General features: G+C 42.1%; 4 protein-coding genes and 1 pseudogene across 6 annotated transcripts; 3 read left to right on the top strand and 2 right to left on the bottom strand.

Moving 5' to 3' along the window:
• LOC109252359 (GTPase IMAP family member 4-like) overlaps positions 1-1,315 on the top strand; it is a 4,862-nt pseudogene extending 3,547 nt beyond the window's left edge.
• Positions 1,316-9,615: 8,300 nt separating this feature from the next.
• GIMAP2 (GTPase, IMAP family member 2) lies at positions 9,616-15,767 on the bottom strand. Its single transcript, XM_019424748.2, has 3 exons — positions 15,602-15,767; positions 14,219-14,254; positions 9,616-13,381 (listed from the first exon to the last, which is right to left on the bottom strand). Exons 2-3 carry the CDS (start codon positions 14,244-14,246, stop codon positions 12,402-12,404), a joined length of 1,008 nt encoding a protein of 335 aa, XP_019280293.1. The 5' UTR covers positions 14,247-14,254; positions 15,602-15,767; the 3' UTR covers positions 9,616-12,401.
• Positions 15,768-39,035: 23,268 nt separating this feature from the next.
• On the top strand, positions 39,036-46,129 carry GIMAP6 (GTPase, IMAP family member 6). The gene is made up of 3 exons (XM_019424746.2): positions 39,036-39,330; positions 41,770-41,854; positions 44,462-46,129. Exons 1-3 carry the CDS (start codon positions 39,157-39,159, stop codon positions 45,241-45,243), a joined length of 1,041 nt encoding a protein of 346 aa, XP_019280291.1. The 5' UTR covers positions 39,036-39,156; the 3' UTR covers positions 45,244-46,129.
• Positions 46,130-84,293: 38,164 nt separating this feature from the next.
• On the bottom strand, positions 84,294-142,234 carry LOC109252349 (GTPase IMAP family member 8-like). Its single transcript, XM_053898649.1, is given in 6 exon segments — positions 84,294-85,700; positions 85,703-85,733; positions 116,495-116,519; positions 122,050-122,692; positions 136,168-136,821; positions 142,058-142,234. Coding segments are annotated over 6 exon segments (2,343 nt in total). The 5' UTR covers positions 142,191-142,234; the 3' UTR covers positions 84,294-84,843.
• LOC128775864 (GTPase IMAP family member 1-like) lies at positions 104,369-109,374 on the top strand. 3 transcript variants are annotated; one of them, XM_053898645.1, is made up of 3 exons: positions 104,369-104,440; positions 106,970-107,018; positions 108,258-109,374. In XM_053898645.1, exons 2-3 carry the CDS (start codon positions 106,976-106,978, stop codon positions 109,127-109,129), a joined length of 915 nt encoding a protein of 304 aa, XP_053754620.1. In that variant the 5' UTR covers positions 104,369-104,440; positions 106,970-106,975; the 3' UTR covers positions 109,130-109,374. The 3 variants fall into 3 exon arrangements, with proteins under 3 accessions (XP_053754620.1, XP_053754619.1, XP_053754618.1); XM_053898644.1 differs by lacking the exon at positions 104,369-104,440 and adding an exon at positions 104,565-104,864; XM_053898643.1 differs by lacking the exon at positions 104,369-104,440 and adding an exon at positions 104,651-104,669.
• Positions 142,235-144,179: the final 1,945 nt, after the last annotated feature.

Raw genomic sequence — 144,179 nt, 5'->3', positions numbered from 1 at the left:
GACAGAGGGTGCAGCTAAGAAGGGAGTTTGAAGACAAAGCCAGAAAGCTGGAAGATAAACTGGAGTGACAGAAATGAAGCAAAACATGGAGAGAGAATTGGCAGAGAAAGAGGTTTTCTATGTCCTAAAGCAACAAAATTCCAGTTATCAAATTGAGAGTCAATGTTGACTACTTGAATTTATCATAGGAGCACTGAAGAAGGCTTTTGTTTTTTTTCTTTCACCTGTTTATGGAAGATTAACTTGAATGAGAAGATCTCCTTATTTCCTACCCATTTTGTGCTGGCCCTCCCCAACCCCTCATCCCCCAACTCATTCACCAACCTTGGAGCACTCTTCCTTCTGTCTCTCAGACTCTCAAGACTAAGGGGTATAATCAGGTTCACTGTTGGCGATTGGTAGATATTTGATTGACTTAACAGGGGAGGGACAAATTCTCAATTTGTGGAACTCCAGAGAACATATTGATCCTCTTCTAAGAAGATGACCCCAAACTTTACCTATTTATCCTGAATAAAATCTAGATTCTTTCTAGATTGGTGTACCCTCTCCCTCTGTGACTTCTACTCACTTGTTTTTGCCTTTGGGACACAGTGATCACCTTCCCCATACAGTTTTTTAGAAAGATTGGTTCTTTGGGGTGCCTGCCTGGCTTAGTCGGTTAAGTGTCCGACTTCAGATCAGGTCATGATCTCATGGTTGTGAGTTCGAGCCCCACGTGGGGCTCTGTGCTGACAGCTCAGAGCCTGGAGCCTGCTTCAGATTCTGTGTCTCCTTCTCTCTCTGTCCCTCCCCCACTTGTGCTCTGTCTCTCTCTGTCTCTCAAAAATAAATAAATTTAAATAAATAAATACAAAATAAAAAAAGAAAGATTAGTTCTTTGTGTTGGATAATCTATTGATGGAGAGGCTTATAGAATTCTTTCCAGATGAATGGAAATTTATTTAGTAACAGTTTTACAGAAGGATTCAAATTGTTCCTTATAAGCTGCCCACTGAAGAACAAAGAGTTGTTTGGAAAATACACCTCTCAGAACTCAACTAAGTGAAATGCCAGAAAGAGCAGTTGAAAGACAGAGATTCAACACAGAAAAGAACTGTTTGCTGTATTCAGATATATCTACAGCAACTCTTTGACTTCAATGCAACATATTTGCTGAATAACCAGTTCTCTCCTTTTCATGTGAAACTAACTGTTGCCACTTCACCTCCATCACCTCAGACCTTTATTACTTACTGCACATACCGCCCCCTCCCAGTTGAATTATTTGTTTGTTGTTGTTATAATAAAAATTTTCTGTTCTCTCATATTTCTATAAAATTGGAGTGCTCTTTTTCTTGGAAAACATCTTTGCTATAATTTTCTTTATTATTTTCTTTAAAATGTATTTATTGATTTATTTGAGAGAGCTTTAGCAGGGGAGAGGCAGAGATCAAGAGAATCCAAAGCAGGCTCCACACATCAGTGCAGAACCCAATGCAGGGTTGAACCCACAAACCATGAGATCATGACCAGAGCTGAAACCAAGAGTAGGATGTTCAACTGACTGAGCCTCCCAGGCAATCCACTTTTGCTACCTATTCTAAGAACACAGGGGTGAGTTTCACTTTTTGGTAAAGTTCAAGATGATTTTGGAACTAGTCTTGGTCTACCCTCAAGATATTTCTCCTCCTTTTCCTTGGAAGTTCCCAGCCACATCCTTAAACCCTCTGCCAGTCAAACACCACATTCTCCTTGGATTCATTCATTATGCACTGATAGAAATTATGTGTAACCAAGGCTGCAGAGGCCTTTCTGGTATTCCTAGAGCAAAAATTCCTTTTAATATATGGATAGCAGTAGGAGGGTCTTTATCCCTTTTCTACTTTTCTACTTGGTCCTTCTCACATAATCCATTATAGCATTTCCCAAAGCACATTTACATGTTGTACCAATATGTTCTAGTAGTCATATGTCATTTATGGAAACTCTCCTTGCTCTGCCATCTTGAAATTGGCTTCTCCATGTCCAAACCCATTTTGCCCGAAGGGACATATATCTCTCCCAGTTTTCCTCAACACACATAGATTTAGACTGTACTTTTAGTTAATCTTGAGGATAAGAGAAGCACAACACAAAGAAGCTCACAATCCCTTTAGAAATAGTCGCTCAGGAGAAGGGCCAAGATGTCAGGGTAGCATGGAAGTTTTCTGCTTCTCTTGACCCTGAAATATAGGTAGATAAGCACCAAAGCATTTTTGCACACCCAGAAAATGTACCTGAGGATTAATACAACAATCTGCATAACTTGAGCCACAGAACTTGGCAGGTACGAGGCACAGAAAGGTGATTTGGGGAGAGAGAACCCAAGGAGGGTAGGGAGTTGTTTTTGCTTGTGTAGAGAAGGACAGATACAGGGGGTAGAGTTCAGGAAAATACTCCCCCCAAAAGCAGCTGGAGAGAAAGAGAAAGAGTGGAAACACCCATAAGGGACTGACCAGGAAACAGAAAGGATAAAGCAGAGTTTCAATACCATTAAGGGGGACTCTATAAACAGGGGAACACAGAGTTGGAAACTCTGCAGCTCAATACTTGGCGATGCTGTGGTGGGGAGGGCGAATCCCTAGGAGCAGACAGCGAGGTCTGAGGTCTCCTCAGGCCACATGGTGAGAGGTGGTTACCTTGATAAGAGGACATTTGGTAGAGGCCGTGTGGCCTACCCACAGTCAAAAGTCCCAGCAGACTTCAGAGAACAGCTATTTGCTGGTGTTGGAACAAGGGCGTTAAGGGTGGTGAAGTCTGGCACCACATGTATGTTGTGATTTGCCATAATCTCTGAGACGCTGCTGCTACATGATCACGTGAAAATTTTGTGGGGCAGGTTGGCAGTAGTAGTCTCTGGGCATCTGCAGTAGCGCCACCACACAAACGTTCCCAGGAGCCACCAGCACCTGGCCATTGCTTGGCAAGACACTTCCACAGAGGACCAGAGTGGGTTCAAGCCCCAGGGCCCTCAGAAGTGAGGAGTTTGGAAACACAGCTCTATCTGAGATAAAATTCAGAAGGGAGGTGCCACTTGATTGCTTGGTCATGGATAGTGTAGAAGTGGGGAGTGGATGGAAGCTGGAGACAAAGGACGGTTGCATGTTTGCCCGTGGGTGAGAGCACAGAGTTCTGATGCTGGAGACTGGGTACCTGGGTGACGCCATTTACACCTCTCCCATGCATGCGCATTCACGCATACACATGCCACAATGATCCACACCAGTAACCCTAGCAGCGCCATACAGTGGAGAACAGAGCCATTACACCAAGCCCCATCCAACTGCGCTAACAAAGCTCTGGAGGACTACAACAAGTCTCTCCACCTGCTTAGTGTATTCTCTGGACTATAAAGTGCTCCATAGTTCAACTTCTAGGGGAAACTGGATGTAATTTCATTCATATTTCATTCTGTTTGCTGATCCATTTATTTAATATTTTTTTCTCTTCCTTTCTTGTTCTTGAGTATAGAAAGAAAAAAATTATTTTTATTTTCCATTTTTATAAAAATATTTTCCTTAAAATTTTCTACTGCATTTTTTACTTCTTTTGTAAATTTTTATTCTATTTTACTTTCATAATTTCATTTTATTCAATTTTATTGTATTCTTTATAAAAAATATTTTCAAATGTTTCCTACTTTTTTCCCCTTCTTTTTCTTTTCTTTTCTTTCCCCTTTTCCTCTGTTACATCAAGCTCTTTTCAACAATCAGACCAAAACACACTTAGGACCTAACATCCTTTATGTGATATTTTTGTATTGTTTTTAATTTTTAGTTTTTCTTTTATTAATCCTTTTCTTCCTAAACAAAGGAATTCACCCCCAAAAAAGAACAGGAAACAATGACAGCCAGGGACTTAACACGGATATAAGCAAAATGTCTGAACCAAAATTTAGAATCTTGATCGTATGAATACTAGCTGAAGCTTAAAAAAGCATAGAATCCCTTTCTGTTGAGATAAAAGAATTAAAATTTGTCAGTACTAAATTAAAAATGCTAGAACTGAGATACATCTCAAGTGGTTGCCACGGCGGCAAGGATGGATGAAGCAGAGTAGCAAATCAGCGATGTGGAGGCCAAACTTCTGTTGAATAATGAAGCAGGAAAAAAAAAAAGAGGGAAACGAAGGCAAAAGAGTATGATATAAGATTTAGAGAACTCAGAGACTTATTAAAGAGGAAAAACATCTGAATAATAGGGGCCCCAGTAGATGAGAGAGAAAAAGGGGTAGAAAATTTATGTGAACAAATCATTGCAGAAAACTTTCCTAACCTAGGGAAAGACACAGACATCAAAATACAGGAAGCACAGAGAACTCCCATTAGATTCAACAAAAATCAAAGATCAACAAGGCTTATCATAATCAAATCACAAAATACACAGACGAGGAAAGAATTATGAAATCAGCAAGGGAAAAAAGTCCTTAACCTACATGGGAAGCCAGATGTGGTTCTCAGCAGACTTATCCACAGAAACTTGGCAGGCCAATAAGGAGTGGCAGGATATATTCGATGTGCTGAATCAGAAAAATATGCAGCCAGGAATTCTTTATCCAGCAAGACTGTCATTCAAAATAGAAGGAGAGATAAAGAGTTTCCCAGACAAATGAAAAATAAAGAAGTTTGCGACTACCAAACCAGCCCTGCAAGAAATTTTAAGTGGGATTATCTGAGGGGAGAAAAGATGAACCAAAACAAAAAAAGACCAAAAGCAACAAAGACTAGAAAGGACCAAAGAACATCCCCAGAAACTCAAACTCTACAGGCAACAAAATGGCAATAAATTCATAAATTTCAGTACTCACTCTAAATGTCAGTGGTCTAAATGTTCCAATCAAAAGACATAGGGTAACAGAATGGATAAGAAAACAAGATCCATCTTTATGCTGTTTGCAAGAGACCTATTTTAGACCTAAAGTAACCTTCAGATAGAAAGTAAGGGGATGGAGAACCATCTATCATGCTAATGGTCTACAAAAGAAAGCCAGAGTAGCCATCCTTATATCAGACAATCTAGATTTCAAAATAAAGACAGCAACAAGAGATGAAGGAGGGCATTATATCGTAATTAAGGGGTCTATCCACGAAGAAGACCTAACGATTGTAAACGTTTGTGCCTCCACCATGAAAGCACCCAAATATAGAAACCAATTAATCACAACCATAAAGAAACTCATTGATAATAATACCATAAGATTAGGGGACTTCAACGCCCCACTTACAGCAATAAACAGATCATCTAAGCAGAAAACCAATGAAACAGTGGCTTTGAATGACACACTGGACCTGTGGACTTAACAGATATATTCAGAACATGTCATCCCAAAGCAGCAGAATACACATTCTTCTCAAGTGCACATGGAACATGCTCCAGAATAGATCACATATGGGACACAAATCAGCCCTCAACAAGTACAAAAAGATCGAGATCATACCGTGCATATTTTCAGACTACGGCACTATGAAACTCGAAATCAACCACAAGGAAAAATTTGGAAAGACAACACATACTTGGAGAGTAAAGAACGTCCTGCTAAAGAATGAATGGCTTAACCAAGAAGTTAAAGAGGAGATTAAAAGTACATGGAAGCCAATGAACATAACACCACAGCCCAAAACCTCTGAAACTCAACAAATGTGGTTATAAGAGGGAAGTATATAGCAATCCAGGCCTTCCTAAAGAAGCAAGAAAGGTCTCAGGTACACAACCTAACCTTATACCTTAAACAACTGGAAAGAGAACAGCAAATAAACCCCAAACCAGCAGGAGATGGGAAATAATAAAGAGCAAAGCAGAAATCAATGCTATGAAAAACAAAAACAAAAAACAGTAGAACAGATCAATGAAACCAGAAGCTGGTTCTTTGAAAGAATTAACAAAATTGATAAACCTTTAGCCAGTTTGATCAAAAAGAAAAAGGAAAAAATGCAAATAAATAAAATCAAGAATGAAAAAGGAGAGATCACAACCAACACAGCAGAAATACAAACAATAATAGGCGAATATTAGGAACAATTATATGCCAATAAATTGGGCCATCTGGAAGAAATGGACAAATTCCTAGAAACATATAAACTACCAAGACTGAAATAAGAAGAAATAGAAAATTTGAACAGACCCATAGCCAGTAAAGAAATTGAATTAGTAATCAAAAATCTCCCTACAAACAAGAGTCCAGGGCTGTAGGGCTTTCCAGGGGAATTCTACCAAACATTTAAAGAAGAGTTAACACTTATTCTTTTGAAGCTTTTCTAAAAAATAGAAATGGAAGGAAAGCTTCCAAACTCAAACTCATTATCTTGATTCCCAAACCAGACAAAGATCCCACTAAAACGAGAACTACAGACCAATTTCCCTGGTGAATATGGATGCGAAAATTCCCAACAAGATACTAGCCAACTGGACCCAACAATACTTTAGAATAATTATTCAGTACGATCCATGGGATTTATACCTGGGATGCAGGCCTTGTTCAATATCCACAAACCAATCAATGTGATACATCACATCAATAAAAGAAAGGAAAACAGTCACATGACCCTCTCAATAGATGCAGAGAAAACATTTGACACAATACAGCATCCTTTCTTTATAAGAACCCTCAAGAAAGTAGGGATAGAAGAATCATACCTCAAGATCATAAAAGCCATATACAAAAGACCCACTGCTGATATCATCCTCAATGGTGAAAAACTGAGAGCTTTCTCCCTAAGGTCAGGAGAAGGGCAAGGATGTCCACTATTGCTAGTGTTATTCAACACAGTATTGGAAGCCCTAACCTTAGCAATCAGACAACACAAAGGAATAAAAGGCATCCAAATTGGCAAGGAGGAAATCAAACTTTCACTCTTTGCAGATGATATGATACTCTATATGGAAAACCCAAAAGATTCCTCCAAAGAATTCTTAGGACTTATCTATGAATTCAAAAGTCACGTTTCTCAGGATCCACATAAGAGTGAAACCATATGGTATCTGTCTTTCTCTGTATGGCTTATTTCACTTAGCATCACACTCTCCAGTTCAATCCTGAGAAACGTAACAGAAACCCATGGGGGAGGGAAAGGAAAAAAAAAAGAAGTTAGAGTGGGAGAGAGCCAAAGCATAAGAGACTGTTAAAAACTGAGAACAAACTGAGGGTTGATGGGGGGTGGGAGGGAGGGTAGGGTGGGTGATGGGTATTGAGGAGGACACCTTTTGGGATGAGCACTGGGTGTTGTATGGAAGCCAATTTGACAGTAAATTTCATATATTAAAAAAATAATAAATAAATAAATAAACATAAAAAAAAGTCACAGGATATAAAATCAATGCACAGAAATCGATTGCATATCTATACACCAGTTATGAAGCAACAGAAAGAGAAATCAAGGAATCGATCCCATTTACAATTGCACCAAAACCCATAAAATACCTAGGAATAAATCTAACCAAAGAGGTGATAAATCTATACACTGAAAATTATAGAAAGCTTATGAAAGAAATTGAAGAAGACACAAAAAATGGAAAAATATTCCATGTTCATGCATTGGAAGAACAAATATTGTTAAAATGTTGATAGTACCTCAACAATCTACATATTCAATGCAATCCCTAACAAAATAACACAAGCATTTTTACAAAGCTGGAACAAACAATCCTAAAATGTGTATGGAAACATAAAAGACCCCGAATAGCCAAAGCAATCTTGAGAAAGAAAAGCAAAGCTGGAGGCATCACAATTCCAGATTTCAAGATGTATTATAAAACTGTAATAATCAAGACAGTATGATACTGGCACAAAACAGACACTTAGATTAATGGAATAGGATAGAGAACCCAGAAATGAACCCACAAACATACGGCCAACCAATATTTTACAAAGTAGGAAAGAATACGCAATGGAATAAGGACAGTCTCCTCAGGAAATGGTGTTGGGGAAACTGGACCACTTTTATACATCATACACAAAAATAAACTCAATACGGATGAAAGACCTAAACATAAGACAGGGAGCCATCAAAATCCTAGAGGAAAAAGCAGGCAAAAACCTCTTTGAACTTGGCCGCAGCAACTTCTTACTCAATGTGTCTCTGGAGGCAGGGAAACAAAAACAAAAATAAACTATTGGGGCCTCATCAAGATAAAAAGCTTCTGCACGGCAAAGGAAACAATCAGCGAAACTAAAAGTCAACTGACAAAATGGGTGAGGATATTTGTAAATGACATATCAGATAAAGGGTTAGGATCCAAAACGTATAAAGAACTTATCAAACTCAACACCCAAAAAAGAAATAATTCACTGAAGAAATGGGAAAAAGACATGAATAGACACTTTTCTAAAGAAGACATCTAAAAAGGGGTGCCTGCATGGCTCAGTTGGTTAAGCGTCCGACTTTGGTTCAGGTCATGATTTCATGGTTCATGAGTTTGAGCCCCGTGTCAGGCTCTGTCCTGACAGTTCAGAACCAGGAGCCCTCTTCAGATTCTGTGTCTGCCTCTCTGTCTTTGCTCCTCCCCTGCTCACACTCTCTCTCGCTCTCTCTCTGAAATAAATATACGTTAAAAATTGTTTAAAAGAAGACATCCAGATGGATAACAAATGGAAAAATGCTCCACATTACTCATTATCAGTGAAATGCAAACCAAAACCACAATGAAATACCACCAGTCACAATGGCTAAAATTAATAACTCAGGCAACAGATGTTGGTGAGGATGAGGAGAAAGAGGATCCCTTTTGCACTGCTGGTGGGAATGCGAGCTGGTGCAGCCACTTGGAAAACAGTATGGAGGTTCCTCAAAAAATTAAAAGTAGAACTACCCTATGACCTAGCAATTGCACTACTAGGTATTTATCCAAGGGATAAATTTCAGACACATGCACCCTAATATTCATAGCAGCACTATCGACAATAGACAAAGTATGGAAAGAGTCCAAATGTCCATCCACCAACAGATGAATGGGTAAAGAAGATGTATATATACACAATGGAGTGCTGCTCAGTGATCAAAAAGAATGAAATCTTGCCATTTGCAGCAACATGGTTGGAATTAGAGGGTATTATGCTAAGTCAAATTAGTCAACCAGAGAAAGACAAATATCATATGACTTCACTCATATGTGGAATTTAAGATATAAAACAGATGAACATAAGGGAAGGGAAGCAAAAAATAATATAAAAACAGGGAGAGGGACAAAACCTAAGAGACTCTTAAATATGGAGAACAAACAGAGGGTTTCTGGAGGGGTTGTGGATGGGGGTATGGGCTAAATGGGTAAAGGGCATTAAGGAAGACACTTGTTGGGATGAGCACTGGGTGTTATATATAGGAGATGAGTCACTGGATTCTATTCCTGAAATAATTATTGTACTATATGCTAACTAAGGAATGAAAATTTTAAAAAGAAGTAATAATTTTCAAAAAAAAAAAAGGAAATAGTCACTCAGATTGAGATAGATTTGGTTTCACTGTAGAATGTGCATACACTTTGCATCTACTGTTTTCATTATTGGAATTTTAGCCAAAGTTCCATTATGAATTTAACATCCTACTGTATTATAACCTTCTGTGAGCAAATATTTAAACAAAGAGACACACACACCTCCCAATAAAAAGTAAATACAGGTTTAATCTGAAAAAAATGTCTTTAACTGCAGCGATTCTTTCCTGTGTAAGTACATTCAATTATTGTCACCTTTGCATTCAGGTTAATGCTGTAGATGAGGCAAAGCCAAAGGTTCTACTCCTGAGAAGCACTAGGGAGATGAGAGTCCCACGTGAAATACCCTGAGAGGGGCACCTGAGGGGTTCAGTCAAGTAAGTGTCCATCTTCAGCTCAGGTGATGATCGCACAGTTCATGAGTATGAGCCCTGCATGGGCTCTGTGCTGAGGGCTTGGAGCCTGGAGCTTGCTTCAGATTCTGTGTCTCCCTCTCTCCCTGCCCCTCCCCAACTCATGCTCTGTCTCTGTCTCTCTCTCTCTCTCTCTCAAAACTAAAATAAACATTAAAAAATATTGAAATACCTTGAGAGCAGTGATGCCCATTTGTCCCCCATGGCAGAATGCAGGTAGAAAGTCCTTGATAGATATTACACATGGTGGTTCATACAATAGGAGAATGACATGTGCGACACATTCACTTCTCTCCAGCTTTAAGAGTTTATATCTATGTATCCATTCATTAACATTCATTGATTGTTTTACTTCAGGGTAGATTTTATACCATAATACTACAATGAGAATCTAAGAGCACCTGGCTGGCTCAGTCAGTTGAGTGACTGACTTTTGATTTCAGCTCAGGTCATGATCACACCATTGGTGGGCTGGAGACCCACATCGGGCTCTACACTGACAGCTTGGAGCCTGCTTGGGATTCTCTCCCTCCCTCTCTTTCTGCCCCTCCCCTGCTTGTGCTCACTCTCCTTTCCTCTGTTTCAAAGTAAATAAATAAACAAAACAACAACAAAAGAGTACGCTGAGAATTTAGAGGTAAGTAAAACAAAGTCCCTTTGGAGACTGGCTTCACTCACTCAGCATAAAAACTTTGAGAATCATCCATGTGGTGTGTGTCCATAGCTTGTCCTCTTTCATTGCTGACTAGGATTCCATCTTATGGATGCACCACAGTTTATCACTTCTTTTTTATTTAGTCTTATGCCCATAATTGACTGCTCTTATCTCATTGCATTGGCTAAAACGTCTATCATGATGTTGAATAGTAAAGGATGGACATGGCTTGCTTTGTTCCTAAATATATCTTCAGTGATTCCCAGTTAAGTAAGGGAGATACTGGATTACAGTAGTTTGTATTTGTATACACAAATTTGTATTTGTGTGTGTATAAATATTTTAAACAAGTATTCTCCACTTTTTATAAAAGTTTTTAAAATTTATTTTGAGAAAGAGAGAGAGAGAGGGAGAGCGAGCATGTGTGAGCAGGGGAGTGGCAGAGAGAGGAAGAGAGAATCCCAAGCAGGCTCCACACTGTCCCAAAGAGTCAGATGCGCTGCTCAATCCCAAGAACTGTGAGATCATGACCTGAGCCGAAATTGAGTCAGACGTTTAGACCAACTGACCCACCCAGGTGCCCCTGTCTACTCTTTTCTTGAGTGAATAGCTATTATATTATTTATCATGAATAGCTGTTAAATTTTGTCAAAGGCTTTCACAAATCATCTATGGAAATAACCTTATGATTATTTTTCCTTAAGTCTATTGATAAGGTGAATGACATTAATAGATTTTCCAATAACAAATCAATTTTTCATTTATGTTTAAGAATGTGGTGGAGTCTATTTGCTAGTATTTTATTTGGTATTTTTGTTTTGATACTCATGACAGATATTGGTTTATAGTATCATCTTTTTGTATGGTCTTTATCAAGCTTAGGTATCAATGCTATACTTCTTTTGAAAAAGCAGTTAGGGAAATTTCCCTTCATTTCCAATGTTCTGCAACAATTTAAAGAGCACTGGGACTATCTGAATGTTGAAGGTTCAGAAGAACTCCCATGCAAAACCATCTGGCCTTGGTACTTACTTTGTGGTATGGTCCCTGAATGGCTTTCTCAATCTCGTCCATGTAAATTGGTCTATTTCACCTTCATCTGTCTAGTGGAAATGGTTTTGCTAATCTGTATTTCCCCAGGAAAGTTATCCCCTTCATCCAGATCTTGACATTTATTTGCAAAGAAGTCTTAAATTTTAAAAATTTCTTCTGATTTAGTTGTCACTACCTCTTATCATATTGAAAATTTTATTTGTGTCCCTTTCCCCTTTTCTTATCCAAAAAGATAATGAGTAGTTTAATTTTTTTCAACAAACCAGAGTTTTAATTTATTAATTAGGCCCTGTATGTTTTATTCACCACCACATTAATTTTTGTTTTTATCTTTATTATTTCCATACTTTCTTTTAGTTTACTTCATTTTCATGGGTATTGTTTGGTGTGAGAATTGAATTTATTAATTTTCATTCTTTTATTCTTATTGGAGAAGTTTTGGGTGTGCTTCATTTTCCTTCCCTCATTTCTTTGTTTTTTGAAAATGTTTATTTATTTATTTTAAAGTGTACTTATTCATATTGAGAAAGTAGAGAGAGTATGAGTGGGAGAGGGGCAGAGAGAGAGTGAGACTCAGAATCTGAACAGGCTCCAGGCTCTGATCTGTCAGCACAGAGCCCAACGTGGGGCTTGAATCTATGAAGTGTGAGATCATGACCTGAGCTGAAGTCAGACACTTAATCCACTGAGCCACCCAGGTACCCCAAGCAATGTCAAGATTTAAACACTTTACAGAATCTCAAACATTTACTGATGTCAGGCACTGCATTTTACAGGGGAAGCACTTGGATTCACCCCATATATGGCAGTGAGTAAATAATTGCTGACCTGTAACTATACACTACGAGTTATGCATTCCAGCCCAGTGATCTTTCTCAAAATTGTCATCAATATTCCAGCTATAATGAACAGCAATCTACAGAACAAACTGCACATTCTAACGAGAAAGCAGTAAAACAAGTTGCACACTCTGTACAATGGACACAATAACAGAACAGGGAATTTGGCGAACAAATGAATACAAAATAAAATAAAGACGAATGTTTTGATTAGGCCTTGTTTTAGGCCATTTGCTTCAGCTGAGTAACGTCTCTGAATTTGCACGTACTTCACAAAATCTCTTTTGAAATCCTTGAACCTTTCCTCTGACCACACAGGTCCACATTCTGACGCTGTTACTAGGCTGTAGAGCCCATTGGTGTAGGGGTCACCCCTTTTCTCCAACACCAGGTCCTCAATCACATCCATTAGCTCCCTCACTTGGCCATCCCGCTCACTCCCTGTAGCACAGTTGTTAAAGGCACACACTCTGCCCCCACATGCTGCCACCACCTTGCACAGGGCTTTATTATCTGTGTCGCGGATGTAATCTGTCACGGATTCTCCCTCCAGGTCTTCCTTGTGGGTGAAGAGGACAATTGTGTGTCTCATGGCATCTTCTCCAAAGATCTCCTTCACCCTCTGCACAGCCTGCTGGTCCTGGTCAGTGAATCGGCCCAGCTGGGCCACCAGGAGCAGCACATGGGGTCCTGGTGCAGAGAGTAAGTAGCATCTCCACACCTCTTTGTACAAGGAATCAGAGTGGTCCTTCCCAGAAAACATATCCGGTGTGTCAATAATGACCATCTCCCTCCCTCCCCAGCTTCCCTGATGTTTACTGCAAGTCTTAGTGATGGACTGGGCACTCAGCCGCGATTCAAATGCTTGCATCCTGAGGATGCTGTTCCCTGTAGCACTTTTGCCGGTTCCTGTTTTGCCCACCAGCATGATTCTCAGCTCTGATCCTCTGGCACGTTGGCTCTTCATACATGGTTCTGTAGAGCAAGTTTACAGTGTCATGAATATACTGCTTATGCCAATGGAATATTTTTAACAATGGGAGATATTCCCACCTTATGGGCAAAGAGAATCTTCCAATACATTGTATTGATAAAACAGAAGCTAACTCCATTATCAAATAAAACAAACAATGATTTTTAAAACATCTCAGTTTCTTTAGGAATGCCACGTTGGATCTTAGAAAAACATACTCAGGGGACGAGACAGATTTAGAAACATATGGGGCGCCTGGGTGGCTCAGCTGGTTAAGTGTCCGACTTCAGCTCAAGTCGTGATCTTGCAGTCTGTGAGTTCAAGCCCGGCATCGGACTTTGTGCTGACAACTCAGAGCCTGGAGCCTGCTTCGGATTCTGTGTCTCCTTCAGTCTTTGCCCCCGCCCACTGCACCCCTGCTCACGCTCTGTCTTTCTCTCAAAAATGAATAAATGTTAAAAAAAAGAAAAGAAACATATCTTGTCATGCAAGGCTTGCCCAAATCACCTAGTTCTGGCTGTCTAAAGTACACACTTTCTGAAGATCAGAGATGTGTAGTCAAGACTGTGAGTTCCATCTCACAGTCAGTTAAGTAACTTGACTCCGTTCCAAGGTCAGAGATGGTTCCTCTGACTTCTCTGGACTGGGGTGTGTTCTTGACCACTAGTGAAATGGCTGGACCAGGGAAATACTGGAATGAGCAGCATAAAATTTTTCTCTCTAATGAAGAAGCATCTGATAGCTTATGCTTTGCTTAGAGAGGGTAGAATGATTTTTATATAAAATAGGCAGAAAATATGGTAAAATAATCACACACACACAAGAATTCACATTCTTACCAGAATGACTGCATTCCTGTTGATCCATTGCTGTTCCTGAGGGACAGAGAGGCCAGAGACCAATAATATATATATTATATATATAAATATTATTATAAATATATATTATATATGTTTATAAATATTATATATACAATGTATATGTGTATAATATATGTTATATTATACATTTATATTTATACATTTATATACTTACATTTATATTTACGTTTTTAGTTTATTAGTTCTGCATCATGAAAGACTCTTGTATTCCAAGAGCACTGTCATACCCATGGCTCGTTTGTTTACTCATAGTTGATGGGGGAGATAATTAATCTGTCTTACAGAGAAATAGAGTCCCTTGCCCAAAGTCACCCAGTGAGTTGAAAAGTGGGTTTAGTTTGTAAGACCTACCTGCTCCTGGTCTCCACATCTACCTCTTCTCTACTTCCTCCATCCTCCCAAGACCTCCTGCCCCTCCTGCTCTCTTTGGCCTCACCCTTTCCCTCTCTCATCTTCCTCTCTAAATCTGCCTTCCCCAGATGTGAGGTTCAGTCTTTTCTTTCCTTCTCTCCTTTCCCCACCTTGCTCCCTTCTTCCCTACCTCTCCTCTCTCTCCAACCCCACCACTCTGCCTTGCAGTCCTTGCAAGAGACTCCATGAATCAAGTATACTATCTTTGAATCCAGAAATACATTTCATTCAATCCATCAATTACTTGCATTTTCTTCTTTCCTCAACAGCATGAAGAAGCCCTGGGGTCTATCCCTTTTCCTATACATTGCTTTGTTTCATCAGATAGTTTTTCTCTTTTGCTTAAAGAGCTCTTTTTCTCACAGCATATACCAAAGTGACAAGGCACAGAAAACTCATGAGCACATGGGAATGTCCAAATTCTTTTCACTGACTTTATGTTAAGGAAGCTCTGTTTGCCAGTAACATGTAAACTAAACTATACGATGTTTACAGTTCCTGTAAACTGACCAAACTTCAGGCAAAGCAGTCACTCTAAATTGTTTCCCTTAAAATCAGGAAAATTGTTCTTAAAAATTTTTTTTTTCAAGCATAGCCTGGGAAGTAGAAATCAACACTGAGGAGCTTTTCGTGAATGTGAGCTTATCTGATTTACTGTAAAAAAAAAAAAAAAACCACAACCAAACAACAAACAACAAAAACAAAAAAACAAAAACCCAGATGACTCCTTGTTAAAACCTGTGACTTGCCAGCTCAGCTCAAAGAGAAAGAAAATAAAACAAAAGCGCAGTCTATCTTCTTCCTCTTCTCAATCTCCACAGAGACTCCCTGCTGCAAAAGAGCCCCACCATGCGCCTGTGTCTGACATTCTCATTTATGCCGAATGCACACAATAAACAGTTAAAATAGGAAATTTTAATCAGTAGTTACTTGCTATCAGGTGGACCGTGTTTTCTTGCCAGTAGTGGAACACCAGTGTTCGAATGATTTCAGCTGGACAGAAAAGAAAGGCAGGACTGCCTGCGGCAGATTTGATCCCTTCTCTGCAGGGCTGTGTCCTCACTGTTTCAAGTTTGCCCAAGTGCAAAGCCCCGCCCCTTGCGGAAGTTAAGCCTCTTTCTCACTGGTGGCAGCGACTGTTCTAAAGGCAAGTGTGGACTGGGGAGGACAAGAGCATGGAAGGGGCACCTCTAATGGGGTGCTGTGCAGAGACGGAAGTTTGCAGGAAGAGGAACCTGAGAGAAGCCCACTTCCTGAGTCAGACTGGAAGTTAGCAGTCATTAACTCTTAGAGCATTTTGAAATAACCCACTCATGGCTTTCCTGGCACCCTGGCTTTTCATTTCTGTACAGGTCTGTAATTTCAGGGGACGCACTTCTGGGGATCAAAGATCTAGTCGTGTCTACAGTAATAATTCGAGTGTGGACATTCAGGAAGAACAAACCAAAGAGTTAAAGTTGAAATTGTTCAAATGCTCTTTCTTCTTATTTATGTGGCAGCCATCACAGCAGGGGAGAGAGAATATGGAGTTTACATTGCCTTCATCTCAGATTTGCAGTAACCTCATGTGGCTTTCTCTCCCAACCCACTGATGAGGAATAGTCCCACAACCCTGGCCTCACTACAGTAAGGCTGGGAAATGCAGTGGAGCCGTGGGATTTGGGTGAACATCACTACCTTGCTACACACGCTATTATTACCTTGCTTTGTATTCTTCCAGATTCGTTTCTATGCAGTTCCTTAAGTGTGCTAAAGAACAATACAATGTGGGTAACTCCTGCTTAATATCAGTAATCTATTTCTAAAAATAAGATATTCTGTGTCAAAACAGTAACAGAGACCTATTTCCTATTGTTTTATATGTAAAACAAATGTAATGTAAATATAATACATCAAGCCAAAGCCTATCAATTTTCTAAATCATATATAAAATTCAGTAAAGCACTTATATATAATTTAAAAAAATAATAAACACTTGGGGGCACCTGGGTGACCCAGTCAGTTAAGCATCCGGTTCCTGGTTTTGGCTCAGGTCATGATCTCACGGGGAGATGGGGAGATACTGGTCAAAGGTAAAAGGCTTCAGTTATAAGATGACTAAGTCCCGGGGTCTAAGGTACAGCATGATAACTATAGTTATAATTCTGGATTGTACCTTTGAAAGTTGTTGAGACAGCAGATCTGAAGCAACCTCAGCACACTCATAAAGAAGTGCAGTGGGAGTGCATGAGGTGAACTAGCAAAGGCGGGGGTGGGGAGTGTGGAACAATCCATACCTGTCGTTGGTTGCTGACTTCCAAAGTTTCATGGAAGTGATGAGTGCAAAGCAAAACAAAGGAAAGACACAATACAACAAACATACAAACAAAGAAACAAACAAACAAGAACTCCCAATTTGGATCTTTTAAAAGAGGTTAGATTTAGAGGGTTGTCCATTGAAAAGTGTGAAGAATTGTTAGCTTAACATAGCACAGGATTTGCTGCCAAGGAACTGGTTTGAACTGATGCCCAAAGTTTTAAGAAGGGTCAGTCTCATAGTATAAAAATTAATGACTAGGGGCACCTGGGTGCCTCAGTTGGTTAAGCATCCCACTTCAGTACAGGTCATGATCTTGTGGTCCATGGGTTCCAGCCCCGTGTCATGCTCTGTGCTGACAGCTCAGAGTCTGGAGCCTGCTTCAGATTCTGTGACCCTCTCTCTCTCCCCCTTCCCCCTCAAAAATAAATATTCAAAAAAAATTTTTTAAATTAATGACTAAACTTTTAAATTAAAAAATTTTAGGGACACCTGGGTGGCTCAGTTGGTTGAGTGTCCGACTCTTGATTTCAGCTCAGGTCATGATCCCAGGGTCATGTGATCAAGCCTCCTTCAGGCTCTGTGCTGTGTGTGGAGGCTGCTTGGGATTCTCTCTCTCTCTCTCTCTCTCTCTCTTCTCTCTCTTTCTCCCTCTGCCCCTGTCCCCTGCTCTCTCTCCCTAAACATTTTTTAATGTTTCATTTTATATTTTGAGAGAAAGAGAGAGAGAGAGACAGAGACAGAGCATGAGCAGGGGAGGGGCAGAGAGATGGAGACAGAATCCGAGGCAGGCTCCAGGCTCTGAGCTGTCAGCACAGAGCCCTACATGGGGCCCGAACCCATGAGCAGTGAGATCATGACCTAAGCAGAAGTCGGACACTCAAATGACTGAACCACCCAGGCACCACCAAAAAAAAATTTTTTTTAAATAAATTTTAAGTCATACAAAAGACATTAACAGAAGCATTCAATTAGATTATGGGATTACCAGCAGCATCTCATCACCAAGGGTGTATGCTGGCAAGTGAGGGAATGCAAAGAGATGTCCATTTTGAATTTTATTCCATTGCTTTGTCTATGATCTGATAGGATGGATCACAATCATCCCCTTCCAGAGCATCAAGTACCATGACTTGAAGACAGTTCTCAGTTCCTTGGAATGGGACACAGACAAGTCTCAGGCATGGGTCATTCTGCTCTCTCCTATACCAGTTCACCCCCACACCATCTCAATCACTCTGAACAACCACTGTGACTGCTCTTTGACCTCCCTCCCCTCTCAGTGATTAAAGCTGACCAATAATCCCTTTAAATTCTGGACTTTACCTCAGTGTGAGGAACTAGGGAATTGAAACAACCAGGTCAAGAGTGCTGTCACCTTGGCAAAGGAGTGGAGGAGCTATCTTTGATGTTCCAGCCCCAGCACGCACAGCATGGAGAAGAACCTCGTAACACGGTTGACAATGAAGAAGTCACAACCATGTGGCTCTCATCTAGCTGGATCCCAGCTCCCTGAAGCCATTCCAGTCACACCAATTGAAGTCCCAGTCTTCATGGAGGAGAAACATGTGCCCTCTGTCTCCTCCTGAATTGCTGGCACACGAAATCATGAGCTTAATAAAATTGTTGTTTTATGGCACTGAGTTTTGGAGTGGTTTGTTATACAGCAAGAGAGAGTTGGGTCATCCATATAGATTCTTAGAAGTGGCATTGCTAGACAATTGGTACATGTACTTGTAATTTTGATAGATATTACTGGATTGCCTATAACAAAATGTTAACCAAATTGCATACATCAGCATTTTATTATTTCCCCATATCCGTGCTCATAATTTTGTCTGCCAATCTAATAAGTGAAAAATTGTATCTTAGTGTGATGTCCTCTTTTTAAAAATTTCTTCTTAATTTTTATTTTTAGAGAGATAGAGTGCATAAATGGGGGAGAAGGGCAGAGAGGGAGAGAAAGAATCTTTTTTTATTTTTTTAATATAATTTATTGTCAAATTGGCTTACGTACAACACCCAGTGTTCATCCCAACAAGTGCCCTCCTCAATGCCCATTACCCATTTTCCCTCTCCCTCACTCCCCCATCCACCCTTAGTTTGTTCTCTATATTTAAGAGCCTCTTGTGGTTTGCCTCCCTCCCTCCCTGTTTGTAAGTATTTTTTCCCCTTCCCTTCCCCCATGGTCTTCTGTTAAGCTTCTGAAGATCCACACATGAGTGAAAACATATGATATCTGTCTTTCTTCGACTGACTTATTTCACTCAGCATAATACCTTCTAGTTCCATCCATGTTGTTGCAAATGCATGATTTTATTCTTTCTCATTGCCAAGTAACATTCGATTGTATATATAAACCACATCTTCTTTATCCATTCATTAGTTGATGGACATTTAGGCTCTTTCCATAATTTGGCTATTGTTGAAAGCGCTGCTATAAACATTGGGGTACACATCCCCCTCTGCATCAGCACTTCTGTATCCCTTGGGTAAATTCCAAGTAGTGCTATTGCTGGGTCATAGGGTAGTTCTATTTTTTATTTTTTTTGAGGAACCTCCATACTGTTTTCCAGAGCGGCTGCACCAGTTTGCATTCCCACCAACAGTGCAAGACGGTTCCCCTTGAGAGAGAGAATATTAAGCAGGCTTCACACCCAGCACAGAGCCTGATGTAAGGCTTGATCCGACGACCCTGAGATCATGACCTGAGCCAAAATCAAGAGTTGGATGCTCAACTGAGTCAGCCACTCAGGTGCCCCTTAATGTGATTTTTATATGCGTTACTCAATATGAATGTGGATGAAAATTTTTCATATGTGTAAGAATTGTCGTTTTCTTTATTGACTACTGTCTTATATATTTGTTGCCCATGTTTGAATTCTGTTGTTAAACGTTTTGATATTGATTTGTAGAAGTTCTTTATGGGGCCCCAAATGATCATTTTACCTCTTCCTCTTGGATTTTCTTTTTAACTTCCAATTTTGTTCACTTTTATCATGGCTGGTATCTAGAAGAATGCCAAATAATCACAATGACAGTAGGCCTCCTTGTTTTATTCCTAACTTTTGTGGAAATACTTCAATGTTTCTCATTAAACAATATGTTTTGAGGTTCAGATGGAAATTTTATTATGCTAAAAAAATAACCAGTTATTAGATGTTGAATTTTATCAAATTACCTTTCAATAGCTAAAGGGATTATCAGATTACATGGCCCCATGGCTTTATAATACATTAAATTATATGAAAGTATTTCCCAATATTAAACCTTCTTTGCATTCCACTTAAGGTATTGCTGGATTCTATTTGCTAATAGCTACTTTAGGCTGTCTTTCCAGCTCACCGGCTGCTCCTTTGCCCTGGTTCCAGCTGTATCAGGTTTTGGGCTTCCCTCTTCCTTCCAAACATGACAGCCATCTTGTTTTTCTGAACAGTTTATGCCATTCCAGAGGAATTATCGTTCTATCTTTTAAGAGAATAATATTTTTACCATCACTATCTTTCCCCCATCACTACCTCCTTTCTTAGGCAAACCTGACATTGAACAAAAATTTTAGCATTATGAGTGTTATTAAGGGGAATGCAAGGTAGCTTGGGAGCATGTAAGAGAGAAGCTAAACTGAGGGGAGAGGGGTAATCAGAAAAGAGTTCTTAGAATTAACATCACATGAGCTGAAGTTGAAGAGTGAGTAGAAACTAGAGGGATTGAAAGAAAAAGAAACAGGGTATTCCAAGGCAAGTGACAGCATGGCATTCTCCCGGATATTCAAAGGAAGCCAGGAGGTCTAGAACCCAGAGACAGGAAGTCAGACTGTGTGGTAATGAGGCTGGAGTTTGAGGTAGAAGATTCAATTCATATGGGGACTTGTCATCAAGTTTGGATCCTGAATATTCTCCTACGAAAAATGGAAAATCACTCCAGGATTGTTTTAATCAGGCCACAGTCAGATGTGTGTGACTGTTGGCTGTGTGAAGAATAGATTCAAAAACCTGTCCCTCGTTGTGTGTTCCATGATCTGCATTTGGGTGTTCTTATTGGGGTCCTCCTTCACTTCCTCTGCCTTGCTACATCCCACCCTCTTAGTGCACCAAAACAGAACAGTTATGGTTAAGGCAAACTGGAGAGAAGCCCTGGATGTGACCTGGGAGGTGAGCACATGGAGTCTTTGCCCCAGTATGTCTCCTGACACCTTCCCCTGTACTCAGGATCCTGTCCGCCCTTTATTTCCTCACCAACAACTTCTGCACAAAAGCTTTTCATGTTTACTTCTAATTCATTCTGAGTTCAACTGTGTCTTGAAAAGAACTTGGTTTCAAGGTGTTTTTGCCAAGGCTGAAAAATAACTTTTCTGGTTTAGTGAAAGGAAACCACAAGCACCAAAGCTGCTGCTTCTGAGGCAAACTCTGTGCTCTGAGGGGGTGGAGAACCATCTTATCTGGTGTCATCTGAAGGAACTGAAATTCCCCTCTGTCCAAACACACACCTGCAACCCACTACTCTTGAGATATCGTTCTTCTCTTATGAGTAAAGGTTTTCCCCAGGATAGGGTGAAGCAAACGAAACAACACATGGGGAGAGATTCAGAAGGTCAAAAGAGCCAAATACAGATCAAAGCAGAGTTAAAGATTCAAATCCTCAGACACCAGCTAGAAGGTTTGTTTGGTATAGTCTGTGACCCATAGCACTGGAGAGGCAGCATCTCTTTTGTTTGTTTTAATTTGAGAGACGGAGAGGAGAGAAGAAGAGAGGAGAGGAGAGGGAGGGGAGGGGAGGGGAGGGGAGAGGAGAGGACAGGGGCAGAGCAGAGCGCGGGAATCTTAAGCAGGCTTCATGCTCAGTGCAAAGCCTGATGTGGGGCTTGACCCCATCACCCTGGGATCATGACCTGAGCAAAAATCAAGCGTTGGACGTTCAGTGGAATGAGCCACCCAGGTGCCCCAGATGGGCAGCATCTTACAAAAAAGATGAGCTGTGCAAGTCTAACTTGCTATCTTGGGTCTGAATATTATCCACTGAAATTGTAGACATTGATCTATTTGGCCTATTTCTAACTTGCCCTCTCCCTCCTTGCCCCAAACAATTCCCTCCTCCAACATTTTTCACTTCCCGGAGTGCATCAGCGATCACATGTGGCCAAAACACATCTTCCAATGTGGTCATTGACCTACAGTGATGGCCTACAGTGATAATGGTTTCTTGTGCAACAGATACATGGTAAATCTGAATTGCATAATCTTGACATTGTAAATGTGGATTAAATTAAAGAAGTGAAACCAGAACAAGGAAGTTCCTTCTATCTTCTTTCTTTTCTCTCCCTTCTCTCATTCCTCTTACTCCCCAACCCCTATGTCACCCACTGTTGCCTGCCACTCTCTCTCCCACCTCACTGCATTTCTCTCTTGCACAGTGTACCAGTGCCTTAGCCCCTATATCAGGGAATCTAAGTCCCCCACCTTTCTAGAACACCCTTCCCCTTAATCCTGGCTTGTAGTCTTGACAGGTTCCAGAACAGATGGGTCCTGGTGCTCACAAAGATTAGAGAGAGGCATAGACTCTTCTGGAAAGGCTATTCCAAGGCTCTGCCCAAGCTGCTCCTCAGATAGTACCCCAACCAAAATACATAACACACACACACACACACACACACACACACACATGGTGGCCAGCACCTGACCCATTCCCAACCTTTACTTTTAGGTTTTATCCTTTCTGAGTGAGCTCCTCTACGGAGGAATTTTCTTTAAAGGCTACTTTAATCTGGAGACTAAGCAATGATTTCTTTTCCAAGAGATGGAGGAAATTGCAGGACGCAGGCAGGCCATTAGGCTAGGGTGCTCAGAGGTGGTTGCAGAGTCCCTTTTTCCTGTAAGTGTGACCCACTGGCAACTAGAAACACTCTCACAAGACGACAGGAATTTGAATCTCAACAAGGAAATTGTGCAGATGCTAACAAAGGGCAGTGTATGAACTCCCAAACCTTTGTTCTCCTGCATGAACATAATGGGACTTTTTCCCTAGTCTTCCTCTGGAATCATCTCTGCCCTTTCCTGCCAATACATCAGGTCTTACCACATTTGAGCGGTGCCATAGTGCTGATTATGACCATGTAGTGACATCAGGAGTCTTCATCATCACAGGGCTGCTGGTTTTCCAGCGTCGGACTTTCCCACTGACATCTCAGCATGTGTGCCTCCCTGCTCACTCTGTATTGTAAGCCCCAGCCCACGCTAACCCATTGGGACTGACTGGATTCGTAGAGAGCCAGGTGGCATGAGGCTCTCACTTCAGGGTGGGCTCAGAGGATTAGTGATTCCTAATGGGAGACCATAAGTAGTGACCAGACCAGGGGTCTGTCAGGGCAATGCCTATAAAAGCCCACTAGCCTTGTCTTCTGGGTTCATCAGAGAAGTGTTGAGTTGGAGACATTTCAGGCTAAATTAAGTCAGTTTTGTCTACCTCTTGGCACAAAATAGGCAATTTAACATCTTGTCCTTACACATGTTCTCCATCACTCACCAAAGTTTGCATGACTTTATTAGATATTAAAAACTCAGAAATCACAGAAGTAAAACCAATGAATTGCCAAAGTGATAATTAGTACAAGGTTATTGTGCACAAGTGCAAACCACGAACACTCACACCAAATGTGGGATGAGGCTCCGGGGTGTGTGGTTGTAAAGTCACTTGTATAGTCAGATGGCAGCGACTGTGTATTCTTCAAGTGGTGGGTTATAATATTAGAATTTTCTTAAATGGTAGGAAACTGGTAACTGGTTCCCTAATACCGGTTTTAGGTAACAGTTTAAGTTTTGCTTTTGATTTCCAGAGGCAGAAGCAAGAAATGACCCAGGTCAAGTAGTCTTGCAAAAGTTTTATTTGTATGACTAACCTGCTTTTTTTTTTTTTTTTTAGCTTCGTTCAGCGAATTTTTTAGCTTCGTTCAGTGACATCTGTTTTCTATTTAAATAATCCAGTGGGGTTTTTGTTCGTGTGCATATCCAGGAAGTCTGTGTATATACATTTGATGTCAGTCCATTTCTCAGAACTGCCTCAAATTATAAGAACAAGACTGTTTACTGTAAATTTACCAGTATGTGCTGCAACACTGCCTTCTATCTCCACACCATCATTTCTTACCTCATGCCTGCCGACTGTGGCCTTTGCTGTCACACAATGCTGTGGTCCCTCCCAGGACAGAGCTGGAATGTTGGGCCCATGTCCCCAGCCCTGTATGCAGAATGGCGTGGAGAGGGGGCAGGGGGGGACAAGGAGAGATCTCACTGCCCAGACCTCTCTGAGCCCTCATGATAGGCTGACAAGGATGAAGCAAGGGCATTTTCCTCTCAGTCTCAAACCCACATCAGGCCTCCTGCAGAAAGGGCAGAGCCATGAGAATTGTTGACTCTTGTGAGCAAACAAGAGACCACAGAGTTGGAACAAGGTTTTCTGCCCTTACTCTGCCTTCCGGCCTGAGCTGAAGGTGTGGGCTAGAAAGAACAGATCCTGAGTTGTGGGCAAGCATGCCGAACAGCTGAGCTGAATTTGGGACATGTGCACCATCAACAGTTCTGTGATAGTATTTGGGGTGGAATCTGTCAAGTTTCTGGGAGATTCCTGCTTACTGGAAGTTTGGGAAACAACTTTTTCTTTGATATGTTTTTGTTCCTGCTCTTGTTGAACCATTTGCAATTGCCCTTTTCATGTTGCATTTGATCTTCATGAAATGACACAACACAAAAGGGGGCAAATACCTAATTAATAAAACCCCAAATGAGTGATTGCTCAGAGCAGGAAACCGAAGCATCGGAGCAGATTCATAGAGGAGATGCTGTTGAGGGGAGAGGGGGAAGATTTAAAAAGTTGGCTCTCAAGTCCACATAAATAATGCACCCTTAGACTGAGGCCAGAATCATAAACTAGTGAGGCAGCCAAGTACATCAGCAGTCCGTCTGGGTACTGTCCTGCATAAGCACCAGACCTCTTTGTGCTTGTGGTTAAAACCATGCAGCTATAAGCTCTCCATCAAACTTATCTCTTCTCGCTGGGGTTCCCTTTTCCATTTTTGAATGCCTTAGTTAGATTTTCCTTTGTGGTGAAGAAACCCTAAAATATGTCCTTCATTGCAGATAGACAGATAGCAAATTTCTTCCAATCGGTGTAATTGCCAGGTATCTTCACCTTGAAACTTTTATTAAGTTCCTTCACCATTTTATTTATAATTATTTTACACACCTCCACCATATTCTTTCCTACACGCCTCTGAACACGCCACATGGTCAATACCCACCCCTAAATCTAGTCCCCAGAATTGGCCGTATACTTTTACATGTTTCCTGTTCAATTTGGAGAGTTTGGAGTATTATTTCCTGTTGGATCCTGGACTTCTGTTAATAAAGTCTGAGTTAAAGGGGCTTCTTTTTGGTGACTGCTTTTTTTTGCCCATTGGATATTCTTTCCTGCTTTGTCGAAGATTAGTTGGCCATAGATTTGTGGCACTAGTTCTGGGGTTTCTATTCTGTTCCATTGGTCTATGTGTCTGTTTTTGTGCCAATACCATGCTGTCTTGATGATTACAGCTTTGTAGTAGAGGTTAAAGTCTAGGATTGTGATGCCTCCTGCTTTGGTCTTCATCTTCAAAATTACTTTGGCTATTCGGGGTCTTTTGTGGTTCCATACAAATTTTAGGGTTGCTTGTTCTAGCTTCAAGAAGAATGCTGGTGCAATTTTGATTGGTATTGCATTGAATGTGTAGATTGCTTTGGGTAGTATTGACATTTTAACAATATTTATTCTTCCAATCCATGAGCACAGAATGTTTTTCCATCTCTTTATATCTTCTTCAATTTCCTTCATAAGCTTTCTATAGTTTTCAGCATACAGATTTTTACATCTTTGGTTAGGTTTATTCCTAGGTATTTTATGCTTCTTGGTGCAATTGTGAATGGGATCAGTTTCTTTATTTGCCTTTCTGTTGCTTCATTATTAGTGTATAAGAATGCAACTGATTTCTGTACATTGATTTTGTATCCTGCGACTTTGCTGAATTCATGTATCAGTTCTAGCAGACTTTTGGTGGAGTCTATCAGATTGTCCATGCATAATATCATGTCATCTGCAAAAAGTGAAAGCTTGACTTCATCTTTGCCAATTTTGATGCCTTTGATTTCCTTTTGTTGTCTGAGTGCTGATGTTAGAACTTCCAACACTATGTTAAACAACAGTGTTGAGAGTGGACATCCCTGTTGTGTTGCTGATCTCAGGGAAAAAGGTCTCAGTTTTTCCCCATTGAAGATGATGTTAGCTGTGGGCTTTTCATAAATGGCTTTTATGATGTTTAAGTATGTTCCTTCTATCCCGACTTTATTGAGGGTTTTTATTAAGAAACGATGCTGAATTTTGTCAAATGCTTTTTCTGCATAGGTTGACAGGATCATATGGTTCTTCTCTTTTCTTTTATTAACGTGATGTATCACATTGATTGATTTGCGAATGTTGAACCAGCCCTGCAGTCCAGGAATGAGTCCCACTTGATCATGGTGAATAATTCTTTTTATATGCTGTTGAATTTGATTTGCTAGTATCTTATTGAGAATTTTTGCATCCATATTCATGAGAGATATTGGCCTGTAGTTCTCTATTTTTACTGGGTCTCTGTCTGGTTTAGGAATCAAAGTAATGCTGGCTTCATAGAATGAGTCTGGAAGTTTTCCTTCCCTTTCTATTTTTTGGAAGAGCTTGAGAAGGATAGGTATTGTCTCTGCTTTAAATGTCTGGTAGAATTCCCCTGGGAAGCCATCTGGTCCTGGACTCTTATTTGTTGGGAGATTTTTTTTTTTTTCCTTTCTTTTTTTTTTTTTTTTCTTTTTTTTGTTTGATCTCTCTGTCCTTAGGTTTCTCATCTGTAAATGACAAATTTGTGCCTATTCCCACAGTAAGCTTGTTGGGAGATTTTTGATAACTGATTCAATTTCTTCGCTGGTTATGGGTCTGTTCAAGCTTTCTATTTCCTCCTGATTGAGTTTTGGAAGTGTGTGGGTGTTTAGGAATTTGTCCATTTCTTCCAGGTTGTCCAGTTTGTTGGCATATAATTTTTCATAGTATTCCCTGATAATTGCTTGTATTTGTGAGGGATTGGTTGTAATAATTCCATTTTCATTCATGATTTTATCTATTTGGGTCATCTCCCTTTTCTTTTTGAGAAGCCTGGCTAGAGGTTTATCAATTTTGTTTATTTTTTCAAAAAACCAACTGTTGGTTTCATTGATCTGCTCTACAGTTTTTTTAGTTTCTATATTGTTTATTTCTGCTCTGATCTTTATTATTTCTCTTCTTCTGCTGGGTTTGGGGTGTCTTTTGTGCTCTGCTTCTATTTCCTTTAGGTGTGCTGTTAGATTTTGTATTTGGGATTTTTCTTGTTTCTTGAGATAGGCCTGGATTGCAATGTATTTTCCTCTCAGGACTGCCTTCGTTGCATCCCAAAGCATTTGGATTGTTGTATTTTCATTTTCATTTGTTTCCATATATTTTTTAATTTCTTCTCGAAGTGCCTGGTTAACCCATTCATTCTTTAGTAGGGTGTTCTTTAACCTCCACGCTTTTGGAGGTTTTCCAGACTTTTTCCTGTGGTTGATTTCAAGCTTCATAGCATTGTGGTCTGAAAGTATGCATGGTATGATCTCAATTCTTGTATACTTATGAAGGGCTGTTTTGTGACCCAGTATGTGATCTGTCTTGGAAAAAGTTCCGTGTGCCCTTGAGAAGAAAGTATATTCTGTTGCTTTGGGATGCAGAGTTCTAAATATATGTGTCAAGTCCATCTGATCCAATGTATCATTCAGGGCCCTTGTTTCTTTATTGATCCTGTGTCTAGATGATCTATCCATTGTTGTAAGTGGAGTATTAAAGTCTCCCACAATTACCACATTCTTGTCAATAAGGTTGCTTATGTTTGTGAGTAATTGTTTTATATATTTGGAGGCTTCCATATTCGGTGCATAGACATTTATAATTGTTAGCTCTTCCTGATGGATAGACCCTGTAATTATTATACAATGCCCTTCTTCATCTCTTGTTATAGACTTTAATTTAAAGTCTAGTTTGTCTGATATAAGTATGGCTACTCCAGTTTTCTTTTGACTTCCAGTAGCATGGTAGATAGTTCTCCATCCCCTCACTTTCAGTCTGAAGGTGTCCTCAGGTCTAAAATGAGTCTCTTGTAGACAGAAAATAGATGGGTCTTATTTTTTTTATCGATTCTGATACCCTATGTCTTTTGGTTGGCACATTTAGTCCATTTACATTCAGTGTTATTATAGAAAGATATGGGTTTAGGGTCATTGTGATGTCCATAGGTTTCATGCTTGTAGCAATGTCTCTGGTACTTTGTCTCACAGGATCCCCCTTAGGATCTCTTGTAGGGCTGGTTTAGTGGTGATGAATTCCTTCAGTTTTTGTTTGTTTGGAAAGGCCTTTATCTCTCCTTCTATTCTAAGTGACAGACTTGCTGGATAAAGGATTCTCGGCTGCATATTTTTTCTGTTCAACACATTGAAGATTTCCTGCCATTCCTTTCTGGCCTGACAAGTTTCAGTAGAGAGATCTGTCACTAGTGTTATCAGTCTCCCTTTATATGTTAAAGCATGTTTATCCCTTGCTGCTTTCATAATTTTCTCTTTATCCTTGTATTTTGCCAGTTTCACTATGATATGTTGTGCAGAAGATTGATTCAAATTACATCTGAAGGGAGTTCTCTGTGTCTCTTGGATTTCAATGCCTTTTTCCTTCCCCAGATCAGGGAAGTTCTCAGCTATGATTTCTTCAAATACACCTTCAGCACCTTTCCCTCTTTCTTCCTCCTCTGGAATCCCAATTATGAGTAAATTATTTCTTTTTATTGTATCACTTAGTTCTCTAATTCTCCCCTCATACTCCTGGATTTTTTTATTTCTCTTTTTCTCAGTTTCCTCTTTTTCCATAATTTTATCTTCTAATTCACGTATTCTCTCCTCTGCCTCTTCAATCCGAGCTGTGGTCGCCTCCATATTATTCTGCAGCTCATTTATAGCATTTTTAGCTCCTCCTGACTGTTTCTTAGTCCCTTGATCTCTGTAGCAATAGATTCTTTGCTGTCCTCTATACTGTTTTCAAGCCCAGTGATTAATTTTATGACTATTATTTTAAATTCATTTTCTGTTATATTGTTTAAATCATTTTTGATCAGTTTGTTAGCTGTTGCTACTTCTTGGAGTTTCTTTTGAGGGGAATTCTTCTGTTTCATCATTTTGGATAGTCCCTGGAGTGGCACGGAACTGCAGGGCACTTCCCCTGTGCTGTCCGGGGTAACTTGCGTTGGTGGGTGGGGCTGCAGTCCGACCTGATGTCTGCCCCCAGCCCACCGCTGGAGCCACAGTCAGACTGGTGTGTGCCTTCTCTTCCCTTCTCCCAGGGGTGGGACTCACTGTGGGGTGGGGTGGCCCCTGTTTGGGCTATTTGCACACTGCCAGGCTTGCTTCCATGGGATCTGGTGTATTAGCCAGGGTGGTGCACAGGGGCAGGAGAGGCAGCCTCAGCTCGCTTTTCCTTCAGTGGTCCACTTCAAGAGGGGCCCTGAAGCACCAGGAGGGAGGCAGACCCATCGGAGGGATGGATCCGCAGAAGCACAGCATTGGGTGTTTGTGTGGTGCAAGCTAGTTCCGCGATGGGAACTGGTTCCCTTTGGGATTTTGGCTGGGAGATGGGTGAGGGAGATGGCACGTCCCAGCGCCTTTGTTCCTTGCCAAGGTGAACTCTGCCCTCCGGGGCTCAACAACTCTCCCTCCCGCTCTCCGAGCAGAGCTGTTGACTTATAACCTTCCAGATGTTAAGTCCCGCTGACTCTCAGAACACACTAGGTCCGGCCCCTCTGCTTTTGCAAGCCAGACTAGGGGGCTCTGCCTTGCAGGACTGGCTGCCCCTCCACCACCCTGGCTCCCTCCTGCCAGTCCGTGTAGCGCTCACCGCCTCTCTGCCCTTCCTACCCTCTTCCGTGGGCCTCTTGTCTACGCTTGTCTCCAGAGAATCCGTTCTGCTAGTCTTCTGGTGGTTTTCTGGGTTATTTAGGCCAATGTGGGTGGAATCTAAGTAATTAGCTGGACACGGTGAGCCCAGCATCCTCTTATGCCGCCATGTTTGCTAACTCTCCTGGTGACTGCTTTTTGCACCACAGGCTCATAGTGAGTTTGAGCTCCACTAAAAGCTCCAGATTTTTCTATTTAGAATGTCTCCAGTCTGGTCTTCTAGAATTTATTTTTAGAAGAACTATCATTTAACAATTTTCAAAATAATTATCTAGCTAGTTTTAGTGCAGGGTTCTAGCTTATCATTTCATTTCCTGGCCATGGGAAGTCCCATGGAAAATATTATTTAGAATAATAGTTTTATCTCTGAAGAATGAAGAGTACATATGAGAAAGAGCAGCTGGGACTGTATCACCTCCATAACTAACTGCCTAATCTTAATATGTCATTCAAGCCTTATTTTTCTAATATTTTTAATAGATTTTATTACCTATTTGCATAGTATCACAGGGATCTTGGAAGAATAATTAAAACAAAGGAGATAGATAATTTTCAAAAATATGAATTGTTGGGGCACCTGGCTGGCTCAATTGGAAGAGCATGGGACTTTTGATCTTGGGGTTGTGAGTTTGAGCCCCGTGTTGGATATACAGATTACTAAAAAATAAACTTAAAAAGCAACTCAAAAGAATTGAATAAAATAAGAACAATGTTTAAAAAAATATGAGTTATGGGGCAACTGGTTGGCTCCGTTGGTTAAGTGTCTGACTCTTGATTTTGGCTCAGGTCATGATCTCCCAGTTACTGAGTTTGAGCCTAACATCTGTGCTGACCATATGGAGCCTGCTTGGGATTCTCTCTCCCTATCTCTGTCTCTGTGTCTCTCTCTCAAAATAAATAAATAAACTTAAAAAAATATGAACTGCATCATGGAAGAGAAGTAGGAAGGTGGTAAAGATGGCAGTGACATTGCTGATATTCATTATCATTATCACCATCTGGTGCAACATGGTAATTTGTGGATTCCAACCCACCCCCACCCCTCAAAGCAATCCAAAATAGAAAGGATTTTGTACAATTATGGACCATTTTAGGAAATAGAATACTATTGATGATAGAATAGGACGTTGTAGAATGTGTCCTCTGGCTTTGAGGTGAGAACTCCCACATCTTGAGCTGTAATCAGGAGCACCCCATGGGGAAACTCTCCAGAAACTCTGGTTTATCTTTTCATATTCCTTTCTGTGCTTCTGTTCCTGATGGTAGTGACTCATTTCTCACTCCCCTTCCCTAAAGCCACGAGCTCATGAGCTTCTTGTGGTATCTGGGTTTTCAAAAAAAGAGGGGATGGAACCATGCTGATGTCTTTTTTTTAAATTTTTTAAATCTTTATTTATTTTTAAGAAAGAGAGAGAGAGAGAGACAAAGTGTGAGAAGGGGAGGAACAGAGAGAGAGGGAGACACAGAATCGAAAGCAGGCTCCAAGCTCTGAGCTGTCAGCACAGAGCCCAATGTGAGGCTCAAACTAACAAACCACAAATTCATGACTTGAGCCGAAGTCAGACACTTAACTGACTGAGGCACCTAGGTTCCCCAATGCTGGTGTCTTTTCAGCACACCTGAGAAAGCCTTCTGACAAATGAGGTGGTTCTGGAAGATAGAGGGAGCCTGGTCCTGAGGATCTGAGGCTTTGGTCAGAAAATACTTGGATTTTCGGATGAGGAGAGACCTTGACACATCTACTCCCCTGAGACTCCTGGGGGAACTAGGGCAGTGGGAGGTGACTTTGTGCAGGGGAAGGGGACTGTGTGCTCACAGAAGGGTCCTGCTTAGACTGTGGGCAGGAGGGACGGGGCGTGCATGCAGTGGGATAGCTCAATGAAGACGACGCATTCTCAAGACCGGAATTTCTCACCTTACATTTTTTTGCATGTGGATGCCCTTTGCCGGTGAGTGGATCTCGTAAAGAGACCAAGGCCGAGGCCATGGTGTCCAACACAAAACAGAACTTTTAATCATGTTGCTTCTGCAGCAGCCAGCAGAGTCACACCCTTATTTCTCAGACGGGTTTGGCTCCATCCATGCTATCCTCTCCCTTCCCTTCCTGTTTTATCCTATTGGATGGTATTTCACTGTGCAGCTCTTAATGGAACACCTTCTATGCATCCAGCTCTGTGAAGTAGTGTTTATAAGAGAAGATCTCAGTCTTCTTGGGTGGGTGAGTCTCACACACATGACATAAATGGAGGCTGAAACACAGAAGCAATACATTTAAGGATCTAGAGTGTATGAAGCATAAATCAAGGGTTCAGGGAGGGTAGGGGAGGAAATCTGGTAGCCGCCAGTATTACAGGGGGTGGGGGCGGGGTTAAGATCAATGATAGTCTTTGAGTGGCTGGTCACCCAGGGAATCTCAGACTTGAATAGCCCTTCTTTTTCTTTCCTGGACTCACCCTGCCCTGGTCCTGGAGGGAGAACACTGTAGTTAAAACAGTTGGAAAGTCCATGTCGGTGTCCTGTGTAGACACACCAACATCCCCACACTGTCCTGTGTCTCCTCTAAGTGCTTCACACACTGTTTACGCCCTTAAACTACCTTTATTTCTCCTGATAGTTTATAAACTTCTCACTGAAATTTTAAAGATCTATCTGAAAACTGAGTAGAGGGAATTCATATTTTTTTAAAAATCAAAGCATTTTGTCACCCCCTTTATGAATAAAACCATACTTAGAAACTGGATAACAGCTAAAGCAATCCAAGCTTTTGAACTAAGCTACAGGTGTATTTAGAAGGCAATTCATAATTCTAAATATTTAAGTATTTGAAAAATGAGAAGTTAGCAAAAGGAAAAACAATATAGATGAAAGGAAATAATAAATAATAAATAAAAATAGGAACAGAAATAATGAAATTTAAAAGAATACAAAATATCCCCAAATTTACACAATAAAGCTAATTCTTTGGAATGACATACAATTCTGCTAATGTGAATCAAAATCAAAGATCAAGAACACAATAAAAACTGAGAACAAACTGAGGGTTGATGGGGGGTGGGAGGGAGGGAAGGGTGGGTGATGGGTATTAAAAAAAATAACACAATAAAAAATTTAAGAGAATCCTATGAATAGATTTGGGCCAATACACTTGAAAATAAAGATGAATAGATAATTAAAAAGATAAATAAATATTTTCAGATATCAGATAAGATAAAGCAATGGCATTATTATTCCCATGGGGAGAACTGTTTTCTTGCTATATCCCAAAATATATCCTTTTAATATTTGACTCTTTTAAATTTTTCTATAAATATAGATCTGTTTTTATAAACTGTCTAAAAATAGGCCTGTTGTCTACAACAGGTATCCATTTGGTGAGAGATGTGAGCACCATCTTTAAATTTGCATAAGCCACAAAGAGTAGAGTTAGTCTTATTATTCCAAGCTGTACAAAAAAAAAGAAGATAAATTTGATGTCATTGTTTTATTTTATTTTATTTTTTTAATTAAAAAAAATGTTAATGTTTATATTTGAGAGACAGAGTGTGAGTGGGGGAGGGGCAGAAATGGAGACAGAATCCAAAGCAGTCTCCAGGCTCTGAGCTATCAGCACAGAGCCCCATGCAGAGCTTGAACCCACAAGCCAAAAGATCATGACCTGAGCAGAAGTTGGATGCTTAACCAACTGAGCCACCCTGGTGCCCCTTTAAACATTTTTTTAAGTAAGTTTATTTATTTATTTATTTATTTTTATTTTTAAAAAAATGTTTTAATATTGAATTTATTGTCAAATTGTTTTCCATACAACACACTGTGCTCATCCCAACAGGTGCCCTCCTCGATGCCCATCACCCACCCTCCTCTCCCTCCCACCCCCTATCAACCCTCAGTTTATTCTCAATTTTTAAGAGTCTCTTATGGTTTGGCTCCCTCCCTCTCTAACTTTTTTTTTTCCTTCCCCTCCCCCATGGGTTTCTGTTAAGTTTCTCAGGATCCACATAAGAGTGAAAACATGGTATCTGTCTTTCTCTGTATGACTTATTTCACTTAGAATAACACTCTCCAGTTCCATCCACGTTGCTACAAAGGGCCAGATTTCATTCTTTCTCATTGCCACGTAGTATTCCATTGTGTATATAAACCACAATTTCTTTATCCATTCATCAGCTGATGGACATTTAGGCGCTTTCCATAATTTGGCTATTGTTGAAAGTGCTGCTATAAACATTAGGGTACAAGTGCCCCTATGCATCAGCACTCCTGTATCCCTTGGGTAAATTCCTAGCAGTGCTTTTGTTGGGTCATAGGGTAGTTCTATTTTTAATTTTTTGAGGGACCTCCACACTGTTTTCCAGAGTGGCTGCACCAGTTTGCATTCCCACCAACAGTGCAAGAGGGTTCCCGTTTCTCCACATCCTCTTCAGCATCTATAGTCTCCTGATTTGTTCATTTTGGCCACTCTGGCATGAGGTTGTATCTCAGTGTGGTTTTGATTTGTATTTCCCTGATGAGGAGTGATGTTGAGCATCTTTTCATGTGCCTGTTGGCCATCTGGACGTCTTCTTTAGAGAAGTGTCTATTCATGTTTTCTGCCCATTTCTTCACTAGAGTATTTGTTTTTCAGGTGTGGACTTTGGTGAGTTCTTTATAGTTTTTGGATCCTAGCCCTTTGTCTCATATATCATTTGCAAATATCTTTTCCCATTCTGTTGGTTGCCTTTTAGTTTTGTTTATTGTTTCCTTTGTAGTGCAGAAGCTTTATCTTCAGGAGGTCCCAATAGTTCATTTTTGCTTTTAATTCCCTTGCCTTTAGAGATGTGTCAAGTAAGAAATTGCTGCAGCTGAGGTCAGAGAGGTTTTTTCCTGCTTTCTCCTCTAGGGTTTTGATGGTTCCTGTCTCACATTCAGGTACTTTATCCATTTTGAGTTTATTTCTGTGAATGGTGAAGAAAGTGGTCTCGTTTCATTCTTCTGCATGTTGCTGTCCAGTTCTCCCAGCATCGTTTGTTAAAGAGACTGTCTTTTTTCCATTGGATATTCTTTCCTGCTTTGTCAAAAATTGGTTGGCCATACTTTTGTGGGTCCAATTCTGAAGTCTCTATTCTATTCCATTGGTCTATGTGTCTGTTTTTGTGCCAATACCATGCTGTCTTGATGATTACAGCTTTGTAGTAGAGGTTAAAGTCTGGGATTGTGATTCCTCCTGCTTTGGTCTTCTTCTTCAAAATTACTTTGGCTATTCGGGGTCTTTTGTGGTTCCACACAAATTTTAGGATTGCTTGTTCTAGCTTTGAGAAGAATGCTGGTGCAATGTTGATTGGGATTGCATTGAATGTGTAGATAGCTTTGGGTAGTATTGACATTTTAACAATATTTATTCTTCCAATCCATGAGCACGTGAATGGGATCAGTTTATTTATTTGTCTTTCTGTTGCTTCATTATTAGTGTATAAGAATGCAACTTATTTCTGTACATTAATTTTGTATCCTGTGATAAGTTTATTTTTGAAGGAGACAGAGACAGAGCACGAGCAGGGGAGGGGTAGAGAGGGAGACACAGAATATGAAGCAGGTTCCAGGCTCTGAGCTGTCAGCACAGAGCCCGATGCGGGGCTCAAATTCATGGACCCCAAGATCTTGACCCGAGCCAAAGTCGGATGCTTAACCTATTGAGCCACTCAGGCACCCTTACTTTGAGAGAGAGAGAGAGAGAGAGAGAGCGCGCACACTCAAGTGGGGGAGAGGCAGAGAGAGAAGGAGAGAATCCCAAGCAGGCTCCACACCATCAGTTTGGAGCCCAATGCAAGGCTGATCTCAGGAACTAAGACCGTGACCTGAGCAGAAATCAAGAGTCAGATACTTAACCAACTGAGCCACCCAGGAATCCTAATGTCATTATTTTTAAAATACTTTAATATTCAGAAACAGTAATCGGTCCCTTATGATCTATAGTAACATAAAGTGTAACCAGCACTCAGATAAAGAAACAGAACATCCCAGAAGTCCCCCTATTATTCTCCAAGTGTGACTTCTAGCTGAACTTCTAATAGTATAGATCATTTTAGCTGTCCTTGTACTTAATATAAATGGAATTATGTACTATGTATTTCTTTTGTATCTGGTTTTTGTTTCTGTTTTCATTTTTTGCTTACCATTATGTTTGAGATTTATCCATATCATAATAAGTAGCAATAAATTGTGCATTCTCACTATTAGTATTTTATTGTGTGAATATAACCCAATTTAAATACACACAATTTATAATTTGTGAATGAATATATAACCTGTATAATTAACCCAATTAATGTAGGCTATGTTACTTATGCTTTTTCAATTTTTATTTCTTTGTTTGTTTGTTTGTAAAGTGGGTTCCACACCCACCCAGCATGGAGCTTGGACTCACTACTCTGAGATCAAGATCTGAGCTGACATCAAAAGTCAGACACTTAACTGACTGAACCACCCAGGCGCCCCTGCTTTTTCATTTTAAAACCGTTTTTCAGCTATTTTACTTTATTTTATTTTCTAGTTTTATTCAGATATAATTGACAAATAAAAATTACATATATTTAAGGTATACAAGTTGTTGATTTGATATAGGCATACATTGTGAAATAGTCACCATAATCTAGCTAATTATCATATCCACCACCTCACTTGGTTACCATTTTTCTTTTCTTTCTTTTTTTGTCATGAGAATACTTAAGTTGATGGGCATTTACATTGTTTCCATTTTTTTGTTATTCTAAGTGCCACCACTATAAATATCACAGACATTACCTTTTGCAGAACAGAAGCACATATTTATGTTGGGTATGTACCTTGGGGTAGAACAGCTCGATATTAGATATGTGTAATATTCAGGTTTCCTAGATACTACAGACTTTTCCAGAAGAGTTCTACCAATGAGCATTTTCACTAAACATCATGTGAGAGTTCTATTTGCTCCACAGTGTCAGAAGTTTCCTTTATATGGAACATTCACACAATTTTCAAGTTTATTCTTAGGCATTTTACTTTTTGTTGTTATTTTTTAATTCACAAGTTATATATAATTGGCTATTGTTAAGTTAACATAATTGGCTTATGTGAGTCAGTTTTTATGGTTTTTATTTAATTTTGCATCCATCAACTTATTAAGGTCTTTTATTGTTTATAGGAGCATGGTTATAGGTTTATTCTCTTCTAGGAGCATGTTATATGGTTTATTCTCTTGATTTTCCCAGGTAATAATCATAGCATTTATAAATAATGATTTTATAGCCACCTTATATTTTTTATACATGCCATTTGTTTGTCTTTTATGGTTTTAATGTATATTTCCTCTAGATAAATATTTAAAATAGTATGAATAGTAAACATTGTATTTTATTTTATTTCTATTTTAGAAAGAGAGAGCAAGCAGGGGAGGGGAAGAGGAAGAGGGAGAGACAGAATCTCAAGCAGGCTCCACGCTGTCAGCACAGAGCCTGATGCAGGGCTCGATCCTATGAACTAGGAGATTATGACCTGAGTCAAAATCAAGAATCAGACACTCAACTGACTGAACCACCCAGGCACCCTAACAGTGAATATTTTAAACTTCCAAATTTCCATTCAGCCTCCAAAATGTTTATCAAAATCTTTTTATTACTAGCATATCTTCCCCAAGAAGGAAGAATTTCACAGCAGTTCCTGAGAAAAAAGATGGATGAAGCATTCAAGTGACTAAAGTAAGTCCATCAAGGCCAGAGCAGATGAGAGAAGAGAGAGGTGACAGTGAAATGAGGAGAAAAAGGTGGGAAGTGGCCATATCATCTGGATCACCCAAAGTGGGGACACAGCAGGAAAAGCTAAAAAATTGTGATGATCACAACCCAGGGTCGCAGACCCACTGAGAGAGTGGGATTTAATTTTAAGATCATGCCTCCCACACCCACTCCTACCACCCCATCAACAGGGCTTCAGTATAAAAACAGTGAATTAAAGCTGATAGAACAGGGGCACCTGGGTGGCTCAGTTGGTTAAGTGTCCGACTTCAGCTCAGGTCATGATCTTGCAGTTCGTGAGTTCGAGCGCCACGTCGGGCTCTGTGCTGACAGCTCAGAGCCTGGAGCCTGCTTCGGATTCTGTGTCCCCTTCTCTCTCTGCCCCACCCCTGCTTGTGCTCTGTCTCTCTCTTTCAAAAATGAATAAACATAAAAATAAATTTTTAAAAAGCTGAAAAAACAGCAAGATAGAAACTCTATTTAAGAAGGGCTTCCTAGGGAAACCCACCAACAACAGTGAGAACAGACAGGAACGTTAGAGGAAGCCAGCTCTATAGCTTCAGCAAATATGAGCACAGCCCAACTCGTAGACAGATGAATACAAAACCTCACCCGCAGCTCTAGCTATGTTAATTCCTAATATAAGATAGATCCCATCCAGCTTTCCACATCCACACAAGGTGTGCTAACAGGAAAGAAGAAGTCCAGTCTGGAGACACAGGGATGACCAGACTCAGATATGGCACAGAATTGGGGATTGTCAGACGTGTGTGTGTGTGTGTGTGTGTGTGTGTTGTATACACACATACGTAAAGAGATTTATTACAAGGGATTGGCTCAATTGTTTTGGAGCTGACAAGTCCCATGGCCCACAGTCAGCTGACTGGAGCCAGTGGAGTAGCTCCAATCTCTGAGGATGTGCCACCCAGGACCCAGCAGTTCCAGTCTGCAGGTCTCGACCTAAGAGAAAATACATTAAAGGAAGTTGGAGTTAAGGAGGGAGGAAGAGACAATGGGCATCCACTGCAATGGCGAAGGCATTGGTATGTGCAGGAGACAGGCAACTTGCAAACAAGGGAGGAGATCAGTAAAAAATCAGGCCCCTGGCACAAAATTTTCTGAAGAGTCTGCTGCTTCTTTCTAAGCCTCTGAGTTATCCTGGTTCAGGACAAAAATAATAACAATACTGATGTTCTTGTTTTTCCTGTTTCTATTACCAAAGCCACAAAGTGCAAACAGCACGTGTTCCGACTGAGAAGGGCTTGGCCCTGGGTGTTCTCACCCACTTCCTGTTCCCCACACAGCAGACTTTGCTCTTTCTTGAGCAAAGCTCAAGCAAAGCTTGAGCTGAGCTTTCTGATCCCATTTTACTGAAAACTATAAGCAATGTATTCTATATATTCATATGTCATGGACAGTTTCCTCTACCTCTTCCAGTCAAAGTCCCCAGAAGCCTGCAATGTGTCGTCCCTAAAAGGAGAAACAAAGAATTCACAAGACAGCACGGACCCAGGAGACAGAAAACATGACCATTCCTCTTCCTCTACGGCTGACAGAGTGGTAAGTCTGAGTGAGTGAGAGTGTGTGTTTGTGTGCGTGTGTGTGTGTTGTGTATGTATGTTTCTGTGTGTGTTGTATGTTTGTGTTTGTGTATGTGCTGTGTTTGGGAGTGTATGTGTATGGGTGGAGTGTGTGTGATGTGCTGATGTGTATGTTTATGTTGATGTGTATCGTGTGTTTGTGTGACTGTGTATGTTGTGTATTTGTTTGTGTGTGTTTGTGTGACTGTGTATGTTGTGTATTTGTTTCTGTGTGTATGTGGGTGTTTTATGTTTGTGTGTTTTGTGTGTGTGTTTATGTGTTTATGTATTTGTGAATATGTGTGTGGAGTTTTCTGATTGTATGTGTGCAGTGTTATGTGTGACACGTTTGTGTGTGTGTGTATGTTTGTGTATAGGTGTATGCTGTGTTTATGAGTGTGTGTTTGCAAGTTTGTGAGTGTGTGTATGTTTGCAAGTGTGTGGGCGTGTGTTGTGTTTGTGAGTGTGGGTGTGTGCTGTTTGTGACTATGTGTGGTTGTATTTGAGTGTGTGTGTGTTTGTTGTGTTTGTGAGTCTGTGTGAATGTTTGTGAGTGTGGGTGTGTGTTTGCGAGTGTGTGGGTGTGTGTTGTGTTTGTGAGTGCACGTGTGTAGTGCGTGCAGTGTGCGTTTACAGTGGTACGAACCCATCCATGAATAAGAGTCAGAAGAACTCTGTTCCCTGCTCGAATTCACTGTTTAGCTCTGAGCAAGATGCTTTGGCGAGTTGACTCTCCTCCTGAGAAGCATTAAGTGGGGGGACATAGCTGCTTATGCTCTGTGCTGGAGACAAAACCTACCAAGTGCGGTGAGGCAGACGTGTGAGGTGCTGGACAGGCAGGGGCAAAGCAGCGAGGCCTGGGGCGCGGGCTTACTTGTTGGTGCAAGGCTGGGGCACACAGTACAAATTTTCTGCCTGTGCTCCTCACCCAGCTCACCTACCCGCCCTGCTCTTACCTTCCACTGAGCCTCCCCTTCTTTCTAAAGGAGTCACGAGATTTCACTGGTGAAGTACTGCCTCAGTTTCCACCAAGGATGTAAGGAAGCCAAGGACAAAGAGGTTGAGGGGTCTCCAGGTACAGAGATAGGAGCACTAATCTCCTTGTTCCAGAAGCCCTTTGGATAGGCAAATGCTGTGTCCCTGCTAGGGATAGCTGGGGACAGCTGTTCCCCTGACCTGGTCACTCTCTTTTCCTGAAGTCACATGACTTACTGGACTGTGACTGTTTTGAGCCTGGCCCTTCAGAGGTGACATTGCTAAGTAAAGCCAACAACCATACAGCACAGGCCACACTGACCTCCCGCTGGGCAGCTCCCAGGATAAGGGCAGGACTGAAGTCATTTGCCAGGTTAACAGAGTACAATGGCCTTCTGAGGATGTTGTGGCAATGGGAAAACCATGCCTCTCAGGGCCCCCTGTAGCTGGGTCTCCCCACACCCCACAGCCTTTGTCTGGCGACATTCATCTGACTGTGTCTCTGAGAGTCCTACATGTTCTGGAAAAACAGTCCTGGAGCCATGCAGTTTCCTCCCTGACTCCACAGAGAATATCAAGCAGCTATAGGCTGACGGGCCCCTGACATAGGGAACTGTGTTAGTCCATGAGGCAGGATGCACTGAGCGAGGTTACATGCTCTCCTCAGAAGGATGCCAGAAGTTCCTGGATAGAGTGGCATGGCCGTTCCCACAGGGGAGGAGACCTCAGGGACATTTAGTTCAGGCCTAGCATTCACACTTATGGGGACAATAAGGCCCAGGCAGTGTGACCATCCACTGTGACCAACTGATGGCCGTTGGAGATGAGCACTGCGGTCTCCTGGCTCCCAGCAGGACTCTGCCCCGCACCCTGATGGTCCCGTTCCTGTCCTCACAGCAGAACCTGGCCACCAACCTGTAAGCCCTCTGTAATTCTAACTTACTAACTGCCAAGCCTTCCCCAAAGATCAGGCCTGGACTACCCTTTTTTGGCCCAAGATCCCTGCCCCCATCCCCCCAGCCAGTCCCTCGCCACGACTTCCTGCCCATGCCCTCCAGATACACTGTGGCCACACCAGTCTTCCCACTGCTCTCAGGACCCAGTATCAGACCTGCCTCTGCTCTCTGTTCTTTTCTCTCCTCACAGAACGGCTCTAGGACCCTGTCTCTCCAAATACTACCTGCCACCTCGGCTGTCAGGCCAGTTCACAGTTCACATTTCTCCATGAAGTCTCTTACACTGCCAATAGAGACCACAGTAGGGGTGGGGGGAGAGGAGAGAAAACAGGGTCTGCAAAGGAAGGAGAGACCCCTCAGATGCCCTCCTCTCTCTTCTCATTCAGGCTGCTCCCCTCAAACCTAAGTTTCTGGCAAGAGAAAGGCAAAAGTCAGGTGCCTCTTAAAACTGTTGAAAAACCAATAAGACATATTATGGTTTTCTCTAGATAAAGAAGGAAGAATATGAAGAGATTGTCCAGGAGAATCCTGCAGGAGCACTGTGTCAGGATCCTAAACAAGACGTTATAGGAGGTAAACTACTTTCTAGCAGAAATGAGCTTGAGAGAGGTGTGGATGGGGATGTTTAATGACAGGTGGTGCACTGGGACAGGCAGCGGGGTCCATCCCTGTAGAGATTTGCCCACCTGGGCTGCCATCAAGGGGGCTTTGGGTTGGGGGGGGTCTTCCTTTACTGCAGCCAAATAAGACGGAGAAGGCCATGATGGGCACAGTGGGGGAAATGAAGGGAGACACAGTGCCAGCCGCCCCCTTTACTAAATCTCTGTGCCAGGCCCAAAGAAAGGGGTCTGTGCATTCTGGGCTTTCTTCCTCAGGTAGGATGTGCTGATAGTCGGTGTGACCAAACAGCTCACTGGAGCCTGAGGCTCTGCAGCCAACAGACCCCATGCAGGTGCTTGGCCGGATCAGATGGGAGAGCTCTCAGGGTCATACGGGTTGCAAAGCAGCATGTGAGCAGACAGGATGTACTTGGCTGCTGCCTCAGAACCGGGCTTGGCCTTCTGGAGGGGGTTCTCTCCAAAAGCTACTGCATCAGGGCCAGGCTTTTAACTTTCAAGGGCTCAACTTTGCCATCTACCTTGGGCAGACAGAATCTGGGAATGCTGGAAATCCATCCAATTTCCTGCCCAGAAGAAATTATTTGTGATTCATTATGTATTTTAACACAAACAGTTTTTTACTACATGAACTTCAATGGCCTGAGCCACTGGGAAAGAGCCTTATTAATAAACCACCAAAGCAAATTACCCGTAGAAGTGCTGATACCCGATTTACCTATTCTTTTTTTTTTTTTAATTTTTTTGATGACAGAGACAGAGCATGAATGGGGGAGGGTCAGAGAGAGGGAGACATAGAATCTGAAGCAGGCTCGAACTCACAGTGTGAGATCATGACCTGAGCCGAAGTCGGACACCCAGCTGACTGAACCACCCAGGGGCCGATTTACCTATTCTTGCAGCAATCAAGGTTAAATATTACTTGAAAAATCCTCTCCAGCGCTCAAGTGGTATATTTAAATTCCAGTGGTGTGCTCTGGTCCCAGTCGTGTGCAGAGACAGGGTTTGCTATCTTTGCCCAGCTTTTCATTGGCTGGGAGGGCAGAGGTGAATGTTCCATGCTTCCTTGAAACCCTCATCCATTCACTCAAATTCCTTTCAAGTCAGCTGGGGGAAGCTGGAGGGAGTCAAAGCCATTCAGTCGGAATTGGCTGCTGGGTCAGCCTGGCCTGGGTGGCAGGCAGCAGAAAAAACATGTCATTGCTGAAGAGATTCTGAGGAAGTCAGTGCCCATCCTCCCCTCAGGAGGCTCAGGGCTCTGCTGTTGAGACACATCACTATCTTCAATGGGGGAACAGACTTGGAAACCATTTATTAGCTGGCATTTCTCTGTGTGCTCTGGGTCTCAGATCTGACAGTTCAGAAGGGAATTAATTCCCTTCCTGGTGCTCAGCCCCAAGAATCCAAGAACCTTGACACTAGGTTTCTCGATATTAAACTGGCATCTCCAAGTCTCTCTCAGCTCATGGTTCTGTCATTCTGCTGGGCGAGAATGTCCAACCCAGACTTCAAGGCTGCTGAATAGGAATGTGGCTACAGGGTGATTCTGCACTTGGAGCCTGGGGGTGGGTTGAGATCGTCCCACACTCCCAACATTCTCTGTCGCAAAAGCTGAAGAAGGTGATGTGGTCAGACGCAAGAGGTCACGTGTTTCTTTTTCTTCCTGCTCTTACTGAGAAGGATCTCCAATCAGGGAGACTTAGGGAAGCCCAGGGTTCCATAGTCATACTGGGCTAATTCCCATCTGGGTGAGAACAGATGACCCTGATAAGAAATGTCAAAACCGAACCATAAAAATGTGGTATTCTAACACACCATCCAGCAATTCCCCTTCTGGGTGGATACCCAAAAGAACTGAGAGCCAGGGACTCAGACATTTGTACGCTGATGTTCACAGCAGCATTATTCACAATAGTAAAGAGTGGAAACAACCCAAATGTTCATATATGTTTATGAATAAACAAAATATGATACAAGCCTACAATGGGGTATGATCCAGCCTTAAAAAGGAGGGCAGTCCGGACACGTGCTACAACATGGGTGAATCTGAGGGCGTTATGCTGAATGAAAGAAGCCAGACACAAAAAAGCAAATCCTGCAATATTCCACTAGCATGTTCTACCTAGAATGGTCAGACTCCTAGACGCAGAAAGAACACTAGAGGTCACCAGGAATTAGTGCGGAGGGAGTAATGGGGAGTTGTGGTTTCATCAGGACAGTCTGGGATGATAAAAAAAATTCTTGAGGTGCACAGTGATGATTGCACATGATGTGAATGCACTGAGCGCCTCACCTCAAACTGGGTACAATGATGAATTTTGTTATATTCTATAATTTTTTACATTGTCTTTTTACCACACTTGTTAAAAAAGGTTTTAAAAAGGCTAGAAAGAACGTGAGCCTCCCGCCCCCCTCCCCCCGCAGGTCTCCGGTGTAGAGGCGGGTCTTCCGCACCTCCCCCCCCCCCACCCCACCCCCCACCCCCGCCGACGTCCTGCCCCGGGGAGCTCCCAGCCACGCGGCTCTAACCCCAGCTCCCTCTGCTTTGTTTCGGCGCTTCCAGGTCTGGGGAAGGCCCCACCGAGCCCCCAGAGACTGAGGCTCCTCCTAGTGGGGAAAGCCGGCAGCGGGAAGAGCGCGACGGGAAACAGCATCCTGGGCAGGAAAGAGTTCCAGTCTAAACTCAGCGCTCAACCGGTGACCCGGGCCCTGCAGAGGGCCAGCCGCGACTGGGCCGGCCTGGAGCTCGAGGTGATCGACACCCCCGACATCCTGTCCCCGTGTGCCCCGCTGGAGGCCGTGTGCGAGGCGGTCGTCTTTTCCGCCCCCGGGCCGCACGCGGTGCTGCTGGTGACGCAGCTGGGCCGCTACACGGAGGAGGACCGGCAGGCGGTGCGGCGCCTCCAGGAGACCTTCGGGGTGGGCGTGCTGGCCCACACGGTGCTGGTGTTCACGCGCAAGGAGGACCTGGACGGGGGCTCCTTGGAGCAGTACGTGCGGGAGACCGACAACGAGTCCCTGGCCCGGCTGGACCGGCAGTGCTCACGGCGCCACTGCGCCTTCAACAACGCGACGCGCGGCGCGGAGCAGGAGGCGCAGCTGCGGGAGCTCCTGGCGCAGATCAACTGCATCCTGTGGGAGAACAACCACCGGCACTTCAGCAACCGCGCCTACCGCTACTGCCAGCGGAATGGTCTGCGCGGAGACGGCCAGGAGAAGCAGGTGCCCGGGGGGAGCGGCTCAGAGGAGGCGCCCGGCGCGGAGCCCTGGCGAGAGGGTCTGTGCCAGATCCAGAAGGAATCGGAGGAAGTTTACAGACGTCTGCTGAAGAGGGAGCCCATTTGAGCCTCGGCCGGGCCTCAGCCTCCGTGGCCAGCTGTCGGCCTCTCCGTGCCCGTGGGTCCTTGGCCATCCCAGTCTCCTGATCCGCGGGTGCGGTCCGGAGTGCCCAGCTCGAACCCCCCGGGGGCCTTCATCACACCTTCCGGGGCGGTTGAATGGCTTCTACGCTGTAGGGAGCAGCATGCCAGGTGGAGCGGAGAACTCTGCAGTGCGCGGGCGTCTTTCTGGAGGGCTGTTGCTGCGCATGGAGAAGAGAGCAGAATGGGGTCTGGCTCTGGCCATCTAGCTGCATAAGGAGATAGGTATGCCTCGGGTGCACCTCAGCTTCTTTGAGGTTCTAGATGCTTCTGGAGAGTCTGACCAACTGATGGAAGCAGAATTAGAGCAGACTGGAGCAACATACCCGCCCCTAGTCTCTTTTCCTTCCTTCAAGCTGTGTGACAGAGGGTCTCCAGTTACCTTCATCTGGGAGGGGTGGGAAGTGCTGGAGGGCGGTCAGAGATCAGAGGACACAGCGTCAGGTCTGTTTGGTTTAGTCCAATGGTTAAGTCTCTACAACCAGATGCCCGCGGACTACATCTTGCAGTGTGGAGGCCGGGACACCTCTCTAACCCAGACCTAATGGACCTCTAAGAAAGTTTGAGCGTTTCTTTTGCCAGAATATTCAGAAAAGTGTCTCAGGGCCCAACAAGACTTATTTGGGGGTGCATACTTAAGTCTTTGTGCCAGAACCATTTATTAGATATGCCATCAATTTCCCACTGAACTGAAGCACGTTGATCATATGATACGTTTTCATATTCTGTAAGATCTATGTCAGGATTTTCAATTCTGTTCTTGTCTCCTACCGTTCTTCCTTTCTTATGAATAAAATATTGATTTCATTTCAGAGGCTTTGCGTATAATATGTCAGTCTACATTTTTATATTTCCTTTGTTATTCTCAGGCATCCATTCTTCAGGGTGAAAGCTAAGATCATTTGCATTTCCATTAGAAGATTAATTTCTTTAAGTGATCTTGTTTTAACTGTCAGCTTTGTTAATTTCATAACAGAAAATACATTGACCAAATGACAGCCTCATTCACTGAGTCTAAATGGCAAGTTACTCAAAACACGTTATCCAGTAAAAATCCTTGAAAAAAGAAAAATAAAATAATAAAATAAATAAAAATCCTAAAGAAATTGGTTTTAATTACATCAAATACAGTGGGTTTTTTCTCCTTTATGATTAAAAATCAGCGGTGATAAGTCCCACAAGATTTCAGGAGAAGGGATAGATGGGGCACTATCGCTCCCTCAGCCTCAGACAATGGGGGAAGACGTGTGTGGATATGTTCTGGAAACTCCACAGTCTGTGAACCAGTAAGAAAAAAAGTGATGTGGGTGGAGGTGGGGGTGGGCTGAAGACAGAGTGTTGTCTTGGCCGAGTCTGTGAAATCGCCAGCTTCAGAATTTGTGCCTTTCTAAAAACATCTCTACACTGAACAAAGCATGAAAAATGGGGATGTGGACAACTAGAAGAGCTCAGTGCACACTAGGTTGTTTCCTCCCCCGCTGGGTCCAAGCATCTGTTAAAAGTATCAGGGGTTGTTTCCAGCTCCCAACACTCCTGTAATAACACTGAAAAACTATGTAGAAAATACAAAATAATAATAATCATACAACAGTTGCTTGAAGGCACTGGGGAGTGACCAAATGCAGGCAGACACTACAGGGAACTGTAATCCCCAAACTGTCTAGAAGAATTTTTTTGTCTGGAAGCCTGAAAGAATTGGTCACAGTACTGATGGCAGCAAAGATGGAACCTGAGGTTCCAGTTCACCAAGCATTCCATGGCGATACTGAAAGGGTCATGTTCCTGGAGTAAAAACCACATCAGGGCAAAGAGATTTGCTCTAAAAGAAGACCAAGCTCATGGGCATTGAGGAGGGCAACTTTTGGGATGAGCACTGGGTGTTGTATGGAAACCAATTTGACAATAAATTTCATATTAAAAAAATAAAAATAAAAATAAAATAAAATAAAAGAAGACCAAGCTCAAAGTAGTCCCTTCCTAGGAATGTGTAAAACCAAGCCTTCTCAAAGCCAAAGTGATCCACCAGTAATTTTTTAAAAATGTTTATTTATTTATTTTGAGAGACAGAGACAGAGCACAAGCAGGGGAGGAGCAGAGAGAGAGGGAGACACAGAATCTGAAACAGGCTCCAGGCTCCAAGATGTCAGCACAGAGCCCGACGTGGGGCTCAAACTCACAAACCGTGAGATCATGACCTGACCCGAAGCCAGATGCTCAACCAACTGAGCCACCCAGGCGCCCCGATCCACCAGTAATTTAAGTGCCTGCTACGACAAAGTCAATATTCTTCAGGAGATAGTAATATCTTGAGTCTCTACAATGTATTATCTACAATATCTTATAAATTATTAAAAATTCTTGTTTTCTAACATAAGGATAGGAAGTTATAAAATTTCCCTCTACACATGTGTATCTACATCTCACAAATTTGTGTATATTCCGTTTTCACTATCAGTTTAAAATATTTTCTATATTCTTTGTGATGTTTTTTCTCACTCATGGGTTATTTAGACGTATGTGTTTGAGTTCCAAATATTTGAGTATTTTCTAGAAATTTCAGTGTTCAGTATGGTAAGCATTAGTCATGTGTGGCTATTGAGCACTTGAAATGTAGCTGGTGTACCTGAGAAAAGGAAGTTTGAATTTTAATTTAGTTATAATTAGCTTTAATTTAAATTTAAAAGCTGAAGCAGTGTAAAATATTTTACCATGAAACACAGCTTTGTTGTTTAGGTGGAAATAAATTTCTCTTGAATATTGTATTACATATTATTGCTGTTTTGCAATGCAAATGTGGGACGTATGCATTGTTTCTAGTGTCAGCCATAAACCTGTCACCGAGCTATAGTCCTGTCAATAGATTGATTCTGTTTGAGTAATCTTCTTTCACTGAGGCAATACTTGTGTTTGAATACTGGATGTAGACAGTACGAATCACAGTAATGCCTACCTACATTATAGGTGGTAATTAAATTTAAATACTGATTATTTTATTCATAATATAATTAAATTAATTTTTGGTTTAAAAATCAATATGGACAAATTTTTAACTTTGAAATGAATGCATAATACTGATACAGAATGAATGGAGATCACCAGGTGAACTCCATGACAAGAACAGAGAAAGAGAAAGAGACCAGACCAACATATGTTACAAAATTCATGATGAGCAGCAATTGCACTTTGTTGTAGTACAACAAAGCCAGAAACAAAGTGGTTAGAGACGTTTTCAGGATACACATAGGAATTTTGATGAAACATTTCCTCTCAACAATCAAAAACAAAATGGACAAAACTAGTAACTGAGCCAGAATCAAATGCCCAACAAAACAATTCTAAATAATTTTTAACAGGATCTGAGCTTTTAACTTGGGCCACTTTAAAGCAGCTTTGATTATTGCACAAAAAAGAAAAATGCTTTAGTTTGAGAGATGGTTAAAGAAATTACTACTTTGGCTACGGTAAGTTTTGTTGGAAAATTTTAGGAAAAGCCTAAGATTTTTAAATTACCAAAATATGAAAGACCTTCCATTAAGGCACCAAACAATTGCCCATGGAAGAGAAGACCTTTTTGAGGAACCTCTATAATTGTTTTCCAGAGTGGCTGCACCAGTTTGCATTCCCACCAACGGTGCAAGAGAGTTCCCCTTTCTCCACATCCTTACAAATATCTGTTGCTTTCTGACTTGTTAATTTTAGTCGTTCTCACAGGTATGAGGTGGTATCTCATGGTGGTTTTGATTTGTATTTCCCATATGATGATGAGTGATGCTGAGCATCTTTTCAAGTGTCTGTTATCCATCTGTATTTCTTCTTTGGAAAAATGTCTGTTCATATCTTCTATTTCTTTATCTTAAAATGTTATTTTTATCTTATCTTTATCTTTAAACATTAAAAATAAGGCAAAAACATCTTTGACCTTGGTGGCAGCAACTTCTTACTCAACATGTCTCCAGAAGCAAGGAAAACAAAAGCATAAATGAACTATTGGGACCTCATCAAGATAAACTGTCTGCACAGCAAAAGAAACAATCAGCAAAACTAAAAGGCAACCAATGGAATGGGAGAAGATATTTGCAAATGACATCTCAGATAAAGGGTTAATATCCAAAATCTATAAAGAACTTATTAAACTCAACACCCCAAAAATCAAATAATCCAGTGAAGAAATGGGCAAAAGACATGAATAGACACTTTTTAAAAGAAGACATCCAGATGGCTAACAGACATATGAAAAAAAAATGCTCAACAGCATTCATCATCAGGAAATACAAATCAAAACCACAATGAGATACCACCTCACACCAGTCACCATGGAAAATTAACAACGCAGGCAATGACAGATGTTGGCAAAGATGCAGAGCAAAAGGAACCCTTTGACACTACTGGTGGGAATGAAAACTGGTGCAGCCACTCTGGAAAACAGTATGGAAGTTCCTAAAAAAATTAAAAATAAAACTACCCTACGGCCCAGCAATTGCACTACTAGGTATTTATCCAAAGGATACAGGTGTGCTGTTTCAAAGGGGCACAAGCACCCTAATGTTTATAGTAGTGCTATTGATAATAGCTAAAGTATGAAAAGAGCCCAAATGCCCATCAATAGATGAATGGATAAAGAAGATGTGGTATATTGTCACAGACTTTGAGTCTGGAGTTCTCTCTTGTCCAGCAAGAGAGCTGATGCAGAATTGAATATGAGAGAGGCTAATGTCCAGGATGAGACAAGAGACCTGAGTAAGGGTCCTTGCTCTGTATTTATTAGGATCAGAAGGCTTACAAACGTTATGGACATGCAGAAAGAGACAATAAAATAGTGATCATTAATTCATGTGTGTGAGAGAAAGGGGGTTTCGAAAGTATGCAGTGTTAGGGGTTTGGGTCAATATAAAACAAAATCCCAGTATCAAGCATAGGGCTGTTTACTGCAGGCACCAGACACCGTGTCTGTTTATCTTAACCTTTCTAGAGGCTAAGTCAGATAGAGCATGCTACCTCAGGGTTAACAACACATTTTTCTCGCTGATTAGCTCTGGGAGCTTTTGTCCTGTAAAGGCTTTCCGCTTTACATTTTGTTTACCTAATGATAAATCCTGGGGCTTTTGCCCTGCTGTGGCAGCTTTCCACCTCTAGCTGTTCTTGGACGCTTTCATCCTGTGGAAGCAGCTTCTACTCTATGCTTCATTCTACGCTGAGTGCTTTCGCCCTGTGGCGGCTTTCTGCTCAGAGAATTCTTAAACTTATTCCCCATTGTATATATAAAATGGAATATTGCTTGGAATCAAAAAGAATGAAATTTTGCCATTTGAAACAACATGGATGGAACTAGAGTGTATTATGCTAAACAAAATTAGTCAATCAGAGAAAGACAAATATCATATGACTTCACTCCTATGTGGAATTTAAGATACAAAACAGATGAACATAACGGAAGGGAAGCAAAAATAATGTAAAAACAGGGATGGAGACCAAATATAAGAGACTCTTAAATATAGAGAACAAACTGAGGGTTGCTGGAGGGTTATGAGTGGGAAGATGGGCTAAATGGGTAACGGGCATTAAGGAGGACACTTGTTGGGATGAGCGCTGGGTGTTATATGTAGGGAATGAATCACTGGATTCATTATTATTATTATTGCACTATATGCTAACTAACTTGGATGTAAATTTAAACAAACAAACATTAAAAGTAGAACTACTGTATGATCCAGCAATTGCACTACCAGGTATTAACCAAGGATACAAAAATACAGATTTGAAGGAGCACATGCACCCTGATGTTTATAGCAGCACTATCAACAATAGCCAACTATGGAAAGAGCCCAAATGTCCACCGACTGATGAATGGATAAAGAAGATGTGGTGTATATATGTACAAGGGAATAATACTCAGCGATCAAAATGAATGACATTTTGCCATTTGCAACGACATGGGTGGAGTTAGAGTGTATTATGCTAAGCAAAATAAGTCAATCAAAGAAAGACAAATACCATGTGATTTCACTCACATGTGGGATTTAAGAAACAAAACAGATGAACATATGAGAAGGAAAAAAGAGACGAGGAAGCAAACCATAAAGACTCTAAACTGTAAAGAATAAACTGAGGGTTGATGGAAGGAGGTGGGTGGGGGATGGGCTAGGTGGTAATGGGTAATAAGGAGGGCACTTATGATGAGCACTGGGTGTTATATGTAAGTGATGAATCACTAAATTTGATACCTGAAGCCAATTTTACCATATATGTTAAATAACTAGAATTTAAATAAAAGCTTAAAAAGAAAAAAAGACAAGATCTTTTTAATAATATCAAAGATTAATTGATATAAAATTTGAAAACTTTCAAGTATTTTTCTTTAGAACCATACGAGAAGTATGATATAAGACACTGGCCAAATAACATTTTTAGTATGTCTTAAAATATTCCCAAATCTATGAAGAGATGTTGTAAATTCAAGGCACACAATTAAATTAGAGGTATGGGGATTTCAAAATCATTTGAGCCTGTCCGATGAGAATTTTAACAGATATTTGGCACCAATCTTTCACAATGGAGATCCCTGCGTAAGGCTCCAGCTTCAATCTCATACTGTATGCCCCAGAATTACTGAATCATGCTCTTTCCCAGTGCTGGATCCTGACTTTATTTTGCTTTGATTGTTTCCAGAAACATATCAGCTCCCACCACTTAAACAGAGTATTTGATTAGGAAAACATAATCTAGGTACCAAAAGTAAAATGTAGGGACACCTGGATGGCTCAGTCAGTTAAGCATCTGACTCTTGATCTCAGCTCAGAGCTTGATCTTACGATTGTGAGTTCAAGCCCCATGTTAGGTTCTGCACTGGGCGTGAAGCCTGCTTGAAAGAAAGAAAGAAAGAAAGAAAGGGATGGAGGGAGGGAGGGAGGGAGGGAAGAAGGAAGGAAGGAAGGAAGGAAGGAAGGAAGGAAGGAAGGAAGGAAGGACTTTTAATCTAGGAAATGAGAGAGTTGCCCAAGCATGGGAAGGCTGGGAATGCAGGGGTTTGAGAAGCTAACTGGGGCTCTGAAACCAGCAGTTCTCATGGCCATCAGTGATGAAGCATAAAACCTGTGTGTTTGCAAAAGTTTCCAGAGAATGGTACTCCATCCCGTACATGTTCCAAATCACGAGGGAGCGTCTTGCATTAGTGAACTTTAACCTGGACCTACAGGAGAAGGGATGATATGGAATGTCATTCTAGGTTCCTTCCCTGTGATGCCGAGAAGGGACCTTGAGGGACAGTGAGTGTTGTCACGGTGACAACAGGGGATTTGGCACAGCTGAATAATTCATAGGTAAGGATTCACCTTATATCTGTTCTTATGGAAACATTCCCTATCTCATCCAAGAAATCAAATAAGACTAGTACCTATTTAATGCTGGGTGTGCCTGGGACAAAGTACTAATTTATTATCTCGTATTTTAGTCACTTGTGTCTTAGGATGTTGACAGTTACTACCACAGTAGTGGGTGGCAGAAAACTCTTCCCTGTTCAATGTTGTGCACCAAATTCCTGGCATACATGAGGCATCTGTAAATGTTTCTTCACCCTACTCCTTGGAGATTTAGTGAAACTTGGCTCAAGATACATTTCCATAGCCTAGAGAGGCCAAAAGCCTTCACGCTCTTTCTGGGAATTTTCTGAGCTCACTTCTTTAGGCTTTCCTCTACTTTCTCAATCATATGCATTGTCCCATTTCACCCCATTTGATGTAGTTCTTCAGCTCTTTAACTGGTTTCCACAATAACAACATATATTAACCATTTTTTTAAGTTTACGTACTTATTTTGAGAGAGAGAGTGAGAGAGGGGCAGAGAGAGAGGGAGAGACAGAATTCCAAGCAGGATCACAAAACCTTGATCATCACCTAAGCCAAATGAACCCAGGAGTCAGATGCTTAACCAACTGAGCCACAGAGGTTCCCCATTAGCATTTTTATGAAAGTCACAGGGAGGGGTCCCACAAGCAGCAACAACATTACTGCACCAAGAGCTGACTCTCCTCTCTCTGGCTCAGAGGAGGAAATGCCAATCCCTCCAACTCCACCACCCAGGAAGTAGAAACTCTGCTGTGAGTCCTTCATAAATGATCTCCTCATGAAAGGCAGAGTGATTGATCTGTTTCAGAATGTGAGAATGTTAGGACAGTCTGACGTCCAGTAGACCACTTTTTCCTATTATATTTTATTTTTCAAAAACAGGAAGCAGATGGTACTTTCTCCCTTTTAGCTTGCTGGGACCAGACGTGACCCACACTTTTGGATACTTATTCCATTCTGTATGCACACCAAAGAAATTATTTCTGGCAGGTCCCAACTGAGTCACCTTCTCAGACAGTAAATCTGGTTGTCAGATAGTCCCAGGATGTACGACTAGCTCTGTTCCATTCAGGGAGAAGAATAAAGTCTTCTAACTTTGGACTCCAGTTCCTGCTCTGGTCTCTACTTCCTCTTTACTAGGGAGTCATAGACTTTTGATAGAATTCTGGTATTTTGCCTTATTTGATTTAGTTCTTTGCATGTACACTTGAGAATCTTGGAAAGGAGTCTTCAGTACTCTGAATCCAGCTGGTAACATTTTCCCTTTCAATCACAGGATTATTTGCTCCTGGGCAGTCACTCTGAAGGGATAGTCCCAGACAAGCAGCATCCACAACACCTGTGAGTTTGCTGAGAATGCAGATTCTCAGGCTCCACTGAGAGCTTACTGAATCAGAAACTTTGTACTTTAACAAGCCTTCCCACTGGCTCTGATGCATGCTAATGCTTCAGAAAATATAGAGAATGTGTGAAATGAAGAAGCATTAAGAATTGTATGAAAATTTGGTTGGGAGATTGTCAAGGGAATTCACCTTGAGGGTGAGAATGACGTAGCTGTGCAGCAAGGTGTAGAGAAAATTCACCCAAGGGACACATAGCACATGTTGCTTGTCATCTGCGTGTTATCCACCTGGCCTTTGTTCCTTACTAACAAAACTACAGCTGTGTTGATAAAAGTGGTGTATCATGTGAAATACTAAATCACACAGTGTTTCTTGCAGCTGTGGTAACCACATGATCAAGAGATAGAAGCCAAAGTCCTGGGGATTTCTGGGCTTGCTTTGCTTTTGTAATACAAGTGACATTCTGTTTTCCTTTTTGTTTCTTTCTTTTAAGTTTATTTTGAGACAGAGAGAGAGAGAGCAGAGGAGGGGGAGAGAAAGAGGGAGAGAGAAAACCTCAAGCAGGCTTTGCACAGTCAGCCCAGAGCCCAAATCTGGGCTTGATCTCAGGAACCATGAGATCATGACCTAAGCCAAAATCAAGAGTTGGGCACTTAACTGACTGAAGCACCCAGGAGTCCCTGCCTTCCTTATTGTTTCTATCTTCTTTCCATCTGTAAGGCAGAGGTGAAGCAGTCATCTTGCTTCTTTGAGACAAAAGTCACTTGCAAAAAATGGCGGAGAAGGTAAGGAGACAAAAATCAAGTTATCAAGTTCTTTGGAGAGTTTCATCACCAACTTTTGTATAAAATTTTAACCTTTTGTTTGTTAAGCCACTTTAGTGATGTTTCCCTTACGTGCAGCCCAACATACTCCAGCTGGTATTCCAGGACTGAATGAGAATCACTGCCAGATCAGCCACACTGAGAAACAGGGGACGCCATTCAACAGGTAGAGGATGGGATCCCATCCTTCTCAACAAACCCCCATGTTACGTAGGCACTCCCACTGAAGGAATGTGATGGCAGGGTGGTGGGGGGCATGACTCTCAAAGTCACTTAAATAGACTGAACTCTGTCTAAAGGTTCTCTTTGACAGATCACATTGGACTTCTTTAAACAACATGAAACATTTCGTTATGGTTTTTCTCTGGAAGTAATGGGTAAGACCGAGGAAAGACTAGAAAAATTAAGGTTTTTACATTTTCTCTCTATATTAAATGTAGTCTATGTTTAATTTTGCTATGTAGGCTGTTCCCATGTACTCCACACTGCTCCACAAGAATCAATTGACTTAAGGTCTTAGGGGACTAATTTCCATAAGCTTGCTCAAAGTATTTTTCCTACAAAGCAACCATTATATCAAAAGGAATTAAAAATAGAATTAAAATTTCCCTATCTCAGTGTCCTTTCTCACAAATGTCTATCAGAGATATAATGCTTAAGAAAATGTGCACACCACGGAGCACAGGAACTATTTTTATTGACGAAAAAGTTACAGAAAATATGAGCATATAGGACTTAAAATGCCCTAATAATAGATTTTAATACACCATTCTCAGTACAAAACAAACCAAGTAGGGGAGCCTGGGTGGCTCAGTTGGTTAAGCATCTGACTTTGGCTCAGGTCATGGTCTCACAGCTTGTGAGTTTGAGCCCTTTATTGGGCTATGTGCTGACAGCTCAGAGCCTGGAGTCCGTTTCAGATTCTGCGTCTCCCTCTCTCTCTGCCCCTCTCCTGCTCACATTTGGTCTCTCTCTCTCTCAAAAATGAATAAGTACTAAAAAAATAAAAACAAAAAACAAACAAACAAAAAACAAGCCGAGTAGCCAAAAAAGAAAAAAAAAATAATAAGAGCTAGAAGAGTAAACAACATAATGAAGAAATTAGATCTCATGGATATATTGAGAATTTACTCTCTTCTCTATAATAGCAGAGAACACACTCTTTTTGCAGGCACTCATAGAACATTCACAAAACTTGATCATTACCAAACCTCAGTGAGTTCCATAAAGTAGAAGTATTGCAAACAACAGTGCAATAAAACCAGAAATCACTTTTGAAAGGTAATCTGGAAATTAACTTTTAGGAAAAAAGTTTTGTGGAAAAAAATTATAAACTGACACTTTAGAATTTCTTAAAGATGATGATCATGAAAACACTAAATAGCAAACAGCTATAGGATTCATTTAAAGAAATGAGGGGAGGGGCGCGTGGGTGACTCAGTTAGTTGAGGGTCCGACTTTGGCTCAGGTCATGATCTCACTGTTCAAGGCCCGCATAGGGCTCTCTTCTGTCAGCGCAGAGCCCGGTTTTGATCCCTCCTCTCTCTGTACCTCCCCCACTTACACTGTCTCTATCTCTCTCAAAAATAAATAAGCATTGGGGCACCTAGGTGGCTCCGTTGGTTCAGTGTCGTACTCTTGGTTTCAGCTTAGGTGATGATGTCACAGTTTTGGAACCAGCTCCGATCTGACAGTGGAGCCTACTTGGGATTCTCCCTCTCTCTCTGCCCCTCCCCCGTTCATACTGTCTCTATCTCTCTCAATATAAATAAGTAAACTTTAAAATAAATGAATAAATAAATAAACATTTTTGAAAATAAAGAAATGAGGGGAGAAAATTCATTGCACCCAAGACTTCTCCAATAAGAATAAAAGAATGAAAAATAATAAATTCAATTCCCACCTCCAAAAATACCTGTGAAAACTAAAAGGAAGTAAACCAAAGGAAAGTATGGAAATAATAAAGATAAAAACAAAAATTAATGTAGTAGGGAGGAAAACACACTAGGCCTAATTAACAAATTAAAATTCAGGCTTGTCAAAAAAAATTAAACTACTAATTATTTTTTTTGAGAAGAAAAGGGGAAAGGACCACAAATAAAATTTTCAATATGATAAGAGGTTATGGCCATTGAATTAGAAGAAATTTTTTTTATTTAATATGAAATTTATTGTCAAGTTGGTTTCCATACAACACCCAGTGCTCATCCCAAAAGGTGCCCTCCTCAATACCCATCACCCACCCTCCCCCCCTCCCAGCCCCATCAACCCTCAGTTTGTTCTCAGTTTTGAAGAGTCTCTTATGCTTTGACTCTCTCCCACTCTAACCTGTTTTTTTTCCTTCCCCTCCCCCATGGGTTTCTGTTAAGTTTCTCAGGATCCACATAAGAGTGAAACCATATGGTATCTGTCTTTCTCTGTATGGCTTATTTCACTTAGCATCACACTCTCCAGTTCCATACACGTTGCTACAAAAGGCCATATTTCATTCTTTCTCATTGCCAGGTAGTATTCCATTGTGTATATAAACCACAATTTCTTTATCCATTCATCAGTTGATGGACATTTAGGCTCTTTCCATAATTTGGCTATTGTTGAGAGTGCTGCTATAAATATTGGGGTACAAGTGCCCCTATGCATCAGCACTCCTGTATCCCTTAGAAGAAATTTTTAAAATTTAAGACTTCTGTACAAATAAATATGAAGACCTAGATGAAATGGATAATTTCCTAGGGAAATACAGATTACCAATACTGTCCACTAGAGTGATGAAGGTGAAATCATAGACCAATTTACATGGAAGAGATAGGGAAAGCCATCCAGGAACCATACCACAAAGTTAACACCAGGGCCAGATGGTTTTGCATGGGAATTCTTCTGAACCTTCAACATCCAGATGTCCCAGTGCTCTTTAAATTGTTGCAGAACATTGGAAATGAACGGAAATTTCCCTAACTGCTCTTTCAAAAGAAATATAGCATTGATACCTAAGCTTGATAAAGACCATACAAAAAGATGAAACTATAAACCAATATCTCTCATGAGTATCAAAACAAAAAAACCAAATAAAATACTAGCAAATAGACTCCAACACCACATTCTTAAACATAAATGAAAAATTGATTCGTTATTGGAAAATCTATTAATGTCATTCACCTTATCAATAGACTTAAGGAAAAATAATCATAAGGTTATTTCCATAGATGATTTGTGAAAGCCTTTGACAAAATTTAATAGCTATTCATGATAAATAATATAATAGCTATTCACTCAAGAAAAGAGTGGACAGGGGCACCTGGGTGGGTCAGTTGGTCTAAACGTCTGACTCAATTTCGGCTCAGGTCATGATCTCACAGTTCTTGGGATTGAGCAGCGCATCTGACTCTTTGGGACAGTGTGGAGCCTGCTTGGGATTCTCTCTTCCTCTCTCTGCCACTCCCCTGCTCACACATGCTCGCTCTCCCTCTCTCTCTCTCTTTCTCAAAATAAATTTTAAAAACTTTTATAAAAAGTGGAGAATACTTGTTTAAAATATTTATACACACACAAATACAAATTGTATACTACTGTAATCCAGTATCTCCCTTACTTAACCGGGAATCACTGAAGATATATTTAGGAACAAAGCAAGCCATGTCCATCCTTTACTATTCAACATCGTGATAGACGTTTTAGCCAATGCAATGAGATAAGAGCAATCAATTATGGGCATAAGACTAAATAAAAAAGAAGTGATAAACTGTGGTGCATCCATAAGATGGAATCCTAGTCAGCAATTAAAGAAGACAAGCTATGGACACACACCACATGGATGATTCTCAAAGTTTTTATGCTGAGTGAAGCCAGTCTCCAAAGGGACTTTGTTTTACTTATCTCTAAATTCTCAGCGTACTCTTTTGTTGTTGTTTTGTTTATTTATTTACTTTGAAACGGAGGAAAGGGAGAGTGAGCACAAACAGGGGAGGGGCAGAAAGAAAGGGAGAGAGAGAATCCCAAGTAGGCTCCAAGCTGTCAGCGTAGAGCCCGATGTGGGTCTCCAGCCCACCAATGGTGTGATCATGACCTGAGCCAAAATCAAAAGTCAGTCGCTCAATTGACTGAGCCACCCAGGCGTCCCTAGACTCTCATTGTAGTATTATGGTATAAAATCTACCCTGAAGTAAAACAATCAATGAATGTTAATGAATTGATGAATAGATATGAACTCTTAAAACTCGAGAGAAGGGAATGTGTTGCATGTATCATTCTCCTATTCTATGAACCACCATATGTAGTATTTATCAAGGACTCTGCCTGCCTTCTGCCCTGGGAGACAAATGGGCAATGCTGTTCTCAGGGTATTTCATTTTTTTAATGTTTATTTTATTTTTGGAGAGAGAGAGAGAGAGAGAGAGAGAGAGAGAGAGAGAGAACGTGAGTGGGGGAGGGGCAGAGAGGGAGACACAGAATCTGAAGCAAGCTCCAAGCTCCAAGCTGTCAGCACAGAGGCCAACTCATGGCTCGAACTCACGAACTGTGAGATCATGGCCTGAGCCAAAACCAAGAGTTGGATGCTTAACCAACTGAGCCACCCAGGCATCCTTAGTCCATTTCATTTTTAAGAAACTAAGCAATCATCAAAATAGTAGTCTTTTCATATTTTCTTCATATTTTAAATTTCCAGGAAACTTTGTTCTTTCCTGTTGATCCAAGTTTTTTCTAGCATCATTCTGTTTTGGCCTGAAGAATTTATTTAACATTTTGTTTATGCAAGCCCTAGTGGGACAAATTCTGGTTTTCATTGTCTTCAAATGTATTTTTTTAATCTTTATGCTTGAGAGAGAGTTTTGCTGAATAAAGAATTCTAGGCTGATCTTTTCTTTCTCTTCAGCATTTCAAACATATTCCAATGTTTTCTGGCTCACATTCTTTCTGATAAGAAAGCAGCTGTCATTCTTATATCGGTCCCCTATATATAATGTCTTTTCCCCTCCTCTGGTTGATTAAAAATTTTTTGTTTTCTTTGGTGTTTCAGTAGTTTTACTATAAAGTGCCTGAGTTCTCTCTCTTTGCATTTCCTCCTTAAGGTTGATCATGATTTTTGGATTTCAAAGTTAAGGTTTTTCATCAGTTTTTTTTTTATTTGTGGTCATTATGCACTCAAGTTTTCATTCTTCTATTCTTGGGTTCAAACTGAATATATGAGAGTAGTTATTGTTAGTCCATTGACATGAGCGCTACATTCATTTGGGTTTTTTTTTTCAATATTTTCTTCCTTCTTGGGTTCTCATTGTGGTTTTGATTTGTATTTCCCTGATGATGAGTGATGTTCAGCATTTTTTCATGTGTCTGTTAGCTATCTGGACGTGTTTTTTGAAAAGCGTCTAGTCATGTCTTTTGCCCATTTCTTCACTGGATTGTTTTTTTGGGGTGTTGAGTTTGATAAGTTCTTTATAGATTTTGGAATCTAACCCTTTATTTGAGATGTCATTTGCAAATATCTTCTCCCATTCCATCAATTGCCTTTTAGTTTTGCTGAGACATGTTGAGTAGGAAGTTCCTGTGACCAGGACCAAAGAGGTTTTTCCTGCTTTCTCCTCTAGGATTTTGATGGCTTCCTGTCTTATGTTTAGGTCTTTCATCCAGTTTGAGTTTATTTTGTGTATGGTATAAGAAAGTGGTCCAGATGAGGGGCAACTGGGTGGCTCAGTCGGTTGAGTGTCCTACTTCGGCTCAGGTCATGATCTCGCGGTCTGTGAGTTCGAGTCCCGCGTCGGGCTCTGTGCTGACAGCTCAGAGCCTGGAGCCTGTTTCAGATTCTGTGTCTCCCTCTCTCTCTGTCCCTCCCCTGCTCATGCTCTCTCTCTCTCTCTCTCTCTCTGTCAAAAATAAATAAACATAAAAAAATTTTAAAAAGAAAGAAAGAAAGAAAGAAAGAAAGAAAGAAAGAAAGAAAGAAATAAAGAGGTCCAGATTCATTCTTCTGCATGTCCAGTTTTCCGAACACCATTTGCTGAAGAGACTATCTTTATTCCATTGGATATTCTTTTCTGCTTTGTCAAAGATTAGTTGGCCATATGTTTATGGGTCCATTTCTGGGTCCTCTATTCTGTTCCACTGATATAAGGGTCTGTTTCTGTGCCAGTACCATACTGTCATGGTGATCAGTGCTTTGCAATACATCTTGAAGGCTGCAGTAGTGATGTCTCCAGCTTTGGTTTTCTTTTTCAGGATTTTTTTGGCTACTCGAGGTCTTTTCTGGTTCCATAAAATTTTAGGATTGTTTGTTCTAGCTCTGTTTAATGTTATATATAATATTATAAGCTCTGTGAAGAATTCTGGTGTTACTTTGATAGAGATTGCATTGGATATGTAGATTGCTTTGGGTAGTATCGACATTTTAATAATATTTGTTCTTCCAATCCATGAGCATGCAATATTTTTCTTTTTTTGTGTGTCTTCTTCAAGGTCTTTTATAAGCTTTCTGTGTATAGATTTTTACCTCTTTGGTTAGGTTTATTCCTGGGTATTTTATGGTGTAAGTTTAGGTTGTGTATCTGAGACCTTTCTTCCTCCATTAAGAAGGCCTGGATTGCTATATTCTCCCCTTATGATCGCCTTTGTTGCATCCCAGAGGATTTGGGCTGTAGTGTTATCATTTTCATTGGCTTCCATGTACTTTTTAATTTTTCTCTTTAACTTCTCAGTTATCCCATTCATTCTTTAGTAGGATGTTATTTACTCTCCAACTATGTGTTATCTTTCCAAATTTTTCCTTGTGGTTGATTTTGAGTTTCATAGTGCTGTGGTCTGAAAATATGTGATCATATGTGATATGATCTTGATATTTTTGTACTTGCTGTGTCCCACTATGTAATTTATTCTGGAGATTGTTCCATGTGCACTTGAGAAGAATGCTGCTTTATGATGAAATGTTCTGAATATATTTGTTAAGTGTATCTGGTCCAATGTGTCATCCAAAGCCATTGTTTCCTTGTTAATTTTCTACTTAAATGATCTGTCCATTGTTGTAAGTGGGGTGTTGAAGTCCCCTACTATTATGGTATTATTGTCAATGAGTTTATGTTTGTGATTTATTGATTTATATATTTAGGTTCTTACATGTTGGGTCATAAACGTTTACAATTGTTAGGTCTTCTTGGTAGATAGACCCCTTAATTAAAATATAATGCCTCTCCTTATCTCTTGTTATAGTCTTTATTTTAAAATCTAAATTGTCTAAGTATGGCTACTCTGACTTTCTTTTGGCGACCATTAGCATGATTTCTACATCCCTTTACTTTGAATCTGAAAGTGTCTTTCAGTCTAAAATGGGTCTCTTGTAAACAGCCTATAGATGGATCTTCTTTTCTTACAGATTCTGTTACCCAATGTCTTTTGATTGCAGCACTTAGTCCATCGACATTTAGAGTGAGTACTGAAAGATATGAATTTATTACCATTGTGTTGCCTGTAGAGTTTGAGTCTCTGGTGGATTTCTATGGTCCTTTCTAGTCTTTATTGCTTTTGGTCTTTTTTTATCTTGGTTCATCTTTTCTTCCCTGAGAGAGTCCTCAAAATTTTTTTCTAGGCTATTATTGGTCACAAACTTCTTTAGTTTTCCTTTGTCTGGGAAACTCTTTATCTCTCCTTCTAATTTGAATGACAACCTTGCTGGATAACGAATTTTCAGCTGCATATTTTTCCAATTCAGCACTTGGAGTATATCCTGCCACTCCTTTCTGGCCTGCCAATTTCTAATAGATCTGCTGAGAACCTGATCTGGCTTCCGTTGTAGGTTAAGGACTTTTTCCCTTACTGCTTTCATAATTCTTTTCTTGTCTGTTTATTTTGTGAATTAGACTATGAAGCGACATGTTGATAGTTGTTTTTTGTTGAATCTAATGGGAGTTCTCTGTGTTTGCTGGATTTTGATGTCTGTGTCTTTCCTCAGGGTAGAAAAGTTTTCTGCTATGATTTCCTCACATAAAACTTCTTCTCTGTTTTATCTCTCTTCATTTTCTGGGACCCCTATTATTCAGATGCGATTCCTTTTTAATGAGTCACTGAGTTCTCTAAATCTTATATCATGCTCTTTTGCCTTAGTTTCCCTCTTTTTTTCCTGAATCATTATTCTCCATAGGTTTGTTCTCTGCATCATTAATTCGCTGCTCTGCTTCATCCATCCTTGCCACCTTGGCATCCATTTGAGATTGCATCTCAGTTCTAGCATTTTTAATTTTGTGCTGACAAATTTTACTTTTTTTTTTTTAATCTCCATGGAAAGGGATTGTATGCTTTTTCAATACCAGGTAATATTTATATTATCCAGACTCTAAATTCTGGGTGAAATATTTTGCTTATTTGTCTGAAGCATTTCCTCCTGTTCTTTCTTTTGGAGTGAATTCCTTCATTTCTTCATTTTGGATGAAAAAGAAATAATAAAAAAATAAAGATTAAAAGTTAAAAATTTAAAAGAACACAAAAAAAATCAAATAAAAGATGCTAGATCCTAGGTGTGTTCTGGTCAGGTTGTTGAAAGAAACTCGATAGAATAGAGAAAAAAGGGAAAGAAATGGGGGAAAAGAGAATAAAAAGAAAATGTTTGATAATTACAAAAACGAATACAATAAAATAGAATAGAGTGAAATGCTGAAAGTAAAATGGAATAAAAAATTTTACAAGAAAGTAAAAAAATACAGTAGATATAATTTAAAGAAAAATATTTTTTATAAACTCAGAAAATAAAAATAAATTTTTTCTCTTTCTATATTCAAGTATAAGAAAAGGAGAAGAAAAAAGAATGAATGGATGGACTAGCGAACAGAATGAAATATGAATGAAATTATATCCAGTTTCCACTAGAAGTCAAACTATGGAGAAATCTATAGTCTGTAAACTAAGGTGGCGGAGAGACTCATGTTCCTCTAGAGTTTGGTTGGCACAGTTGGATAGGGCTTGGTGTGACGACTCCGTTTACACTAGACGGCACTGCTTAGATTACTGGGGTAGATCATTGTGGCGCCTGTATCCATGAATGCACATGGGTGGGAGAGGTGTAAATGGTATCACCTACCTACCCAGTCTCTAGAATCAGAACTCTGTGCTCTCACTGACTGGCAATCATGCACCCCTCCTTTGTCCCTGGCTTCTGTCCACTCCCTGCCTCTACACTATCCAGAACCAAGTCATCAGCCTGCCAGGTGGTACCTCCCTTCTGAATTTTATGTCAGATGAGGCTGTGATTCCAAACCCCTCATTTCTGAGGGCCCTGTGGCTTGGACACACTCTGACCCCCTCAGGGAGTGTCTTGCCAAGACTTGCTTGGGTGCTGGCTGCCCTTGCCCCCAGGAAAATTTGCATGACCATGTTGCTGCTGAAGCCCAGAGACTATGGCCAGGTGCCAACATTCCCAGAAAAAATTCACTCAATCTTGTAGCAGCAGCATGTAAGAGATTATGGTAAATCACACCACACATCTGGCATCAGGTTTCACTGCTTCCTAACACCCTTGCTCAACACCAGCAAACGGCTGTTCTCTAGGGTCTGCTGAGGTCTTTGCCTGTGCAGAAGCTGCATAGCCTCTACCAAATGTCATCTTAACTGGGGAACCACCTCTCCCCATGTGGCCAGAGACCCCTCACCCTTGGACCTTGCTGTCTATTCTTGGGGATTTGCCCTTCCCACCAGAACACCACCAGGCATTGAGCTGTATAACTTCCAACTCTGTGCTCCCCTGTTTATAGAGTGGCATTGAACTTTCTTCTTTCTCCTTTCTCTCTTTCTTGTTCAGTCCCTTATGTGTGTTTCCACTCTTTCCCTTTCTCTCCAGCTGCTTCCAGGAAGAATTTTTCCTGTACTCTCCCCCCTGTCTCAATCCTCTTTCCACAAGCAAAAATAGTTCCCTAACATCTGAGCCTTCTCTCTCCACCAGTTCACCTCTCCATGCTGCATACCTGTGAAGTTCTGTGGCTCAAGTTATGAAGATTGTTGTGTTAATCCTCAGATACATTTTCTAGGTGTTAAAAATGCTTTGGTGCTGACCTAGCTGAAATTCAGGGATGACAGAAGCAGAAAACTTCCAAAACTCTGCCATCTTGGCCCCTTCTCCTAAGTGACTATTTCTAAAAGGATTGTGAGCTTCTTTGTGTTGTGCTTCTCTAATGCTTGAGATTAATTAAAAGTTCAGTCTACACCGGGACTTATTGATAGAACATGGAAATGTGCTTTGGGAAACCTTAGAATGGATAATGTGAGAAGTACCCAGGAGAAAAGTAGAAAAGGGGTAGAGACACCTCTTATTGTTATACATATATTAAAGACAATTTTTGTTCCAGGAAAACCAGAAAGGTCTCTGAAGCCTTGGTTACACATAACATCTATCAGTGAATAATTAATCAATCCAAGGAAAAGGTAGTGTTTGACTGGCAGAGGGGTTGAGAATGTGGCTGGAAATTTCCAAGCAAAAGGAGGAGAGATGTGCAGAGGGTAAACCAAAACTAGCTCCAAAATCATCTTGAACTTTTACCAAAGTAAAATTCAGTGTTCTTAGAAGAAATAACAAAGGGGGTCACCTGAGTGGCTCAGTCCATTGAGCATCTGACTCTTGGTTTCGGCTCAGGTCATGATCTCACAGCTCATAGGTTTGAGCCCTGCATCGGGTTCTGCACTGATGTGTGGAGTCTGCTTGGGATTCTTTCTCTCTCTGCCTCTCCCCTGTTCATGCTCTCTCTCTCTCTTGCTCTCAAAGTAAATAATTAACTAATTTTAAATTAAGTAATAAAAATAGGAAAGTTATTTTCCAAGAAAAAGTGGACTCCAATCTTATAGAAATATGAGAGAAGAGAAGATTTTTATTTTAATAACAAGCAAACAATTCAACTGGGAGGCGGTGTAAGTAATGAAGGTCTGAGGTGATGGAGGTGAAGTGGCAACAGTTAGTTTCACATGAAAAGAAGAGAACTGGTTATTCACAAATATATTGCATTGAGGTCAGTCAAAGAGTTGCTATCATACATCTGAATACAGCAAACAGTTGTTCTCTTCTGTGTTGAATCTCCGTCTTTCAACTGCTCTTTCTGGCATTTCACTTAGTTGAGTTCTTAGAGGTCTATTTTCCAAAAAACTCTTTGTCCTTCAGTAGGCAGCTGATAAGGAACAATTTGAATGCTTCTGTAAAACTCTTACTACATAAATGTCCATTCATCTGGAAAGAATTCTATAAACATCTCCACCGATAGATTACCCAACACGAAGAACAAATCTTTCTAACAAATCATAGGGGGAAGGTGATCACTGTGTCCTAAAGGAAAAATAAGTGAGTAGAAGCAACAGAGGGAGAAGATCCACCAATCTAGAAAGAAACCAGATTTTTCTCGGGATAAATAGACAAAGTTTGGGGCCACCTTTATACCTTCTACTCTGGAGTTCCACAAATTGAGAATTCGTCCCTCCCCTGTTAAGTCAATCAAACATCTACCAATCTCCAACACTGAATCTGATTATACCCCTTAGTCCTGAGAGTCTGAGAGACAGAAGCGAGAGTGCTCCAAGGTTGGCGAATGAGTTCAGGGGTGCGGGGGCTGGGTTGGGGGGGGGGTGGCAGACAGTGGGCAGGGCCAGCGGGAAATATGCAGGAAATAGGGAGATCTTTTCATTCAGGTAAATCTTACATAAACAGGTGAGAGAAAACAGGAAAAACTATCTGCAGTGCTTCCATGATCAATTCAAGGTTCCTGCAATGAGTCTCACCTTCATATCTGGCGTTCTGCTGCTTTAGGGCATAGAAAGCCTCTTTCCCTGCCAATTCTCTCCATTTGTTCCTTTCATTTCTGCCGCTCCAGTTTATCCTCCAGCTTCCTGATTTTTTCTCCAAACTCCTCTCTTACCTGCACTCTCTGTCTCTCTAGCTGTGCTCCATAAAATTCTTGCATCTCTTGGATTTGTTTCTGAATCTCCTCTTTGGCCTTTTGGTACATCTTCTTAGTGTAGCATCGTCCTTCATTCTAGGCCACAACGCGCTAGACCAGGGCCAGCAGCTGGCTTCTCTGGGCCTCCTGCTCAGCTCCTGTCGCACCATTCTTGTACACGCAGTAGTGATCACGGAACTAGCCCTCCAGCCCTCGGATGCCTTCGGGTGCTTCCTCTAAGTAATCATGGAAATTGATGCCATCCAAGTCATCTTTCCGGGTGAAAAAGAGAATCATGTATCTCCTAGCTCTGAGTCCAAATATTTACTGGATCTTTTCCATGGCCTTGTGCTCTTCCTGCATGTACGGGACCAGCTGTCCCATCAGGGGCAGGGTGTGAGGTCCTGGGGAGGTCAGGAAGATGTAGCAAGTAAACTCTTTCAGGTGTCAGCATCCTGTGCCTCGGTGTCAAAAATGCCTGGTGTATCCATGACAAAATTTCTCTTACCTGCCACCTGCTGCTCCCTTTCTTACAGGTCTTGGTGGCAGATGTTGTGGCAGTGCTAGAAGGAAACACTTTCTCTCCAAGGGTGCTGTTGCCCATGGCACTTTTCCCTGCTCCAATCTTACCCACTAAGATAAGTCTCAACTGTGAATCTCTGCCATCTTGGTTTCTAAGCCCTGGGACATCAGGAAACAAAATCCACAGCATTAGGAGGTAATCCAGCTGCTTCCCTATAGGGCCCCCCATTTCCCCTCACACACACCCCTCCTCTGTTGCCCCATGGTCCCCTCCCATAAGTGACTGATGCACTCCCAGGAACTCTATAGAAGACCCTTTTGGAGAAGCCTATTTGAAGTCTATAGAAAGCCTGAAGTTCTCTTGCAATACTTGGGAAATGCCCAAGTACTTTCCAGGATTTCCTGGAGCTTCTTACTATTACTTTTTGTAGCTAAGTAGCCTACAGAAGGGTAAACAAAATATTGTAGTTTACAAAGAGAATTCTGAGCTATTCTTCATAAGAGCAATGCAGCAAGTAACACAAAATCTGTCTTTGGGGCATCTCAGTAGGAGATTCCCCTCCCCCATTTATATTCAGAATGGAACTTTTCTTCTCCCATTAAGAAGCCAGCTAGGCAGGTTACACAAGCAACTCATCCTTGTAGGGTACAAAAGGGTACAAAAGGGTACAAAAGCGATCTGTGTGGAGAGACCAAGTGTCTTTTTCTATTTCCTGTGTGCAACCATCCTGTCAGGGGTTAAGACATGATTGAGAACAATATAATTTAACTTTAAAGTTTAAAAGCTTAGCTTAGAATCCAGTGAAGTTTTTATATTCTAAAATAAGACATTACAGAATTATAGTCATAAATTACTGACATTTCTCCAAAGTTATTATAAAATCCCTTGATACTAAAAAAAATGAAAGAAAAAGAGCACCCGGGTGGCTCAATTGATTGAGTGTTGGACTCTTGATATTCGCTCTGGTCATGATCCCAGAGTCGTGGGATTGAATCCCACATAGGCTACACGCTGAGCATGGAGTCTGCTTAAGATTCTCTCTCTCTCCCTCTCTCTCTTAATCTCTCTCCCTCTGTCCCTCTCCCTTTCTATCTCTCTCTAAAAAAAATGAGGGGCTCCTGCGTGGCTCCGTCAGTTGAGCATCCAACTTCACCTCAGGTCAGGATCTCACAGTTCATGAGTTCAAGCACCAAATCAGGTTCTGTGCTGACATCTCAGAGCCTGGAGCCTGCTTGGGATTCTGTGTCTCTCTCTTTCTCTACCAAACCCCTGCTCTAGCTCTGTTTCTCTCTGAGTCAAAAGTAAATAAGTATTAAGAATTTTATTAAAAACTTTTTTTAAAAAATGATCATATGATTCAGTAATGCCACTTCTGGGTATTTATCCCAAGGAAAAAACACTAACTGGAAAAGTTATCTGCATTCCCATGTTTATTGCAGCATTATCTACAATAGCCAGGATATGGAAACAATCTAAGTGTCCAGTGATGGATAAATGGACCGAGAAATCATGGCATATATACACAATTGGATATTAGTCATCCATTAAAAAAAACCCAAATCTTGCCATTTGCAACAGCATGGATGGATGTCAAGGGAATTATTCTCAGTGAAATAAGTCACACAGAGAAAAACAAGTACTCCACCATCTCCCTTATATATGGAATGTAAAAAAGAAAAAACCAAGACAAGCTCATAGTTACAGAGAACAGGTTGATGGTTCCCAGGTTGAGGGGATTGGTGAAACCTGGGAAGGGATCAAAAGATAAAAGATAAAATAAAATGAATATATGTTATGACAACATACACATATATAGGCTAGTGGGAAATATCAAGACTTATTGGATATATTTTTCAATTGATGATTAAATCTACTGAAAGGAGATGAATTTTATTTTATGTAAATTAAAATTCAATAAAGCTGAAAAATTGCAGCACTTTAGTACAATTGGATGCATTTAGGATAATCCGTCATGGTAGATTTACATGATTTTTTTTAAGTTTATTCATTTATTTTCAGAGAGAGAGAAAGAGAGCATGAGCAGGAAGGGGCAGAGAGAGGGAGAGAAAGAATCTCAAACAGTCTCCAGGTTGTAGGGTGCAGAGCCCAACACAGGGCTTGAACTCACAACCCATCAGATCATCACCTGGGCCAAAATCAAGAGTTTAAATTTAAAATCAAGACATCTAACGCACTGAGCCACCGGGCGCCCCAACATGATTTACAATCATCTAAAACTGGCTACAAGCTGTCATCCTACCTGTGTCCGTGCCCCGTTACGATATGAATTTGTATCTTTTCTCATCCACAGATGGAGTCTATTTCTGCATCTTTTGGAGCTCAAAGCCTCAAAGGTTTTGCAGTTTGCCTTTTGACAATGTCTGCTTCTTTATGCATTTCTTGTCTCTGTTTTATAATTTGACACTTTTTTTCAACCCATGTCCTCCCTCTCATGAATTTAAAAATATCTGTAACACTTTATTAGAAATGACATAGTAAAGAGAAGAAAGGATGATTCCTATGCACCTCACAGCTCAGTTCCCAGAAAGTCTGTAGTCTACAAACAACATTGGCCCAGATCCCAGAACTTTCTCACAAGAACAAGCACGGTTGTTGTCAGTTTACCGGTGCACAGCCACACTTCTTTCTTGTCTTCACCACAATCATTTCCTGCTGCATCTCCTTCTGTTTTTGTCTTCCGGTGACAAAGGGTTGTGAGCACCTCACAGCACACAAGGCTGAGGTGCAAGGTCCATGCCCCCTACCCAGCCCTGCAGTGGAAGCCTGCAGCATTTTGGTACAATTGGATGCAATTAGCGTGATCAGTTGTAGTAGATTTACATGATTTTTCAAAGTTAATCATTTATTTTGAGAGAGAGAAAGAGGGAGAGATACCGTGAGCAGGAAGAGGCAGAGAGAGCAATCTACAAACTGGGAGAAAATTTTTGTGAGTCACATATCAGATAAAGAAAGAACTTGTGTATATACTTGATACACATCTGGCAAAGAATAGAATGTGTCAAGAACTCTGAAAATTCATTAATACAAAGACAGTCCAATTTAAAATAGAAAATACAAACATTTTCAACATAATTAAAGTATGTATACACCAGTGAAACCATCATAACAAGCAAGATAGCGAATGTACCCGTCAGCCAAAAAAGTTCTTCATGCACCGCTCACCTGCCCCTGTCCCTTAGGCACCATTTATGTGCTCTGCACAATATGCACAGCAAACTGTTCCTCATGTGAACATTTGAGTGGCCCGACCCAGATTCAGAGCTTCAGGTCCTTAAGAAGAAGGTTTTCTTACCATCAATGCCACCTTCTGCAACATGGTAATTGTTGACCCCAAACCCCAGAGAATGCAGTCCACCTTAGGAAGAATTTCAGATAATCAAGATACTTCTTAACAGGAAGAAAGAACTTCAGAACAATTGCCTCAGATATTCCATTTTGTATTTTTGTTCATAAACATAGACGAGGCCGAAAATAAATAAATAAAATAAAATAAACATAGATAGACCACTGTTTTAAAAACATACCAGAAATTATGCAACCTTACATCCACATTCACAAATGATTACAAATTCACTCTGGGTTGTTGTTCATGGACTATGTGCACAGCACTTTGGCAAATGATCGCTGCCTCTGGAACATGCATCTTCAGGGCTCATCACTCGCAACGTCTCTAAACCTCCCTCAGCAGAGTCCTCTTCAGAGTTAAAGGCGACAATGGAAGACAAGTCTCTAAAGTGTAGATTCTTTTTGCTTCCAAACACTAGCATGCTTTGGTCACTCAACCCCAATCTTGAAAGACAGATTCAGTCTTTCAAAAATGAAATTCATTCTCAAAAGGCCAAGTTGTGGTCTCTAAGTGTACTCAGAAATTTAGCCCCAGCCACGCCACAAGCTTGCCAGCAAAATCACCCACACAGATGTAAAGATCATGTCCATTCGCTGCTGTGCTCTTGACCACCTGTCCTCTCCTCGGACACAAGGATGTGGACACTCCTTGGCACAGATTTTTAGCTGGTCAAGTCTTGGGTCTGATTGACCTTGAATAAGTAAGGCCCAGGGCCCAGAGGGACCCTGACCCACCTGAGATATTGGAGGCCCTACTCCACCTCTCTGAATCTCTAGATTCTCTGTGATTTACACATAAATGTCCCTCCCTGGTGGGATGTGGGAACTTCCTGTCAGTTCTCTGCATGAGCAAAGTGCCTGTCACCTGGATTCCCAGTGATACACTCATAGGAAACACACACCTCAGTTACAGGAATTAGGATCGGCAAGATCTTGGGGTTCTTCTCTACTGGAATCTCCTCTCCATCAAAGTCCTCCTGTGTGCAACTATGTGATTAAATAAGAGGGATGTCACAAGGACAGGGAGAGAAGACACTTATTCTTTCCTCCCATCGGCCCTTCAAAATGGCTCCATCCGTGCCACCTGAAGGAAAACTTACACAGGTTCTGCCTTAAGCAAAAAACCTCTCCAATCACTATTGGTCACATTCATGTACTCAAATCATCTAGTGTAATAATCACACTCTCAATTTCACTGAGGGGTGGGGCGCCTGGGTGACTCACTCAGCTGAGCATCTGACTTCAGCTCAGGTCATGATCTCGAGGTCCATGGGTTTGAGCCCCACGTTGGGCTGTATGCTGACAGTTTGGAGCCTGGAGACTGCTTCAGATTCTGTGTCTCCCTCTCTCTCTGCCCCGACTCTGCTCATGCTCTCTCTCTCTCACACAAATAAATAAACACTTGAAAAAATTTCAGAAGGAGTTAACATGGCAGAGAAGTAAGGGAATCTGAAGTTCCCTCGTCCCTCAAACACAGAAGTATTGAGGCAAGAAGGCTTGAAATTCCAGGAATCCAGGCTACAGAGTGACAGAAACATCTTCAGGGGCCCATGGGGACAATGTGATGGGCCACAGATGCATGATTTCAAACTGGGAGAGATAAAAAAGGCAGCGTAGGAACGGAGGGGAGGGATCCCCTTCTGCAGAAAGACAAAAGAAAGCGAAAGAGACGTTGCAGAAGTGGAAGGTTGTATTTGGACAAGAGAAAAAACTTGGGTTGGGGAACAGAAAAAAATGGAAAAAGAACCAATTTTTAACTGCAGGGCTTTCTCCGGCCTCTTTGTGTACCTGGGGAGGAGGGAGCCGGCCCGAGCTCTGTAGCCCGCTCCCAGGCACAGTTGGAGAGAACAATCCCCTCCCTGAGTGCTGTGGGAAGAAGGCAAATAGCCATTCCAAGGACAAAGGACACTGCAGGACCCCCCGCCACCCAGAGGCCCTTTGTGACCATACCCTGGAGTGACAGTACGCCAGAACTGGGGCACGTGGAGCAGGATCCTTTAAGACATTGGGGTTTGAATCCCAGCCGACTGCCTGGGAGACCCAGGATCCTGAAGCAGAACAGACTGCCCACTCGTGCTCCTTTGGCACTGTGAGGACGACCTGAACAGAGTGGTCTAGGATGCCTGGTCTGGGGAGGAGAGACTGGGGTGTCACCATTTTACTCCCCATCACCAACAAGGTGGGGCTTCAGGGAACAGACAATGGATCCACAGTGGAGGTGGACCTGCTCACACCAAAGCATGCCCCTCTGCACCTGGTAACTGTGTGTCTAACAGAGCAAGACTCAACACTGACTGAACCAGACAGTCCCTCCTCCAGACCAGCACAGGCACTGGTTACAAGGCACCATCAAGTATTGGTCCAGTAGTTTTGCATTCTCTGATTTGATTCTTGGTCAATTTTTATTTTATGTATATATATATATATATATATATATACACACACATATATATTTCTTCTTCTTCTTCTTCTTCTTCTTCTTCTTCTTCTTCTTCTCTTCTTCTTTCATCTTTCATCGTTCTTCTTCTTCTTCTTCCTCTTATTTCTTCCCTTCTCTAGGTTGGTTATTCTGGTTGTTGGTTTGTTGGCCCAGTTCCCAGAACCTTCTCACAAGAACAAGCACAGTTGTTGTCAATTTACCGGTGCACAGCCACACTTCTTTCTGTCTTCACCACAAACATTTCCTGCTGCATCTCCTTCTGTTTTTGTCTTCCGGTGACATAGCGTTGTGAGCACCTCACAGCACACAAGGATGAGGTGCAGGTCCATGCCCCCTACCCAGCCCTGCAGTGGAAGCCTGCAGCATTTTGGTACAATTGGATGCAATTAGCGTGATCAGTTGTAGTAGATTTACATGATTTTTCAAAGTTAATCATTTATTTTGAGAGAGAGAGAGGGACAGATAGAGAGCATGAGCAGGAAGGGGCAGAGAGAGCAATCACCAAACTGGGAGAAAATGTTTGCGAGTCACATATCAGATAAAGAAAGAACTTGTGTATATACTTGATAAAGATCTGGCAAAGAATAGAATGTGTCAAGAACTCTGAAAATTCATTAATACAAAGACAGTCCAATTTAAAATAGAAAATACAAACATTTTCAACATAATTAAAGTATGTATACACCAGTGAAACCATCATAACAAGCAAGATAGCGAATGTACCCGTCAGCCAAAAAAGTTCTTCATGCACCGCTCACCTGCCCCTGTCTCTTAGGCACCATTTATGTGCTCTGCACAATATGCACAGCAAACTGTTCCTCATGTGAACATTTGAGTCCTTAAGAAGAAGGTTTTCTTACCATCAATGCCACCTTCTGCAACATGGTAATTGTTGACCCCAAACCCCAGAGAATGCAGTCCAACTTAGGAAGAATTTCAGATAATCAGGATACTTCTTAACAGGAAGAAAGAACTTCAAAACAATTGCCTCAGATATACCATTTTGTATTTTTGTCCATAAACATAGACGAGGCTAAAAGTAAATAAATAAAATAAAATAAACATAGAAAGACCACTGTTTTAAAAACATACCAGAAATTATGCAACCTTACATCCACATTCAGAAATGATTACAAATGCACTCTGGGTTGTTGTTCATGGACTATGTGCACAGCACTTTGGCAAATGATCGCTGCCTCTGGAACATGCATCTTCAGGGCTCATCACTCGCAACGTCTCTGAAACTCCCTCAGCAGAGTCATCTTCAGAGTTAAAGGCAACAATGGAAGACAAGTCTCTAAAGTGTAGCTTCTTTTTGCTTCCAAACACTAGCATGCTTTGGTCACTCACCCTATTTACCAGATTGAGACTTTCAAAAATGAAATTCACTCTCAAAAGGCCAAGTTGTGGTCTCTAAGTGTACTCAGAAATTTAGCCCCGGCCACACCACAAGCTTGCCGGCAAAGTCACCCACACAGATGTAAAGATCATGTGCATTCGCTGCTGTGCTCTTGACCGCCTGTCCTCTCCTCGGACACAAGGATGTGGACACTCCTTGGCACAGATTTTTAGCTGGCCAAGTCTTGGGTCTGATTGACCTTGAATAAGTAAGGCCCAGGGCCCAGAGGGACCCTGACCCACCTGAGATATTGGAAGCCCTTCTCCACCTCTCTGAATCTCCAGATTCTCTATGATTTCACATAAATGTCCCTCCATGGTGGGATGTGGGAACTTCCTGTCAGTTCTCTGCACGAGCAAAGTGCCTGTCACCTGGATTCCCAGTGCTACACTCATAGGAAACACACACCTCAGTTACAGGAATTAGGATCAGCAAGATCTTGGGGTTCTTCTCTACTGGAATCTCCTCTCCATCAAGGTCCTCCTGTGTGCAACTATGTGATTAAATAAGAAGGATGTCACAAGGACAGGGAGAGAAGACACTTATTCTTTCCTCCCATCGGCCCTTTAAAATGGCTCCATCCGTGCCACCTGAAGGAAACCTTACACAGGTTCTGCCTTAAACAAAAAACCTCTCCAATCACTATTGGTCACATTCATGTACTCAAATCATCTAGTGTAATAATCACACTCTCAATTTCACTGAGGGGTGGGGCGCCTGGGTGACTCAGTCAGCTGAGCGTCTGACTTCAGCTCAAGTCATGATCTCGAGGTCCATGGGTTTGAGCCCCATGTTGGGCGGTGTGCTGACGGTTTGGAGCCTGGAGACTGCTTCAGATTCTGTGTCTCCCTCTCTCTCTGCCCCGACTCTGCTCATGCTCTCTCTCTCACGCAAATAAATAAACACTTGAAAAAATTTTCAGAAGGAGTTAACATGGCAGAGAAGTAAGGGAATCTGAAGTTCCCTCGTCCCTCAAACACAGAAGTATTGAGGGGAGAAGGCTTGAAATTCCAGGAATCCAGGCTACAGAGTGACAGAAACATCTCCAGGGGCGCATGGGGACAATGTGATGGGCCATAGATGCATGATTTCAGACTGCCCACTCGTGCTCCTTTGGCACTGTGAGGACGACCTGAACAGAGTGGTCTAGGATGCCTGTCTGGGGAGGAGAGACTGGGGTGTCACCATTTTACTCCCCATCACCGACAAGGTGGGGCTTCAGGGAACGGACAATGGATCCACAGTGGAGGAGGACCTGCTCACACCAAAGCATGCCCCTCTGCACCTGGTAACTGTGTGTCTAACAGAGCAAGACTCAACACTGACTGAACCAGACAGTCCCTCCTCCAGACCAGCACAGGCACTGGTTACAAGGCACCATCAGATATTGGTCCAGTAGTTTTGCATTCTCTGATTTGATTCTTGGTCAATTTTTATTTTATGTATATATATACATATATATTTCTGCTTCTTCTTCTTCTTCTTCTTCTTTCATCTTTCTTCTTCTTCTTCTTCCTCTTATTTCTTCCCTTCTCTACGCTAGTTATTCTGGTAGTTGGTTTGTTTAAGCAGATATTTTTAATCTATTCTCTTTATGCCTCTTCTGTATCTCCTTTATTTTCCTCTCTCTCTCTCTCTCTCTCTCTCTCTCTCTCTAGACTAAGCCATAAAGTTTCTCTGATCTCTGGTCAGTTTTTTTTTTCTTTTCCTTTTCCCTTCCCCTGTCATTTCTCTCTTTGTTTGGGATAAGGCTCTTCCACCACCACCACCCCCATTAAAAATTTTTTTTCCAGGGATACTTCAACAAACAAATCAAAGCACTCCTGGTGGAAGGTCCAAACCACCACTAGGAATACGGAGATAAAGTAATCAGAGTCTCAACAGCAAAGAGCACAAAACACACTCCAGAAATACCTCTTGAAGGGCCAGGCCCTGGACAACATTATGACCCCCTGTTTTAATATAATCGTCCTCACAGGAGCAAGACCCATAAGAAGCTATTAAAACACATAAGGGACAGAAAACTAGGCAAAATGATGAAAAGGAAGAATTCTCCTCAAAAGAAATTCCAGGAGGAAATGACAGCTAGAAAATTCCTCAAAACAGATATAAGCAACATAACTGAGCAAGAATTTAGAATAATGGTCATATTACTGGGCTTGAAAGAAGCATAGAAGACAGAAGAGAATCTACTGCCACAGAGATCAAGGAACTAAGAAATAGTCACAACGAATTAAGAAATGCTGTAAATGAGGTGCAAAATAAACTAGATGCAGTGACAGCTAGGAGGAAGGAGGCAAAGGGTAGATTAAGTGAAATAGAAGACAAAATTATGGAAAATGATGAAGCCAGGAAAAAGAGAGATAAGAACATACTAGACCCTGAGGGGAGAAATAGAGAACGAGGAGATTCAATGAAACGTAATAATATCCATATCATAAGATTTCCAGAAGAAGAAGAAGAAAAGAGAGAGAAAAAGGGAAGAAGGTTTACTTGAACAAATTATTGCTGTGAACTTCCCTTATCTGGGGAAGGAAATGGACATCCAAATCCAGGAGACAAAGAGAACTCCTTTCAGATTTAACAAGAATAGATCTTCTCCACAGAATATCATAGTGAAACTGGCAAAATACAAACATAAGGAGAAAATTCTGATAGCATCCAGGGACAAACAGGCCTTAACCTACAAGAGTAGACACATAAGGGTAGTAGCAGACTTATCCACTGAAACTTGGCAGGCAAGAAGGGAGTGGCAGGAAATATTCAATGTGCTGAATAGGAAAAATATGCAGCCAAGAATCCTTTAACCAGCAAAGCTGTCATTCAGGATAGAAGGAAAGATAAAGGTTATCTCAGACAAACAAAACCTGAAGGAATTCATGAACACTAAACAAGTTCTGCAAGAGATCCTTAGGGGGACTCTGTGAGTGGAATGCTGAAAAGACTACAAAGGACCAGAGACATCACCACAAGCATGAAACCTACAGGTAACACAATGACACTAAATCCATATCTTTCAATAATCACTCTAAAGGTAAATGGACTAAATGCCCCAATCAAACACATAACATATCAGAATGGATAAAAAAAAAAAAAAAAAAAACAAGATCCATCTATATGCTGTCTACAAGAGGTCCATTTTAGACCTGAGGACACATTCAGATTGAAAGTGAAGGGATGGAGAACCATCTATCATACTACTGGAAGTCAAAAGAAAGCTGGGGTAGCCATACTTCTGTCACACGAACTAGATTTTAATCTAAATGCTGTAACAAGACCTGAAGAAGGGCAATATATCATAATTACAGAGTCTATACATCAAGAAGAGCTAACAGTTGTAAATGTTTATGCTCCCAACTTGATTGCACCCAAATACATAAATCAGTTCATCACAAACATAAGTGATCTTATCGATAGAAATACTGTAATTGGAGGAAACTTTAATTCTCCACTTACAACAATGGACAGATCGTCTGGGCAAAAAAAATCAATGAAGAAATAATGGCTTTTTATGATACAGTGGACCAGATGGACTTGACAGATATATCCAGAACTTTTCATCCAAAAGCAGCAGAATTCTTTTCGAGTGCACATGGAACATTCTCCAAAATAGATCACATCCTACGTCACAAAACAGCCCTCAACAAAAATAAAGGAACCGAGATAATTCCGTGCATATTTTCAGACAACAATGCTATGAAACTTGAAGTCAACCACAAGAAAAAATTTGGAAAGCCTCCAAATGCATGGAGGTTAAAGAACATCCTACTAATGAATGAATGGGTCAACCAGGCAATTAAAGAAGAAATTAAAACGTATATGGAAGCAAGTGAAAATGAAAACATGACAGTCTGAATCCTTTGGGATGCATCAAAGGCAGTTCTAGGAGGAAAATACATTGCAATCTAGGCCTATCTCAAGAAATAAGAAAAATCCCAAATACAAAATCTAATAGCACACCTAAAGGAAGTAGAAGCAGAACAGCAAAGAAACCCCAAACCCAGCAGAACAGCAGAAGAAGAGAAATAATAAAGATTAGAGCAGAAATAAAAAATATAGAACCCCCCCCCCGCCAAAAAAAATACAGTAGAACAGATCAATGAATCTAATAGCTAGTTTTTTTCTTTTCTGGAAAAAACAAACAAGATTGATAAACCCCTAGTCGGGCTTCTCAAAAAGAAAAGAGAGAGGACCCAAATAGATAAAAATCACAAATAAAAGTGGACAGATCACAACCAACATCACAGAAATACAATTTTCAGGGAATACTATGAAAAATTACATGCCAACAAACTGGACAACCTGGAGGAAATGGACAAATTTCTAGACACCCACATGCTACCAAAACTCAAACAGGAAGAAAGAAAATTTGAACACACCCATAACCAGTGAAAAAATTGAATCAGTTATCAAAAATCTAACAACAGATAAGAGTCCTGGGCCACATGGCTTCCTAGGGGAATTCTACCAGACATTTAAAACAGAGTTAATACTTATCCTTCTCAAGCTGTTCCAAAAAATAGACATGGAAGAAAGCTTCCGGACTCATTCTGTGAAGCCACCATTACCTTGATTCCCAAACTAGACCGAGACCCCACTAAAAAAGAGAATTACAGACCAATATCCCTGATTAACATAAATGCAAAAATTCCCAACAAAATATTAGCAGATCAAATTCCACAGCATCTCGAAAGATGTATTCACCACGTTTAAGTGCGATTCATTTCTGGGCTGCATGGCTGGTTCAATATTCTCAAATCAATTAATGTGATAGAAGAAAGGATAAGAACCATATGATCCTGTCAATAGATGCAGAAAAAGCATTTGACAAAATATAGCATCCTTTCTTAATAAAAGCCCTCAAGAAAGTTGGGATAGAAGGAGCCTACCTTAACTTCATAAGAGCCATATATTAAAAGCCCACAGCTAATACCATCCTCGTGGAAACAAAGTAAGAGCTTTCCCCCAACATCAGGAACATGGCAAGGATGTCCACTCTCATGGCTGTTGTTTAACATCATGTTGGAAGTCTTAACCTCAGCAAACAGAAAACAATATGAAATAAAAGGCATCCAAATTGGCGAAGAAGTCAAACTTTCACTTTCCGCAGATGACATGATACTTTACATGGAAAACCTGAAAGACTCCACCAAAAAGCTGCTAGAACTGATACATGAATTCAGCATAGTCACAGGATACAAAACCAATGTACAGAAATCAGTTGCCTTTCTATATACCAATAATGAAGCAACAGACTACTTTCTTACACCATACACAAAATTAAACTCAAATTGATGAAAGACCTACATCTTAGAGAGAAAACCATTAAAACCCTAGAGGAGAAAACAGGCCATAACCTCTTTGACCTGAGCCCCAGCAATTTCTTGCTCGACCCGTCTCCGAAGGCAAGGGAAATAAAAGAAAAAATGAACTCTTGGGACCTCATCAAGATAAAAACCTTCTGCACTGCAAAGGAAACAATCAACAAAACAAAAAGGCAACCAATGCAATGGGAGAAGATATTTAAAAGTGACATATCAAATAAAGGGTTAGTATCCAAAAACTATAAAGAACTTACCAACCTCAACACCCAAAAAACAAATAACCCAGTGAAGAAATGGGCAGACAACATGAATAGACATTTTTCCAAAAAAGACATCCAAATGGCCAACAGACACATGAAAAGATGTTCAACGTCACTCATCATCAGGGAAATACAAATCAAAACCACATGGAGATGCCACCTTACACCGGTCAGAGTGGCTAAAATTAACAACTCAGGAAACAAAAGATGTTGGCGAGGATGTGGAGAAACAGTAACTCTCTTGACTGTTGGTGGGAATGCAAACTGGTGCAGCTGCTCTGGAAAACATTATGGAGGTTCCCCAAAAATTAAAATGGAACATCCCTACAACCCAGCAATAGCACTACTAAGAATTTATCCAAAGGATACAGGAGGGCTGATTCACAGGGGAACATGTACCCCAATATTTATAGTAGCACTTTCAACAATAGCCAAATTATGGAAAGAGCCCAAATGTCCATCAACAGAAGAATGGGTAAAGATGTGATTTATATATACAATGGAATACTACTTGGCAATGAGAAAGAATGAAATCCTGCCTTTTGCAACAACATGGATGGAACTGGAGGGTATTATGCTAAGTGAAATAAGTCAGTCAAAGAAAGAAAGATGCCATATGTTTTCTCTCATATGTGGAGCTTAGGAAACTTAACAAAAGACCATGGGGGAAGGGAAGGGAAGAAATAATTTCAACCAGAGAGGGAGGCAAACCATAAGAGACTCTTAAATACAGAGACCGAACTGAGGGTTGATGGGGGGGTGGGGGGTTGGGGAAAATGCGTGATGGGTTTGAGGAGGGCACTTGTTGGGATGAGGACTGGATGCTGTATGTAAGTGACAAATCATAGGAATCTGCCCCCAAAACCAAGAGGACACTGTATACACTGTATGTTAGCTAACTTGACAATTTATTGACAATAAATTGTCAAGTTAGCTATATATATATGTATATACATATATATATATTTACAAAAACTTTTAAAAAGTATTACTGAAGGGTAAATCTTCTACTGTCCCTGGCATCCCTGGCATGTGCCTGCTCCCAGAGAAGAACCTGCAGTGTAGACAGGGCTGCTTAGAGCTCTCCCCACGCTGCCATTCTCCTCCTGTCCTTGCCTTGGCTCTGATTCTTCATGGGCTGGAGGAGAAGAGGCAGAAACACTGAAGATGAGTCAAGTGTAGTCTGGCCCTGGTGGGGGGACAGAGGCAGCATTCTTAGTGGCTCTTTTCCCCATGGAACACTGTTAATAGCCTTTCAGCGTCTCCTCTGGGAATCTGAAATCATAAGCCCAACAGAAGGCCACTCTCTCCTCTCCCATCACTTGCTTCAACGTCTGTTCCTAGTGCCGGACTTCCAGAACTCTGATGCACATACAAGCTGCTGGGATCCCTGCTGGGCCCCTGGGCAAGTCCCCTTCAAACTGGCTTTGGGTGCCTCCCTCCCATGTGGCCCCATTTCATATATGAAGAACACATACTTTTGCCCCCCTGTTAGTGAAAGTTCTGACTGCGTCCAAGACCTCCACCACCATGTGTACGCTGCTCCCTCCACAGAGCAAAGCAACAGCCTTCATGTATCCCATGACCACCAGGCAGCAGAGCCAAACTCCGAAGGACACACAACAAGTCTCTTAATGTACACCGCCCACACCCGTCTGGCAGTATCAAACTCCAGAGGCCGCCTCACTAGGTTTCAGGAGAGAGAGAACCTCCATCTCTCTGGACATGGCACGCAGAGACGACTCCCTGTGGGGCCTCCCTTACATAGTCACACGGTTACACCTGGGCCACCTTCTGCCCTGGGGAGATGATTCTGCCACAGATGAACTCCAAGAATTGACCAATACTAATTTGTCATTGTCCCTATAAATTAAATGTTCTCGTTTAAAAAGTCCTTTCCTCTTGGGATGCCTGGCTGGATCATTTGGAAGAACATGCGACCCTTGATCTCATAGTCATGAGTTGGAGCCCCATGTTGGGTGTAGAGATTACTTAAATGCTAAAACCTAACAGAAAAGGTCCTTTCCTCGACTCCTTCAAATATCTATCAAATTAGTTGAAGGAATAAACCTCACAAAACTGGTTCTTGCTTCTTCCTTTGGACATCCTATATGGATCTTCTAGCATATAGTTTTGGACTGCGGGCTATTGGCAATTAGTGAAGATTCAACTGATATTAAGGGAGATATTTATGTTACCCCGAACCTTTCATATAGCCTTCTGACCCAGATTTCAAGTTAATACAGGTCATTTCCATTGGACCCTAACTTTGACATTTGATATTGAACTTGTCACAAACCTAACTCAACGCTGTTGCCCCTGAATCGATCCTTCCCCTGAAAATCTTACCTGTCACCCTGAACTTTCCTGTTTCTAAATATAAGCATGACCATTGTACCCATCACCCACATGGACACATCCTACACATCCTTCACAGTAGACTTCATACCCTAAATCTTTCCTCAGTTCTTCCTCTATAAATCCTAGTGTAAATTCCCCATCATGAGTCATGACGATCACATATTTCAACAACAGGGATCATGCACACATTAAACCCTGGAAATTCCACAGCCTTCAGCACTGAAATAGAACCACATTCAGAGAAAACTGGAATATAAAATATAGTAAGAGAAGTGAGTGAGCAATATTTCGATTGTCAAATGAAGAGATAATGATTTATTTGATTTACTCGTTTTTTCTCTGGTTATCTCTTACCTTCCGAAATGGAATCAAGGTTGGGAGAAAAGAAATCAGCTTACATAAGCTGCACATTCAAATGGCCTGAACACAAGTTAATTGTATTAAGAATGCTTCTGCATATCTCTGGTGGAAAATATCTTTTAAACGGTTCTGAAATGAAAAAGGACAGGGCACGAATACTTTGCTCTCTAGACATACTAGAGTCACTTACAAGGAAGTACTTTTGAACATAAGAAGTGCATGAAGGCACAGAGTACTTTGGTCTCACTTTGTCATTTGACACATGTTTTCTCATGAGAGGATTTTTTCTTCCTTGTTTTTACTGCATTCTGAATACTTATGATGAATCTTACAATGAGCGGGTATTTAGAATCTTAAGTTTTCCAGACTTAATCTCTAATCCGTCTCCCAAAAAGTCACTGATATGGTAAATACTCTCAGTCATGTTCACAGACAAAGGACAAATAAAAATTTTAATAATTTGGATTCGGGATGTCTGCAATCCTTGTGAGTAACTGAGAGTCACCCATCTAACTTTGAAGTTTCTCTATTATTTTAGCAAGACAGAACCTTTCATCTACTTACTGCAAATGTCACAGCATGGAAGGGTAAGGAGAGATTTTTCTGGTGTCAGGAAATAAGCACTAGAGGGAATGAAAAACCATCAACAACAATAAAGATGCTCTGAAAGAGAACTAGGTACCATAAGATTTTTCAATCAGATTCTCACAGGAAAAAGAAAGTCTGCTCTCATTAGGTACTTGGAGAAAGTTTAGAGAAGGGGCCTCTTACACACTGTGGACACAGGGAATTTGGAAACCACAGGGACGTTGATAGTATCGATAAGAAAATTGAGTCCCACCTGAAGGGGTGAAGAAAGACTGGAATGCAGAAGAAGAGTTGGGTAGAAAGGCCACCAAGGGAGGAGCTGTGAGCTTTGGCGTAGGGTTGCAGTTAGTCAGAGATGGCCCTGCAGAGGGAGAGGTGGGGGAATGGACACCCCAGGCTTGCTTTTCTACTTCCACAGGGCCTCTGACTTGGACTTCCCTTTGGCCAGCCAGGCAGAAGTCAGAGAGCAAGAGATCCCACCGATGTAGTGCAACTAGATCAGCCTCAGGGGGCAAAGAGCTGGGTGAAGTGTGATTCTGCAGAGGCAAATGAAGACTATGTGGCCCAGATGGGATTTTTCAGATACAAGTGGAGACATTTTAAGTTAGGATGGTCCCTAAAAAAGAAGTGAGAGAAACACAATAAGAGAATCCTGTGACTTTCAGATCTCCATGAACCACAGAACAATCTTTCCAGAGAAACCCGATACCTCCCTAACATACTACTTGTGGCCATGCGGTGCAACGACGCATGTGACCAGTGGTTCAGACACTTAACATGTGCAGGATTTCTGATTTGAATTTTCCTGAGTCTTTGAACTCTATATGCCATTGCCTGATTATGCCAACTTTGTGTGAAGAGGGACAGGTGGCAAGGGGGGGCGGTGGGGACTGAGAGCTGGGAAGCCCTTTCATTCTGGTTAGTTCTCGCTGCATAACAAACCATTCTGAAGCTCAGTGGTTAAAAACAAAAACCATCATTTATTTGTTCTCATAAAGCTGCAATTTGGGCAGGACTCAGCGGGAATGGATCATCTTTGCTTTCTGCAACTTCGTCTGAGATGGCGGGGCAGCCGGAGGGCCCGCTTCTGTGTTGCCTCACTTGCATGGCGGGCAAGTTGGTCTGAGTCATAAATGAAAGGTGAGCTGGGAAGTGGGCCAGTGACTTCAGGCCCTCTGCATGGGGGCCTCTCAAGAGACAGCCTGGGCTTCCTCACAACATGACAGTCAAGTTCCAAGGGCAAGAACCCCAACAGGGCAAGGAAGCATTGCCCATATGTAACCTTAGAGTCACAAGGTGTTGCTTCAACCATCTGCTATTAATTGAAACAGTCCCACATCTGCTCAGTTCAAGGTAGAGGACACAGGCCCTGCAAGTCAGTGGCAGGAGTAACAGAGTCAGGTTATAGGAAGAATAAGTAGAAGCTACTGTCACAGCTATCTATGGAAACTACAATCTACCACTATGGCAAATCATAGTAAATTCAGAAGAAAAAATGAAATGGTCTTTACTACCAAAACATATGCCATATTTGTGAAAGCATCCTTATAATCCCATTTGAACCATCTCTAAATAATCCCATCTCAGCTTCTACCCTGATATTTTTTATTTGTTCAGCATACTTCATCTTTAGCCGGTTTATTTTTTCCTCCCGTTCTTCCTGTGATTTATGAGCATATTCCTTTTCTACTAGTTTCATTTCATTATTTAATTGATCGATGTAGATCTTCTTCAGGTCTTCTTCCCGTTGCTTCAGCCTCTTCTCTGTGTCCTCGTAAATGGCATCGGTAAAGTAAGCCCCTCCGTTGCTCTGCACCATCTCCTCTATCAGCTCCACCAGCTCCTGCACTTGAGCTTCCTTCTCGGCCTCTGAGGCTCTGTTGTTGAAGGCACAGTAATGGTTCCCACACTCGCTGATGATGTTTCTTAGCTTCACATCTGCATCTGCTAAGACGTGCCTCAGGCTCTGCTCCTCCAAGTTATCTTTGCGAGTGAACAACATGATCAAGTGCCTCAAGGCTGGCTCCCCAAAGACATACTTGATCAATGCCACGGTCTTCTGCTCTTCAAATGTGTAGCGGCCCACTGGGAGGACCAAGATGATGGCGTGGGGCCCAGGATAAGAGTAGAGGACACACTGGCTGATTTCCCTGCACGTGGTATTCAGGGTCTCCTTGGTGTCAAAGAGCCCTGAGGTGTCAACAACAAGAAGTTTCCTCCCCTTCCATTCCTTGGATGCTTTTTGACACCTGGAGATGACAGCACGGGGAGCAACTCTAGACTCAAAGTCTCTACTCCCCAGGATGGTGTTGGCCGTTGCGCTCTTCCCACTTCCAGTTTTCCCCACTAGTACAATCCTCAGAGTTTGTCCTGAGGGTCTGCCATGTCACTACCAGGAGTCTCTGTGGTGTAAAGCAAAGGAAGGAGAAGAAAAAGAGTCAAAGAAGGTAAATGGAAACCATCACCTCGCTCTTATGACCTATGTGTTCCTCCCTGAAATCCTGCAGTAGTCTACTATCCTTGTTGGTCCCATAAAGACAGAAAGATGAGACAATTCAATCACCATGGAAAAACAAAGTAAAGAGTTCCCCTACAAAAGAGTACCAGGTCCAGATGGATTCATGGGGATCTCACTTAACCTTTCTTAAACTATTCCTGATGGCTTAAAACAGAAGGAAACCTTTCCAATTCTTTCTATGACACAAGTGTGATATTGATCCCAAAGGTTAACAAAGAATTCACCAATAAATAAAACTACAGACATGTCTCATTTGTGAAAACTAATGCCAAAATCCCAAATAAATTGTCAGACACTAAAATGTAATACCCCACAATTACGTGTGATTTATTTCAGAAATACTAGGGTAGTTCAATATGAGAAAATGGATTGTAACAACATATCCTCGTTAGTAGATTTAAGAAGAAAAATACCTTGATGCAGAACAGACATTTCCCCAAATTCCACACTGTTTTAATAGATACTTCTTTAACATGTTTATATAGAAATATAAATTTTAAAAAATTTGTCACCCTTTTTTTCTCTGCAGCTAAAATAGTTGACTATTAAGTTCATTTGGATAAATGAAGAAAGAAAATTAGCCTGTAGAGTCAAAAAAGAGAAGAACAATGAGGGAGGACCAGCTCTAACATAGTAAAATATTTTAGCCCCAATAATTAAGGCAGTATGAAGTGTGTGTGATCAGAGACAGATCAGAAAACAAAAACGGACAATTCAGAAATAGACCAAATTGGGAGGGAGAGAGGGAAGATGGCGGTGTAGGAGGACGCTGGGCTCACTGCGCGTCCTGCTGATCACTTAGATTCCACCTACACCTGCCTAAAGAACCCAGAAAACCGCCAGAGGATTAGCAGAATGGAGTCTCCAGAGCCAAGCGCAGACGAGAGGCCCACGGAAGAGGGTAGGAAGGGCGGCGAGGCGGTGCGCGCTCCACGGACTGGCGGGAGGGAGCCGGGGCGGAGGGGCGGCTCTCCGGCCAAGCAGAGCCCCCGAGTCTGGCGGGCAAAAGCGGAGGGGCCGGACGGACTGTGTTCCGACAGCAAGCACGACTTACCGTCTGGGAGGTCATAAGACAGCTCTGCTCAGAAAGTGGGAAAGCTGGAGGACAAAGGGAGGGAGAGCTGCTGAGCCCCCAGACGGCAGAGCTCAGCTTGGCAGGGAACAAAGGCGCTCGCCAGCGCCATCTCCCTCACCCATCCCCCAGCCAAAATCCCAAAGAGAACCAGTTCCTGCCAGGGAACTTGCTCGCTCCGCGCAAACACCCAACTCTGTGCTTCTGCGGAGCCAAACCTCCGGCAGTGGATCTGACTCCCTCCCGCTGCCACAGGGCCCCTCCTGAAGTGGATCACCTAAGGAGAAGCGAGCTAAGCCTGCCCCTCCTGCCCCCGTGCACCTTGCCTACCCACCCCAGCTAATACGCCAGATCCCCAGCACCACAAGCCTGGCAGTGTGCAAGTAGCCCAGACGGCCACGCCACCCCACAGTGAATCCCGCCCCTAGGAGAGGGGAAGAGAAGGCACACACCAGTTTGACTGTGGCCCCAGCGGTGGGCTGGGGGCAGACATCAGGTCGGACTGCAGCCCCGCCCACCAACTCCAGTTATACACCACAGCACAGGGGAAGCGCCCTGCAGGTCCCCACCACTCCAGGGACTATCCAAAATGACCAAACGGAAGAATTCCCCTCAGAAGAATCTCCAGGAAATAACAACAGCTAATGAACTGATCAAAAAGGATTTAAATAATATAACAGAAAGTGAATTTAGAATAATAGTCATAAAATTAATCGCTGGGCTTGAAAACAGTATAGAGGACAGGAGAGAATCTCTTGCCACAGAGATCAAGGGACTAAGGAACAGTCACGAGGAGCTGAAAAGCGCTTTAAACAAAATGCAAAACAAAATGGAAACGACGACAGCTCGGATTGAAGAGGCAGAGAAGAGAATAGGTGAACTAGAAGATAAAGTTATGGAAAAAGAGGAAGCTGAGAGAAAGAGAGATAAAAAAATCCAGGAGTATGAGGGAAAAATTAGAGAACTAAGTGATACAGTAAAAAGAAATAATATACGCATAATTGGTATCCCAGAGGAGGAAGAGAGAGGGAAAGGTGCTGAAGGGGTACTTGAAGAAATTATAGCTGAGAACTTCCCTGAACTGGGGAAGGAAAAAGGCATTGAAATCCAAGAGGCACAGAGAACTCCCTTCAGATGTAACTTGAATCGATCTTCTGCACGACATATCATAGTGAAACTGGCAAAATACAAGGATAAAGAGAAAATTCTGAAAGCAGCAAGGGATAAACGTGCCCTCACATAGAAAGGGAGACCTATAAGACTTGTGACTGATCTCTCCTTTGAAACTTGGCAGGCCAGAAAGGCTTGGCACGATATCTTCAGTGTGCTAAACAGAAAAAATATGCAGCCGAGAATCCTTTATCCAGCAAGTCTGTCATTTAGAATAGGAGAGATAAAGGTCTTCCCAAACAAACAAAAACTGAAGGAATTTGTCACCACTAAACCAGCCCTACAAGAGATCCTAAGGGGGATCCTGTGAGACGAAGTACCAGAGACATCACTACAAGTATAAAACATACAGACATCACAATGACTCTAAACCCGTATCTTTCTATAATAACACTGAATGTAAATGGATTAAATGCACCAACCAAAAGACATAGGGTATCAGAATGGATAAAAAAACAAGACCCATCTATTTGCTGTCTACAAGAGACTCATTTTAGATCTGAGGACACCTTTAGATTGAGAGTGAGGGGATGGAGAACTATTTATCATGCTACTGGAAGCCAAAAGAAAGCTGGAGTAGCCATACTTATATCAGACAAACTAGACTTTAAATTAAAGGTTGTAACAAGAGATGAAGAAGGGCATTATATAATAATTACAGGGTCTATCCATCAGGAAGAGCTAACAATTATAAATGTCTATGTGCCGAATACCGGAGCCCCCAGATATATAAAACAATTACTCATAAACATAAGCAACCTTATTGATAAGAATGTGGTCATTGCAGGGGACTTTAACACCCCACTTACAGAAATGGATAGATCATCTAGACACACAGTCAATAAAGAAACAAGAGCCCTGAATGATACATTGGATCATATGGACTTGACAGATATATTAAAACTCTGCATCCCAAAGCAACAGAATATACTTTCTTCTCGAGTGCACATGGAACATTCTCCAAGATAGATCATATACTGGGTCACAAAACAGCCCTTCATAAGTTTACAAGAATTGAAATTATACCATGCATACTTTCAGACCACAATGCTATGAAGCTTGAAATCAACCACAGGAAAAAGTCTGGAAAACCTCCAAAAGCGTGGAGGTTAAAGAACACCCTACTAACGAATGAATGGGTCAACCAGGCAATTAGAGAAGAAATTAAAAAATATATGGAAACAAACGAAAATGAAAATACAACAATCCAAACGCTTTGGGATGCAGCGAAGGCAGTCCTGAGAGGAAAATACATTGCAATCCAGGCCTATCTCAAGAAATAAGAAAAATCCCAAATACAAAATCTAACAGCACACCTAAAGGAAATAGAAGCAGAGCACCAAAGGCAGCCTAAACCCAGTAGAAGAAGAGAAATAATAAAGATCAGAGCAGAAATAAACAATATAGAATCTAAAAAAACTGTAGAGCAGATCAACGAAACCAAGAGTTGGTTTTTTGAAAAAATAAACAAAATTGATAACCTCTAGCCAGGCTTCTCAAAAAGAAAAGGGAGATGACCCAAATAGATAAAATCATGAATGAAAATGGATTATTACAACCAATCCCTCAGAGATACAAACAATTATCAGGGAATACTATGAAAAATTATATGCCAACAAATTGTACAACCTGGAAGAAATGGACAAATTCCTAAACACCCACACTCTTCCAAAACTCAATCAGGAGGAAATAGAAAGCTTGAACAGACCCATAACCAGCGACGAAATTGAATCGGTTATCAAAAATCTCCCAACAAATAAAAGTCCAGGACCAGATGGCTTCCCAGGGGAGTTCTACCAGACGTTTAAAGCAGAGATAATACCTATCCTTCTCAAGCTATTCCAAGAAATAGAAAGGGAAGGAAAACTTCCAGACTCATTCTATGAAGCCAGTATTACTTTGATTCCTAAACCAGACAGAGACCCAGTAAAAAAAGAGAACTACAGGCCAATATCTCTCATGAATATGGATGCAAAAATTCTCAATAAGATACTAGCAAATAGAATTCAACAGCATATAAAAAGAATTATCCACCATGATCAAGTGGGATTCATTCCTGGGATGCAGGGCTGGTTCAACATTCGCAAATCGATCAACGTGATACATCACATTAACAAAAAAAAAGAGAAGAACCATATGATCCTGTCAATCGATGCAGAAAAGGCCTTTGACAAAATCCAGCACCTTTCTTAATAAAAACCCTTGAGAAAGTCGGGATAGAAGGAACATACTTAAAGATCATAAAAGCCATTTATGAAAAGCCCACAGCTAACATCATCCTCAACGGGGAAAAACTGAGAGCTTTTCCCCTGAGATCAGGAACACGACAGGGATGCCCACTCTCACAGCTGTTGTTTAACATAGTGCTGGAAGTTCTAGCATCAGCAATCAGACAACAAAAGGAAATCAAAGGCATCAAAATTGGCAAAGATGAAGTCAAGCTTTCGCTTTTTGCAGATGACATGATATTATACATGGAAAATCCGATAGACTCCACCAAAGGTCTGCTAGAACTGATACATGAATTCAGCAAAGTTGCAGGAAACAAAATCAATGTACAGAAATCAGTTGCATTCTTATACACTAACAATGAAGCAACAGAAAGACAAATAAAGAAACTGATCCCATTCACAATTGCACCAAGAAGCATAAAATACCTAGGAATAAAACTAACCAAAGATGTAAAAGATCTGTATGCTGAAAACTATAGAAAGCTTATGCAGGTAATTGAAGAAGATATAAAGAAATGGAAAGACATTCCCTGCTCATGAATTGGAAGAATAAATATTGTCAAAATGTCAATACTACCCAAAGCTATCTACACATTCAATGCAATCCCAATCAAAATTGCACCAGCATTCTTCTGGAAACTAGAACAAGCAATCCTAAAATTCATATGAAGCCACAAAAGGCCCCGAATAGCCAAAGTAATTTTGAAGAAGAAGAGCAAAGCAGGAGGCATCACAATCCCAGACTTTAGCCTCTACTACAAAGCTGTAATCATCAAGACAGCATGGTATTGGCATAAAAACAGACACATAGACCAATGGGATAGAATAGAAACCCTAGAACTAGACCCACAAACGTATGGCCAACTAATCTTTGACAAAGCAGGAAAGAACATCTAATGGAAAAAAGACAGTCTCTTTAACAAATGGTGCTGGGAGAACTGGACGGCAACATGCAGAAGGTTGAAACTAGACCACTTTCTCACACCATTCACAAAAATAAACTCAAAATGGATAAAGGACCTGAATGTGAGACAGGAAACCATCAAAACCTTAGAGGAGAAAGCAGGAAAAGACCTCTCTGACCTCAGCCGTAGCAATCTCTTACTCGGCACATCCCCAAAGGCAAGGGAATTAAAAGCAAAAGTGAATTACTGGGACCTTATGAAGATAAAAAGCTTCTGCACAGCAAAGGAAACAACCAACAAAACTAAAAGGCAACCAACGGAATGGGAAAAGATATTTGCAAATGACATATCGGACAAAGGGCTAGTATCCAAAATCTATAAAGAGCTCATCAAACTCCACACCCGAAAAACAAATAACCCAGTGAAGAAATGGGCAGAAAACATGAATAGACACTTGTCTAAAGAAGACATCCGGATGGCCAACAGGCACATGAAAAGATGTTCAACGTCGCTCCTTATCAGGGAAATACAAATCAAAACCACACTCAGATATCACCTCACGCCAGTCAGAGTGGCCAAAATGAAGAAATCAGGAGACTATAGATGCTGGAGAGGATGTGGAGAAACAGGAACCCTCTTGCACTGTTGGTGGGAATGCAAATTGGTGCAGCCGCTCTGGAAAGCAGTGTGGAGGTTCCTCAGAAAATTCAAAATAGACCTACCCTATGACCCAGCAATAGCACTGCTGGGAATTTATCCGAGGGATACAGGAGTACTGATGCATAGGGGCACTTGTACCCCAATGCTTATAGCAGCACTCTCAACAATAGCCAAATTATGGAAAGAGCCTAAATGTCCATCCACTGATGAATGGATAAAGAAATTGTGGTTTATATACACAATGGAATACTACGTGGCAATGAGAAAGAATGAAATATGGCCTTTTGTAGCAACGTGGATGGAACTGGAGAGTGTGATGCTAAGTGAAATAAGCCATACAGAGAAAGACAGATACCATATGGTTTCACTCTTATGTGGATCCTGAGAAACGTAACAGAAACCCATGGGGGAGGGGAAGGAAAAAAAAAAAAAGAGGTTAAAGTTGGAGACAGCCAAAACATAAGAGACTGTTAAAAACTGAGAACAAACTGAGGGTTGATGGGGGGTGGGAAGGAGGGCAGGGTGGGTGATGGGTATTGAGGAGGGCACCTTTTGGGATGAGCACTGGGTGTTGTATGGAAACCAATTTGACAGTAAATTTCATATATTAAAAAATAAAAAAGAAAAGGATTAAAATGAAAAAAAAAGAAGACTAAATGTGGCAGGAAGTAATGTATAATGGGGTGGCAACCAATGTAAGGAAGTAGCTACATTTTGAAATTACTGTGTTAATGAGTATATTATTTGTCAATATCATTGGACCACTTGTTGGTGTTAATGACTTGGAGGGCCCCAGGTAACTGTTTTCCAACTTGCAATAAAGACACAGACCAGGACCAGCTATATAATTTTCAAGGTCTGGCACAAAATAAAAATGCCAGGCCCTTTGTCAAAGAGAATCAAACAAACACACATACACACACACACACACACACACACACACACAATTTAAGAATTTCAAGATGACATCAATAGAGCGTTAAACCTTTCTGGGCATAGGGTCCTTTACATACCCATGAAGTTGGTCTTGATGAAGCTCCATACATAGAAGTCTAGAGGGGAGCCAGAACACTATGTCCTACTCAAAATATCTCTACCTCTGCCTAGTTTCATTTCAATCTATATATTCCTTGAGTGAAACGTGTCCAGCCAGAGCCACCTTGGATGCTTTCCTGATCAGCTAATTGCTTCTCCAGGTATTATCCTCAGGTATGCTGGTAAGTTCCCTAGTGGGAACGGGAGAGTAGTTGACACAGAATTCATGGATGCCACAGGAAATCAGATGTGGGTCTCAAATGGTAACAGCCTTGCGATCATTGGTTAAAGAGGAGCATGTGGCTCTTATCAGTCCCATGCTGAGCCCTAAGTTACGAGTGATCTCCTTCTAGAAGATATTTGATAAAAGTAGTCTTGCCCCATATCTGTATTGCTCACTTAGCCACGCTCCTCATCATTGAGGGCTTCCTTCCACTTCCTTTTTTTATGTTTTCCTTTTATTATTTCAATCTCACACACACAAAGCAATGTGGATATAATGAATTTGCAAAAGTTGTGGGGTCATTAAAAGACATTCTTTAAATTCTACAGGAGTCTTCTTGTGGGAATCAGGGAATTTTCTGCTGCTTAGATCTAGATGGCCTCAAAGCTCAACTTATTAAAACATTGCAGAGATAATAACAGGAGATGAAAAAGAATGGTTCCCTACATTGTCCTAGTTCTTCTACATATCATCTCTATAACCTGGTGAATCAGTTTTCTATTGTTGCCATAACAAGCTATCAAAACTTTAGTAGCCTAAAATAATATAAAATTAATCTCCAACAATACTGGAAGACAAGAATATGAAATTAGTCTTATGGACATAAAATCAAAGTCTCTGAAAAGCTGGTTCTTTCTGGAGGCTCTAGGAGACATCCATTGCTTGCCTCTTTCATCTTCCAGAATCTGCCTGCACTCCTGGGCTTGTGGCCACATCACACCAATCTCTGCTGCCTTCATCACAATGCCTTTGTACCTCCTCCTTAGAAGGACATTTCTGATTACATCTTGGGCCCACTCAGATAATTCAGAATTATCTCGTCTCAAAATCATTAACTTAATAACATCTGCAAAATCCTTATGGAATAAGGTAACATTCACAGGCTCTGGGGATTAGGGTGTGGACATCTTTCTGGGGCCACCATTCAACCTGCCACATTTGGGTAAGTTAACCTCTCTGCAACTCACTTTCCTTATCATTAAAATGGAGTACTTACTTCAGAAGGTCACTGTGCAACCAGACAAAGTTGTACACATGAAGTGGTTCTCAGATCATAGTGATCAACAGGTAGTAGTTAGTAGTAATAATACAACCCTCAATGCTAGTCTCATATTACCATCCTGAGGCTCATCTACACATCATAGATGCTGTCTTAGTCAGGGTGGACCGCCATAATACCACAGCCTGGGAGCAGGAACAACAGGAATTAATCTCTCACAGTTCTGGATACTGGGCAGCCCAATCCCAATGTGCCAGCCAACTTGTTTCTCTGGGGAGGGCTCACTTCCTGATTTGCGGATGACACAGTCTCACTGTGTCCATACATGATGGAGCGAGGAAGCAACTCTCTGCTATCTCTTCTTCCAAGGGCACTAATCCCATCAAGAGGACCCCAGATTCATGAACTCATGGAAACCAACTTACGTTACCCCCAAATACCATCAAGTTGGGGGTTAGGGATTCTGGAGCCTTCTCTCTTGGTGCCACATAAAACTAGTCACTTCTACTTTGTAACAATATCCTTTAAGTGAATTGTTGGATATCACTCAAGGTTTCCTGGTTTCTCCCCACTCACTCCACCCCCAAAGGGCACTCATGAAAAGGATGACTCAGCACCTCCACAGCCTGTCTACCAGGATAAGGGATCTGGATTATCTATACCCCTGCACTCACATGTCTTCAATGAAATTGTCTTCTGGCTCCACGGATGTGCAAGAAGAGCTGCCTCTTGCAGGCTAATGGCTGCCTTGTCACAAAAGAGATATAGGTGTTAGGTGTGACAGTGCACTTGGGGCTGAATCCCTCAAAGGAAACATTGACCAAACCCTCATGAAATAAAGACCATGCCCCCCAAAGAGCCTTTTACTGTCTTCCACGATGTTATATTTGGTTATGAACCACAACCATTAAGTCCTGTTCTCAAACAGGTCTCTGCTTCCTCCTAAGGCTTCTCCGAAGATCTACCAAAAGTGACCACTCAGAATTTGTGTCTTCACCACACGGTCACAGTCTTGGAGCTTCAGGGGAAAAACTGTAGGATGTGCTCTGAACTACTGTTGCCTCAAAGAGACTCTTCAGAGCAGGTTTCCAAGATGGCAGTACTGACTCAATGATCAGACTGTGCCAGTGAGCTAAGCCAGGACTACTGGGACTCTCAGGCTGGAAGCATATGTACCTCACGAAATCAGACGACTGACTCAAGATCCAGCAGAGTGAGAAGTAATGACATAGGACTGAATGAAGGGATTCAAGATGTCCAATTGTGGTTATTTGTTTGGAATATTGATGGCATTCTGTTTGATGTTCTACTTGTATGGCTATTTGAGGAAACCTTATTTCTTTCTCCTTAAACGAATTAGTAGACTGTGTATTTGTAAACCCACAACAACCATTTTTAAACATTACCTCATCTTCACCTACCCTCAAAATTGAGAAACAAATGCTTCTACTGAGTTTCATTCACTTTCATGTTGATAGAAACATTTGCATAGGTTTAATAAAAATCTGTCCTCTTGTTTCCAAAGATACCATTGGAAAAATTGATTCTGCAGCAAGGCCATATGTACAGTGTGATATCTGAGAGTGATTGTTGTTTAATCAAAGACCACCAGACCACTGCTAAGGAGCAATTGTTGTTGTTACATGTGGAGCTAATGTCTCCAAAACCTTCATAAGAAAACTAATATGATGTCTGGCTTCGAGGATCCCAATCTCTTGTAGTAAGGAAGTCCACTCCCAGGTAGTCCAGAAACCCAGGCAAATTTTGGAGACCTCATGAAGAGGGAAAATCCCTGAGATTTATGGGTACAGCATGCAAAGTTTACTAGAGAAAGTGTTTGGGTCTTGGTTTCCCACTCCTAGGATAGAAGAATGGCGGGGATTTGAAAAGTCTGATTCAAAATTCATTTTGAAAATTTCCAAAGGAAGCTTATCCTTTGGAATTGATAGTTGCTTAATATGATGAGGCTCTAGATTTCCTGAGCAAACTCAAGGAGGCTTTTCCAGTTAATTAAGATTCTTGCTGCATCTGTATAAATAATCAGGCCATGCATAGTAAAAACAATCTTCTAGGATCAACAATACTTGTTGGAGGCTGTTTATGATCACAAAGTAGAGAAAATGATCCAAATTTTAGAAATAGGCAAGAGAGATTACTGGAGTGTTCTATTCTGTGTGGTGCTGTGCTTGATGATCCGCTGTGATATTTTAAAACACTTTAAGGACAGAGAGAATTTTTGCACATCTCTGCCTTGGAGATACTCAGCGAATTTTCTGTCTGGTGAAATATAGAACTCAAAAATTACATTTTAGTACTCTCTTGAACATATCAACCCTTGATTTCAAATGAACTTTGTGTTTCTGTTTGTTTGAGTTTTTTGTTTTATTCTTTGCTTCTTTGTGTGTTTTTAACTAGGTTTCACACCCAGCATGGAGCCCAAACTGAAGACCCTAAGGTCAAGACCTGAGCTGAGATCAAGAGTCAGACGCTTAAATGATTAAGCCACTCAAAGGAACTTTGAACCAATTATAGAATCATACTGGTGCTCTAGTTAAGCCATGAGTTGAGCAAAATCTTTGATAGGTTTATACTTGCCCAGGAGTCATGAGTTTGCTTTTTTTGAAAACTGCACTCAGATAAGAAAGAGAGGGAGAAATAGCATGATCCAAGCCTTGGAGGTGGAAATAACACTGGACACAGGCAGAGAACAGCTAACAATTTGGAGTGCAGGAATCATTACCAGCCTTTACTGAGGGCCTACTGTGTCCCAGGCACTGACCTCTATATCATTATCACCTTCGTTCCTTACAAAAGTGTAAAACGGATATTAACGGGAACAATGATATCTAGAAGAATCTCATTCTTGGAAGAGGAGTTGAAACTGATTATAATGACTGTTGAATACCAGGCCAAGGAATGTGGATTCTAAGCCCTAGGCAGTAGAAGATTTCCAAGAAGCAGAGACCTAAGAAAACTATCCCAATGGGCTTAACCTCGTAACTGCAACGAGGACTGGAGAGGAAGAGATCAGGGGTACTGTACCCTCACACTGCACACACTGTCCCTCTCTTCCCATATTGTAGGTTGAATTGTGTCCTTCTAAAGAAGGGCTAACCCCTGGTACCTGAGAATGTGACCTTCTTTGGAGCACGGTCTCTGTGATGTCATGTCATGAAGTTAAGGTTGAGCCCTACTCCAATGCCTGGAATCGTTTCATTCAGAGTGAGGGAAGTTTACACACAGATACACACAGAGAACACCAAGTGACAAAAGAGGCAGAGATTGGAGTGAAGCACCTAGAAGGCAAAGAACAAAGCAGGACAGCCAGCACCAGAAGCTAAGATGCAGTAAGAAGAAGAATCCTTCCCCAGAGACTTCATGGAGAGTATGGCCCTGGGAACGTCTTGGTTTGGCACTTGTAGCCTGTGCCAGTGAGACAGTAGCCATAACAATGAGACAGTAAGTTTCTGCTCTTTAAGCAACAGTTTGTGGTCATTTGTTACAGCAGCTCCTGGGGGAACTAATATCTTTTAAGGCCAAGAAGTAGGGTCCTGCTCTGGTAATTACCTAAAATGTAGGAGTCGTTTCGAAATTGAGTAATGCATGGGGGCTCGAAGAATTCTGAGGTACATGATAAAAAAAGGCCTAGATTGCCCTTAGAGGATGTCGGTGGTAGGATGAACATCAAGGTCACTTTCTGGTGAGGTCCCAGAGAGAGGTGGGGACCACGCTGCTGGACATTGGAGGGACGATGGCACTTGCTATAAAATGGCAGGCGGCAGGGAGATGGGCTAAACTGAGGTGGGCTGCTGGGTGGAGAGTAGACCATGTAAGTGATGAACTTGAATATTTAGCTGAGGAGAATTCCGAGAACAGTGTGGAAGGTGCGGCCTGGTTTCTCCTTGCTGCTTCTAATGAAATGCGTGAGGAAGGAGAGTGGTGGCCTATCTGCCAGCCAAGAAGCACCAAGATGGCCAGCTGCCATTAGAGCCCAGGAAGAAGCAAGCAGGTCCTCCCCTTGAGGCTTCAGAGAGCACACGCCTCTGCTGGCATCTTGACTTTGGACTCCAGGAGCTACCACACAATCCATGTCTCAGCTGTTTCAACTGGAGTTTGGACGACATGTTGTGCAGTGCTAGGCATCCAGTATGTCCTCTCCACCTTGCCCCTACCTGCTTTCTTGTCCCATCCTCTGAGAAACCCAAAGGTCTCCCCTTCTGTGGCACAGTGTGAGTGGGCAAATCTTCTACACTACGTTCTTCCTCATTCCCGCCACATTTCTGGCCCAGATAGACCCCAGGTCTCCCTGATGAGAGAGAGCTTGGGGCTTTCTCAGAATTTAGATTTCAGTCCTCTAAAGAATTCTCTTTTTGGAAACAATTATACAACACCAAAACAAAAACTAACAATTGTTTCTTTTAAAGAGACACCAGGAATTTAAGGCCTGGGAGTGCGGTTAAGGCCTCCTGAACTCTTAAGGCAAACAGGCAGACTGTCAGGGCGCCACGAGCTGGGGGGTCACAGGTAAAAGCAGACCCCAGTCCCAGCAGCAAGAATCAATTCCTCACTCTTACAGAATACCAACACCGTACAAAAGGACTATTTTGTCTTAATCAGCAAAAATGTCTCCTTAATATATGAAAATCAGTCAGAGGAAAAGTGTGTGGGCCTGATTCTGCCTCGATCAAGATCTATGGCTTGGAGAAAACCCAAACACAAACAGACCCCACAAAACCGCAATCCCCATGTGCCCCAGTATCTTTATGTATAAGAAGTCCCAGATTGTCTCAGTCAATGCCTCCTACAGAACAGCATCATGCGAGACTATCTGGGCCTCTCCCAGTGAGGACGAATCCCAAGACTCTGCGCCCCTCCCCCCCCGGCATGATTCATGAGCCTGGGCCCACTTACCCACACAACTTCTCAGGTGTTGGTTGGCTGTAGGTATAAATCTCCAGGTGGAACAGGGGCCTGTGGCCCCCAAAGGGAGACCCTGAGGAGGGCCCAGTCCAAAGACTCCCGGCTGGAGGACCCAGGTGTGAATACGAGTATGGACCTTCTTTCCCAGGGCTTTGGTGTCCCTGGGCCATCAGAGTAATGGACACTTACAGATGGTTATGGACATCACCTTTATTTACCAGCCAGCACCAACAGCCATGAACACAAGAAGCAAAGGCACAGGCATGTTTCACCCCGAGTTCTCTGCTACTCTCCACACACACAGCATCCTTCCTCACTCATCCGCCTAGACTTTCCAGTCCCACGCCTCCAAACCCCACAGCCTTTGCTTGGATGGCCCCTGGATTCTTAGCCATTCCTCGGTACCAATGGTGGAAGAGGCGGCTTGGGAGAATGGGGGTCAGGGAAAGAACTCACAGGCTGCCAGGACCAGCTGACAGCATTCAGTGATCTGCCCTCTCTGGGATTTACAACAAAGTTGGCATGGTTTCTGCTGTTACCGTCATTTCTTTCTTTTGGTTTCAACTTGACATCTTTTACTGCTTCACTCACATCTTTGTGGAGTGTCTTGAGTGCTTTATTACAAATGATAAACACGGTAAGTAAATCTTTAACGAGGGATAAAGGAAAGACTGTTATATTTATGGCACCATATCACAGCACAGTTTTTTCTGTTATTGTTTCCCACAGTCCCTTGCATTTTCAAGAAATGGGTAAAGGGTGATTTCTCGTAAATTCACTCATGCACAGAAAAACATACATCTTACTTCAGCCCCAGCAATTTCCTGCCTCACTTCTCCCGAGTCTGTCTTCCTCATCAGGCCACAGAGGCAAGGTCACAGGTTCATGTCTTCTCATTTGTGGCTGCTCTTGTGCTCAAAAGGGACTGGGGCAGGAAGGCGGGGCCAAGGAGGAACCCCACCATGGAGGTCTCACTGGCCTCTGCACAGGTAGCTTTTCCCATCTCTCCCCAGGCTAGTGCTGGCCTGAGGATGAGGTGGATGTCTTCCTGGGAATCTCCAACCAGGGCCCGTTCAAAGCAAGCACAGCAGCTAGATCTTTTGACCCTGACGTGGGCTGAACAAGTCAGTTCTGCTCTTTATTAGAACAGGTGCACACGGATGCTGCTATCTTCCAAAATTTTGACCAATTTTTCTACTGTTTGTTTGTTCATTGAATGATTGATTGATTGATTGATTAAAGTTTATTTATTAATTTTGAGAGAGCGAGAGAGTGAGGAGGGGAGAGACAAAGAGGGAGAGAGAGTATCCCAAGCACACTCCATGCCAGCACAGAGCCTGACGCAGGCTTGATTCAAGAACCGTGAGATCATTGTTCTGAGGTGAAACCATGAGTTGGATGTTCAACCAAATGAGCCCCCAGGTCCCCCCAAGTTTTAAAAAATTTTTCGCTCAAAACATAAATAGCAAACAAACAGCCGAGCAGCCTTATTATTTTGACTATTATTTATTTATCAGGAAGATATAGAACGTGAAAGTTGCACTGAAATGACTCATGTCCAAGCTGTGAAAGAATATAAATGACTCTTTGGAAATACAGGGAGAGGCCAGCGTCTCTCTCACCCTCTGCAAGTTCACCATAACTGCAGTTAGTAGGACAGCGGGACTCCGTATAAAGACGGCTGTTGGTAGCACGGTGGTAACTGCTGCCTGGCTCCCTTTTGACGCTGTTTCGTTTAACTATAATAAGACACCACAAGGGGAAGGCAAAACGAGGCAAACTCCAGGCAGCCAGCAGGAAGGAAGAAGGGGAGAGTTGGCAATGTGGCCAGACTTTGACCCAAAACTAGGACAGGCTTCCATATGCCCTGGAGGAACCCTACAGACCTAGTACTGGTGGGACAGCCATAAGTGATGCAACGTATATATTTTCAAAAATATATTAAAGTCTCTTAATGTTGTTCTGAGATCATTCAGCAAACGAAGACAGACCTATTTAAAAAAAAAAAAGTCTACTAAATAGTAGTAAGAACAGTGAGTCTATGACACTTGACCATAAGCTGCTTCCTCACTTCCAACTCACACTTGGCTCCTCTGGAAGGAAACTGCATTCTGGGAGGCGCGGCCAAAGGTGTGGCTCCCTGTACCCTCAGCCTTCCAGCAAGAGAGCAGAACCTTGGGAGGAATCAGCTGGCTGTCAGTAGGTTTAACCACCGGGTATAGTGCGGACAGGCAGAGTGGTTACGGAAAGACGCAGAGTGGGGCTAAGACAACTGTCACCTCCCGGGACTGTGCAGGCCCTGGCTGCACCTCCAGAGGAGAGACACCAGAGGTTTCACCCTGCAGGGGAAGCAGACTTCACCAGGAAAGTCCAGCCAAACACGCAAACCCCCTGCACAAAGTTGCAGTGAAGCGACCAGAGCAGATATCCTTGTCTTATCTCTGATCACAGGGGCAAATCTCTCAGCCTTTCATCCAGTATGGTACCAGTGGTGGGAGTTTTCACACTGATTTCCTTCAGTTCTTTCAACATGCTTAGAACTGCTCTTTGGAAGCCCTATCTTTGAATCCAATATCCAGGGCCTCTGCCAGGCAATTCCTGTGGCCTGAGTTTTTCCAGTATATGGGTCACACCTTTCTGTTTCGTTGTACATCTTACAGTTCTTGTTCAAAACTGGGTATTCTAGGGAACATGGTGTAGTGAATCTGGATACTGATTCCCTTTCTGCCTTTCTAGGCCTTGATTTGCTGCTGTCTGTGTGTCCATAAGAATACAAAAATTGCTTTTTTAAACACCAATATAGAAATTCTGCAGCGAAAAGTATGAGTGAAATGAAAATTTTACTAGTGGGGCTCAACGATAGATTTGAATGGCTAGAACAAAGATTCAGTGAATTTGAAGATGTAATAATTATAAACACACATGAACTTCACAATTGAGCCCCAAAACACAGGAAGCAAAAAATTACAGGTGTCAAGGAGAAATAGACAATTCAACAACAAGCTGTAGACTTCAATGTCCACGTTGACCAACGCGTACCACAGCTAATCAGAAGGTCAAAACAGAAACAGAAGATGTGACCCACAGATAAACCAACTAGACCTAACATTACAGCACTTTACCCAACGAAGTAGATTATACATTCTGTTCAGGTACACAGACAACGTTCTCCTAAATATGACCAATAGGCCATAAAATGAGCCCCAATAAATCTAAGAGACTTGAAATCCTAGAGTATAACAGGGGGTATGCTCCTTTACATCAGTCTTGGCAATAATTTTTTGGATTTGACCACAAAAGCAAAGGCAGCGACAGATAAAATGAACAAGTGACATTACACCCAACTAATACGCTTCTGCCTCGCAAAGGAAACCTTCAACAATACAAAAAGGCAGCCCAATGAATGGTAGAAAGTATTTGCAAATCATATATTTGAAAAAGGGTTAATACCCAAAATACATAAAGAACTCATAAAATTAATAGCAAAACCTGAGCAATTTATTTAAAAAGGACAGAGGAACTAAACAGCCATTTTCCCAAAAAGGACATACAAGTGGCACATAGATGCATGAAGATGTGCTCAGTATCACCATCATCAGGGGAAACGCAAATCAAAACCACAATGAGGTATCGCCTCACACCTGTGAGAATGGCTATCATCAAGAAGATAAGAGATTACAAGCGTTAGGGAGGATGTGGAGAAAAGGGAAGCCCTGTGCTCTGTGCATGGGACGCAAATTGGTGCAGCCACTGTGGAAAACAGTATGGACGGTCCTCCAAAAATTATAGGTAGAATTACATTTGATCCAGCAATCCCACTTCTGGGTATTTATCCAAAAGAAATGCAACCAAGATCTCAAAGAAAGATCTGCACTCACAAGCTCCCTGCAGCATTGCTCACAATAGCCAAGATGTCGAAGCAACCTAAGGGTCCATCTGTAGGTGTATATATATTGTTCTGTGAAAAGAAAGAGGAATATCTTGTCATTTGCAACAACAGGGTCGAACTTGAGGGCATTATCGTAAGTGAAACAGGTCGAACAGAGAAAAAAAATACTGTATGATATCACTTTTATGTGGAATTTTAAAAAGCCAAACTGATAGAAATGGAGAGTAGAACGGTGGTGACCAGGGACTGGGGGATGGGGGGATGGGGAGACATTGGTCAAAGAGTATAAAGTTCCAGTTATAAGATGAATACGTTCTGGGGATCTAATGTACAGCCCAGTGATTATGGGTCATACCACTGTATCATATCTTAAGTGTTACTAAGAGAGTAGATGATCTTAAATGTTCTCACGCAAAAAAAGAGTAATGGTAAATATGTGATGTGATGCAGGCGTTAGCTAATAATACTGTGCTGGCAATTATTTTGCAATATGGAAGTGTATCAAATCAACACATTGCACCCTTAAAATTACAGTGTTACACTTCAATTATATCTCCATAAAGCTGGATAGGGTGTGGGGGGATAAGGTGGAGGGCCATGGGTTAGGTATCTTCACTAGAGAGAATGAACTGGCAAGACTGGCTAAAAATCAGGCCCCAGAGCATTAGGTTCAGGTTAAGTGAAAGTCCTCACTACACACGGGGAGAGGTGACTCCAGAAACTGTAAGTGAGTTAGGCAAGATCGCAGAGTTGATTCCAGAACAAACCAGGTCCAGGGCACATAGCACCATACGCTGTTGTAGCCTTCTCTCCACAAATTGTCTGGCTATTTTACTCTCTCATGACCTCCTGAGAGGAGAAACAGACACTTGGGTCAGAGATACCAACTTGAGGCTAGACTAAGTCTCCTATGAATTCCATCCTCTTCCTGCTGTCTGATCTTTAATAGCTGAAAAGACCTCTTTTTCTTTAGGAATGAGGAGATGGCAGAGGACCACATTGGTGGCCTTGTCCACACTGATGTCCAGTCAAGGATTCCTCCCTGATTCCTGGGGAAGGAGACTCTCAAGAGGCCATTTTCTAGGAAAACACCCAAAAAGCAAAAGGCAACTGGACATAAGAGTACTGGGCAGAGGCCAAAACTGAGAACAGGCCTCAGAAATCTAAACTGCCCTTCACTGAGGTTACACCCCTCCCGGGAACAAGATGTGCTGCCACAGTGACCTTCAGAAAGGATCAGCACAGTGCCAAGCAGGGGGTGGGTTGCTCAGTGGAAACAATGCAAAGGCACCACTCGCTGGCCCACCTGGCCCATGTCCTGTCCCTTTAAATCGGCACCACTGGGCCCTCCCTCCCTGGGCTCTGAGACTTCCTCCCTGTGCTGTGCTGGCAAGAACAGCCTCTGTACTCACAAGCCAAGGCACAGCACCAGGTCCCGGGTTTCTGCAGCCAACAGCAGAGCCTGTCACCACTTCGGCTTGAAGGTGAGCACACAGGGGAAGGAAGGGAGCCACCTGGGGCAGGGGGGAGTGGATGAAGTGGGGGGGGTCAGGGGGGCTCTAAGGAGTTCAGGGCCTGGTTGCAGCTCACTGAGTGGGCGCCTGCATTCTACTACCTCCCAGGAAGGGGAGCGGGATCTAGAAAGAATAACTTCACCCTTGCAGGCTTTTCAGGGAGCTCTGAGTTTCAGAACAAGCAAGGGAAGAAGAAATGGTAAGCATCTTCTCCAGCCGTGGAGTGCGCACACTTTTACTTGGGACTACGTACTTCGTCCTGCCCTGCTCCTCGCCGGGTCAGAAAGGTGTTTGCTAGAAGCACTGCCAGGGCTGAGCACGCTGGAGAAGGCTGCAGACACTCCCTCTGAGGGCATGTGCAGCCAAGGAGAGAGACATTTCTGAGGACAAACAAGTGAGTCTAACCTCAGAACACATCGCAGAGTGGAAATCGTGTCTGTGAGCCGAACCCCACTCACACCCTCCACTTCCTCAGCCCTGTGCACCCCCAGTGACTTGCAGGAGCCAGCAAGAGTTATGAACATGGTCTTCAGACCTCTGCAGTACACGTGCTTGTGTGTCCTTGCACATCCCTTCCCCCGCCCAAGCTGCCCAGGGTTCTGTGCGATGGAGCCCTCTTCATCCCCACACACTGGCTATAAAGGAAGGGCTTAGACAGGATGAATGGCTCAGAAACTCAAAGCAGGGACCCAATGCATTAGAATCACTCAGGGGGTTGAGGAGGGTGCCTCGGTGGCTTGGTCCATTAAGCTTTGAGCCCTGGGATGGATTCTGTGCTGTCAGTTCAATGCCTGGAGCATGCTTTGGATTCTTCGTCTCCGTCTCTCTCTCTGACCCTCCCCTGCTCTTGCTCTGTCTCACCATCTCTCAAAAAAATAAGTAAACAGTAAAATAAATTTTTTTATAAAAAAAATCCCTCAGGAAGAGGGATGAGAGATATCGTTTTTTTAACGTTTATTTATTATTTATTTATTTGTTTGTTTGTTTGTTTGTTTTTGAGACAGACATGTGAGCAGGGGAGGCACACATGAAGAAGAAGGAGAGAGAATCCGAAGCAGGCTCTGTGCTATCAGAGCCTGATGAAGGACTCAAACCCACAAACCATGAGATCATGAGCTGAACCCAAATTAAGAGTCAGATACTTAACAGACTGAGCCACAAAGTCACCCCCTTTTTTCTTATTAAACTACACATCTATGAAACAAAATGTCAAATATATATTTTAAAGACTCCCATAGATACTTCCCAAAGACAGCAGGTTCAGGAAGCAGGGGACTACATGATATCCAATCGCATTTAACATGCTAGGAGTCTCCATGTTCTACATCAGTCAATGACTCCAAGCTCTAAACCCCAGATGTCAGCTCTCAGAAACTCTGGAAGAATTTTTCAAATCCCATCCCAAACCATCGCAAACCTTTGGGAAGTCCCATAGGGGCCAGGAGTCCAGTGGATTTCCTAGAGCACACTTGGTCAGTTCCCTCATCGATAAGGACTTCTTGCTTTAGCTAAATTCTTGTTCTTTGCACTGAATCTTCTGGCTGTTTCTTCAGTTCTGCTGTGCAGTCAGTTATGGGAGTTTGCTAATTTTTACACACAAGATCACTACTCACCTGAGGCCTGTGGGATCAACTTTACCAAGGGCTTTGGGGAGCTGAAAGGGGCGCTACGCAGAAGACAAACCTGTCATCTAACTGGTCAGAGACAAGTTATCAATCAACCCTTCCCTTTGCTTGTCCTTGTGTGTTGCCCATGGGACACAGCACGGTCACCTGCATTAGCCAGGTGTTGCCATGAAGAGGTAGCATTTGAAATGGATGGCGGAGCACAGACAGGACTCAGACAGAAACGTGGGAGAGAAGGAGTGGTCATGGGGGTGAGCGCACAGGTGGGCTGGAAAGGCCCTGAAACCTGTCCTCTGCGGAGCAGCTGACCCAGAAGGGGAGTGAGTGGCACACAGGGCTGGCGAAGGAGACAGAGCAGAGCTGCGCCCTTGTGACCAGGTCCTCGTGAGATCAAGCAGACTGCATCACTGAGTGGCTATCTGTAGTAAATCCTGCCGGACTTGGGGTCATCGCTTAGTTTGAGAGGCCTCAGATTCGGGGCAGGAACACCAGGAGCCGGAAGGGAGTGTCCCATCTCTCCAGCACACAGGTCATATTTACACAAATGACACAAGCCGAATTCTTTGGTCTTCGGAGAGCAGAACACAGGTTCTTCAGATCAGCATGGGAGATAGGTATCTTTCCCAATTTTCAACCAATGAGGCTCACCAAAGGTTCTCACGGTTTGGTTCCAATACCAACCAGGTCCTTCCAGGCTTCTTCCCCAAATTCTGATTGATGTTCAGCGCAGGGCAGGAAGCATGACCTTTCATTGGGATGTCACCAGCTCTTTGGACCTTGCCTGAGCCACCTTAGGTAGTTATACCTATTCGATAAACAAATGAATGATTGAAGGAATGAAGGAACTAACAGGTTGTGTTTGGAACTCTTTCAGGTGGGCATGGGAGGACGCAAGATGGCGAGAGATGAAGAAAATGCCTATGGTAAGAACTGATCTCAGTGTGTACTTGCCCCTAGGCGTCAGCTCTGGGTCACAAGGCCATGGGCTAACTCAAGACTGAACAGACACATAGGGGCACCTGGGTGGCTCAGTCGGTTGAGCGTCTGACTCCAGCTCAGGTCATGATCTCGCAGCTTGTGAGTTCGAGCCCCACGTTGGGCTCTGTGCTGACAGCTCAGAGCCTGGAGCCTGTTTCAGATTCGTCTCCCTCTCTCTCTGTCCCAACCCACTCGCATTCTGTCTCTGTCTCTCTCAAAAATAAATAAACATTAAAAAAAAAAAAAGACGGAACAGAGACAAATCCCAGACATGTCCCCATGCTGGGGTGAAACAGCTAGAGTCCCAGCTTTGCATTTTTGCTGGACCTCTGCTCCTGACCTACTGTAGGATATTAAGTGCCTTGACCAGACTGTGCCTTGGGTCCAAAGGGTACAATGAGGATAATACATCTACTCCGATCCCCACGGAAGATGTGGAGGGTTGAGATCATGGACTGGAGGGAACACAGTTTACCAGGTAGACTGTGTCAGTGAACAAGGATGGAGGGTTAACTGTGTCTTACTGGAAGCAGGTTTACTAGAGAGAAGAGGGAGGAGGAGGGGAAGTGGAGGAAGGGAAGAAAGAAAGAGATCCTGTCACCTAATGCTCTGAGCAACCCTGGGAGACACAACTCTCTGTCACCCCTCCCAATATGCAGAAGACGTTGAACGCTTAGTCTAAACTCGCCCAAGGTTCCACAGCTGGCACATGCGGGGCTGTGATTCCAACCCGGGGTGTCTGGGACTCCAGACAGCCCTTCACTCCCAGGCCTTCTGTGCCCTCCCGCATCTCCTCGCTGGGATGGCCCCTGGGAGAAGTCTGGCAGAGGCCTGGGAAGTCGTCGAGCACGGAGCAGCTCTGCAAAGTGCGGACGACCAGAGGCAATGTCAGCTGAAGTCATGGCCTGCGACCATCGAGGGGGACCCTCCAGAGCAGTGTGCACCCGGTGCCGGAGCATGGACTGGGGGGCAGGTGCATGCACTGGAGCCAAAGATGGAAGAAAGGTAGCTAAAGATGCCCCCGGAGTCGCACAAGCTCTAACCAGAGCGCCTGGGAAAGGCCTGTTGGACAAGCAGAAGCGGGAGGCATCCTTGCCCTCCTCCCTCAGGAGGCACCCCGGAGCCCCGGTGGAGCGGGACGCGAGCTCTCAGGCCGGCGGCCCACGCCTACTCTGTCCTCACAGGTTCCCAGGACCCGGACGACCAGCAGCAGCCGCTCGCGCAGGAGCGCAGGCTCAGGCTCATCCTGGCCGGCAGGACCGGAGTGGGCAAGAGCGCCACGGGCAACAGCATCCTGGGCCACAGGCTCTTCCCGTCCAGGCTCGCGGCCACCCCGGTGACCAGAAGCTGCGCCCTGGGGAGCCGGAGGTGGGCCGGGTGGCGCGTGGAGGTCACCGACACCCCCGACCTCTTCACCGCCCAAGGCCGGCACGCGGACCCGGACTGCACAGAGCGGGCCAACTGCTACCTGCTCTCGGCGCCCGGGCCGCACGCGCTGCTGCTGGTCACGCAGCTGGGCCGCTTCACCGCCCAGGACGAGGAGGCGGCGCGCGGCGTCCGCGAGCTGTTCGGCGCCGGCGTCCTGGCGCGCGCCGTGCTCGTCTTCACGCGCCGGGAGGACCTGGAGGGGGGCTCGCTGCACGACTACGTGCGCGCCACCGACAACCGCGCGCTGCGGGCCCTGGTGGCCGAGTGCGGCGGCCGCGTGTGCGCCCTGGACAACCGGGCGGCGGGCGCCGAGCGCGATGCGCAGGTGGGCGAGCTGCTGGCGCTGGTGGAGCGGCTGGCGCTGGAGCACGACGGCGCGCCCTTCACCGACGACGTGTACGGCCTGGCGTGGGCCCGGCGCCACGCGCGTCCAGAGGACACGCTCCGCCTGGTGGCCGCGGGGCTGGCGGCCCGCGGTCTGGGGCGGGGGTGGGGTCGGCAGTGGGGGCGGGGGCGGCGCTGGCTGGAGGCCGCGAAGCGTGGGTGGCCGCTGGCGCTCCTGCTGCTGGGGGGCGCACTGTTACTTGTCCTGCTGCTTCTCCAGCGGGGGGCTCCAGGCCCAGATTGAAGGAGCTGCCCTTCCAAATGCGGGGAGCCTGGAGGGTAAAGGGGCTGGGTCAAGGCGCTGAGGGGAACTTAAACCCAATTTCAAAGGAAACCTGGAGTTTCAGACTGGGAGTCTTAATGACTCAGGACGCCTTGGACACTGTATCGACTTTGCAAAGGCTCAAGTTCACTTTTAGCATTCAAATGTCACTTTTGATTATATGTACACTATTCAAATAAATGTGGTGAACTTTCAAATGTCCTTAATTCATTTTAGTAGTTTGGATGTATTTTTCCTTCTTGAAAAAATAGTGCATTGACTGGTAGTGTTTTATATAGAAAGTGGATTCATGGCAAAGGGAAACAAACATTTTTGTGCATGTGTGAGCATTTATCAAAACGTAGACACTGCCTTAGTTCGCTTGAGTTGCTATTAAAAAAAAAAACGGGAAAGCTCTCAGTTTTTCCCCATTGAGGATGATATTAGCTGTGGGCTTTTCATAAATGGCCTTTATGGTGTTTAAGTATGTTTATTCTATCCCAACTTTCTCCAGGGTTTTTTTTTTAAGAAAGGATCCTGAATTCTGTGAAATGGTTTTTCTGCATTGATTGACAGGATCACATGGTCCTTTTCTTTTCTTTTATTAATGTAATGTGTCACACTGATTGATTTGCATATGTTGCACCAGCCCTGTAGCCCAGGAATGAATCCCACTTGATCATGGTAAATAATTCTTTTTATATTCTGTTGAATTGGATTTGCTAGTATCTTACTGAGAAGTTTTGCATCCATATTCATCAGGGATATTGGCCTGTAGTTCTCTTTTTTTTGCTGGGTATCTGTCCTGTTTAGGAATCAAAGTAATGCTGGCTTCATAGGATGAGTCTAGAAGTTTTCCTTCCCTTCTATTTTTTGGAACAGCTTGAGAAGGATAGGTATTATCTCTGCTTTAAATGTCTGGTAGAATTCCCCAGGGAAACCATGTGGTACAGGACTCTTATTTGTTGGGAGATTTTTGATAACTGATCAAACTCTTTATTTCTTCCAGGTTTGAGTTTTGGAAGTGTGTAGTGCTTAGGAATTTGTCCATTTCTTCCAGGTTGTCCAATTTGTTGGCATATAATTTTTCATGGTATTCCCTGAGAATTGCTTGTATTTCTGAGGGTTTGAGATCAGGATCACGACAGGGATATCCACACTCACCGCTGTGTTTACCATGGTGTTGGAAGTTCTAGCATCAGCAATCAGACAACAAAAGGAAATCAAAGGCATCAAAATTGGCAAAGATGAAGTCAAGCTTTCACTTTTTGCAGATGACATGATATTATACATGGAAAACCCGATAGATTCCACCAAAAATCTGCTAGAGCTGATACATGAATTCAGCAAAGTCACAAGATACAAAATGAATGTACAGAAATCAGTTGCGTTCTTATACACCAATAATGGAGCCACGGAAAGGCAAATAAAGAAACTGATCCCATTCACAATTGCACCAAGAAGCATAAAATACCTAGGAATAAACTTAACCAAAGATGTAAAAGATCTGGATGCTGAAAACTATAGAAAGCTTATGAAGGAAATTGAAGAAGACATAAAGAAATGGAAAAACATTCCATGCTCATGGATTGGAAGAATAAATATTGTTAAAATGTCAATACTACCCAAAGTTATCTACACATTCAATGCAATCCCAATCAAAATTGCACCAGCATTCTTCTTGAAGCTAGAACAAGCAATCCTAAGATTTGTATGGATCCACAAAAGACACTGAATAGCCAAAGTAATATTGAAGACGAAGACCAAAGCAGGAAGCATCACAATCCCAGACTTTAGCCTCTACTACAAAGCTGTAATCATCAAGACAGCATGGTATTGACACAAAAACAGACACATAGACCAATGGAATAGAATAGAGACTCCAGAATGGACCCACAAAAGTATGGCCAACTAATCTTTGACAAAGCAGGAAAGAATATCCAATGGAAAAAAGTCTCTTTAACAAATGATGCTGGGAGAACTGGACAGCAACATGCAGATGAATGAAACGAGACGACTTTCGTACACCATTCACAAAAATAAACTCAAAATCGATAAAGGACCTGAATGTGAGACAGGAAACCATCAAACCCTAGAGGAGAAAGCAGGAAAAACCTCTTTGACCTCAGCCGCAACAATTTCTTACATGACACATCTCCAAAGGCAGGGAATTAAAAGCAAAAATGAACTTTTGGGGCCTCATGAAGATAAAAAGCTTCTGCACTGCAAAGGAAACAAGCAACAAAACGAAAAGGCAACCAACAGAATGGGAAACAATGTTTGCAAATGACATATGAGACAAATGGACAGTATCCAAAAACTATAAAGAACTCACCAAACTCCACACCTGAAAAACAAATAATCCAGTGAAGAAATGGGCAGGAAACATGAACAGACACTTCTCTAAAGAAGACATCCAGATGGCCAACAGGCACATGAAAAGATGCTCAACATCACTCCTCATCAGGGAAATACAGATCAAAACCACCCTGAGATACCACCTCACGCCAGTCAGAATGGCTAAATGAACAAATCAGGAGGCTATAGATGCTGGAGAGGATGTGGAGAAACGGGACCCCTCTTGCACTGTTGGTGGGAACACAAACTGGTGCAGCTGCTCCGGAAAACTGTGGAGGTTCCTCAAACAATTAAAAATAGAACTACCCTATGACCCAGCAATAGCACTGCTAGGAATTTACCCAAGGGGTACAGGAGTGCTGATGCATAGCGGCACTTGTACCCCAATGTTTATAGCAGCACTTTCAACAATAGCCAAATTATGGAAAGCGCCTAAATGTCCATCAGCTGATGAATGGATAAAGAAATTGTGGCTCATATACACAATGGAACACTAGTTGGCAATGAGAAAGAATGAAATATGGCCTTTTGTAGCAACGCGGATGGCACTGGAGAGTGTTATGCTAAGTGAAATAAGTCATACAGAGAAAGACAGACACCATATGTTTTCACTCTTATCTGGACCCTGAGAAACTTAAGAGATGACCATGGGGGAGGGGAAGGAAAAAACAAACATTAGAGAGGGAGGGAGCCAAACCAATAGAGACTCTTAAAAACTGAGAATAAACTGAAGGTTGATGGTGGGTGGGAGGGACGCAGGGGGTGATGGGCATTGGGGAGGGCACCTGTTGGGATGAGTACCGGGTGTTGTATGGAAACCAATTTGACAATAAATTTCATATTAAAAAAATAAAAAATAAAATTTAAAAAAGCACAGACTGGGCCACTTGTAAATAGCAGAAGAATTTTCCCCATGGTTCTAGAGGTTGGAGGTCCAAGATGGAGATGTGATTTCAGTCAGGATCTGGTGAGAGACCTCTCTGGGTTGCAGACTGCTGACTTCTGGCTGTGTCCTCACATGGTGGAAAGGATGAGTCAGCTTTCTGGGGCCTCTTGTAGAAGGGCACAATTCTCACTCATATGGGATCTACCCTCTTGACTGACTCACCTTCCTAAGGTCCCAGCTCCTAAATCCATCTTGGGCATGAAATTTTCAATATATGAAACCTGTGGGGGGACACAAACATTCAGACCAAAGCAGACACTGTCCCTCCTTAATACTGTCCTAGCTCTCATACCCAGCTAGATCTGGCCCTTTGTGACCCTTGGATGTTTTATTATCACCCGTGAAAGTGATGTCAGGGTCATACATATTAATGTTTACTTCTGAAACATCGGTTTATTTCCTTTACAATAATTTACTGCCAAAAAAGAGAAATAACTATAGCGAAAATAACACAGTTCCCAAGTTTCTAGCATTTATTATGGCTGATGTCTTTCCAAAGTGAAGTCGAAATTTGGGGAATGTCTTCATTGTGCTTCTCAAATGGATTACTATGCAAAAAAACAAAACAAACAAAACTAAACAAAACAAAATCCAGAGGTCGTCTCACACAATGGAGAAAGAGGGAGCCACAGGTGCACTGGTGGAAAGCCTCAGACCCCGACATTCCACTGCTATGGTGGTCCCATGGAGTTCAATGGGGGAAGGCCAGCCCATGAAAGTGCTTGATTGCCACATCATTAGAAAATCAGATGCCACCCTTAGGTTGTGTAACCAACCCATAGGGTTTCCTTATTACTCTGTCAGAATGTGACAAAACACTTTCAAGGAAGTTGGCTCCTCTCTTCAAATCAGCCATGCTCTAGTCCGGAGGTGTGGTTGCAACAGGAGGCACCTACTCACCCGGCCCAGGGTTCAGGGGCTGGAAGGAAGGTGGTTGTTGGGGGGACCCCTAGGGCCATCCCAGTTCCACGTGGATTAGAAGACACCGCGCGACTGTGCTTAGATGCCACTAGTTCCTAGGGCGCCAGAGTGGAGGTGGCACGTTGGACTTCGGGGTTGTGGTGAGCTGGGTCAGGAGGTCTGAGGGCTCTAGTGGCCCTTGCAGTGAGCTGGGCTCGGTGAAGTGCCGCTGGGCGGAAGTCCGCCATTAATCTCCATCTTTAGCCTCCTCAGCAGCCCTGCGGGGCTCACACGGGGGCTCTGAGTGAGGGGGGAATCCCTTCAGTAACCCGGCAACTCGGGGACCCGCGGGGCGAAAGGGAGGGGGCTGGGGTTGGGGGAACGGCCGCTGTCCTCAGCTCTGCCTCCAGGGCCGCGTGTGCATGAGCACGCACTGTGGGGCTGACTTCAACCCGTCATTCTTTCATTTCACGTTGTCTTGTGCACACGTGTCCACACAAACCCTCCAATTGGTGTCTGTTTCTGTCTTGTTTGCATATAGAAAAGGGACGTTAAAATAAATATAAGTATTATGGCTTTTAAATTCGCATACGGAAATGTATGCTTGAATCAAAGGAAGGCTTCGACATCCACGGGTAAAAAGCTCTACTTGGGACATCGCGAGGGCGTGTTAGAAGGAGTAGCAGAGAGAGCAGGGTGTGGCACATGGCCCCGCACTTGTGTCTGTCTCAGAGCCATCCTTATGCACCTGCTCCAAGAGGTGCGGCCAAAGGGGTTCCATTTCTTTATTGACATGATCACATTAATGTTCATCTTGATAGCTTTCGTGTATGATGAAATAATATGATGAAACCACTTTGTAGGTTAAATTCCATAAAACTGTGATACAGAATCATCAAATCCAAGAGGAAACTTTAAGTAATAGTAAATGCTCATGAATTAAAAAAAAAAAAAGATTTCATAAACAGATACATTTCACACTCATACATACTCCACAGGTATTATTCACAATAATAAATACTGCACATTATTGTGTGTATATTCCTGGGAGCTAGTTGAAGTATAAGGTTGGATATGATTACATGCCAGTTACAAAGTGCAAATGTGGAAAGATACCAATATCTATAGATATATGTCTACATCCATAGATAGATAGAGAGATAGAGAGATAGATAGAGATAGGTAGGTATAGATATTGATATCTTTCCACCTGGTTCTGTTTCCTTGAGAACCCTAGTACAGTCAGACCTACTGAGAAAGTCCACATCCCCAGGCCCAGGTGCACAGACCATGCTTAAGACTCAGGCTGGACCAGGACAACAGACATATGTGCTGCCCTGCCCCCACATGCCATAGGAGCAATGATTGATAAGCACCAGCCATCCATCACGGGCCTGGAGAGATTCTGGGAAGCAGAGTGTGTAGGGATGACTGGAAGCTGAAGGTAAACGGGATGAGAACACTGAGTAAAACCACATGGCATCTGAGTGCCCACACTAAGCTCAAGGCACCCTAGAGAAATATGGGGCCTTAGCTGCTCCATCGATAATTGTAGCAACAATCCCAACCGGTCCAACTCCCTGTGGGCTGACTCAAATCCCACCCTAACAGCCTGATGGAGGAAAAGGGATTCTGTATCTAGGCATCAATATTATTTATTTCATTTGCTCCTTTCTTCCTATGTCTACAATTTAATAAAATTATGAAACTTGTTTTAAAAGCAGGAGAACAAAAATAAAACACAATCAACAGGGTAGACTCAGAAAAAGTCCAGAAATTGAACAGGGATTTTAAAATAACAACAAGGACTGAATAAAAACTGGACAACATGAAATAAAAGATGGGGAAATTTCAACAGACAGATGAAAGCCATAAGAATCAAACATACGTGGTAGAAGTCAAAAGCACCATCAGAGATGAAGTGCTCCCTAGCAGGTATATCAGTCAACACAGTTGACTCAACATGAGTCAGTGAATTTGAAGAAGAGAGAATAGAAATTCTTCAAATGAAAACAAAAGTTAAAAATGAGTGAGAAAAAGAAAAAGAGAATAGAGTATCCGGGAGCTGCAAAGCAAATCAAACAGGTTAACACACATGTATCTGAAGTACCAGAAGGAGAAAAAAAGAAAATGAACAGAAGAAACATTTGAAGAGCTAATGGTTCAGACGTTTGTAAAAACAAGGGAAGACACCAAGACACAGATCCAAGAGTCCCAGAGAAGCTTGAGGAGGCTAAATACAGAAACAAACAAATAAAAATCTAGGCACTTCATACTCAAACTGCTAAAAACCAAAGATAAAGAGGAAGACGTAAAAATAACTGGGGTGTAAAAGGCACATTATATTAGAGGAATAAAGATTGTAATTACAGATGATTCCTTGTCAGAGCTTGCAATCCGGAAGACAATTGAGTGACATCTTTATATTACTGAAAGAACAAAAGTGTCAGCCCAGAATTCTCTAAGCAATAAAAATAGCTTTCAAATATAAAAGTGAGCTAAAGGCTGCCTCACAGAAGGTGAGCGGAATCACTGTTGACTTACCTGTGCTACAACAAATTTTGGAGGAAGTTCCTCATCCACAAGGAATGAAGGTGATACGAGACAGAAATTTGTATTTACCTAAAGAAATAAAAAGCTCCAGAAATAGCAAAAAGGAAGATAATACAAAAGACATTTTGTAGCTTACACTTTATAGCTCTAAAAGATAATTGTCTAAAACAAAAATAGTAATAGTGTATTGAGGGACCTACAATGTTTGTGAAAGTCAGGCATGACAACACCCAGGAGGCAGAAATTGTTAAGTACACTAGTGTAAGTTCCTTAAACGACATGTGAAGTGGTCTAATAGTACTTCCATGTAGACTGTGATAAATGGTCTAAACACCCCGGAATAAAAAGCAGGGACTGTAGGACTGGATTAAAAAGCAAGGCCAACCACATGCTATTTAAAAGAAACTCACTATAAAGATAACAAGTGCATTACTTTTTTATCGGTGCCTAACAAATGACCTCCAACTTAGCAACTTGAAACAACATACGCTTATTGGCTCCATCTCTGGGGGTCTGGAGTCTAGGCAAGGCCTGACTAGGTCCTGTGCTCAGAGTTGCTTGAAGCTTCAGTCAAGGAGTCAGCTGCTCACTCGTGTCCTCTGTGGAGTCCAGGGTCTTTTTCCAAATTAATTCAGGTTGTTGGCAGCATTGAGTTACTTGTGGTTGTAGGACTGAGTTTCTCCTCCCAGAGGGTCACCCTGGCTGCCTCTCTTGATAGGCAGCTCTCCATATGGATATTCAACATGGATATTCTCTCCAGTGGGAGAATCTCTTGCTTTTAAATATTTTTTTATTAGGTCAGGCCCACCCGGTATAATCCCACCTCCCTTTTTTCCCTAAAGTTTATTTATTATTTTGAGAGAGCCCAAGATAGCACAAAGGAGGAGGGGCAGAGAGAGAAGGAGAGGCAGAATCCCAAGCAGGCCTTCCACTGTCAGCATGGACCCCTACTCAGGGCTCAGATTCAGGAAACCATGAGATTATGACCTCTGCAAAGGAAACCAATAGTCAGATGCTTGACCAACTGAACCACCCAGGCACCTTATTAGCATTTTTTTTTGAAAGACACAGAGAAGGATACAAGAGGTGACTCTCCTCTCTCTGGCTCAGAGGAGAAAGTGCTGATCCCTCCACCTTCACCCCAGGGAAGCAGAAACTCTGCTGCGAGCCCTTCATAAATGATCTCATGAAAGACAGTGATTGATCTGTTTCAGAATGTGAGAATTTTAGGATAGTTCAGTAGACCACTTTTTCCTATTATGTTTTACTTTTTAAAAACATGAAACAGATGGTACTTTCTCCGTTTTAGCTTACTGGGGCCAGACTTGACCCACACTTTTGGTCCCTTATTCCATTCTGTATACACACCAAAGAAATTCTTTCTGGCAGGTCCCAGCTGAGTCACCTTCTTGGACAGTAAATCTGGTTGTCAGATGGCCCCAGGGTGTGCGAATAGCTCTGTTCCATTCAGGGAGAAGAATAAAGTTTTCCAACTTTGGGTTTTGGCCCCTGCTCTGGTCTCTACTCCCTCTTTATTAGGGAGTCCTAGACTTTTGATAGAAATCTGGCATTTTGCCTTATTTAATTTAGTTCTTTGCATGTATACTTGAGGATCTTGGAGAGGAGGAGTCTTCGGTATCCTGAATCTAGCTGGTAATATTTGGAACGAGGGAAATGCCTTGAATATGATTGAAATGACTTTGTCCCTTTCAAATGTGAGATTATTTGCGACTGGGGGTCACTCTGAAGCTATGGTCCCAGACAAGCAGCATGGGCAACACCTGCGAACAACACAACCTGTAGGGAATGCAGATTCTCAAGCTCCACCCTGAGCCTACTGAATCAGGCTTTGTACTTTAACAAGCCTTCCCGATAGCTCTGATACATTCTAATGCATCATACAGTATAGAGAAAAACCTGAAGAAACAGCTTCTAGACTAAAAAAAAAAAAAGAAAGGATTTGTGAAAACATGACAGCCTTGTAATCCAGGGTGGTGGTGTTTCTTTACAAGGGATTGCCTATAGTCTATCACTTGTCTGACTTTCATGACAAAGCCCAGGGCTCCCTTGCTGCACAATAGAATTTTATATAGTAGATATCCAGAAAATAGAAGCTGAGAACACTCTGTCTTCTTCTAGGGGAAAGAAAACAGAGAGGAAGAAAGAATAGGCCAATGAGACATTTGTCCCAGATTCCACCTCTCCAGGTTCAGGAAGCAAGAGATATATTGTCTTTTCCTCAGTTCATGGAGGAATGAAGAAGCATTAAGAATTGTATGAAAATTTGGTTGGGAGATTGTCAAGGGAATTCACCATGAGGGTGAGAACGAGGTAGCTGTGCAGCGTCTATGTTTAATTTTGCTACGTAGGCTGTTCCCCGTGTACTCCACACTGCTCCACAAGAAGCAATTGACTTAAAGTCTAAGGGACTCATTTGCATAAGCCTGCTCAAAGCATTTTTCCTACAAAAGCAACTATTAACTCAAGAGGAATTAAAAATATAATTAAAATCTACCTATCTCATTGTCCTTTCTCACAAATCTGTATCAGAGAATTGGTGCTTAAGAAAATGTGCACACCAGTGAGAAAGAATGAAATCTGGCTCTTTGTAGCAACGTGGATGGAACTGGAGAGTGTGATGCTAAGTGAAATAAGCCATACAGAGAAAGGCAGATACCATATGTTTTCACTCTTATGTGGATCCTGAGAAACTTAACAGAAACCCATGGGGGAGTGGAAGGGAAAAAAACAAAAAGAGGTTAGAGTGGGAGAGAGCCAAAGCATAAGAGACTGTTAAAAACTGAAAACAAACTGAGGGTTGATGGGGGGTGGGAGGGAGGGGAGGGTGGGTGGTGGGTATTGAGGAGGGCACCTTTTGGGTGAGCACTGGGTGTTGTATGGAAACCAATTTGACAATAAACTTCATACATTGAAAAAAAAAATCATTCCTCCTGGGGTGCCTGGCTGGCTCAGTTGGAAAATCATGCGACCCTTGATCTCAGGGTCATGAGGTGGAGCCCCATGATGGGTGTAGAGATTACTTAAATAAAACCTAAAAAAAAAAAGTCCTTTCCTCTTGACCCCTTCAAATATCTATGAAATTAATTGAAGGACTAAATCTCACAAAACTGGTTCTCGCTTCTTCCTTTGGGCATGCAATGTGGATCTTCTGGCATAGAGCTTTGACTGTGGGGTATTGGCAATTAGAAAGATTCAGCTGAAATTGGAGATACTTATGTTAACACCCTGACACATTTACCCCAAGCCTTTCACATAACCTTCGGACCCAGATTTCAAGTTAATGCAGGTCATTTATATTGGACCCTACCTTTGACATCTGATATTCAACTTGTCACAAACCTAACTGAACGCTGTTGCTCCTGACTCTACCCTTCCCCTGAAAATCTTACCTGTCACCCTGAACTTTCCTGTTTCTGAACAGAAGCATGATCATCCTACCCATCACCCACATGGACACATCCTACACATCCTTCACAGTAGACTTCACACCTACATCCTTCCTCAGGTCTTCTTCTATAAATCCTTGTTTAAATTCCCCATCGTGGTCATGACTATCACATATTTCAACAACAGGGATCATGGACACATTAAACGCTGGAAATACCACAGTCTTCAGCACTGAAATAGAACCATCTTCAGGGAAAACTGGGACATAAAATATGTTAAGAGAAGTGAGTGAGCAATATTTCAATTGTCAAGTGAAGAGATAATGATTTATTTGATTTACTCGTTTTTTCTCTGGGTATGTGTTACCTTCCAAAATAGAACCTAAGGCTGGGAAAAAAGAAATTAGCTCACGTAAGCTGCACATTCAAACAGCCCTCACACAGGTTAATTGTATTAAGAATGCTTCTGCATATCTCTGAGCGAAAATATCTTTTAAATGGTTCTGAAATGAAAAAAGTCAGGAGAGAGCATGAATACTTTGCTTTCTAGAGATACTATCACACAAATGAGTCACTTACAAGGAAGTACTTTTGAACATAAGAACTGCATGATGGCAAAGAGTACTTTGGTCTCACTTTGTCTTTGACACATGTTTTCTCATGAGAGGATTTTTCTTCCGTGTTGCTTTTACTGCGTTCTGAGTACTGGTGATGAATCTTAGAATGAGCGGGTATTTAGAATCTTAAGTTTTCCAGACTTAATCTCTAATCCGTCTCCCAAAAAGTCACTGATATGGTAAACACTCTCAGTCATGTTCACAGACAAAACAAAGGACAAATAAAAATTCTAATAATTTGGATGTGGGATGTCTGCAATCCTTGTGAGTGACTGAGAGTCACCCATCTAACTTTGAAGTTTCTCTATTATTTTAGCAAGACAGAACCTTTCATCTACTTACTGCAAATGTCACAGCATGGAAGGGTAAGGAGAGATTTTTCTGGTGTCAGAAAACAGCACTAGAGGGAATATAAAACCATCAACAACAATAAAGATGCTCTGAAAGAGAACTGGGTACCATAAGATTTATCAATCAGGTTCTAACAAGAAAAAGATAGTCTGCTCTCATTAGGTACTTGGAGAAAGTTTAGAGAAGGGGCCTCTTACACACTGTGCACACAGGGAATTTAGAAAACACAGGGACATTAATAGTATCGATAAGAAAATTAAATTCCACCTGCAGGGGTGAACAAAGACTGGAATGCAGAAGAAGAGGTGGGTAGAAAGGCCACCAAGGGAGGAGCTGTGACCTTTAGTGTAGGACTGCAGCTAGTCAGAGATGGCCCTGCAGAGATAGAGGTGGGAGAATGGACACCCCAGCCTTGCTTTTCTACTTCCACAGGGCCTCTGACTTGGACTTCCCATTGGCCAGCCAGGCAGAAGTCAGAGAACAAGAGATCCCACCGATGTAGTGCAACTAGATCAGCCTCAGGGGGCAAAGAGCTGGGTGAAGTGTGATTCTGCAGAGGCAAATGAAGACTATGTGGCCCAGATGGGATTTTTCAGATATAAGTGGAGACATTTTAGGTTAGGATGGTCCCTAAAAAAGAAGTGAGAGAAACACAGTAAGAGAATCCTGTGACTTTCAGATCTCCATGAACCACAGAACAATCTTTCCAGAGAAACCCGACACCTCCCTAACATAGTACTTGTGACCATGTGGTGCAATGACGCATGTGACCAGTGGTTCAGACGCTTAACATGTGCAGGATTTCTGATTTGAATTTTCCTGAGTCTTTGAACTCTATATGCCATTGCCTGATTATGCCAACTTTGTGTGAAGAGGGATAGGTGGGAAGGGGAGGCGGTGTGGACTGAGAGCTGGGAAGAGGCTTCATTCTGGTTAGTTCTCACTGCATAACAAACCATTCTGAAGCTCAGTGGTTAAAAACAAAAACCATCATTTATTTGTTCTCATAAAGCTGCAATTTGGACAGGACTCAGTGGGAATGGATCATCTTTGCTTTCTGCAACTTCGCCTGAGATGGCGGCCAGCCGGAGGGCCCACTTTTGTGTTGCCTCATTTGCATGGCGGGCAAGTTGATCTGAGTCACAAATGAAAGGTGAGCTGGGAAGTGGGCCAGTGACTTCAGGCCCTCTGCATGGGGGCCTCTCAAGAGACAGCCTGGGCTTTCTCACAACATGACAGTCAATTCCAAGGGTAAGAACTCCAACAGGGCAAGGAAGCATTGCCCACATGTAACCTTAGAGTCACAAGGTGTTGCTTCAACCATCTGCTATTAATTGAAATGGTCCCAGATCTGCCCAGTTCCAAGGTAGAGGACACAGGCCCCGCAAGTTAGTGGCAGGAGTAACAGCATCAGGTTATAGGAAGAATAAGTAGAAGCTACTGTCACAGCTATCTATGGAAACTACAATCTACCACTATCGCAAATCATCGTAAATTCAAAAGAAAAAATGAAATGGTCTTTACTACCAGAACATATGCCATATTTTTGAAAGCACCCTCATAATCCCATCTAAAACATGTTCAAATATGCCCTTCTCAGCTTCTTCCCTGATGTTTTTTAATTGTTCATCATAAATCCTCTTTAGCCATTTTATTTTTTCCTCCCGTTCTTCCTGTGATTTATCAGCATATTCCTTTTCTACTAGTTCAATTTCATTATTTAATTGATCGGTGTAGATCTTCTTCAGGTCTTCTTCCCGTTGCTTCAGCCTCTTCTCTGTGTCCTCGTAAATGGCATCAGTAAAGTAATCCCCTCCGTTGCTCTGCACCATCTCCTCTATCAGCTCCACCAGCTCCTGCACTTGAGCTTCCTTCTCGGCCTCTGAGGCTCTGTTGTCGAAGGCACAGTAGCGGTTCCCACACTCGCTGATGATGTTTCTTAGCTTCACATCTGCATCTGCTAAGAAGTCACTCAGACTCTGCCCTTCCAAGTTATCTTTGCCAGTGAACAACACGATTATGTGCCTCAAGGATGGCTTCCCAAAGACATACTTGATCAATGCCACGGTCTTCTGTTCTTCCTCCGTGTAGCGGCCCAGCTGGAGGACCAAGACGATGGCGTGGGGCCCAGGGCAGGAGTAGAGGACACACCGGCTGATTTCCCTGCACGTGGTATTCAGGGTCTTCTTGGTGTCAAAGAGCCCTGGGGTGTCAACAACAAGAAGTTTCCTCCCCTTCCACTCCTTGGATGCTTTTTGACACTTGGGAGTGACAGCATGGGGAGCAACTTTAGACTTAAAGACTCTACTCCCCAGGATGGTGTTTGCCGTTGCGCTCTTCCCACTTCCAGTTTTCCCCACCAAAACAATCCTCAGACTGTTGTCCTGAGGGTCTTCCATGTCACTACCAGCGGCTGTGGGGTGTAAAAAAGAGAAGGAAAAGGAAAAAAGTCAACGAAGGTAAGTGGAAACCATCACATTCCTCTTATCTCCTTTGTGTTTCTCCATGAAAACCTGCAGTAGTGTACTATCCATGTTGGTCCCATAAAGACAAAAAGATGAAACAATTCACTCACCATGGAAGAAACAACAAAGTAGTTAAAGAGTTCCCCTACAAAAGAGTACCAGGTCCAGATGGTTTCATGGGGATCTCACTTAAACCTTTCTTAAACTATTTCTGATGACTTAAAACAGAAGGAAATCTTTCCTGTTCATTCTATGCCACAAGTATGATATTGATCTCAAAGGCTAACAAAGATTTCACCAATAAATAAAGCTACAGACTTGTCTCATTTGCGAATACTATTGCAAAAATCCCAAATAAATTGTCAGACACTAAAAAGTAATACCCCATAATTAAATGTGATTTATTTCAGAAATACAACGGTGGTTCAATATGAGAAAATGGATTGTTACAATACATCCTCTTTGGTAGAGTTAAGAAGAAAAATACTTTGATGCAGAACAGACATTTCCCCAATTTCAACGATGTTTTAATAGATACTTCTTTAATGTGATTTTATAGAAATATAAATTTTAACAAATTTATCACCATATTTTCTCTGCAGCTAAAATAGTTGACTATAAACTTCATTTGGATGAATGAAGAAAGAAAATTAGCCTGTAGGGTCAACAAAGAGAAGAACGATGAGGGAGGGCCATCTCTACCAGATAGTAAAATATTTTACCCCTATAATTAAGGCAGTATGACGTGTGTGTGAACAGAGACAGAATGGAAAACAAAAAGGGACATTTCAGAGATAGACCAAATTGGTCTACTATATTCATGAGTATCCAGTGCAATTGTATTACGTTACATTTATCGTCCATAAAGCAGCCTCTCAAAGCAATGGGGAGAAAGATGGACTAATAACCAGCATTGGGATAACTACAAAACCACACAGAAAAAGACAAAACTGCACCCACGTCTTCATGCCATTCACATGCTAAATGCATTGGAAACATAACACTAAAAATCAATCCACATAAATACTAGAAGAAACTCAGACCAATCCTTTGTAACCTAGGGGTGGGGCAACTGTTTCTAAGATTTGAAAGATTGTAAGGAAAAGGATTCATACATCTGACTGCATAAAGACCTAAAAGACAATGGGAGATAGGAGCATCACAATTAAAATATGAATGTCAGACTATATCAAAGAGGGTTAATTCTCCTCTTATACAAAGAATACCTAAAAGTAGAGAGACAAATTCCAACAGCTTGATAGAAAATGGAGCAAGACATAGGAATAAACAGTTCAAAGAAAAAAAAGAAATGCCAATGCTCCTCAACTATGTAAAAATATATGAACACTCACTTAAAGTAGAGAAAAATAAATCTGACATAGGAAAAGAAAATAACTAAATATAGTAAATTAAAATTACACTGAGATACTATTTCTCCACTTACGGATTTGGCAAAAATCAAAAAATTTGCTGCTATAATTAGTCAGTAAAGGTTTAAAGGAAACAGTTCTCTTCTCCATGGCTAATGAAATTGAAAAACAGTCTAAAACCTACAGAGGAGAAATTGGCAATATTGTACAAATTACATATACATTTATTGGATTCTGAGTCCCAATTTTAGGACTTATGCCTGTAGTGGTCAGGGCAGCTCACTCCTAAACGTGCAATTTTGGCATGCTATTTCTTTTTTAATTTTTTTACATTTATTTATTTTGGAGAAACAGAGTGAGAGAAAGCGTGAGCGGGGGAGGGGCAGAGAGAGAAGGAGACACAGAATCTGAAGCAGGCTCCAGGCTCCCAACAAGCTGTTAGCACAGAGCCTGAAGGGCTCGAACCCACGAACTGTGAGATCATGACCTGAGCGAAGACGGACTCTCAACCGACTGAGACACCCAGGCACCCTGGCATACTGACTATTTTAAGTGAAAGTAACTTAAGATACAACCTATGTGGGAAGATTACTAAGACCCTCTTCTGTCCTCCTGCAAGCAGAAAACAAATTCTCCCGTGTAAAAGGTGTCCTTCCTGTCCCAGGAGGTAAAGAGACACCCTTATGTCCAAGGATGGGAGATTTAGAGCCAAGAAGACTGTATAAACAGCCCACTACTTTCTACTATTTTACTACCCCAGCCCAAAGTCTCTTTAGAATTCCTCCCTAACAGATGCTCCCAAAGTTAAGTTTTCCTTGTTTTGTCAATCCCTCACAGATCCATCGTCTCTTTGCCTAAAAAGTATAAAAACTTCCTGCCTTGGTCATTTCTCTTGGTTTTAGTTTCATTACTGAGCATCTGTGCACACTGCTTTTTTTTTTTTCTCTCTTGTTAATCTGCCTCAAGTGAATGTAATTCTTAGGGCAGCTGGAAGACCTTGAAGGGTAGAGGAAGAAGTTCCCCTTCCTTATGTACCAGAGCTACACTGAGAAAAACACAGGAAAACATTAGGCATATGTTTATTCTCTGTGTCACTATTTGTAATAATTAAAGACAAAAAATCCACCAAATACCCACCAGTAGGAGTTTGGTTGAATAAACTAAGGTACATACACACAGCGATATACTATCCAACTGTAGAAAGGAATAAGAAATACCTCTCTATGCCGGGATGGAGAGATCTCCAGGATATATCATTAAGCAAAAAAAAAAAAAAAAAAAAAACAGGCAAAGTGAAGAAAATAATATTTAGTTTACTGTCATTTCTCTGATGGGGAGGAACATGAACTGTAGGTACAAAATACAACATATATTTCATGCACATGATAAAGCAAAGGCAAATCATCTGAACTGCCACCAAAGAAATTGCTGACAGAGGGATGGAAGGAATAAAGTGGGGGACAGGGTAGAAGCTGGAAACTACTTTGAATATACTTCGATTTCATAGATTTGTCTTGAAAGCATGTACTTCCTTCTTTTTGAGAGTTCGAATTACAGCTCTTTTCCTTTATGAAAGACCTACATGTGTACCTGCTGTTGCTGGCTGACATAAATTCAAAGAGGATTTTTCATTTGTACAAAAAAAAAAGCTGAACACGAACACAGCGTTCTGCATTTGTTTTACAGCCAAATGAGCTAATGGAGAGGCCGAGTGGGCCGTTGTCCACGCCAGCTGCCAATCACCTTCCCCGGGAACCTCACACAGGGGTTCACCACCCAGTCACCAGTGTGTGAGCCAGATGAGCACGTGGGCTTTCTCTCAATTAAATGTGTGCATCTGTTAACAAGTTGTGTCTAAAAGTATCAGAAACACATAAGGGAGGTTATTTGGGGGAGATCTGGGAATGCGCACCCTTTTTCCATGTACATTGATGGTAATTGCTTCTCTCCTTTATGTCATTTATTTTCATAAAAGATTTCATAGGAACATTCTGCTTGTGGATAGTGAGGAACACCTGTAAATAGCTTACATAATTATACAACAAAAACTATACTTTCAGATAACTAGTAAAAATCAAAAGCAAATGCAATACATAGTATTTGGTGTAATAGACAAACCACACAAAGAATTGGTCCAAGAAACTTGAAAATGCAGTTGCTTCATTGGCTATTGTCCTAATGGGATATAGTGTAAGGCCAAATAGGGGGAAAAATGTCAAGAAAATCTTAAATTGTTTTCAGGAATCCTGTCCTATTCTTAGCTTTTTGTGCACATGTGTAGTTTTGAAGCCCAAGGACAAACCCAGTGACAATGAACACCCTTAGCACCCATACTGTGTACTTCAAATGCCATTTCCCACCAAAAACTTTAGGACTCTTAGGAGAAGGTACCGATTCCAGATGTGGGCCATGAAATGTACACTTGGATCCTAGACTATCTACTCATACTAGAAAGCGAGGATTCTACCAGAAACTACTCAGACCGTGGGACGCCTGGCTAGCTCTGTCAATACAGCATACATCTCTTGATCCCACGTTCATGAGTTCTAGCCCCACATTGGGTGCAGAGATCACTTTCAAAAAAAATGTTTGGATCTTACCGAAAGGAGTACAGGGCCAACTTGAAGAGGCTGACTGGACAGAGATGGGGTAATTTGAGTACCAATGAGAATAATAATTTCAATGGATTGAAATTCATCAAATATGTTGAAGTTCATGAATTCATAACAATACCAACATCGCAAAAGAAGTGAAGTGTTCTCTTTGGGGTATGCTAGGAAATGATGTCATCAGTCTGAACATGGACAAAAAAGAATCAAGCATTCCTTTTGTCTTATTAACTACACCTTATGGAAATGAAGGTATGATTCAGGGGAACTTTCTTTTTAAAGGATTATGCCATCCAATAAATGAAGAAAGAATGATAGAATTATAATATTATTATTTGTGACCGTTAATGAGAGAAAGTTACTCTAGACTATCATTACAGTCTGCTACATTACAGAAAGAGACAGAAGAATATATAAGGTGCCTTCTGCTGGACGTTTACAACTGCACCTATGAAATATTGCCACCCAAATAACCAGGCAAGCCTTAATCTGATCAAGCCTCTCCTTAAATTTAAATTTATACAAAACACGGAAACTAGAAGAACCTGTCATATGATGTCTTGAGGATTTAATGAGCAAAATGTACACTGTCCAATTCTATGGAAAAATGACCAACCATTTCTTAACCAAAAACATTTTACAAAAATAAACAGGAAAGTGAAAACTTATTTATCAAATTAAACAAGACATATGAAAGAATCGAAATTTATGAACCGTATTTGGAGCTGATTTTGAACTCTGATCATGGTATATTTTAATGACCTTTATCTTCCAGACATACATATGTAAATAATTACTGATAAAGTGATAAAATTTTTAGTATTCTAGTAATGTAATACTTTCTAGTATTCTAATGTTTAAAGTGTATGTATGTATGTATGTATGTATGTATTTAATCTCTACACCCAGCATGAGGCTCAAACTCACAACCCTGAGATCAAGAGTCCCATGCTCTTCCAACTGAGCCAGATAGGCACCCCCACTCTAATTTTTGAAATGAGGAGATTGATGTGGCTCAGAAATGCTGAGAACGTTGCCCAAGGTCACTGCGCTAATGGGCTTTGGGCAGAGAAGGGATCCAATGCAAAGTATGTCTGACCCTACACTCATGCATAACCCTTGCACGCTCTGGTCTCTTCTTGGTTCCTTCTGAGATCCTTGATTCTACATTTCTGTTTACATTGGATCAGAAATAGATCATGGGAGACCAGGGAGGTAGTTCACTCTCTGTCCAGAAACATGAACTGGTAGCAACCCTGGAATTAGGGAAGGCAACCAAAGGGCTTCACACACATTTGTTTTCTATAGAATAACTCATTCTCTCCCCATGGCACCCCTTCCTTACCTCCTCTGTTACACTGTCGATCACAGCATTTCTCTCTTACATGTTGGAAAGGACACAGCCAGCTGAATTCTAGGCTTCCTGTGCCATTTGTGACCTGGGTATCCGGAAAATTTGATAAAACCACATGCACATCGTCTGGGATTCAGATTTCTTTCAGGAAAAAAGAGGAATTTGGATAGACTACTCTCTAAATTGCCTTCCAGGTCTAAAGACCTGCCTTGAGGACACTAGTTTCCCACTAAGGGAAATGGATGGGGTGTCAGGCAGCACTCACTCTGTCATGACAGCAACTGATGGAAGATATGCTGTTCAGCAAGTTTGTCCTGCTAAATAGGAGACGTGTGGACATGGGGCAAACAACCTCCTTACTCCCACTCTTCCTCCCCTGGGACCCCTTTTTGCTGGGCTGCTGGCACGACACTCGGTCCCCTCTCAGACCAGAACCCACACCCATGCACACCCCTATGTCCTGCTGCCCCTCACAGATCCATTGCTCTGAGGCCAGGCTCACCTTCTTTTGAAGGAGCTGAGTTCCCCATTGTTCTCCAAAGAACCTGTTTGAGCTGCTGCTTTTGCTTTCACTGTGAGGAAAATGTGTTTCCCCCTTTAAACCTCTGAGGCAGGAAGCTCAGATTGGTTGGAGCTAGTGAAGAAACTATTTGGCTTTAAAGAGACGGAAATATTGCCCTATAATTGGAGGAGTGCTTTAGTTTTACCAAGGTGTAAGCTTTTTCTCCATGTGCCTGCTCTCACACCAAATTTTACAAACCTATATTTGTTGTTTGGGGTTATACTGGTGGATCCCAAAGGCCCTTATTAAATGACACAAATCATGCACACAGAGCCAGGCATGGTGTTGGATCATCTTCCCTGCATGGAGTGGGTGACTCTGGGGTGATTCTAGGAAGAAGAAACTCAAATAGGTGGCTAGATGTGTCCAAATTTAGAGCCTGAGATACTTCCCAGTGATTCTATCATATGGGTTTTTTCATGATAGTCTTTCATGAAGGTCTCAAGTTACTCATTAAGAATTTACCAGCCTTCAGGTACAAAGCCAAGAGTCTAAACCATTGGGAGCCAAGAGAAAAAAAGGAAGATGTGGCCTGGAAAAAGTCTTCCAATGACCATACACCTTCTCTAGTTTTCTTCATATGGTTCTTTCAAGCCCCAAAATATGCATGACCTGACAAGAAGAGATGCATCCAGGGAGGAGATCAAACTTTCCCCTACAACCTTCCTACGTTCCTCTACCCCAGACCCAGGCACAGGTAGATTTTCCCAGATTTAGCCAGTGCATCCATTCCAACCTGCTCTGGAAACTTTGAGATGATAGACAGATGGTCAAACCTCTCATGGTTGACCAGCTGTTCCAATTGTCTCTTGCATCATCATAAAATTATAATGTTTTTGATTATATATTTTTGTTCACTACATTGAGACATGGGATTACTTGATGCTCACACTTGAAGGTGGGTACTAAGAGAACTAAATGTGGCAGGAAGTAGTGGCCAATGGGGAGGCAACCCATGGAGGGAAGCAGCTAGATTTGGAAATTATTGTATTAATACTATATTATTGGTCCATATCATTAGACCAGTTATTGGTGCTAATGACTTGGAGGGCCCCAGGTAACTGTTTTCCAACTTGCAATAAAGACACAGACCGGGATCAGCTATGTAATTTGCAAAGTCTGGCACAAAAGGAATATGCCAGGCCCTTTGTCAAAAACAAACAAAAAAAAAATAAGAATTTCAAGATGACATCAACAGAACAGTAAACCCTTCTAAGTACAAGGCCCTGTGCAACGGCACAGGTCACATACCCATGAACTTGGTCTTGTGAGGCTGCATACATAAAAGTCTAGAGGAGAGCTAGAATCATATTTCCTGCTCAAAATATCTCTACCATTTCCTAGTTTCATTTCAAGCTACATATTCCTTGAGTGAAACTTGTCCTTGGATGTTTTCATGGTCAGCTAATTGCTTCTCCAGGTATTATGCTCAGGTACGCTGTTAAGTTCCCTAGAGGGAACAGCAGACTAGTTGACACAGAATCCATGGATGCCACAAGAAATCAGATGCGGGTCTCAAATGGTAACAGCCTTGTGATCATTGGTCAAAAAGGAGCATGTGGCCCCCATCAGTCCCATCCTGAGCCCTAAGTTAGGAGTGATCTCCTTCTACAAGATTCTGGATAGAAGCAGTGTAGCCCCATATCTGAATTGTTCACTTGGCCACGCTCCTGATCATTGAGGGCTTCCTTCCACTTGCACCTATGCTGTGAGCCACAGGCCTCTCCACCGCTTGTCTCCTCCTGCAACCCTGGAAACACAACTTTCCACCCAGGATCTTGCTCCTTCCACATAGTCAGAAGCAGAGAGATACATGTGGACAAAGCTACAGCTTCCTTTTTTTTGTTTTCCTTTGATTCTTTCCATTTCACACACACACAGAAATGTGGATATAATGAATTTTCAAAAGGTGTGGGGTCATTAAGAGACATTCTTTGAATTCTATAGGAGTCTTCTTGTGGGGCTCAGGGTGTTTTCTGATGCTCAGATCTAGATAATTTCAAAGCTCAACTTATCAAAATAGTGCAGAAATAATAACAGTAGTTTAAAAGAATCGTTCCCCCATTGCCCTGTTTCTTCTACATATCGTCTTTGGAACTTTGGTGGATCCATTTCCTATTGCCTCCATAACAAATTCCCAAAACATTAGTAGCTGAAAGCAATATAAACTTCATCTTCTGCAGTTATGGAGGACAAGAGCATGGAATTAGTTTTATGGAGATAAAATCAAGGTCTTCCAGAGCTGGTTCTTTCTGGAGGCTCCAGGAGAGAATCCATCCATTGCCTCTTACATCTTCTAGAAGCTGCCAGATGCCCTGGGCTTGGGGCCACATCACACCGATCTCTCCTGCTTTCATCACATTGCCTTCTTGCCTCTCCTTAGAAGGACCTTTCTGAGTACCTCTGGGGCCCACCCAGATAATCCGGAATAATCTCCCCATCTCAAAGTCATTGACTTAATCACACCTGCAAAGATGCTTATGGAATAAGGTAACATTCACAGGCTCTGGGGATTAGAGTGTGGCCATCTTTCGGGGGCCACCATCCAGCCTGCCACATTTGGGTCAGTTAACCTCTCTGCAACTCACTCCCCTAATCTTTAAAATGGAATACTTACTTCAGACAGTCATTGTGAAACCAGATAAATTTGTACACATGAAGTGGTACTCAAACCATAGTTATCAATAGGTATTAGTTAGTAGTAATAATTCAACCCTCAATGCTCTTCTCATAGATTACCATCCTGAGGCTCATCTACACATCATAGATGCTGTCTTAGTCAGCGTGGACTGCCATAATACCACAGCCTGGGAGCAGGAACAGCAGTAATTAATCTCTCACAGTTCTGGAGACTGGGCAGCCCAAGCCCAATGTGCCAGCCAACTTGTTTCCCTGGGAAAGGCTCACTTCCTGATTTGTGAATTGCACTGTCTCACCGTGTCCATACATGATGGAGCGAGGAAGCAACTCTCTGCTATCTCTTCTTCCAAGGGCACTAATCCCATCAAGAGGACCCCAGATTCATGAACTCATGGAAACCAACTTACGTTACCCCCAAATACCATCAAGTTGGGGGTTAGGGATTCTGGAGCCTTCTCTCTTGGTGCCACATAAAACTAGTCACTTCTACTTTGTAACAATCTCTTTTAAGTGGATATCACTCAAGGTTTCCTGGTTTCTCCCCACTCACTCCACCCCCAAAGGGCACTGCATGAAAAGGAAGACTCAGCACCTCCACAGCCTGTCTACCAGGATAAGGGAACTGGATTATCTATAGCCCTGCACTCACATGTCTTCAATGAAATTGTCTTTTGGCTCCACGGATGTGCAAGAAGAGCTGCCTCTTGCAGGCTAATAGCAGCCATGTCACAAAAGAGATAGAGGTGTTAGGTGTGACAGTGCACTTGGGGCTGAATCCCTCAAAGGAAACATTGACCAAACCCTCATGAAATAAGGACCATGCCCCCCAAAGAGCCTTTTACTGTCTTCCACAATGTTATATTCCGTTATGAACCACAACCATTCAGTCCTGTTCTCAAACAGGTCTCTGCTTCCTCCTAAGGCTTCTCCGAAGATCTACCAAAAGTGACCACTCAGAATTTGTGGTCTCTTCACCAGAGGGTCACAATCTTGGAGCTTCAGGGGAAAAACTGTAGGACGTGCTCTGAACTACTGTTGCCTCAAAGAGACTCTTCAGAGCAGGTTTCCAAGATGGCAGCACTGACTCAATGCTCAGACTCTGCCAGCGAGCAAAGCCAGGACTACTGGGACTCTCAGTCTGGAAGCATATGTACCTCAGGAAATCAGACGACTGACTCAAGATCCAGCAGAGTGAGAAGTAATGACATAGGACTGAGTGAACGGATTCAAGATGTGCCATTGTGGTTATTTGTTTGGAATATTGATGGCATTCTGTTTGATGTTCTACTTGTATGGCTATTTGTGGAACCTTATTTCTTTCTCCTTACACGAATTAGTAGACTGTGTATTTGTAAACCCACAACAACCATCTTTAAATATTACCTCATCTTCACCTACCCTCAAAATTGAGAAACAAATGCTTCTACTAAGTTTCATTCACTTTCATGTTGATAGAACCATTTGCATAGGTTTAATAAAATTCTGTCCTCTTGTTTCCAAAGATACCATTGGAAAAATCGATTCTGCAGCAAGGCCATATGTACAGGGTGATATATGAGAGTGATTGTTGTTTAAACAAACACCATCAGACCACTGCTAAGGAGCAATTGTTGTTGTTACATGTGGAGCTAATGTCTCCAAAACCTTCATAAGAAAACGAATATGATGTCTGGCTTCCAGGATCCCAATCTCTGGGAGTAAGGAAGTCCACTCCCAGGTAGTCCAGAAACCCAGGCAAATTTTGGAGACCTCAGGAAGAGGGAAATTCATTGAGATTTATGGGTACAGCATGCAAAGTTTACTCGAGAAAGTGTTTAAGCCTTGGTTTCCTACTCCTAGGATAGAAGAATGGCAAGGGCTTTGAAACGTCTGATTCAAAACTCATTTTGAAAATTTCCAAAAGAAGTTTATCCTTTGGAATTGATAGTTGCTTCATATGATTAGGCTCTAGATTTCACGAGCAAAGTCAAGGAGGCTTTTCCAGTTAATTAAGATTCTTGCTGCATCTGTATAAATAATCAGGCCATGCATGGTAAAAACAATCTTCAAGGATCAACAATACTTGTTGGAGACTGTTTATGATCACAAAGTAGAGAACGCTACGAAAATGATCCAAAATTTAGAAATAGGCAAGAGAGATTACTGGAGTGTTCTATTGTTCTGTGTGGTGCTGTGCTTGATGATCAGCTGTGATACTTTACAACACTTTAAGGACAGAGAGAATTTTTGCACATCTCTGCCTTGGAGATGCTCAGCGAATTTTCTGTCTGGTGGAATGTAGAACTCAAAAATTACATTTTACTACTCTCTTGAACACATCAACCCTTGATTTCAAATGAGCTTTTTGTTTCTGTTTGTTTGTGTTTTTTGTTTTGTTCTTTGCTTATGTGTTTGTTTTTAACTAGGTTTCACACCCAGCATGGAGCCCAAACTCAAGACCCTAAGGTCAAGACCTGAGCTGAGATCAAGAGTCAGACGCTTAACTGATTGAGCCACCCAAAGTAAGTTTGAACCAATTATAGAATCATACTGGTTCTCTAGTTAAGCCATGAGTTGAGCCAAATCTTTGATGTGTTTATACTTGTCCAGGAGTCATGAGTTTGCTTTTTTTGAAAACTACAGATAAGAAAGAAAGGCAGAAATAGCATGATTCAACCCTTGGAGGTGGAAATATACTGGACACAGAGAACAGCTAACAATTTGGAGTGCAGGAATCATTACCAGCCTTTACTGAGGGCCTACTGTGTCCCTGGCACTTGCCTCTCCATCATTATCACCTTCGTTCCTTACAAAAGTGTAAAACGGATATTAATGGGAGCAATGATATCTAGAAGAATCTCATTCTTGGAAGAGGAGTTGAGACTGATTATAATGACTGTTGAATACCAGGCCAAGGAATGTGGATTCTAAGCCCTAGGCAGTAGAAGATTTCCAAGAAGTAGAGACCTAAGAAAACTATCCCAATGGGCTTAACCTGGTAACTGCAACTAGGACTGGAGAGGAAGAGATCAGGGGTACTGTACCCTCACACTGCACACACTGTCCCTCTCTTACCATCCATCCTAGGTTGAATTGTATCCTCCTAAAGAAGTCTTAACTCCTGATACCTGAGAATGTGACCTACTTTGGAGCACGGTCTCTGTGATGTCATGTCATGAAGTTAAGGTTGAGCCCTACTCCGATGCCTGGAATCGTTTCATTCAGAGTGAGGGATGTTTACACACAGATACACACAGAGAACACCAAGTGACAAAAGAGGCAGAGATTGGAGTGAAGCACCTAGAAGGCAAAGAACAAAGCACGACAGCCAGCACCAGAAGCTAAGAAGCAGCAAAGAAGGATCCTTCCCCGGAGACTTCATGGAGAGTATGGCCCTGGGAACGTCTCGGTTTGGCACTTGTAGCCTGTGCCAGTGAGACAGTAGCCATAACAATGAGACAGTAAGTTTCTGCTCTTTAAGCAACAGTTTGTGGTCATTTGTTACAGCAGCTCCTGGGGGAACTAATATAGATTTTAAGGCCAAGAAGTAGAGTCCTGCCCTGGTAATTACCTAAAATGTAGGAGTCGTTTTGAAATTGAGTAATGCATGGAGCTTCGAAGAATTCTGAGGTGCATGATAAAAAGAAAGGCCTAAGAGGATGTCGGTGGTAGGATGAGCATGCAGGTCACTTTCTGGTGAGGTCCCAGAGAGGTAGAGACCACGCTGCTGGACATTGGAGGGACAATGGCACTTGCTATAAAATGGCAGGGGGCAGGGGTCAGGGAGGCGGGCTAAACTGAGGTGGGCTGCTGGGTGGAGAGTAGACCATGTAAGTGATGAACTTGAATATTTAGCTGGGGAGAATTCCGAGAAGAGTGTAGAAGGTGCGGCCTGGTTTCTCCTTGCTGCTTCTAATGAAATGATTGAGGAAAGAAAGTGGTGGCCTATCTCCAGCCAAAGAGCACCAAGATGGCCAGCTGCCAGAAGAGCCCAGGAAGAAGCAAGCAAGGTCCTCCCCTCAAGGCTTCAGAGAGCGCACGCCTCTGCTGGCATCTTGACTTCGGACTCCAGGAGCTACCACACAATCCATGTCTCAACTGTTTCAACTGGTGTTTGGCTGACCTGTCGTGCAGTGCTAGGCATCCAGTATGTCCCCTCCACCTTGCCCCTGCCTGCTTTCTTGTCCCATCCTCTGAGAAACCCAAAGGTCTCCCCTTCTGTGGCACGGTGTGAACAGGGCAAATCTTGTAGACTACATTCTTCCTCATTCCAGCCACATTTCTGGCCCAGAAGGACCCCGGGTCCCCCTGATGAGAGAGAGCTTGGGGCTTTCTCAGAATTTAGATTTCAGTCCTCTAAAGAATTCTCTTTTTGGAAACAATTATACAACACCAAAACAAAAACTAACAATTGCTTCTTTCAAAGAGACACACAGGAATTTAAGGCCTGGGAGTGCGGTTAAGGCCTCCTGAACTCTGAAGGCAAAAAGGCAGACTACCAGGGTGCCATGAGCTGGGGGGTCTGAGGTAAAAGCGGGCCCCAGTCCCAGCAGCAACAATCAATCCCTCGCTCTTACAGAATACCAACACCGCACAAAAGGACTATTTTCTCTTAATCAGCAAAAATGTTTCCTTAATATATGAAAATCAGTCAGTGGAAAAGTGTGTGGGCCTGATTCTGCCACGATCAAGATCTATGGCTTGGAGAAAACCCAATCACAAACAGACCCCAAAAAACCACAATCCCCATGTGCCCCAGTATCTTTATGGATAAGAAGTCCCAGATTGTCTCAATTCAATGCCTCCCACACAACAGCCTCATGCGAGACTATCTGGGCCTCTCCCAATGAGGACAAATCCCAAGACTTTCCCCCCCACATGATTCATGACCCTGGGCCCATGTACCTACACAACTTCTCAAGTGTAAATGGCGTCTCGTAAATGGCATCGGTAAAGTAAGCCCCTCCGTTGCTCTGCACCATCTCCTCTATCAGCTCCACCAGCTCCTGCACTTGAGCTTCCTTCTCGGCCTCTGAGGCTCTGTTGTTGAAGGCACAGTAGCGGTTCCCACACTTGCTGATGATGTTTCTTAGCTTCACATCTGAATCTGCCAAGAAGTCACTCAGGCTCTTCTCCTCCAAGTCATCTTTGCGAGTGAACAACACGATCATGTGCTTCAAGGCTGGCTTCCCAAACACAGCCTTGATCAATGCCACCATCCTCTGCTCTTCTTCCCTGTAGAGGCCCACCTGGAGGACCAAGATGATGGCGTGGGGCCCAGGATAAGAGTAGAGGACACACTTGCTGATTTCCCTGCACGTGGTATCCAGGGTCACCTTGGTGTCAAAGAGCCCTGGGGTGTCAACAACAAGAAGTTTCCTCCCCTTCCATTCCGTGGATGCTTTTTGACACTTGGCAGTGACAGTATAGGGAGAAATTCTAGACTCAAACACTCTACTCCCCAGGATGGTGTTTGCTGTTGCACTCTTCCCACTTCCAGTTTTCCCCACCAAAACAATCCTCAGAGTGTTGTCCTGAGGGTCTGCCATGTCACTACCAGTGGCTGTGGGGTGTAAAAAAGAGAAGGAGAAGAAAAAGAGTCAACGAAGGTAAGCGGAAACCATCACATTCCTCTTATCTCCTTTGTGTTTCTCCATGAAAACCTGCAGTAGTGTACTATCCATGTTGGTCCCATAAAGACAAAAAGATGAAACAATTCACTCACCATGGAAGAAACAATAAAGTAGTTAAAGAATTCCCCTACAAAAGAGTACAAGGCCCAGATGGTTTCATGGGGATCTCACTTAACTTTTCTTAAACTATTCCTGATGTCTTAAAACAGAAAGAAATATTTCCAGTTCTTTCTATGACATATGTATGATATTGATCCCAAAGGCTAACAAAGATTTCACCAATAAATAAAGCTACAGACATGTCTCATTTGCGAATACTAATGCAAAAATCCCAAATAAATTGTCAGACACTAAAAAGTAAAACCCCACAATTAAATGTGATTTTTTATTTCAGAAATAGTAGGGTGGTTCAACATGAGAAAATGGATTGTTACAACACATCCCCTTTAGTAGATTTAAGAAGAAAAATACCTTGATGCAAAACAGACATTACCCCAAATTCAACACTGTTTTAATAGATACTTCTTTAATGTGATTTTATAAAAATATAAATTTTAAAAGTTTGTCTCCATTTTTTTCTCTGCAGCTAAAATAGTTGACTGTAAACTTAATTTGGAAGAATGAAGAAAGGAAATTAGCCTGTAGAGTCAAAAAAGAGAAGAACGATTAGGGAGGGCCAGCTCTACTAGATAGCAAAATATTTTAGCCCCTATAATTAAGGCAGTATGAAGAGTGTGTGAACATAGAGAAACTGAAAACAAAAACGGACAATTCAGAAATAGACCAAATTGGTCTACTATATTCATGAGCATCCAGTTCAATTGTATCGTGTTACATTTCTCTTCCGTAAGGCAGCATCTCACAGCAATGAGGAGAAAGATGGACTAATAGCCAGCATTGGGATAACTACAAAACCACACAGAAAAAGACAAAACTGCACCCTCGTCTTCATGCCATTCACATGCTAAATACGTTAGAAATAAAAACACTAAAAATCAATCCACATAAATACTAGAAGAAACTCAGACCAATCCTTTGTAACCTAGGGGCGGGGAACTATTTCTAAGATTTGAAAGATTGTAAGGAAAAGGATTCATACATCTGACTACATAAAGATCTAAAAGACAATGGGAGACAACGAACACCATGGACAATTAAAATACGAATGTCAGACTATATCAAAGAGGGTTAAATCTCCTCTTATACAAAGAATACCTAAAGGTACAGAGACAAATGTCCAATAGCTCGATAGAAAATGGAGCAAGACATATGAATAAACAGTTCAAAGAAAAAAAAAAGAAATGCCAATGCTCCTCAACTATGTAAAAATATATGAACACTCACTTAAAGTAGAGAAATATAAACCCAACAAAGGAAAAGGAAAAACTAAATGTAACAAATTAAAATTACACTGAGATACTATTTCTCCACTTACAGATTTGGCAAAAGTGCAAAAATTTGCTGCTATAATCAGTCGGTAAAGGTTTAGAGGAAACAGGTTCTCTTCTCCGTGGCTAATGAGAATAGAAAAACAGTCTAAAACCTACAGGGGAGAAATTAGCAATAGCATACAAATCACATATACATTTATTCTTGGATTGTGAGTCCCAGTTTTAGGATTTATGCCTGTAGTGGTCACGGGCAGGTCACCCTAAACGTGCAACTTTGGCATACTGACTATTTCATATAAAAGTACCTTAAGACACAGCATGTATGGGAAGATTACTAAGACCCTCTTCTGTCCCCCTGCAAGCAGGAAACAAATCTCCCATGTAAAAGGTCCCCTTCCTGTCCCAGGAGGTAAAGAGACACTCTCATGACCAGGGATGGGAGATTTAGAGCCAAGAAGAGTGTATAAACAGCCCACAACTTTCTACTAATTTACTACCTCAGCCCAAAGTCTCTTTAGAATTCCTCCCTAACAGATGCTCCCAAAGTTAAGTTTTCCTTGTTTTGTCAATCCCTCACAGATCCATCGTCTCTTTGCCTAAAAAGTATAAAAACTTCCTGCCTTGGTCATTTCTCTTGGTTTTAGTTTCATTACTGAGCATCTGTGCACACTGCTTTTTTTTTTTTCTCTCTTGTTAATCTGCCTCAAGTGAATGTAATTCTTAGGGCAGCTGGAAGACCTTGAAGGGTAGAGGAAGAAGTTCCCCTTCCTTATGTACCAGAGCTACACTGAGAAAAACACAGGAAAACATTAGGCATATGTTTATTCTCTGTGTCACTATTTGTAATAATTAAAGACAAAAAATCCACCAAATACCCACCAGTAGGAGTTTGGTTGAATAAACTAAGGTACATACACACAGCGATATACTATCCAACTGTAGAAAGGAATAAGAAATACCTCTCTATGCCGGGATGGAGAGATCTCCAGGATATATCATTAAGCAAAAAAAAAAAAAAAAAAAAAAAAACAGGCAAAGTGAAGAAAATAATATTTAGTTTACTGTCATTTCTCTGATGGGGAGGAACATGAACTGTAGGTACAAAATACAACATATATTTCATGCACATGATAAAGCAAAGGCAAATCATCTGAACTGCCACCAAAGAAATTGCTGACAGAGGGATGGAAGGAATAAAGTGGGGGACAGGGTAGAAGCTGGAAACTACTTTGAATATACTTCGATTTCATAGATTTGTCTTGAAAGCATGTACTTCCTTCTTTTTGAGAGTTCGAATTACAGCTCTTTTCCTTTATGAAAGACCTACATGTGTACCTGCTGTTGCTGGCTGACATAAATTCAAAGAGGATTTTTCATTTGTACAAAAAAAAAAGCTGAACACGAACACAGCGTTCTGCATTTGTTTTACAGCCAAATGAGCTAATGGAGAGGCCGAGTGGGCCGTTGTCCACGCCAGCTGCCAATCACCTTCCCCGGGAACCTCACACAGGGGTTCACCACCCAGTCACCAGTGTGTGAGCCAGATGAGCACGTGGGCTTTCTCTCAATTAAATGTGTGCATCTGTTAACAAGTTGTGTCTAAAAGTATCAGAAACACATAAGGGAGGTTATTTGGGGGAGATCTGGGAATGCGCACCCTTTTTCCATGTACATTGATGGTAATTGCTTCTCTCCTTTATGTCATTTATTTTCATAAAAGATTTCATAGGAACATTCTGCTTGTGGATAGTGAGGAACATCTGTAAATAGCTTACATAATTATACAACAAAAACTATACTTTCAGATAACTAGTAAAAATCAAAAGCAAATGCAATACATAGTATTTGGTGTAATAGACAAACCACACAAAGAATTGGTCCAAGAAACTTGAAAATGCAGTTGCTTCATTGGCTATTGTCCTAATGGGATATAGTGTAAGGCCAAATAGGGGGAAAAATGTCAAGAAAATCTTAAATTGTTTTCAGGAATCCTGTCCTATTCTTAGCTTTTTGTGCACATGTGTAGTTTTGAAGCCCAAGGACAAACCCAGTGACAATGAACACCCTTAGCACCCATACTGTGTACTTCAAATGCCATTTCCCACCAAAAACTTTAGGACTCTTAGGAGAAGGTACCGATTCCAGATGTGGGCCATGAAATGTACACTTGGATCCTAGACTATCTACTCATACTAGAAAGCGAGGATTCTACCAGAAACTACTCAGACCGTGGGACGCCTGGCTAGCTCTGTCAATACAGCATGCATCTCTTGATCCCACGTTCATGAGTTCTAGCCCCACATTGGGTGCAGAGATCACTTTCAAAAAACAATTTTTGGATCTTACCGAAAGGAGTACAGGGCCAACTTGAAGAGGCTGACTGGACAGAGATGGGGTAATTTGAGTACCAATGAGAATAATAATTTCAATGGATTGAAATTCATCAAATATGTTGAAGTTCATGAATTCATAACAATACCAACATCGCAAAAGAAGTGAAGTGTTCTCTTTGGGGTATGCTAGGAAATGATGTCATCAGTCTGAACATGGACAAAAAAGAATCAAGCATTCCTTTTGTCTTATTAACTACACCTTATGGAAATGAAGGTATGATTCAGGGGAACTTTCTTTTTAAAGGATTATGCCATCCAATAAATGAAGAAAGAATGATAGAATTATAATATTATAATTTGCCACCATTAATGAAACAAAGTTACTCTAGTGTATCATTACTGTCTGCTACATTACAGAAAGAGACAGAAGAATATATAAGGTGCCTTCTGATGGACGTTTACAACTGCACCTATGAAATATTGCCACCCAAATAACCAGGCAAATCTTAATCTGAGCAAGCCTCTCCTTAAATTTAAATTTATACAAAACACGGAAACTGGAAGAACATGTCATATGACGTCTTGAGGATTTAATGAGCAAAATGTACACTGTCCAATTCTCTTGGAAAAAGGACCAACCATTTCTTAACCAAAAATAATTTACAAAAAAAAAAAAAAACCCAGGAAGGTGAAAACTTATTTATCAAATTAAACTTAAGGGATATGAAAGAATCGAAATTTATGAACCCGTATTTGGAGCTGATTTCAGTTTTAAATTCTAGAGGACGATCTGGGAATTGGAATACACCTGGTAATTTTTTGAAAATTCTAATTGCTTTTTGAACACTGATTATGGTATATTTAACGACCTTCATCTTCCAGACATACATATGTAAATAATTACTGATGAAGTGATAAAATTTTTAGTATTCTAGTAATGTAATACTTTTTAGTATTCTAATGTTTAAAGTGTATGTATGTATGTATTTAATCTCTACACCCAGCATGAGGCTCAAACTCACAAGCCTGAGATCAAGAGTCCCATGCTCTTCCAACTGAGCCAGATAGGCAACCCCACTCTAATTTTTGAAATGAGGAGATTGATGTGGCTCAGAAATGCTGAGAACGTTGCCCAGGGTCACTGCGCTAAAGGGCTTTGGGCAGAGAAGGGATGCAATGCAAATTATGTCTGACCCTACACTCATGCATAACCCTTGCACGCTCTGGTCTCTTCTTGGTTCCTTCTCAGATCCTTATCTCTACATTTCTGTTTACATTGGATCAGAAATAGATCATGGGAGGCCAGGGGAGGTAGTTCACTCTCTGTCCAGAAACGTGAACTGGTAGCAACCCTGGAATTAGGGAAAGCAACCAAAGGGCTTCACGCACATTTGTTTTCTATAGAATAGCTCATTCTCTCCCTCATGGCACCACTTTCTTACCTCCTCTGTTACACTGTCGATCACAGCATTTCTCTCTTACATGTTGGAAAGGACACAGCCAGCTGAATTCTAGGCTTCCTGTGCCATTTGTGACCTGGGTATCCCGGGGAATTTGATAAAACCACACGCACATCGTCTGGGATTCAGATTTACTTTCAGGAAAAAAGAGGGATTGGGACAGACTCGTCTCTAAATTGCCTTCCAGCTCTAAAGACCTGTCTTGAGGACACTAGTTTCCCACTAAGGGAAATGGATGGGGTGTCAGGCAGCACTCACCCTGTCATGACAGCAATGATGGAAGATACGCTGTTCAGCAAGTTTGTCCTGCTATATAGGAGATGTGTGGACATGGGCCAATCAATCTCCTTACTCCCACTCTTCCTCCCCCGGGACCCCTGTGGCAGCATCCTGTTTGCTGGGCTGCTGGCACGGTATTTGGTCCCCTCTCAGACCAGGACCCACACCCATGCACAGCCCTGTGTCCTGCTGCCCCTCCCGGCTCTATTGCCCTAGGCCAGGCTCACCTTCTTTTGAATGAGCTGATGAGTTCCCCATTGTTCTCCAAAGAAGCTGTTTGAGCTGCTGCTTTTGCTTAACTGAGAGGAAAAAGTGTTTGCACCCTTTAAACCTCTGAGACAGGAAGCTCAGATTGGGTGGAGCTAGTGAAGGAACTATTTGGCTTTAAAGAGACAGAAATATTGCCCTATACTTGGAGGAGTGCTTGAGTTTTACCAAGGTGTAAGCTTTTTCTCCATGTGCCTGCTCTCACACCAAATTTTACAAACCTATATTTGTTGTTTGGGGTTATACTGGTGGATCCCAAAGGCCCTTATTACATGACACAAATCATGCACACAGAGCCAGGCATGGTGTTGGGTCATCTTCCCTGCATGGAGTGGGAGACTCTGGCGTGATTCTAGGAAGAAGAAACTCAAATGCGTGGCTAGATGTGTCCAAATTTAGAGCCTGAGATACTTCCCAGTGATTGTATCATATGGGTGTTCATGATAGTCTTTCATGAAGGTCTCAAGTAACTCATTAAAAATTTACCAGCCTTGAGGTACAAAGCCAAGTACCTAAACCATTGGGAGCCAAGAGGAGAAAAAGGAATATGTGGCCTGGAAAAAGTCTTCCAATGACCATACACCTTCTCTAGTTTTCTTCATATGGTTCTTTCAAGCCCCAAAATATGCATGACCTGACAACAAAAGATGCACCCAGGGTGGAGATCAAACTTTCCCCTACAACCTTCCTACGTTCCTCTACCCCAGACCCAGGCACAGGTAGATTTTCCCAGATTTAGCCAGTGCATCCATTCCAACCTGCTCTGGAAACTTTGAGATGATAGGCAGATGGTCAAACCTCTCATGGTTGACCAGCTGTTCCAATTGTCTCTTGCATCATCATAAAATTATAATGTTTTTGATTATATATTTTTGTTCACTACATTGAGACATGGGATTACTTGATGCTCACACTTGAAGGTGGGTACTAAGAGAACTAAATGTGGCAGGAAGTAGTGGCCAATGGGGAGGCAACCCATGGAGGGAAGCAGCTAGATTTGGAAATTATTGTATTAATACTATATTATTGGCCCATATCATTAGACCAGTTATTGGTGCTAATGACTTGGAGGGCCCCAGGTAACTGTTTTCCAACTTGCAATAAAGACACAGACCAGGACCAGCTATGTAATTTGCAAAGTCTGGCACAAAAGGAATATGCCAGGCCCTTTGTCAAAAACAAACAAAAAAAATTAAGAATTTCAAGATGACATCAACAGAACAGTAAACCCTTCTAAGTACAAGGCCCTGTGCAACGGCACAGGTCACATACCCATGAACTTGGTCTTGATGAGGCTGCATACATAAAAGTCTAGAGGAGAGCTAGAATCATATTTCCTGCTCAAAATATCTCTACCATTTCCTAGTTTCATTTCAAGCTACATATTCCTTGAGTGAAACTTGTCCTCGGATGTTTTCATGGTCAGCTAATTGCTTCTCCAGGTATTATGCTCAGGTACGCTGTTAAGTTCCCTAGAGGGAACAGGAGACTAGTTGACACGGAATCCATTGATGCCACAAGAAATCAGATGCGGGTCTCAAATGGTAACAGCCTTGTG

The sequence above is a fragment of the Panthera pardus genome, unplaced genomic scaffold (genome assembly GCF_024362965.1).
Source record: "Panthera pardus isolate Hobbes unplaced genomic scaffold, ASM2436296v1 HiC_scaffold_9, whole genome shotgun sequence".
In the NCBI taxonomy this organism is placed as follows: Eukaryota; Metazoa; Chordata; class Mammalia; order Carnivora; family Felidae; genus Panthera; species Panthera pardus.
Note: the sequence above shows the minus strand (reverse complement) of the source record. Positions and strands in the feature narration are given on the sequence as shown.

What these genes read in the sequence shown, in the direction of transcription:
- GIMAP2 (XM_019424748.2), bottom strand. Translation starts at nt 14,246, where the DNA reads ATGGATCAACAGGAATGCAGTCATTCTG. An exon ending in ACAGGAATGCAGTCATTCTG is followed by an intron (nt 13,382 to 14,218) that starts GTAAGAATGTGA and finishes CTTGCTCTACAG; the next exon opens with AACCATGTATGAAGAGCCAA.
- LOC128775864 (XM_053898643.1), top strand. An exon ending in AGATGAAGAAAATGCCTATG is followed by an intron (nt 107,019 to 108,257) that starts GTAAGAACTGAT and finishes CTGTCCTCACAG; the next exon opens with GTTCCCAGGACCCGGACGAC.
- GIMAP6 (XM_019424746.2), top strand. Translation starts at nt 39,157, where the DNA reads ATGTATTCTATATATTCATATGTCATGGACAGTTTCCTCTACCTCTTC. An exon ending in CCTCTACGGCTGACAGAGTG is followed by an intron (nt 39,331 to 41,769) that starts GTAAGTCTGAGT and finishes GGTTTTCTCTAG; the next exon opens with ATAAAGAAGGAAGAATATGA. An exon ending in TAAACAAGACGTTATAGGAG is followed by an intron (nt 41,855 to 44,461) that starts GTAAACTACTTT and finishes CGGCGCTTCCAG; the next exon opens with GTCTGGGGAAGGCCCCACCG.